Source organism: Mixophyes fleayi, chromosome 11 (genome assembly GCF_038048845.1).
Source record: "Mixophyes fleayi isolate aMixFle1 chromosome 11, aMixFle1.hap1, whole genome shotgun sequence".
In the NCBI taxonomy this organism is placed as follows: domain Eukaryota; kingdom Metazoa; phylum Chordata; class Amphibia; order Anura; family Limnodynastidae; genus Mixophyes; species Mixophyes fleayi.
This window is the reverse complement of record NC_134412.1, coordinates 55,210,155-55,354,333: the sequence shown is the minus strand read 5'-3', so window position 1 is coordinate 55,354,333 and position 144,179 is coordinate 55,210,155. Positions and strand designations below refer to the sequence as shown.

General features: G+C 41.0%; 3 protein-coding genes across 5 annotated transcripts in view; 2 read left to right on the top strand and 1 right to left on the bottom strand.

Annotated features, from left to right (window-relative positions):
• IL10RA (interleukin 10 receptor subunit alpha) overlaps positions 1 to 8,990 on the top strand; it is a 9,558-nt gene extending 568 nt beyond the window's left edge. Inside the window, exons 2-7 of one of the 2 annotated variants that reach the window (XM_075191639.1) lie at positions 2,840 to 2,960; positions 3,256 to 3,428; positions 4,760 to 4,929; positions 5,026 to 5,173; positions 6,353 to 6,477; positions 7,441 to 8,990. In XM_075191639.1, coding sequence (XP_075047740.1) covers positions 2,840 to 2,960; positions 3,256 to 3,428; positions 4,760 to 4,929; positions 5,026 to 5,173; positions 6,353 to 6,477; positions 7,441 to 8,193 — 1,490 coding nt within the window. In that variant the 3' untranslated portion in view covers positions 8,194 to 8,990. Of the gene's footprint in view, positions 1 to 2,839; positions 2,961 to 3,255; positions 3,429 to 4,759; positions 4,930 to 5,025; positions 5,174 to 6,352; positions 6,478 to 7,437 lie in introns of both variants that reach the window. The other variant, XM_075191638.1, reaches the window with a different exon arrangement.
• A 21,527-nt stretch (positions 8,991 to 30,517) lies between these two features.
• On the bottom strand, positions 30,518 to 101,907 carry SMIM35 (small integral membrane protein 35). 2 transcript variants are annotated; one of them, XM_075191640.1, is made up of 5 exons: positions 101,643 to 101,907; positions 99,910 to 99,966; positions 55,366 to 55,476; positions 46,684 to 46,717; positions 30,518 to 31,571 (listed from the first exon to the last, which is right to left on the bottom strand). In XM_075191640.1, the coding sequence occupies exons 3-5, from the start codon at positions 55,472 to 55,474 to the stop codon at positions 31,454 to 31,456; spliced, it is 261 nt and encodes an 86-aa protein (XP_075047741.1). In that variant the 5' UTR covers positions 55,475 to 55,476; positions 99,910 to 99,966; positions 101,643 to 101,907; the 3' UTR covers positions 30,518 to 31,453. The 2 variants fall into 2 exon arrangements, with proteins under 2 accessions (XP_075047741.1, XP_075047742.1); XM_075191641.1 differs by lacking the exon at positions 99,910 to 99,966.
• TMPRSS4 (transmembrane serine protease 4) lies at positions 94,635 to 133,177 on the top strand. The gene is made up of 13 exons (XM_075191637.1): positions 94,635 to 94,819; positions 109,875 to 109,923; positions 114,515 to 114,880; positions 115,877 to 116,029; positions 116,148 to 116,274; positions 120,896 to 120,994; positions 122,881 to 122,921; positions 126,396 to 126,558; positions 126,769 to 126,935; positions 129,239 to 129,337; positions 131,367 to 131,500; positions 131,742 to 131,897; positions 132,143 to 133,177. The coding sequence occupies exons 1-13, from the start codon at positions 94,814 to 94,816 to the stop codon at positions 132,152 to 132,154; spliced, it is 1,572 nt and encodes a 523-aa protein (XP_075047738.1). The 5' UTR covers positions 94,635 to 94,813; the 3' UTR covers positions 132,155 to 133,177.
• Positions 133,178 to 144,179: the final 11,002 nt, after the last annotated feature.

Below are 144,179 nucleotides of genomic sequence, written 5' to 3'. Positions count from 1 at the left end.
CTATAGATAGATATATTGATAAATATATATATATATATATATATATATATATATATATATATATATATATATATGAGTCTGTTTCCTTTTTACATACAGTTTTTATTATTTATTTTAGTGGTAAAAAAAAAGGTTGAAAATGAACAATATTGTTGTATACACATGTATATTTTCAGTGGTGGTCCTGAATATTCTATTGACCGAGGGGCCCACTAAGATGGTGTCAAATACTTTATTTTAAAGTTATGATGGTGACCTGCAATCCAGTCACCGAGAGCAAACAAATAAACACACACATAAACACACATATATATATATATATATATATATATATATATATATATATATATATAAAACAAATTACTCAATAACATACCATATGTGTCCCTTATATGATTAGTGTGATCTATAGTACAAGGGTGGAAAGCCCCGTTTTGATGACGCAAACCAGCTCCTCTCACTTCCCTAGTATAGCCTAAGAGAGAACAGCATAGAGGAACTTACAGATACTTTACAATAATTCCATGTACGCTGCTGACAAAACACATCATATGTTCCCCAGTTCATTTAATAATATGTACATTTCACAGAGCATATTTACTAAATTGTTGTTGGTGTTTGACAGGTCAAATGATCTGGTAGATGTACTGTAATCACACACAAGATGTCTTTCTGACTGCTAAATTTAATATCAGCATCCACTCAATATCAACACTCAATATATATAGGTGTGTGTGTGTGTGTGTGTGTGTGTGTGTGTGTGTGTGTGTGTGTGTGTGTGTGTGTGTGTGTGTGTGTGTGTGTGTGTGTGTGTGTGTGTGTGTGTGTGTGTGTAGCCTATATATATTCAGCAGCAATGTTTTATGTTAATTTGTATAAAAAAGTATGTGTTTATCTGTGTCTATTGATGCAAGAATAAACAAATCTGTATATACTTATTTCACATATGTCATAATTCATGCTCCACGTACATATACACTATCTATCAAATGTAAGGTCAAACCACTTCCTGATTTACATACAAGAAATGCATGCCAGGTGTTTCCATGCTGTAACTGAGTAAACTGTATCTAGATGGGGACAAAGGTGTTACACTATATTACAGTATATATTTGATATCTGTGCATATGTTATTATTAATGTTAACAGTATGTGGACAACCTTTGGTGAGTCTGGAATAGTTATATAGGGCTGTACACTAGAATTCTGATAGCATTTTCAGTGTATTTTAATATTGACTGGTTTGAACAGCCATATGCATATACTGGAGTATGGGTAGCAATAAACTCTAGAGCTGTAGTGGGCTTACGTTATTTTTAGCTCTATAGTTTCTAGTTAATGTAGCTTACATGAGCCCTACATTTAAACAGAGCCCTCGATGTGCTGTCAAAATATTTAAGGTTGACATATTCCTGATATGCGCTTAATATGTTTCTGGCTTTTTCCATGACAAATATATACACGCAGGAAACAATATATTTATGCACTTCTATGGAATCCTATTTTTAAAACAAAGCTACAGCCTGTTATTTGCCAGTATGCTGTTACAATTTCCTTTTAATGTATGGAAAGCTTCTATTGCAACTTCCGTTATGTGTATTTCAGACGTTACTTACTGTATTAGCTAATCATTCTGAATAAAAAAAAAGTACAATAGTGTTGTATAGTTCTGTGAATAGTCAACTGTTAGCCAGTTTTTGATTAAAAAAAATCAAAAAACATAGATTCGAGACGGGATTATTCAGGTTAGATTAAATATTGGTCACAGCTGCAATTTAAAATTTCTCTTAAAGTTGTTGTTATAAATATTATAAGCTGTAGATTTACATGATATTTTGGTACAGGAAAAAGACACAGATATATAAAATGTCCATTAAAAGAACACTACTACAAAACTGTAATTAAAATGCAGTGGACTTATTAAAAGTATCACATTTCTAACTGACACTTAATGAAAATGTTCGTTAAAGTGATTCCGGCATTTTTATATTCACACTCCGGACCCCTCATTTAGAGAAAGTAATCAATCCAGCTGCAAGATGGGGCAGCATGGTGGTTTAATGGTTAGCACTTCTGCCTCACAGCACTGGGGTCATGGGTTTAATTCCTGCCCATGGCCTTATCTGTGTGGAGTTTGTATGTTCTCCCCGTGTTTGCGTGGGTTTCCTCTGGGTGCTCCGGTTTCTTCCCACATTCCAAAAACATACTAGTAGGTTAATTGGCTGCTATTAAATTGACCTTAGTCTTTCTCAGTTTCTGTGTGTTTATGTTAGAGAATTAGGGCCTGATTCATTAAGGATCTTAACTTGAGAAACTTCTTATTTCAGTCTCCATGTTACAATGCAAGTGGTGCAAATTAGTATTCTTAAAATCTGACTGTATTTTCATGTAGCACACAAATACTTGATAGCTTATTTGTACACTGAAATTGAAAGTTGATATTTGTGTGCTACATGAAAAAACAGTCAGTATTTAACTTATGTGCAAAACAGAAAACTAATTTGCACCACTTGCATTGTAACATGGTTTTGTCCAGTAGACTGAAATAAGAAGTTTCTCAAGTTAAGATCCTTAATGAATCAGGCCCTTAGACTGTAAGCTCCAATGATGTGAGTGAGTTCTCTGTACAGCGCTGCAGAATTAGTGGTGCTATATAAATAGATGATGAAGGTGAATTTTTGGGGAGTGATACATTTAAAATGCGTGGACAGATTAAGAGTTGCATTGGAATGGTTTGTCCAGGTGCTAATTTCTACTAAATATGAAGTGAAGCTAAATATAAATGACTTACATAAGAAATTATATGCAATTATATATATAATTTTTTTATTCCTTGCAGGTGCCATCCTCACAAGCCCCGAAAATGTCACTTTCCAGTTGAGTTATTTTAGCCACATTTTGAATTGGACACATAACAAATCCGGTTTTGACAGCATTTTGTATGAAGTCGAGTATAAACGGTGAGAGACCAGTGGCATAATTTAACAGTATAGACATCTTCATGTCAACAATGTGTATTATTGTACTTGTAAATATGCCCAGTATTCAATATTGTGTATTGTGATACTTCCAGTATTGGCTAATAGATCCCATACCTATAGATATTTCAATTATTCCTCCAATAGTGGTTAGATACACATCATTAGCATTCTAAAGCTTTATATAGAGTCAGACACTTCAGCATCATTATGGAACTTATAACAGTAATAGAAAACATTTAGTATAATTTTATTTTACAATTTTTCTTCTTTGCAGTTATGGTGGTAATTGGACCACTGTGCCTCATTGCACCTTTACCAGCCTCCAATATTGTGACCTCACAGTGGAGACCTTGCTCCCGTGCCTTGGATATTTTGGGAGAGTCAGGAGTGTTTTTGGAAACCAGAAATCAAAGTGGTCTCGAACAAGACGCTACACGCTCAAAGAAGGTAACCAACCATATATGTAGTATTCATAAACATGGAGGAGTTATTTTGTTGTCTTCATGCTTCTTGTGCAAATATATATGGATACTACTGGTAAATTCCTATTTTCCCTATATTTTTATCTAATTTATTCCCAAATTACCACATTTGTCCATAATTGGAATCTGAAGAGAACCATTGGTGACATAAATTGGTGATAGGGATAGGAAGGGTTATTTATGAGCTCCAAACGGGCAGATCCGCAATACTTCTGTACACGGAGTGCACTTAGTGGCCTGCCTGGTGTTTTTCAAGGTTAATATCCACTTAAAGGTAATGGGAATTGCCACCAGAAAACCAATCTATGCCTTGTTTTTACGGATTTTTGGATATACATGAAAATGCACATGGTCCCCTCAAAGTCCAGCCTACTAAGACCACCCCCTTTATTAATTGAAATTGTTCAACTTTTCTTCAAAAATACTACTGGGTTTAACTTAGATTATCTCTCAAATTAATCATGGGAATAAGAGGACATTGAGGCTTTATTTATTATATATGTCACTTTTGTGTGTTTAAAACTTTATATTACTCTGGTTAAAATGTGGCTAGAAGGCGCACTCTGCAGAAGTGCATCTGGGAGACAAATAATACATCTGATTAAAAGCATATAGACAAATAAAATTCTCATATCAGGCGCTTATTTCTAAAAACATAATATACGATAGGTAAATATACAATCAAACAATCTTTGGTGGGATAGTGTCAATGTAGTTCTTCTACAATGTGGCTCAGATGGAACTGTGAATGGGAGGATTGAGCTGGAGCCCCGGCCATCCCACCATCATTGCCACCCCCAGGCCCACAAGGATGAACCAGACTCGGGTATTTTGTACACTCCCCCCTCGCAGTACCCCTGCTAGTATCCTCATTTCTAAACTTCCACATTTCTCCTTCCTCATCTTATATGTTACATTCCCAGCTCAAGTTTAAGTTGTTTTCTTGTGTCATGCCTTAGATTTATGAAGACTGGTGTGTTTTTCTAAACAAAGCTGGCAGTTACTAGCCTTTTAGCATACTGTTCCCTGCACATCAGTTTCCATAGCTGTTAACCATCAGAACTTTTCTTGCTTTGTTTAAAGCAGAGTTTGGCTTGGCATGCTGTGTCTTTTAGTTCCACATTAGCTTGCCTAATACTGATTTAATGGAATTGGTACTTGCTTTAATAAACTTTTATGAAAAATTTTTTAAAATGCTTCCTACTACAAGAAAATGGAGATTATGTGCCCTTTCTTGTGTCTGCTTTGGATATATGAATGTGTACATTGAGCACTAAACATATGATTTTCACACAGTTATTCTACCAACACCGTTTGTTACACTGAATGTGGATGGCCCTTCTGTACTAGTTCAACTAAATATGCCCAAAGTCGAGGTGAACAACACCATTCTGCACTACGAAGATTTTTTTCCATATAGCCGCGAGTATACCATATATATTCGACGAACTGAAGATAACCACACGGTAAGGTAGTGCAGCTGTATATGTTTACATGTGCATGCTGGTTGTCACACATTTGTGTTATTTTAATTTCTAATGTTTAACTGTGGATCTTTTTAGTTTGCAGAAGTGAAGCTTGCTGAAAGTTTCCATATTAATGGCTTGGCTGTTGGGAAAGAGTACTGTGTGCGTGTTCAGCCCTCACTCTCTTCACAAGACAATGTTGGTGTAGCTTCTTCAGAGATCTGCATTTACCTCCCAGAACAAGGTGAGAGAATGGCTGGTAGAATTATGTTATAAACCACATAATAAATATGTTATATGTTAATAATCTCCTATAAATGATATACTTTCAAAACAGTGGTGATGTCACATGAGCACTCCTTAGAAATATTTATGTATTTTGAGCACGGCTCCCGTATGTCCCCTGTTTTCAGGACAGTCTTGTTTTTGACAATCTTGTAGAAGTCTATTTTCACAGAATTCCTGATTCACCTATAATAATCTTTACCAGTGTGTGTGGTCATCTGCTGACCATAGTTAAAGGACCCCATATGCTTGGCTTAAGCACGGAGTGGCGGATTTGGCCACTTACGTCTTTGAAATGGATCCTGGCGCTTAGCCCTTTGGCCAATCAGCTGGATAAACTTATGTGTCTGTGGTCAACTTAAAGGAACATGGCAATCTTTTATGGAATGTAAAAATGTTATGTGTCCTGGTATTATGTTTCAGAACTATGAGAGTCTTTATTTTAAGACCAACCACTTGCATGAACTCATATATTATCTAACATATGGGTTCATGCACCATTCCTTCAGCACTGTAAAATGAAAGATTTTTAGAAGTCACCAACTAGTTTTGAAACCATATAACACCACAGATCAACTGCTTTTAGACAGGTGAAGAAATTCTGAGATGACTTTTATCATCATTGTATTTCAGAGTAAGGCGTACATTGCTTGTATAATAAGTGAACACAAGCTTTGTGACAAATAAACACAAACCGTACCGTAGTATAAAATGATATTTTGTTCTAAGTAGTGTTTCTATTTAATTTTGTATTTTATTTGTAGGTTATATTATTTTATTAGAGAAAAGGAAGCAGTGTCTTGTCAAAGGATTCTGGGACAGATTGCAGGTTGGGGGTGGGGTTATGGCAGGTCATGTGCAGGGGTTACACTGGGTTTATTGTCAGAAACATAATGTCTGGCTGAGGAAAATGTAACGGAAGAGGAGAGGAATAAAGTAGAGAAGTTGAAGGAATTATTTAATCAGATTAGACATATCCTAAATAAGACACAGTTGTGAAAGATGTTATCTTTGAAAGCTAGTGATGTTACTTATCTTTCATAGCTGTTTATACAATTACTAACACGACTCCTGTATTACGTACTTAGAATTCAGGATGTACTATTCTATACTTACATTTCCGCCTTTGTCTTCGCAGAAGTGAACACCAGCACTTTCTTGGTGGTGGCATCCTGTATTTTGACTTTTGTGGTTCTATTGATCTTTGTCAATTTCTTCATTTGTCTATATATTCGAGAAGGGGTGAAGACTCCCAAAACACTGGTGAGTGAATCAGATTAATTGTAGAATAATAACATTATTATTATATGCCAATTAACAGCATTCTGTAAACAATTCTATCTATTGACATTTATATCAGACTTTCCCACAGGGAAAACTCCTATTTGGACACATACTGGGCAAAGCTGCATACCAGCTTACAATTGAACTCCATCCCAAACTTAAAATATATTAGGTTGTGTTCACTATGTTAAAATTAAATCCTGTCTTTTACTTAACTGTAATGCACTCTCCTTCTAAACAAATGTGTGGCCGGAAGCCTCCAAAGTTCCTATACTTATTTCCTACATACTACCTGTATTATTATGTTCATGTCCAGTACAGTACCCTGGGGAGTGATATTGAACTCCACCCAATACTAGATTTTAAGTTTTGGGTAGCATTCTTTAATAAATAAACATTTGAGAACATGTCTACATAAGTGGATTTGTGATCCATGGCACTCACTTGTACGTACTATGGGCCTGATTCATTAAGGATCTTAAATTAAGAAATATCTTATTTAAGTCTCCTGGACAAAACCATGTACAATGCAAGGGATGAAAATTAGTTTTCTGTTTTGCACATAAGTTAAATACTGACTGTTTTTTCATGTAGCACACAAATACTTGATAGCTTATTTTACACTGAAATTGAAAGTTGATATTTGTGTGCTACATGAAAAAACAGTCAGTATTTAACTTATGTGCAAAACAGAAAACTAATTTTCACCCCTTGCATTGTAACATGGTTTTGTCCAGGAGACTTAAATAAGATATTTCTTAATTTAAGATCCTTAATTAATCAGGCCCTATAGTTTTAAATATTGCCCTATAAAATATGACAACAAAATATGTAACACACCTTGTAATCAATAAATTATATGCATAACATAAAACAACTGCACCACTTGTATTTCACCTAGTTGATCAATGTAAAATAATGTAACTTATATTTTTCCAGAAGTCTCTCATTAAGAGAAGTTGGTCATGGATGGATAAACCTTCCTCCCCCGTTATTGAGACTGCTGTGTGCTGGGAAAAAGACCTGATTGATCATCTGATGGCGGAGCCCAGAAACTCTCTGTTGCGTAGCAGTGCAGATAGCGGGTTTGGAAGCCATTTCTTTGACAACTGTGTGTCAAAGCCCTCTCCTGTGTCTTTGGACTCCTCTGCAGATGAGAGTATTATAAGTGTGCCAAGGGCACATTCTGACCTTAAAGAGTTTTCCATACAAGAGAATATCTCTGATAAAATAGCACACCTACAAGAAGAGGACAGTGGTATCAGCCTATCAACAGGCTCTCCAAGCTTCAAGCGCACCAGCAGTTGCAGTGATACACCCTACAAAGAAAACACACAAAGTTGTGGCAATTGCAGCGGAGAAATAACGACAAATGTAAGACTGGGATATCTGAGGCAACAGGAACCTGAGAACAAACAAAACTGCTTAGAAGAGCAGCAATCGGAGAACACATGGCAACCACAAATCAAGGACTACCTTTCTCAAGGATCACAGAATCAGCATAAGGACCATATTGAAATTGATCTCCATCAGGAATGTGAAGTTTTCCAAGAGCCTTGGGCTCATATCCCTGAAACATTTCAATCTTCTATGCCACTGACAGTGGCTTTCAGTCCTTTCAGCCGGGTGCTGTGGGATTTTGGAGTTAGCTCTCCATCACTAGTAGATGTAGAACTCATGGACACCAGATCCTAACCTTTTCAAGAGAGAACTATTTATCCCTGGCATGAAAAATGATTACCAAACATCTGAATTTGGAAGCGCTTATAGGCATCAGTATATCCCGGCTTTATCCTAAATGGGGAATGGAGCGTTGATGGACATATTTTCATTTTTTTATTATAGCTACATTTATGATTTGTAAACAGTTTGAAAGTTATTACACATATAACTAATAAGACCAACAACACAAGCTATACACCTTCCTTAGTGGGGTATTACTAAAAGAACTTGTAATCGTGAGATATGTTTAGTATTATATCTTCATTTTTTTCATTCATTTTTCACCTCCAAATGAGGCTTTCTGAAGAATCACTTGACTGACAAGCAGTTAACAGTTTCAGTTTCCAAAATAAGTACAACTAATAACTCATTTGAATAATAACAAAGATGAAATTAGACTTTGATCGTAATTGCACTTTATGTATTTGCTACCAGTGTGCACAATGTTATTGCACAAATCACTACTATTTGCATCCACACTCAGAGGAACTTTTATTGCAAGATTAAATGGAGAATTTGTTCCATAGCTGGCATGCCTCGGAAAACAATGAAATATCTCCACATTCACCATGCATACTACAAGAAAAACTGTTCCATCTGTGACTGTCTCTTTTTGTAAATATAGAATAATAATATGTAGTTTATACACCTGTAGTTCGCTGTGAAGTTTCACTTTGCACAATTAGTTTGCACACTAGCATGTATGTAAATATATATTTATTTGTATATATTGTTATAAGTGCTTTTATAAAGTACAAATTACAATTCTATTACTTGTTCTTGTTTCTTACAGATGTTTTCTGCTTTTATAAATATTATTGAAAACATTCATTAGAGACACTTATACACAGAGATTTATTACATTACTTATTATTATATGATGCGATATAGAAAACATTATTTGCAATAGCAATGTAAATTGTAATGCATGCACTAAACAGTGTTATCATCTACAAGACTCGTCTGGTTATAACTGGAAAAATAATATGCTGAATAAAGATGGGCGGAAAGATCTTAGAATATTTATCTCATTCAGCATTTGGCTATGAAATGTTGCATGTTTCGCCAGTAGAATTTGGCAGCAAGTGTAGCCCTACCTCAACCAGGGGCCAGGTACAAAGTACCAGGACCACAATCTGCTTGGGGTCCCTGGCCTGCCTGTGCAGTGAAAACTAACCTGGCCATGCCCCTTTTAGCGGCTATAAGTTGCTGTACTGTTGTCCGAAATTCCTCTTGGTGGCCTTGACTCCAACTACACATCACAACAGAATGAAATGACTACAATCCTCCCAGCCTAAAATATAAATAACACAAAATGAGAATATACACATATAGTGCAGAACTCTGTGGAATGGTGCAGCAAAAGCACACCTATGATTGTATCACTTGAACTTCATACCTCAGCCTGTCTTGCCACAAAATCTGATTAGAGCAAAATTTTACATCAATATCACCCAGTTCTAATACTAATACAAACCGCGTAGTTCTGCACCTGCAGTGTGTTGTAGACTAAAGGTCTGAGCAGCTATGTAGCACAAAAGATCCATCCCACTCAGTCCCACAACCATCTAGACATTGGAATCATTTACCCTTGTAATAAATTATGACAACCGTACATTTCATTAATTCACCCTCTTACAGAAGTATCTCAACTCCAGAAGTAACCTCACCAATACAGAGGTTTATATAATGCCCATAACAGTTTTGTGTACATTCTCTTTATGCTCCTATGCTTACGGCCTCAGTGGTTGAGAAAGAGACAAAAAAGCAGCTTTATAAAAATGTCTTATACCCCATTCATACTGCACCAAAATCCCGGGTTTTTCCCGGGGCGAGCTCAAACGACCCGGGTCTTGGTGCAGTATGAATGGTACAAGTCAAAAATCCCGGGTCTAAAAACCCGGGTCTTCAACCCGGGATTTATCGAGGGGTAATTCCCGGGTCGGACCCGGGTCGCCTGCACTATGAATGGTGCAACCCGGGTTTTTCAACCCGGGTTGCACAGAAAACATGCTGATTGGCTGTCTGCCTGTCTCTGGAGGATGATGTCATCGTTGGAAGCCCATGGAACATTGTAGCAGCTTTTTAGGAGAGATGGTGGATGGTGTTCTCAACATAAAGCTGAAGCAGAAGCGTTTTTTTAGGGAGAAAATTGCTTTTATTAGTTTACAAAAACAGTGTTTATTTACAGCAATTTTGACACACTGGATGGAGGAAGAGGTGTGTGAGCTGCTGAATGTCAGAGGGGAGGAAGAAATTAGAAGGCAAGTGACTGGGACTGTGAAGGATGCCACAGTGTACTACAACATCGCCAAAAGATTCACACAACGTGGCATAAAGAGGACACAGCAACAAGTCCTGAACAAATTGAAGTCCCTGAAGAAGCAGTACACTAAAGTCCATGACCACAACAGGCGCAAAAGTGGCGCTGAAAGAATGGACTGGCCCTTTTATGACCAGTGCAATATGGTCTTTGGACATTCTCCTCTGGCAAATCCAATTGCACTGTCATCTTCTAGCAATGTGGATGCGGCTATACCAACACCACCAGAGAGCACACAGACAAGCGAGGCCGCAACGATAATAATAGAAGATTCTATAGAAGACACCCCAGAACTGGAGTGCTCTGCCACAACAGATGACACCAACATTTCTTGGGAGGAATTGAACGATTCACAGCCATTCCCTGCTGCGCAAGTCGTTACAGATACTTCGCAAGAAACGCAGCCAGAACCAGTGCCGGTGTCAAAGTCTACGCCACCCAGTTTACGCTTCAACAGTAAGTATCTTTAATAATCTCACATAATAACCAACTATATATACATACATATATATCTACATAATTGAAAAAAAAATTGCCCAAAAGTCTAATATAATACACTGCAAAGTATTAAAACATTAACACGCATATGTTGGAGTGCAAAACTACTGGGCAAGAGGGAGGAGGCCTCAAGCACATATCAGCTTACAACACTGCTTTTTTGTTCTGCCACATTATATATTCTAATGTATGTTTTACTGTGTTTTTTTCTATGAACAGTTTACAACGTTCCTAAAAAATGCAAAATGCCCAACAAAATGGAGCAAGCAACTAAAACAATGACAACTGTCATGATGGATCAACTGCGGGAGATGGACAGCACCATGAGGGAACACGAGAATACACAACTGCAGCGTTTCATGGACAATGAGCGGGAACTGCATAATAACTTATTATTATGACGGACATTATCCTATGTACCAGCGGGGGCAACCCATGTTAGGCAACAATAACCCTTCAAACCCTGTACAGAATACACAACATGCTCAACCTATGGGTAACCCCAACATAGAATACACACCGGCTTTTACCACTCCAAACCACTCCACAACCAGAAATGCCACAATATAGGCAATTGTAATACTCATGTTTTATGGTCAAATGTTTCACAGTTATTTGTTATCATGTATGTTACGTGGGATCTGAAATCACACCGTTAGCTTCACATATAACGTGAAAAGCAAATTTGCACTTACTGTTTGGGCACATTTGTGTCGTCTGTTTACTACTAATGTATATATTTTATTTTTTTCTACATGCAAGTAAGCACTTTTATATTGTGTCATTTTATATTTTTTTGTGAAGAGACATATGAGGAAATATGTACAAAACAAAATACAATATGTGAAATAAGCATATATTTTTTATTTTTACATTTGTGTGGTACATTCAAACAAGTGAGGTCAAATTGGCAGTGAGGGTGGTCCTAATAAGTTCAGCAGAGGTATTGGTGCGCTCTCCTTCAAAAGTACTGGAGTCCACTGACAGCACTGGCATTTCAGATTCCTGCACATTCCACTCAGGTAGAAATTGCTCTTTTTGTATTTCGCAAATGTTATGTAAAATACAGCAAGCAGCAACCACGTGGGGCACAAGCTTGGTGTCAATGTCAATGCGCTTCAATAGACAGCGCCAACGTCCTTTCAAGCGCCCAAAAGCATTTTCCACCACCATCCGAGCAGAGCTGAGGATATGTGTAAACCGGATCTGTTCCTGAGACAGGTGATGTTGCTGAGTGAACCCCTTCATCAGCCAGCGCCTCAAAGGGTAAGAAGCATCCCCAATGATGTGTACCGGTATCTCCACACCATCAACAAACGTAGATTTCTGTAAATAAAAACATGCAGTTTCACGTCACCATGTTAAAAATATTGGTCAAATAACGCAGTACACTTGGTACTATATGGTGAAAATGCATTTTGCAAGTGTTACATCTGTATATAAAAAGGGGCAGTAAATACATACAATATTGATAGCAAACAATAGTATATAAGCTTCAATTACAAAAACATCATACAACATTACACCTATATTTACCTCTCTAGGGAACAGCCAGCCATCTTGTCTTTCCTCAGCAATTTGGTAAAGGTCCGAATTTGCTAGAACTCTGGCGTCATGGGAACGTCCAGGCCAGCCGATGAAAACATCTGTGAAACTAACATAAAAAAAACCATATATAAATATGTTTTACAATACGCATTACACATGGCACAGTCACATAAAAAAAAACCATAAAAAATGCTTACCAATAGTTGTGGGCAACCACATCCTGCAGAATGATGAAATGCCAGCCTTTGCGGTTGTAGTAATCCGCATGGTTGTCTGTGGGGGCAATGATGGGGATGTGTGTCCCGTCTATGGCTCCAGCACACTGTGGAAACCCACGCTTCAGGAATCCTGCAATTGTATCATCCAGGCGCTGACCTTGCGGTAAGGAGATGAAGCGATGATAGAGGGCTTCCAGCAATGCCGTGGTGACTTCATGCACTAGAGTGCACACCGTGGATATCCCCACTCCAAACAAGCAGGAGATTGTCCGGTATTCTCCAGGGGTAGCATACCACCACAACACAATAGAAAGGCGCCTACATGGTGGAATAGGTTTCCCAAAGTTAGTGGTCTTCCTGGAAAGTGCTGGGGTAATAAGGTCCAGCACATAGTTAAATGTCCCACGTGACATTCTGAAGTGTTGCATCCACTGCTGTTCCTCAAACGCTTCCACAGTAGACCAGAAAGCTTCTCCGTGGCTACGCTCTCTGGCACGCATGGTTCGGTTACTGGCAGCACTGAATCTCAAAATTGAGGCAATGCTGGCCCTGAGAAACGCTCTCCTCCTGCGCATATACAGACACCGAGTTTTCTTCTGTTGTGCCATAAACTTCGCCTTCCTCCTCCTGAACTGGGACTGTGCAAGAGTGCACAGTGTCAGCAGCTGCAGCAAACTCTCATTTGCTGCATAAAACAGCAAAAAAATACTAGTAACATGAACTCTGGGCTACACAAAAGTGAGTCGTCGGCCATGATGAAAATTAATGTGGTAAACAATCACCACCCACTTTTGCATCATCTTTATGCGTTAACAAACCAGTCACATTTCAATGACATCACCATTTTTCAGCCAATGAAAACTGCTCTGGTGATGACTCCCACAAATTGCCAGGGCACAGACTTGTGCTGTATGAATGGGGTCAACCCGGGAAATTCCCGGGTCCGAGGTGCAGTATGAATGGTGTTTCTGAGCTGGGACGCTCCGAGCCCCTGCAAAAACCCGGCTTCAAAAACCCGGGATATATAACAATATACTTAAAATACATTTAATTGGTGTAGAGGTCACTCTGCTTAGTTTAGTTTTTAGTAAGCAATATTTTCCATTACATTCACTTACAAGCCCTAAGCTGACTTTTAAAATCAATTCAAGGATACATAAAGCCAACTTTAGTGGGAAGCCTTTATTAGAAATACTGCACAGTAGTGTAAAATGAACACACAGAGCAACAAAAGAAAAGGATATCTATGTACAATTAGAATATGTACCCACAATAAAAGTAACATAAAAACTAATTTGTTTTATTATTATAAGAAAGTATATATCAGAAAATGCATTAATACAGTAAAAACTTTATGGAAAAGGATTGGCAACAGAAAAACAAAGAAGCATATTAATCAAGCGCAATGAGCAGCATGCACAAATAGACACACATTTTATTTATGATCACAGATTCAATTAAAGCGCCAAAATACGTCTCACTCTGGTCAAAAAAATGAAAGGTCTTCCATACGTCCTATTGCAAAGTTAACATGCAACTCCTCGCTACAATTTATTTCTCACATTCCCACCTTCCCATCAGCTTTTCTCACACATGACCCCCTGTATACCAGCTGTTCTCACACATACCCCTATGCCCATCAGCGTTTCTTCCACGTCACCACCGCAACCAACTTTTCTTTCACGTGCGACCCCCTTCACACCAGTATTTCACTTATATGTCACCCCTGTGCACCAGATTTTCTAAGGCATGTATCACTTTTTGCACAAACTTATCTCTCACATGTTACCCCTGTGCACCAGATTTTCTAACATATGTCATCATCAAGTGCACCAGCTTTTTCTCACATCACCCCCTGCTGTTTTGAGCTGCCGCGCTAATCACTTCGGCTCACTCTAACTCTTTTCATGTCTGGCTGTTGCCTAGCAGCCGGGACACCTACTTTTTTTCTGAGCCGCCAAGCAGCTTGCAGCGGCTCACACTGTTACTGCACTGGCTGTTGCCTAGCAGCTGGGATGCTGGTCTTTGTGGGCTTCTTCTTCCATTCCAGCTGGTTGTCACAGCCAGGATGCGCTGTTCTTTGATTGAAGTCACGTGACTGCAATCACCAATCTCTATGTGGGGGGCTCACTCCTGTCTCACATGACACCCCTACACATTAGCTTTTCTCCCACATGACACCCCCTGTGCACCAGCATTTTTCACAAATATCATCCTTGCACATCAGCTTTTTCACACGTCACACCCTGCGTACCAGCTTTTCTCTCACATGACCACTGCCCACCAGCTTTTCTCTCACATGTCACTCTGCCCACCAACTTTTTTCACATGACAAACCTTTCTAACCAGTTTTTCTAACATGTCCCCTTGACTACCTGTTTTTCTTTCCAGCCCACTATTTTTTCTCACACCCTGCCCTCCAGCTCTGAATAATCCCAAAAGAGAGAATACATATTGTGCATAGACTGTATTGACCTTATGCCTGTTTACATCCCCAGTCTGCCATTCATCACATCGAATCACTGTGTTCCCAGTCAGCATGTGTGACTGCTGCATCATACAGCCCTGCTCCTACCAGCACTTAAGCAGAGATGCTCCTGCAACACCCAGGGAAAGTCACAGCGTTGACCTGTTAACTTCTGTTATTTTCCATTCCTCAGCGGTTTCGGGTTATGCACTCCTCTGAGGCTGCAATGCCTAATGGGATTTGTAGTTAGGTAATAGCAGGCTGCACAGTTTGGAATCCACATCATTTCCTTTCTGGGCTAGTTTTCTGAAGATTTTTAGTAACATGTGAAGGATTGCTCTGGAGGCCATATTGCAATAACAGTCAGATGTTTACCACAGTCACATGTGGGCAGACTCTTGTGCAGTGGTGTGGTGCAGTGCAAATGCAATATTGGGCGCTAGGTCATCTCATTTCAAACAGAAACATCTTTATTTATGTCCTCCTCTCCTCTAGCACAAAAGAGCATAACAGTTGCCAGTAAAGGTTGTATGACCACTTCAACTTATCCAGCTCACACTTGCAGCAATACAATACCTCTGGTAATTCACACACCCGATGTTGTAGGGACAGGTATTTCACATCAGAGTCAATCATATATACATGCAGATAGTAGGCATGGTCCAGAAGTTCTTGCACCTCACTATTGCACACCATCCTCTCCTCAGGGACCCTCTTTTCCAATATCCAGCCACGCTGTCGCCACACAGCGACCCCCGGAAATTATGGGGGTACTTTCCAAAGGGGGCTCCTACTGCTGCTGTGCCGGGTGCTTCCCCACTATTCGGGGACCTCCCATCATTTCTCTCATGGTGACTGGAAACAACTCTTAAGGGAACACTTCCAGATTATTTGGTAGTTGTTATACATTCCAGTTGTCATGGAATTCTGCATCACCTCATCGTAGTCACACACTGACTTGTTGACTCACAGTACTCCCATGACTACAGCGTCCAAACGTACTGCTACACATGGCACCCTCCCTCCTGCTTAGGAAACATGAATCAGTCTCATAGGGCATATGGCCATGAACTCTCTCCCTGGGTGCTGACACTCCTCGGGACTATATCCAGGGTCTCACTTTCCTCCTGTCTTGCACACAAATGCATTTCTGTGGCAGCTGCCACCCACTCACCCCCTTCTCTTGCTGCAAAACATCCATGCCTTTCTCTTCCATGCACACTTCTCCAGCAGCTTCTCATCCAAAGGTTCTACCATCCTTAATACCTTTGTAGTAGGGAACTCTCCCCCTCTTGCCCACTGTTATACTAGTGCTGCACCACTTCATGCTCTCTCTCTGCACTGGTGCCTCTTCTGGTGTATCCCTAATGGTGGTGATCCCCCTCTGCAACCCTACTCTCTATGGGGATCATTGCAGCCACCATTAGGCTATAAACTCTAGAACCACTGTTCCCCTTCTAGGGGTGGTTCAAGAGGTGGGCTCTACTTCTATAGGGCTGTTTCCTGCCCCTAGTAAGCTTTCCATGATGCCCCTTGTTGCCTCATGGTGCCTATCCTTTCACTTGCCGGGGATCCGGGACTACCTACTCCCTCCATGGCCCCAGCTAGAAAATGGCACACCTTAGGATGGGAAACCAAAGTCTTCATAGACTCTGGCTCCCATCTGACTCTCTATATCTCCGGGCACGTATGAGCCGTTAGCCATCCCTCCATCGATTGTTGGCCATGCCCCCACCAATGAAGCAGCTGCTCGGGGGGCAGGGCCACCAAGAACAGCCGCCGTTCTTACAGACAAGTGGGCACACAAAGCGCAATACTGGCTGGCAGATGCCAGTTTTAATAAAGTGTGTATGTGTGGAGTGTCTGATAATTTGGAAGACCCAACATGGGCCTTATGAATGGAGCCTCTGCGACGATTTCAACACGCCACTTCCTACCTCCTGTCACATGACCTGTCCTCCGTTATCTCCCAGAGGACAGATTATAAAAGTTGGCAAGTATGCTTCTCCTACAGCCAAAAACAATCTTTGGGAAGCTCTTTCCCAAATACAAACAATCTTCTTGAGGTTTTACACACAATACAGAGACTTGGGACATATATATATGCCCTCAACAATTTCTCTAGTGATTCTTTCACATTTCCACCCTTTGTTTCGACCTGTGGGGTGGAACACTTGTAGTCCCTAAACAAAAAACATGTGACAATACAAATAGAACTACAGAAAAAGCAATCTATGTTTCGGATTCAATTAAAAAAATAGTCAAATCTGACAGAGCCACAACAGGAGTTCAAACTTGATGAACAACCTTATCTTTAAAGCAACTTGGAAAAATTGCATTGAATTCAAAAGCCAGATTATGGTTTCTTAGGGCTGTGAGAATAGAGGAGCTGTGTCGTTTTGGATCCCTTGCCTTAAGGGTCTATTGTGCTGCTAAATCCATGATTTCCTTATCCAAATGCTACTACAAGGCACTTAGTGATAATTAATGCACTGTAAGTGATTCAGGGCAACACACCATAAAAACAGGCAAAAGTATAATTTATTCCAAGTTGCATTATTTCCTCTTGCACATGTATATACATGACAAAATAACATGATGTATCGTAGGAACTCCTCCCCCTTCTTCAGGTTCATAATAATTATCAGCTTGGTGTTCACTATAAGTATATATACTTTAACATGCTAATGAAATTCATTAACTCAGCTGAGTAAATACAATTCATTACATAGAATGGATGACATAAAATCAATAATACTATTGCATATCAATTAGGGGTGCATTACTATACCAAGGAAATATACCTAGTACCTTCTAGGGGTTCACCAATCTCTCAGGCAAAGCAGCTATCAAGTACAACAGTACCTTTATTATTATTACAATACAGAATCAGAATACACTTTAAACAAATGCCAGGCACTCTAGCCCAGAAGACTGCAGTCACCTTTTCCCCTGGTTTCTTGAGTCCCAGGCCCAATTTTCTTCCCCTCTACAAGTGTGGTCCCTCTGTTTCAATGATCCACCAAGCTTTCAGACTCACAGGGTGGTGTGCTGCGGAACCATGATCAAGCACTAGACCAGCAGAAGCTAAAAACTGCAATGCATGGACCTGCCAATACAGCAACTTATGGATTCTGTTCTTTTCTCTCCATTCTAAGCCACCTGCCTCAGGGCTTTAAACATAGTTATATTTACAACACCCATGGGATTAGCCCATGGTTATTTCAAGGATGGCGACAGGCGTAGACATGATAGTCCCCTCCCTCTTCACATCTTCACCCTCAGAAGCACTTGTTCATGCCTTTGATCTGCTACATGGTTCTGATTTTAATAAAAATAAAATAAGTAAAAAAGATTGCCATGACCCTTTTAAAAAGCCAGATGGAGCTTAATTTTGAAAACATGGGAACATAAACATTGGCGGGTGATGGAAGTGAAGGAAGTTGGATTTACAATAAAAGACAAGTTATTTTTACCTAACACATATTAGCCTGTTGTGGAAAGCGAGGGGGAAGCTATGAACATATTAACCTAGGGCAGGGCCGGACTGGGACTAAAAATCAGCCCTGGCATTTAAAGTACACAGGCCCACCTTAGGTCCAGTAGGAAAGAAACTGTGTGCCGCCGCACAGTGGCGGCACCGAAAAGAGCGTGACCACATTGTGTTGTGGGTGTGGCCATCAAGGGACATTAATACATACATTATAATAAAACATTACATTTATCACGCCCTCCCAACCACATCACGCCACCCCCCCAGGCACATTATGACACCCCCAGTCCACTGTACTTATCTATGTTTCTGATGCTGCTGACATCCATAAGGGTGGGAACTTCCTGTAGAGTGAGCAGGGAAGATCTTTGTCTCACGAGATTACCAAATCTTGTGATACTTAGAGCTCCTCGGCTTGCTCTGCAGTCTGTGTCCTGTCCAGTAACTGGGAGCAGCTATCAGTTCCCTTCCCCTAACCAGAGCTGGATTAAGGCTCAGGGGGCCAGGGTATTTAAGACCGCAGGGCCCCTATTATGTAACATGGTTATCATTTTAGACAAATACACAGGCACTACTGTTAGAAGCACACAGCTCTGCCTTCACAAGCAGTGTGTTGTGAAGCGGGACATACCTCCCAACGGTCCTTGCAGTCGGACCAAATCCTGACTAAGTCAGACAGTCACCCAAATTCAGGACTGCCCCACCAGATTCAGGACAGTTGGCAGACTGTCCTGCTCTCTCCTACCTGTCTTGGTCACTTTCACCACTTGTAGCAGCTGGTTTCTTTAGCTCAGTTCCTTCTTGTCTTGATCCTGGAATATTGGATGCCCTATTTTGAAAAAAAATGGGTACAGGAGATGTAGAAAACTCCAACCAGCCCTGGTGTTAAAACAATAGCACTCACATTTTATAATTAGGCCTCCCTCCAGTCTCCATAATAATAATATTCACATTTAATAAGTAGACCTATTTCCATCCAACCAGTCCCAACATTAAACTAACAGTATAGCCATTTACTCAAAACATATTTCTCTCCCTCCAAACAGTCCCAGCAATAAATTAAATAGCATTAAAGTTTAATAAATATACACATTTTCCACAACCATCCCAGGCAATAAATAATTCATATTCACATTTAATAAATAGCCCTCCTCACTAAAATCAGCCCCATATTCAATTGATAGCCCTAAACCCCCCCCCAGCATTAAATTAAAGGTTCCGTCATTTCACCTTAAATAATTATCCCCCACCTACACTTCACCATTAAATAGCCTACCTCCTCACACTATATTAAGATCCTCCCTTCCCTCACATATTATATTAAAATCCTGCAGACACACATGCACACTATAGTAACATGGCGCCACACACGCACACTGTATGAAGATGGCGCCACACACGCACACTATAGGAACATGGCACCACACACACACACAGAGACACACACAGTAGACATTAAAATAGTATTGTACAGACATCGCATCCCTGTTTAAGCTTAAATTAAAGCTAAGTAATATGCCAGAAGGTAAAGGCAGCTTTAACATGTCAAAACAGAGATCATTTGTATCACTGCGAAAGCAAACACTCTCTGGACAAAGAACACAGTTTGTTGTCTTTATGGTTCATCCTCACTGTTAAAACTGCTGCTATTATCACAGCAGGGCTTGACATAATGATCTACTGATCACAAAATATAAGGGTACCTACATGTGTATAATATTTTTCATGAATACAGAGGAGGGGTCATCCATAATTACATATTAAAATAAATGCATTATTTTACATATCTTTGCTTTGTGTTGCCAAATACGAGTGTGGAATTAAGTGATTATTTAGTGATTGTATCATCAAACTATGATGCTGCATTTTAGGTAGCTATTGTAACAAGATATTACTGCCTAAATTTATTATAGCTGGCTTCCACACCAAATATTATTACTGCATGGTGTACCTCCTCACGAGACTACATCAATTACGAAGTGTGCTTCAGCTTTGTTAAAACACAGAGAGACACACAGAGACAGACAAACATACACACACACACACACACACACACACACACACACAGACAGACAGACAGACAGACACACACACAGAGTCACACACACATACACAGAGTCACACACTTACCTTGTTAACCCTCTGCACGCTGCTCGGCATACAGAGTTTCAGTGATATGCGGCCGATGCAAGTAATCACATGGGACACGCACCACGTGACAGGTGCCGTCCCATGTGATTAAAATCACATGGCCGCACATCACTGAAACTCTGTCTGCCGAGCAGCGCAAAGTGGGTTGCTGCGGCTGCTGCTCGGGTGGGCATGCTGCCGGATGAATCGGCCCAACTAGTCATCGGCCCTTCTGGCATTTGCCAGATGGCCAGTCCGGCCCTGACCTAGGGTAGCCTGAACCTTTAATCTGACCCAGTCAGTGTGTGACCTTATATATTTTTATTTTTAAATCACAATTGGTAGGATATATGTAACATGGGTTACCTGCTGGCTATCCCTGATATGCTGACTGCTGGAGCTAATCTTCTACACTCACCACAACATCATAAACTGCTTAGCTAACAGTTGGCCCTCCTGTTCATGTCACCACACACAGGGCTAATAAAAGAATATTTGGGCTCTGCTGCAGCGGTTTCTACGTCCATTTCCCTGGGCTGCACGTGCATTCTCTGCAAAAGCCAGTGATGCATGCACAGCTTCTGGGGCATCTTCTTTCCCCTGCTCATAAACTGGCTTCTATGTAGCAATGAATGGGTCGATAGGGGATAAGGGATAGGTCCCCCTGTGCTCCCGGGATGTTCTCCCATCTGTGCTCATTAGGGTTCACCACTTTTGGGCCTCAATGCTGGGGTAAAAATGTGCGCTGTTGCTGCTGCTGATGATGACACCAGTAGCACTATCCAAACTATTTACATGTTTTATTTATCAGTTCCATTTGGACTACAGCTTGAAAGAAGATTCCCATTAAATTTGTAAAGCAGTTGTGGGTGTGGTTCTATTTTATTAAATTTTATATGGAAATATGACTTTAGAATGTATTAATTAAACACTATCCTCTCTTATGTATATGACACTTCAATACATTATATTGTGTAAAATTAGGATAATCTGCATTTCGCATTTATAGCACTATCAAGGCATATTTCTACATTACAGTTGGGGTAAGTATAGCATTGTATAGCTGACGTAGAACTACTGGTCTGCTTTGAGCTGGACTAATCTTGAGATAATTGTAACTCAAATACACAATTAAGACTGCAATTTTGTGACCATATTTTTAAGTGTTCATACGGGCCACAAAAATATATATAACTCTAAATGAGGCCTATAAAAAATTCTATGTTTGTAAAGTGAGCAGAAGACAGTTCCATGCCCACCACATACAGAACCATGATCACTATAAACAGTCCTGATGCCAACATACCAACCCAATGCCCGCAAATTCAGCCCCATGCCCAGTATATGCAGCCTTAAGATCAGCATGCACACCACAGTGTAATGCCTTCCATATACATCCCATTATATACATACCTACTGTAACTTGCCAGCCTCATGCCCACCACAGCTCAATGCCCTCTATACTATCCTGTTTCCAATTCACCAGCCTTATGTTAACCATCATCTAGTGCCCACCAAATACAGCAATGTACAGTAATATACCAAGCCTATCGATCTCATGCTCACAATAAACTCATAAACTACTTCAAACACCCATGTGCCAGCATATGTCTCATGTCTACCTCATTATTGGTGATCAGTGGATAACGCCTAGAAACTCAACTGTTCTTCAGATTAAATTAAATCCCCATCCAGACATATTCCAAGTTCCCCGATTTCCGTAATGGGTATTTATCTCACCATTTTAGCAGGGCTGAGAATGTCTATGGCAAGGAAGTCTCACAATTTCATCCAATGAAACTCAGTTAAATCACAGGTGGTTTCAACTAATTTGATTCCAAGTAGAATAAAGTTGCAGTAGATTCATAGTGAAACCATGTGGTTTCTTCTTGTGACATGCAACATAGATTTCAAGCAATGACACAGCTTGTTGCTGTCAAGACAGTGAAGCTGAAGAAGTCATAAAGATAGCTGGCCTTCACAGAGGCTGCAAAGCGTTGGGAGCCCTCTGATAATTATAATAGTTGATGCCTTAAGGGCTAGCAGGCAACTCCTGACACTACCACTATAAATGAGCTTCCTATTGTAAAATAAAAAGGGAAGGTCAAGGCTTAAGGTACCTGCTATGCCCACTTCCAAATGCTGTACCTGATGTACCACAACAACCTGCTATTTATACTTCTCTGATGCCCATGTCTTATCAGCCAAGACTGCAAGCAATTGAGGACTCTCCGGAAGTCGGACAAGTTACCGTCAAATAATATTTTAGAAATACAAAACTATCTAAATTTGAAGCTGCAGTCAAAGAAAACTGCAAGTTGTATTTACCATCGAAATATACATCAGCTACAACTTTAAAACCACGTGCCTAATATTGTGTAGGTCCCCCTCTTGACACCAAAACAGCTATGGCCACTCAAAGCATAGACTCCAGGAGACTTCTCAAGGTGTCCTGTGGTATCTGGCACCAAGATGTTAGCAGCAGACCCTTTAAGTCCTGTAAGTTGTGAACTGGGGAATTAGGAGGCCAAGTCAACAGCTTGAACACTTTCTCATGTTCGTCAAACCATTCCTGAACAAGTTTTGCAGTGTGGCAGGGCGCATTATCTTGCTGAAAAAGGCCACTGCCATAAGGGAATACTATTGACATGAAGGGGTGCACTTGGTCTAAAACAATGTTAAGGTAGGTGGTACGTGTCAAAGTAATATCCACATGAATGCCAGGACCCAAGTTTTCCAAGCAGAATATTGCCCAGAGCATCACACTGCTTCCGCCGGCTTGCCTTCTTCCCATAGTGCATCCTGGTTCCATATCTTCCCCAGGTAAACGACGCACTCTCTCCATCCGTCCACATGATGTAAAAGAAAACGTGGTTCATCAGACCAGTCCACCTTCTCCAATTGCTCCATGGTCCAGTTTGTCCCATTGTAGGCATTCTGACACTTTTCTATCACAGCCAGCATTCATTTTTTTCAGTAATTTTCGCTACATTAGCTCTTTTGTGGGATTGGACCAGACGGTCTAGCCTTTTCTCCCCACGTGCATCAATTAGCCTTGGCTGACCACTGCATACTAGGTATACCCACAAAACCTTTAATTTTGGAGATGTTCTGACCCAGTGGTCAAGCTATCACAATTTAGCCCTTGTCAAAGTCGCTCATATCCTTACACTGTTATCCTTTCTGGTTTTTGTTTTAACAAGGCTGCACTAACAGATTGTAAATCTTCACGCAAATATGTGGAGAAACACAGACAGAATCTCTCAGAGAACAAATCGGTGTCAGAAAATATTTAATGAAAATGTTGACCCATTTGACTGTACATCTGATCTAGATAGTCTATTTTGGGATGTAGAAAAACTACTGGTGAGAGAAACACGTATATGGTGGGATGTGAAGGGCCTAGAACATTATATAGCAGTAGACCACATCCCTAGAGGCCTACGCATTAGCAAATCCCCCACCTTTGGCACAGACAATATTAAATTTAAGAAAGAATGGGACCAAGCCCTACATAATTGTTCAATTAATCTAATGAAACTGATTATCCATGAAAAAAAGAAAGCTGTTTCATCAGGTAGAGGAAGAAATTAAAATTAAAGACTCCCTGTTAGAACCATTTAAGGAGAAAGAGGATTATCGTATTAACGAACAGGTACTCAACAAAAAACTAGAAAGAGTGGAGACAGAAGTGATTAGAACTAAAGAGAAAAAGTTTATGAGGGACAAACACGATTACGACAATAAAAATATTAAAAAATGGAAAAGACATACCACACAACACAACAATAAGAACACTCCCTACCCTGACAGTGCCCCCAAAACAGATACTAACTGGAAAACAGTTCAACATGGATGAAAAAGATCACGATCCAGTCCACAGTATAACAAACCTCGCCCCACAGAATACTTGCCCCTTTGGAATAGATTTGTTACATTGGATAGGGTGGATGCAAGTGATAGTGATGATTTTTTTGTCTCCTGTTCGAATGCCACACGAGTGAGGGGGAAACAGGAGACATGTAAGAGAGAGTATAAATGTAGCCTCACCACTAAAACGCAGGCACACGGAAGAAGGGGAAAATGAGGGGGCATCCAGAAAGACAAAGAGAAAGTACAATACATCGATAATGGAACGCTAAAAAGCAATGGTATCTTTAACTTGTCTAAACAACAATTAAGTACATCAGAATTTTCATTACTTAGCAAAGGTCTTTCATTTGCCCCTACCACGAAACCTAACAAGTTTCAAATGTTTATAGACATCAATAAATTCACGAGGAAACTTACGTTGAAAAGACATTTTGCTAGAAAAGAATCTGCTCTAATCTCGAATTATGAGAATGCGTCTAAATCAGGCCTGAAGCCCATCTCAAAATTTTATCCACTTGAGTCCAGAAGCAGCCATATTGATTTGTTTCAAGAACTCGTAGTGAAAGATCTATGTCAGACTAACTATAAGAACCCTAGTAATCCCAACTTATCTAAACAAGAAATCATAGCCATGGAAACTCTCACTTATAACAAAGAATTGATTATTAAACAAGCAGACAAAGGGGGCGGAGTTGTGCTGCTAGATAGATCAGCTTATATTGAGGACGCTGAGAGACTCCTTAATGACGAAATATCGTATATGAGATTACAAAAAGACCCAACGGCCGATTTTGTATCCACTTTGAGGGAAACCCTCTTAAAAAGATTACGTAAACAGATTTTAACTAAAGATGAATATCAGTATCTCCTGGTTCAGAACCCTGTTATTCCTATATTCTATTACCTCCCGAAAATACACAAAAATCTCAATAAACCCCCAAGGAAGACCCATAGTCGCTGGTATAGACTCCTTAACATCCCACTCCTCTGAATACGTAAATATATTTCTCAGTAAATACGTAACCAAATTAGAATCTTACCTGAAAGACACTACCAGCGTACTCAATATTTTCGAAAATTTTGAATGGTGCTCTGGATACACATGGCTCACTATAGATGTACAATCTCTCTACACAGCGATAGAACATAACAAGGGCATAAGCGCATGCAGGGAGTTTTTAGACCCTGACCCGATCTATCGGAGGAACATAAAGATTTTATATGTGAGCTTATTCGTTTTATTTTAACCCATAACTATTTTAAATTTTTAGAGACCTTTTACCTTCAGATGTGCGGAACCACAATGGGGACAATTTTTGCCCCGAGTTTCGCTAATCTTCTAATGGGGAGCTGGGAACAAAGATATATCTACAATCCAAATCCTTTCTCTAAGAATATTAAAATCTATAAAAGATATATAGATGACATAATATTGGTCTGGAAAGGAGATGATGAATCCATTGATTCTTTTCTGACATATATTGAAAACAATGACTACAACCTTAGATTCACTGCAATTCGTAACAAACACAAAATCGAATTTTTAGACCTGGTCCTGACGACAATAAAGTTGAATCCCGAAATTTTATAAAAACTTTCGATATGAATAGTTATCTACATTTTAAAAGTGCCCATGTTAGCAGATGGAAAACAAATATTCCCCTTTCTCAGTTTTCTAGAATTAAGCGTAATTGCAGTCATGATTCTGAATGCAAAACTCAACTTTCCCTCTATGCACAACGTTTCCAAGATAGAGGATACGCAGATAAACTACTATCAGAAGCTTTGATGAAAACAGACGAGATAACCAGGTTTGATCTAATGCAGTATAAACACAAAGAAATAAGAACAGGCTATGTCCCGTTCATCACAAACTATAACATGTGTGAACGTAGAATTAGATCAATATTCAACAAACACTGGGAGATTCTGAAAATGGACCCCATCTTAGCTAACATTCTACCTCTTAGACCTGATATCGTCTTCCGAAAGAGCAGAAACCTCAAAGATTCCCTAGCCCCCAGTATGATACCTGAAAATAACCCCAGTACCAGGAAAACATTCCTTGAAATAAATGGTTTTAATAAATGTAACCACTGTAACGTGTGCAAATATACAAACCCCAATAAGAAAGTGTTCTACAACTATGACAATAGTATGAAATATGATATCAAACAACTCATGAACTGCCAGACACCATCTGTCATTTACCTGTTGGAGTGCTCATGTGGTCTGAAATACGTGGGCAAGACAAAAAGACCATTGAAACTACGAATACAGGAACACATCCGAAACATAAAAAACAGAATAAAGTCACACTCAGTGTCCAAACATTTTATTAGCACCCATAATTCAGACCCGAGTTTCCTCACTTTTAAAGGTATTGAAAATGTCCGTCTAGGGAGTAGAGGGGGAGATATCCAGACCAAGCTATCTAGACGTGAAATGTTCTGGATCTTTCAACTTGGCACTCTGGCTCCCGCTGGTTTTAATGAGGGTTATGAAATTGCACCGTTTTTATAAACTCATTTTTATTGTAGTTTTATCATCATTGTATTTGTCTGTTTTTAGTATCATCTACCTTACTGTATTCTTATTGACTTTATTGGTCCTTTTTATTATGCCTTGCTACTTCCTATGTATATGTATTTATACGCCCTATGAGGGTAGTTATCATATGTGTTTACACTTATCCACTGTATTTATATTCACCTTTTTTTTTATAATATTGTTCATCCTGTTTTAATCATACAGGGTCACTATTACCCTACTGATCACTGTGATATATATATATATATATATATACTAATGTTTATTTGTTTATACAGACCTTTCTGTACAAATATCCTCTCACTGTAACCATCCCTGTTGTTACACACATACATCCTGTACCAAGATGGCCGACAATGAAGCCACACTATTGAATATCCCTTTACCAAGATGGCCACGTGACCCAGTGTAAGTTTGGGGTCCTTGTAATGGCCATCTCTACTCATTTGATTCACTTCTATGCATAGTCACTCTTCACACTTCACTATCTATTGCCTGCCTCTTCTACAAAATTGTGGCAGCTCTGTAGCCGCGCATGCGCAGTAAGTCCGCTAGGACGCGCATGCGCAGTAGGACCTATGTTATGCGCATGCGCAAAATGGCGCTGCGCATCGCTATAAATACCCCTCTAACTAAGATCACTTATACTACCTCCTGAGGAAGTCCTGCTAGGGACGAAACACGTAGAGGATCATTCTATTTACTCCTGGGTCATATCTGGATCACTATACCATCAGTAATTCCTGTGCGGAGACTGTGGGATGTTCCTGTTGTACCCGAGGACATGGTATATCTGTTACCTTAATTACAGATAAGCTTTTGTTATAACTACTCAATGTGAGTGTGCATTTTATATGTTACTTTTTATTAAATGCTAATTTCTTTGAAATACTACACCATATAGTGCATTATTCTTTTTTCCCTATCCACTGTGTGGAGGAGAGTTATGGTGTTAACAGTATGCTGCTGTTGTATGGCTGGTGAGCAGGCATGCAGTTTTGCTGACTATACTACCTCCTTGGAGAGAATGCTGATTATATATCATTGAGAGAACAGCCGTATTAACTGTGTTCCAGTCTCTGGACAAGATATATGCAGATAAGCAACCTTTATTCCTTATGGTGTGAGGAATAAAAACGTACTGGTAGGTTAATTGGCTGCTAACAAATTGACCCTAGTCTGTGTGTGCCTCTCTCTGTCTGTGTGTGTGTATGTTAGGGAATTTAGACTGTAAGCTCCAATGGGGCAGGGACTGATGTGAGTGAGTTCTCTGTACAGCGCTGCGGAATTAGTGGCGTTATATAAATAAATGATGATGATGATGGTGTGTATTCATCTAGGTGATGGGCTATCACTAACACACTGATCTCATACCTGTTTTTTTTCTGTTTTTTCTGTCTTTTAATGCTTACCAACTGGACTTATACCTGTGGTCCTTAAGGATCGTCCAGGAAAATTGAAGTATTGAACTGTCTTGAACTATATTATTATTCCACTGATCTTGGGTTACATACCCCTGGCAACGCATCTTATTGTGCCATATCCTGTACTTTATACACTTTACTATCTTGGACTTACCAACCATTTCTAAGGAAGGCTGCCTCCATACGCGGAAAAGGTGTTTATGTGGACTTATATCTATATACCTATACAATACTGTTGTGAGCGCCACTGTTTATTACTCCTATTGTACATATATATATATATATATATATATATATATATATTGCATTCATGATATTCTAATACTAACGTGGTATATTTGACTTAGCAAATAGGTGGGCCAGTGTACATACTGTATTGTACATTCATAATAAAAATTAGGTAAATAGAAGTCTCAATTGCAATATATTTGTGAAACATTTTTGCTGGTTATTGGTGCTCATCTGAAACTGTCGTTGCTATCAGGCATTTTAATATATTGAAATCAGCAGGGATTCCAAAAAGACAAAACATTTTTATTTTCATATTGACAGAGCAGGTTATAAGAATAACATTTTTAATAGGTCTATCATAGAATTAAAAAGAGGCTTCAGTTAGTCCCAATTAATGGTGTCATGAACCATATCTAAATAATTTCACCTTTCAGAAGTCTACGGGATATATTTACTAAACTGCAGGTTTGAAAAAGTGGAGATGTTGTCTATAGAAACCAATAAGATTGTGGCTATCATTTATTTAGTACATTCTACAAAATGATAGCTAGAATCTGATTGGTTGCTATAGGCAACATCTACACCTTTTTCAAACTCGTAGTTTAGTAAATATACCCCATAGTCTACTGATGGAAAATTGCATGCTTACTGGCAAATGTTTCCAAATGCAATCAAAAATTAATAATTCACTTATGGCTTTTCCATCCACATTTTGTGATCTATTTTATTAGAAGGGGATGAACATTTACCAGACCCCTTGTCAGTCAGACCCTGGAATCAGAGAAAAAAATCCATGAAAATGGGGATACTGAGTTGTAAAAGGGGAATTTATTTTATGCACATCCACATTACAATTGATGGACATAAGGCTACACTCAACCTTAGGCACTTGAGTTTGACCAGTGATCTATACTCAGTTAGAACTGGAAAGCACAGTGTTAAGAATTACCACCAAATGAAGAATTATTAAACCAAACAGGTAATGTATAAAAGAGTATAAGAAATATCAGAAAGAAATGTAATATATTTGTTGTTTCTTTGAACATCAGAACGTTTCTAACTGTACATAGATTCAGTGTAAAAAGAGGAAGACAGCCACTTGCATTATTTGAAAGAAGAAAAGGGAATCTTGAGTTCCGTTTATTCTGAAATGAGAATGAGTCTTATTTTTTTGTCCGTAAGATAGTAAAATAGAAAATAAAAGTGAATGCAATTGGGGACTTTCACTAAGATTTTTCTATTGGTAATGCCACTAAAAATGAAGATAGATCTCTTAATCCTATTCTGCAGTATGATTGTTAGAAGAAATCACATTATGTGGCCGAAGGTGATTTTAATGCTTCTGAGATCTAGATTCTGTATAATATATAGTGACTGCAAAAGACCGATTGCATCATAATGATGGGTTCAAACCAATCCTACCTACAGTGACATACAGTCAGGTCTGTCTAGGCCGTCTCTATAGCCATAGCGGTCCATACACCTGCAAGGTGGCCCAGCAGCACAGAAGAATAAATGTACAAAAAAAGTACAAATTTAAAATGACTTCATAATAAGTTTATTCAGGCAGTTATATGATTGGGAAAATAATGATAATAAAAAAACTGAATGATTGAATGAATGAATGCAATTAACAAGCTGCCCTATTGGATACTGACTGGAGATAAAGTTGACCCCATCACAATATTACCTTGTAGTCCAGACATTTCTCATTAGGCAACGGGCCACAGGGGCCAGTGTGTCAAAGATTGGGACTATCTTGACCCCCAAACTTTTGTTAAAATGGACTGCTCAGCCTCAACAAGCCTCTCATCCCCATCTGACAACGAAATACCCGTTGTTGGGCACTGAGACTCACTACTGTACTGAGATGGCAGTGACACCAAAGGATAAATACAGCAGATATGTACAATATGTGACCATTACACTGATATGTACAGGACAAGGTGATGGTGGGCTGCAGCACACCATCTGGGGAAAGCAGCAGAACAGTCCTGAGTCTCATGGACAGGTAGGTGTAAAACTCAGGTTACTCAGTATATTCTTGTATTTTGGACCATATTATTTGCTGGATGTTATGTGTTAGACATTTGGGGGTAAATGTATCAAGCTGAGAATTTTCTGGTGGGTTTAAAAAGTGGAGGTGTTGCCTATAGCAACCAATCAGGTTCTAGCTTTCATTTTGTAGAATGCACTATATAAATGAAAGCTAGAATCTGATTGGTTTTTCAAACCCGCCGGAAAACTCTCAGCTTGATACATTTACCTCTTGGAGTTATATGCTTTTTCATAGTGTGAGGGCAATAAGGACTTAGTAAGCTTGGATGATAGCATGAGAGAACATAGGATGCTGAACTTCAGTTTATACTATTAGGGTGCATAGACATTTTTGCAATGAAGAAGTTACATAAAAAGAGAATTAAAGTGAATGTCCGCAATCTTGTTTCTATATTCCTTTAGTACAAGTTGTTTTTCTCATTACACCTCACTGTCTTGGAATTGTGAATAGTGGTATCCAGACATTGGACCATGAGCATGCATTGTGCCACTGACGGTAAAGGGAGGTGCCAGCTCCAGGTCCATTGACTTCAGCTGTCTGCAGTGAAAAGGGGAGATGCATTATTAGATGGTTGTCAGTTATTATATACAGGAGGGTTATTAATAAATGCTAAAGTTTCAGTTCACTTTTTAAATTAGAAAAGAAAAATGTGTATATACAGTATGTACACATACACCAGTACTAACTGGATATCTGCTTATATAGTATATTATAAAATGAAGCAGAATAATTAGAATTATGGATGCAGATGGAGGTATGAAAATATTCCACAAGTGTACTAAATTTAGACAAATGAGATTATTCAGTCATATATAATACATTATCAGCCTCAATAAACAAAGTAAACACTCCAAATGCAATGAATGATGTAGTATTTATTATATTCAGAGCGGCCACGAAAGTATTGAACAAATAATCACTTGGTGCATTTGTTTGCTGAGACTGACACTGTCTCTCAACCTGAGGTCACGTCATAAAGCAATAGACCTACTTTTTCTGTCTATATCATCAGATTCAGCAACGTAAGTGGAACCGATCCGGTTCCTGAATATTCTTCTTTACTGCTGTACCTCCAACCTGTGGGCTGCTCATCTGCCTTGGCTTTATCACACAATACTTTCATTGATTTATATTGATTTAAATTATGTTTAACTGATATGCATTATTATTTGTTTTTCCCCTTTTATATTGCATATATTTATTTTACTTCAATTAAAGTGAGCTTTTATGTTTATTATATAGGACTGAATAATGTTATTTGTCTCAGCTTTAGAATTAAGTCATCGCTTGCAGAATATTTTTGTCTTTCACCTTATTAAATATGAAAGTCACACCTTTTAAACTGATAATATGTAATTTGTGGTTTATATGTAACAGTTATTAGCCACATTCAGGATGGTGCGATATGTTAATTGCAAGAAGCATCTCTTAAATAAAGGTGTTTATGAACTATACACAAAGAAAATTAGGCTTAAATGTTGGTCACTAATCACACAAATTATACTGTATGTTAGAACTGACCAAATGTTTGCACAAATTAAGTTTTACAAAACACCATTTTATGTGTGATGTTCCAGCGATACAAAGTTCTGCTTTTGTTTATGCATTCCAGAGAATGCTGTTTCACACTGATTCATTTAGGAACCTAACTGGCTGTTCCTTCTGTATAATCTGCACAATTACTCCGCACATGCCCAGAACAGGGCCGTACACTACAGAAAGCAGCAGCGTCCGATTCACCTCCAAGCCCACAGGACACTTACCACAGCTTGCAACTTCAGAGAGGGAACGGGGTCAGGAAGGGGCGTATGCACGTAGGCAATGTACAGTAAAGGCGTTCCTCTGCAGATACCTTTGATTAAAACTCTGACGCTGGCAGAATTATGCTGTATTTCAGACGTAAGGTTTGCACCTGCTCAGCGTCATATCTAACTCATGGATGATAGTCATGACCAAACACACCATTCACAACCTCGCCATCTAATGGGAGAATTAACTATTCACCTGCACACACTTATCTCGTTATACCACAAGACTGCCAGAGGGAGCTGACTATGGAGCCATTTCATTAAAAGGATTGTTTTTACTACTGTTTGCTGAGGAGTATAGGATCCTTCTATACCAAAGAGCTAAATGCATTATCTTATATTTTAAAAGCACTTGTGCGAATATTGAAATTGTTTGTGCTTTTCTTTTTTTTTTGTTTATATATTTTATACTTTTTTAACAAATGGACATTACCAGTGCTTGCCTGTTTTTAAATGTTATGTGCGTGTTGTATAGTTGTATAGTTCCTACACGCTTGCATACATGTGCATTGTGGTTGTGTGCTTTAAAAGCTTTCAAAAATTATCTATGTGATCTACTATGTATGCCTATGTAGGCCTAGTACAATTATTATTTACAATTATTATTTTTTAATTCAAATATTTTTGGGTAATTGACATGTTTCTTCTATTTCCTGTCATGGTTACTTCTATATTTTTGAACTATTTTACAGAAACTTGGGGATGAGCATTAATAGATCTATGCAACTTGTAATTATGCCCATACTGTATAATGTATAGGGAGACTACAAAACCTGCAAGGCATGTGGTGCACATTGTAGCAGAGACAAAGAGGTGCAAGGCTACATGGTGACGTGTGGCTGTTACGTAGTATTTTCTATCGCAACATTATTTACAAGTAACCTTTTGTTGCCCAAAATACATTGGTATACACTATAAATGGAAGGTCTACCACACTCTTTACATTATGGTGTACTTGTACAATCAATTGTCAAATACTGTACTATTACAATAGCATCAAATCATGTTAAACAATCTCTAACCTAATTGTTTCTATGTTCTACTTATTACTAATATTTTAATTGTTCCTTTCTTGTTACTTTTTACAGGATTCCAAAGATTATTCCAGCTATAAAGAATATGGGATTTCATCCCACTTTGCAAGTAGGTACCTTTTGGCCTTTGCTTCAAATGTATTCAATAACATAAATGGAAAAAAAAGGAAACCTTTTTGTATTTGTTCAAAATTGTGCATTACTGCAAACTACAAAATTTGAAATACCAAACCAAACGTGCAAATAAAAAAACCTAAAAAAAAACAGTTATCATTGTTTCCGGCCCGCTTGACCAACATTAGAAGTTATTTTGGCCTTGTACTGACCTCTGGTTACCCGTGATATGGTTGGCAACAGTGGGGAAGAAGCAGAGGACAGTGGGGCAGTAGAGGGTGGAGGTGCACCATAAGACAGTGGGGCTGCAGAGGGCAGTGAAGCAGCAGAGGGCAGTGGAGCAGTAGAGGATTCTGGGGCAGCAGAGAACAAACAGCATTAGGGCAGCAGTGGATGGTGGGGGTATGGGGTAATCTTAGGGAGGATAATGAGGGTAATCTTGGGGAGGATAAGGAAGGTAAAGTTGGGGAGGATAACAAGGGATAAAATGGGTCAAACGGGCCTAGAGAGAGAAATTTGGCAGAGGGCCAGGATTGAGTAAATGTGCTATAGGAGAAAGATTGTTAGCATGTGTCATAGGGGCAGGATGGGGAAAATGTAGCATTGGGCAGGATGGAACACATGTGGCATTGGGGCAGGAGGGTTGGTGTTGAGGTATTGCGTGACAAGGTCTGTGAGACTGGTAAGGGTAGTGTCAATATATTGGAACATGTGATGGATATGTGTTAGGGTTGTGCTTATGCCACATGTGGTGCTTTCTAGGGCTAAGTTATTGTTGTGCCTTTTATTGTAAAAATCCCATATGTATGAAGGCTGACACTGCCCCTGCTTCCTCTTCCATCTGAGGCTCTTCCACATCACAGGTCACCTCCGTCTGGTCCTCCTCTTCTTCCACTGTACTTGCATCTACAGCTAACATAATGGGTGGAAAAAAAGAGAAACCTAAACAATTATGTTTGACTCAATAGCATCCATGTTTTTGCATCATATTAGTAGATTTCAGAATTTATCTTGACTTCTTTTTTAAATTAAAATCGGTGTGCATAAACTGTATGTGGGGTTCATCTTTTCTAAAATAAATAAAAAAATCTGGTAACATAAATTTAACAAGCAGCATATCTGTGTATTAAGTGGAATGTTACCTAGCCATCCTTTTGAAAGTGATCTTCTCTGAAAATACTCAGTAATCTTGAAGATCATGAGCAGATTCTATAATAGGCTGACTAGGTTGATGTACAAGTGGCAAGGATTTAAGAGTTTTTGTTTGCTTTAAAAATGTCAAGTGCTAAAATGTGAATTGTCTATTTTTGCTTGAAAAACAGCTATTGTTTTGGGTGTGTTTAAATGCCTCTAAACAATACATTTGTCATTGGTATTTTTATGCCTGTATTGTGATTTGCAATTTACTTCTAGGGGATAGTGGTGTGGTTAGGTGTGGGTTAGCCAATCCTGCCCATCCCCTGCATCAACTGATCATGTATGCAGGACAATTGTAACAGATTCTGGATACTTCTATTACTAATCTTGATTAGCGCTGGCTTACCTGAGGTGCGGAGTCTAACAATCTCCCTGGTGTTCACCAAGAACCACCGCAAGGCGGGGTGGGCTTTCCTGCCAGGAGTCGCAGGTCGCGGTCCCCAGGTTCGCCCCAAGATGTAGTACAGTGGAGTGGAGTGGAGCGGAGGTAGCGGAGTCAAACAAGCCGGTTCGGTACACAGGAATGGAGTCAGGCAGAATCAGAAGGCAACTCGGAGTCAACAAGCCAGGGTCGGTACACGGGTCACAAGAATAGGAGAATGGTCAGCAAGCCGGGTCGGTACACAGGGATAGGAGAGCCAGGGAAGTCAAACAGGCAGAGATCAGCACACAGGAATACACTGGAAACTGGAAGACACTGCAATCCACGAAGAACAGGAGCCAGGAACAGGTAAGTGTTGCTCTGACACTCAGCGAGTGTCAGAGTGAGGTTTTTATGCTGAAGGGGATTCAAAATCCCTGCCTCTGGGTTGCGGTCATGTGACCGCCGAACCCGGAAGTGCGGCATCCGGACGGAGCGGCGGGGATCAGGTAAATCCGATTATCACGGGCACTAGGAGTCTTTACCCAGGGATCACCAGGTGATGGACTTACCTGAGCAATATAGGTGGTAATATGGTACTCTGGTAGCGGGGTGATCACGGAACAGGAGACAGCTGATGGTAGAGAATGCTCGAGGAAAGTCTATGACTAGCAGCACTGGTAATATATAGGTAATAGTACACGAGGAACTGAATGGACAAAGGAAACGTGAGGGTAGTCAGTGGTCTGCGGATAGCAAGTTGTACCACTGCTATAGTGAGGAGGAATGTCCAGAAATAACGAGGAGGTGATGAGAGTCAGCGGTCTGCGTTAAGCAAGTTGTACCGCTGTCTAGGTGAAGGAATGGAATCCTAGGTGGAGGTATCCGGAGAGTCAGTGGTCTGCGTTAGCAAGTTGTACCACTGCTATGTGGAAGGATACTGGAAACAGGTGACACAGGGAACAGGAATCAGTGGTCTGCCTCTAGCAAGTTGTACCACTGAAATATATGTGAGGAGGAGCACGGGCGAGATAAATGTAATGCAGAGTATACACGGGCACACATGTACTTGATCCCACGATGATATGCACAAAGTATTAATAACTGAGCAGCACTGCACAAATATACAAAGTCACGGAACTATCCAGACTACAAGGTAACACAGTCAAATGATGGCAATAGTCTCAGTGGATAGGCAACTCCAGAGAAGAATAACTCAGTCCAGCAAGGTATGCAATACACGAGCACAGTCAATGATAAGTATGCATACCGTGGTTCAGAAGAGCAGGCTGTCAGAAAGGAGTGCAGGGATACCTAAGCGGCAGGAGGCCGGCAGGATGCGAAGTCCCAGGGAAATGGATGCGGAATCCAAGTAGGTGCAGCGCACAGGTAGGTAGACCAGCAACGATGGAAACAATACTCAGGAAGCAGTAGTATATAGGACTGGTCGCCTGGAGATCACTGAAGAGTAGAAGTGGTATAGCAGAGAAGACAGCAGCGGAGCGTTGATCCAATGCAGACAGGCGAGTTGACACAGGCAGAAACACTGTAGAAGCACGGAGAGCGGATCAGCTGGCTGCAGACACGAGGAGTACTGGAGAGTAGCGATAAGCAGGACACTGCAGAAACACGGAGGTAGCGGATAGGAATCAGCAGGTGCAGTCACGATGAAACACTAGAGAGTTGAGGTAAGCTGGAACTGTTGAACACGGAGACAGCGGATAGGAATCAGCTGGTGCAGTCTCGATGAAACACGGGAGAGTTGAAGTGAGCTGGTAACTGTAGTGCACGGAGGCAGCGGATAGAAATCAGCTAGAGCAGTCACGATGAAACACGGGAGAGTTGAAGTGAGCTGATAACTGTAGTGCACGGAGGCAGCGGATAAGAATCAGCTGGTGCAGTCTCGATGAAACACAGGAGAGTTGAAGTGAGCTGGTAACTGTAGTGCACGGAGGCAGCGGATAGGAATCAGCTGGAGTAGACACGATGAAACACAGGAGAGTAGAAGTGGTCTGGAAACCACAGGAGAGTTGAAGTGGTCTGGAAACCACAAGGGAGTTGAAGTGGTCTGGAAACCACAGGAATCAGCTGGGCTGAATACACGAGGAAACACAGGAACACCTTCAGAGGCTCATGTGGGAATGAGACTCCAAGATCAGGCAACGAGGTATAGACAGCAGGTGCTTTAAATAGGGAGTGTTGCCTGATCAGCCAATTAACTAAAAGGAACAGATACTGAAGGTTTGAAAGGGCTGCACATGCGCAGACCCTCAGGATGGTGGACGTCCACGGTTCCTAAACATACGGGAAGAAGCACTCACAGTCTGGTGAGTGACACCGTTACAGTACCCCCTGCCATAAAGGTGGACTCCGAACACCTAATAGGGTTTCAAAGGAAATTTTTTATGAAAGGATTTGAGTAGACGGGGAGCATGCAGATCAATGGCTCTTACCCATGAGCGCTCCTCAGGGCCGTAACCCTTCCAATCCACCAAGAACTGTATAGCACCTTGAACTTTACGAGAATCTAGGATAGTTTTAATCTCGTATTCGACTTGATCCCGATCCACAACAGGAGGAGGAGTTCTGGACGAGGTGGAGAATCTGTTGGTTACCATCGGTTTTAACAAGGAGACATGACAGACATTGGGTATGCGTAAAGAGGGAGGCAGACTCAATCTAAAGTCTACGGGATTAATAATCTCAGAAATAGCGAATGGGCCAATAAACTTGGGAGCAAATTTTTTACTGGGAACCTTTAAACGAATGTTCTGGGTGGATAGCCATACCCTGTCACCGACTGAAAAACTTGGAGTCATTCTTCTCCTTTTATCATAGAATTTCTTGGAACGAGTGGTTGCTTTCTTTAAATTTATCTTGGTCTATTCCCAAATAGCGGAGAAGTTATGAAACCGAGAGTCCACCGCCGGAACTTCAGAAGATGAGATTTGCGAGAAGGTGGGTAGCCTAGGATGGCAGCCATAAAGAACAAAAAAGGGGGAGTTAGAGATGGCCTCATGGAAATGGTTGTTATGGGCGAACTTGGCCCAAGGGAGAAGGTCCACCCAGTTGTCTTGGTTACTTGAGATAAATATTCTTAGAAACTTCTCTAATTCTTGGTTGGTTCTCTCAGTAGCCCCATTGGACTGGGGATGATATGCGGAAGAGAAGTCAAGCTTAATCCCGGATTTATTGCAAAAAGACCGCCAAAATTTTGATATGAATTTTGATCCCCTATCGGAGACAATATGTTGAGGACAGCCGTGGAGGCGAAATATTTCTTTAATAAAAATATCGGCTAAGGAGGAGGAAGAAGGAAGGCCTTTAAGAGCAATAAAGTGAGCTGTTTTAGAGAAGCGATCCGTGACCACAAGCACCACAGTACAGGATTTGGAAGGAGGAAGGTCCGTGATAAAATCCATGGAGATCTGTGACCATGGGTAATCAGGAATGGGTAATGGGAGCAAGCATCCATAAGGCTTCTTCCTAGAGGTCTTGTGTTGAGCACATTTGGAACAAGCAGCAACAAATCTCTTCACATCTTCCAGCAAGGACGGCCACCAGTAACTTCGGGACAATAAGTCCCAGGTCTTGCGAATGCCGGCATGCCCAGAGAAGAGTGAGTGATGAGCCCAGTTAAGGAGCCGAGTGCGTAGATGTGGCAAGATGAATGTTTTGCCCGGAGGACAACCCTTTTTCAGGTGTGTAGCTGCCAATACTTGACATGGATTTACAATGAATTTATTATCTTCCGAGGATTCCATGTCGGCTGGATCAAAAGAGCGAGATAAGGCGTCTGCCTTCGTATTCTTGGATCCCGAGTGAAAAGTGATGTTGAAATCAAAGCGTGAGAAGAATAAGGACCACCTTGCTTGTCGAGGGTTTAGACATCGAGCAGTGCGTAAGTAAATGGTCGGTATATATGGTGATAGGAAATTGCGCTCCTTCTAGTAGATGTCTCCATTCGGAGAGAGCCAACTTGATGGCCAGGAGCTCTTTGTCGCCAATCCCATAATTCCTCTCAGCAGGTAAAAAGCGACGGGAAAAGAATCCGCAGGGATGAAGTTTTCCAGAAGGGCTTCGCTGTGATAGTACGGCTCCAGTGCCAACAGAAGAGGCATCTACCTCCAGGACAAAAGGACGTGAACAATCCGGCTGTTGAAGAATGGGTGCAGATGGAAAAAGAGACTTTAGTAATATAAACTCTTGGATAGCCTCAGTGGACCAAATACCAGCATCAGCAGATTTACGGGTCAATGCTGTGCTGGGAGCCACGAGAGAAGAGTACCCTTTGATAAATTGACGATAATAGTTGGAGAATCCTAGGAAGCATTGAGTGGTCTTAAGGCTCGAAGGTTGGGGCCAGTCAAGTATGGCTTTCAATTTCGTGGGATCCATCTGTAGACCGGTGCCAGAAATAATATATCCCAGGAAGGGAATTTGTTTCTGCTCGAAGGTGCATTTCTCCAATTTGCAAAATAGATGATTTTCTCGGACACGAGAGAGGACCTCCAATACATGAGTGCGATGGGATACTAGATCTTGAGAAAAGATGAGAATGTCGTCCAAGTAGATGACTACGGATTGGTACAAGAGGTCTTGAAACAGCTCATTCATAAAGCCCTGAAAGATGGCCGGGGCATTGCATAACCCGAAGGGCATGACCAGGTATTCAAAGTGGCCGTCTCGGGTGTTGAATGCCGTCTTCCATTCATCCCCCTCCTTAATGCATATGAGGTTATACGCTCCCCTGAAGTCAAGTTTAGAAAAGATGGTGGCACCCTTAATCCGGTCAAATAATTCGGAAATCAGTGGCAGTGGATACCAATTTTTAACGGTAATGGCATTTAGGCCTCTGTAATCAATGCAAGGGTGGAGGCCCCCATCTTTCTTTTTTATGAAGAAGAAGCCAGCCCCAGCTGGGGAGGCAGACTTGCGGATGAAGCCCCTTTTTAGATTTTCTTGGACGTACTCCTCCATAGCCTTAGACTCCGGGAGGGAAAGGGGGTAAACACGGCCCCTGGGAATGGGTTTACCAGGTATCAGATCAATGCCACAATCCCAGATTCTGTGAGGGGGAAGTCTAGTGGCTTCTTGTTGACAAAAAACATCAGAGAAGGTTTGGTATGGTTCAGGCAAAAGAGTCACAGGAAATTCTTGGGAACGTCTGGGACTATTCGGAGGAACCACTCTCTGTAGGCAATGAGAGAAGCAGGACTGTCCCCAGGACAATATGTCACCTGATTTCCAGTCCAAGGTGAGGGAGTGGAGACGAAGCCATGGAAGTCCTAGGATGACTGGGTTGGTAGATCTCTGAATTACTAGAAAAGAAATCTTCTCCCGATGAAGCGCTCCTCTCTGAAGCAGGAGGGGAATAGTGCGCACCAGAATGGACCCCTCGGGAATTCTTCCCCCATCAATGGCCATCAGAGAGATGGGTTGTTCCAAAGCTTGTGTGGGAATAGCAAATTGTTTAACTACTGCGGCAGAGATGAAATTTCCTGCGGCTCCGGAATCAAGAAGAGCCGACTGCGGGAAAGTCTTTTGTCCTAACTGAAGGGAAATGGGAATAGACAGGCAATCATTACTACTGGGAACTGACTGACACTGAGAAAAGAGGCCCAACGATACATTTCCTGAACTCGTTAGGCCCTGTCATTTCCCGAGCGTTTAGAACAAGAACTCAGAAGATGGCCGCTCTCTCCACAATATAAACACAACTTGTTCCGAAATCTCCTCTCCCTTTCTTCGGCTGACAGGCGGGTCCTCCCCAGTTGCATGGGCTCTTCAGGAGGAAGAACAGGGGTTTGGAAGTTGGGAGCCAAGCGAATCATACTACGCCGAGACTGTTCCTTCTCGGAATTACGTTCTTTGAAACGCAAATCAACTTTGACACAGAGGGAGATAATATCATCCAAAGACGTAGGGAGTTCCTGAGATACCAGCTTGTCTTTGATTCGGTCTGAAAGGCCCTGCCAGAACGTAGCTACTAGGGCCTCATCGTTCCAGCGAAGTTCAGAGGCCATAGTTCTGAAGTGGACCGCATACTGTCCCACAGACTGGTTTCCCTGGCGGAGACGTAATAAGCCAGAAGCGGCATTGGACACCCTTCCTGGCTCATCAAATATTTTCTTGAAAGGGGACAAAAAGACGCTGAAGTTATGTAGAATGGGGTCATCCCTCTCCCATAAGGGGGAAGCCCATGCTAAGGCTTGACCAGACAATAACGAAATCACATAGGCCACTTTCGTTTTTTCGGAAGGGAAGTTCCCTGGTAGAAGCTCGAATTGTATGGAGCATTGATTTAAAAATCATCTGCAATACTTGGGGTCTCCATCAAACTTGGGTGGGTTAGGTAACCGTAACTGTGAGGAAGAAGCTGCTGCTGCGGCCTGAGGTACAGGAACCTCTGCCGGCCCAGTTGGTCCACCAGCCACTAGGGTGTTCTGGACAACATCCAACCGAGTAGATAGACTATTGAGGAATTTTAAAAGTTGCTCTTGGTTAGCTTCTTGCTTATCCATCCTTCCTACTAAATGCTCCAACAGATCTTTAGCTATGGTCAGAGCAAACTGTAACAGATTCTGGATACTTCTATTACTAATCTTGATTAGCGCTGGCTTACCTGAGGTGCGCAGTCTAACGATCTCCCCGGTGTTCACCAAGAACCGCCGCAAGGCGGGGTGGGCTTCGCTGCCAGGAGTCGCAGGTCGCGGTTCCCAGGTTCGCCCCAAGATGTAGTACAGCGGAGTGGAGCAGAGGTAGCGGAGTCAATCAAGCCGGTTCGGTACACAGGAATGGAGGCAGGCAGAATCAGAAGGCAACTCGGAGTCAACAAGCCAGGTTCGGTACACGGGTCACAAGAATAGGAGAATGGTCAGCAAGCCGGGTCGGTACACATGGATAGGAGAGCCAGGGAAGTCAAACAGGCAGAGATCAGCACACAGGAAGACACTGGAAACTGGAAGACACTGCAATTCACGAAGAACAGGAGCCAGGAACAGGTAAGTGTTGCTCTGACACTCAGTGTCCGAGTGAGGTTTTTATGCTGAAGGGGATTCAAAATCTCCGCCTCTGGGTTGCGGTCATGTGACCGCCGAACCCGGAAGTGCGGCATCCGGACGGAGCGGCGGGGATCAGGTAAGTCCGTTACAACAATGCCGTGATCTCCAGGGAACTGAGGTCCAAGGCAGCTGAAGGAACCTCCACCTGTCACCCTAGCATGCTGAGTCTTTCAGGCGACGCTTAAAGTCTTGCCACCTGTGTGAAATGTAGAACTATAAGAATGTTGCAATGTATACAATCCAAAATATTTTCCAAAGACTTGTGCATATTGATAGAATGTATTGGTCCTAGAGGTCAACGACTAATGAAAGAAAGCGAACCCGTCCTAATACTTAATTTGAAGACTTAAAAAACAGATGGCAAAGTAGGAATGATAATGTACAAGTTTTTAAAGTTAGTAAATATGTTGGCCTGTCATTTTTGGATCAATGATTTTAAGGTTGTTCAAAAGACCTGTACTAGGTATGCATAACACAATATAATAATTTGGGTCCCAAAAATAAAACATTAGTGTTTTTTTACCTGTCTCCATTCTGCGAATTGGAGCCATGACTCTGACCTGCATATCGATCTCCTCCCAGACTCTCAATTTCACTGGGGTGGAGAGTTGCTGGTTGGTAGAGTGCATCCACTCTGCCACCAACTGTACCGGTACTATAACCTCTGGTTGTTAAAAATTGTCTGTCTCTGGTTCAAGGTCAAAGCCCTGATTTGCACTGGTTGCTGTGGTTCTGCCATTATTCTAAACAGGGGGAAAGAGGTAGTGATTTTTAAAGGCCCTATAAACTGTCTCACATATGCCCTTGTAATCATACGTGGAAAGCAAAGTTCTGTCTGAAAATCTATATCTTATGGCAACCAATGCGGCATAAACTTGTAGAACTATAGATGAAGAGGTCTTCACCTTTAGCAGCCGCCTTTCCCGTGGAGACTAGTTATGCTCACAGGTGCTCGGATGTCCCCAGGACTTACACTCCGTGTAGTACAAGTTTATGTTCACACGACAGCGCACAGGTACAGGAGATAATTTGCGGAGTAGAGACAGGCCAGAGATCTGTGGACTGGATGGAGCACTGGTGGAGGCGTCAGGCACAAGAAGAGTCAGGGTCACAGGCAATGGTTCGGTGTCCAGGTACAGGCAGAAGGTCAAGGTCACAGACAAAGGTTTAAAATACAGGAATGGGCAGAGGTCATACATGGAAGAACAATCTAAGTTTAAACACCAACACAGCACAGAAGCAGGCAGCAATACTGAGAACAGGACGCTATAACAGGCAGTGAGGCTCAGTCCTCACTGCCTTAAATAATGCAAGGGGCCAATCAGGGCAAAGCCTAGCAAGTGCTGCATAATTAATTACTGGCATGCAGCCAGTTAAAAGAAGAAAGAGACCAGCAGAGTCCTGCCCTAATCAGCCACCATTGACTGAGTCTGAGTAGTCCTGAGCGCACGCGCCCGGCTGTTTAACAGCTGGCCGTGCGCGGCGGCAGGTAGGTGAAGGCGTTCCGGTTGTTGCCTAGGCAACTGGGACGCGGAGACCAGAAGTGACGTCCCAGTCATTATAGCGACGGCCGGGATGCCAGAGACCAGGGACGGGGCTCCTGACACTATACCAATAAATTAGAACATCGACTCTGAGATCCTAGTCACAAAATGGCAAGGCTGGATAATTGCATCTCCAGTTGTTAAATAGGGTATGCAGTTGCGTTCTCCTGCGTTTGTCTGTGTATGAACGGCTAGGCATTGTCACTCCCCTAATTGCTTGAATATGGATGATTATTGAGATTAATTGACAGAATGAAAGTCATCCATTTTATATATGGTATAGAAGGGATCTACTACTGATGTGCCTACACCCATACGTGCCCTGAGAACCAATCAGTGATGAGACTGTTGAATAGTCTCATTTACTTGCAAACGTGCAGGCTACTACATGCTCCTGTGCCGAACTATGGGTACTGACTGCAACAATGGACCATTGCACTGGTCACGCAGATCGGTATATCACAAATGAAGAAGAAACAATGCCTACAGGGCAGTGAGGGTGTGTCTGCGGCCACAGAGGCACCATTGTCCAATTGCAGAGGCACTGGAGTGACTTCAGGAGAAAGCAGCCAGAGCTCCTCTCTGATTTGAGGGGTGAAATTGTGAACGTAAGTTCACAATTATTATTAACACTTTTTTCATATCTTACAAGCTAAAATTATTGCTGTTATATCCAGCCCATTACAAAGCAATATGCCTTGTAATAACCATCACTGGACAAAGTACAAGGCTTGCTATGTAATAGTAATGATTCTGATTCAGTATGTGATTAACATAAACCTCTCAGGTCAAGTCCATATGAAGTGGTGTAGAGGTGTGCTTATTTTGCCAATGAAGGTCCATGTGTGGTATTGGATATTTTACATAGCAAATCAACAATATTTAGAAGAATCTATGTCTGTGTGAGACATGAGGTTTAAAAATAGTGTCATATGTCTTCCAACAGAACACCTACGCCAATGGCATAGAACCCGCATATGGCTTCTGCAGGAGGCCCAGGATGAAGTCCATGAGGAGCCCATGGAGGAGGTCCTGGAGGAGGAATAGGAGGAGGCCCATGAGTTGGAACTCAAAGAGGCCCATGAGGAGAGTGAAGATATAAATAATTCTCCACTTTCAAGTTCCCCAAACTCTGCGGTTTCTTTTTCCCCAAAGTCCCAACAAATCGATGAGGAGTCAGGGGGCGAAGCCCAGGCTTGTGCCGCAGAATGTAAGTATCTTGATGTTATAATGTAGTGTAATATTAATTATTTTGTTTTGCAACATAAACGTGAAAGCCTTTCTTACCCTAGGCCTAGGCAAAGCTTGCATTCTACAGATGTCTGACATCATGGGACTAATAAATGTTTGTTGACCAATAATTGTTTCCTTTCCTCACAGAGAATATGGCTGCACAGCCATATAATCACACAGTATATTCCAGCACAGTCATTATAATCTCACAGTTTATGGCAGCAGAGCCATCCTCACGCTGCTATATATGTTTTTTTTAAATCAGGCAACATCATACAGACATTATACATACAGCATCATACAAAGGGTTAATGAGCAGGGTTAGTATGAAGTTATAATAACTATACAGTAAACCATGAGTGTAAGGAAGGAATTGCCCCCCTGTGAGTTTTACTGTCAATCACCAATACAAATGTATATCATACTCACATGTATGTCTGCCAGTGAATTAGCTAGAGGGGCAAAGAAAAACGCATTGCTGTGTGCATCAGTTTTTACGTAGTATAAATGACTTTAGTATTGGGCAGCACAGTGGCCTAGTGGTTAGCACTTACGCTTCACAGCACTGGGGTCATGAGTTTGATTCCCGACCATGGCCTTATCTATGTGGAGTTTGTATGTTCTCCCTGTGTTTGCGTGGGTTTCCTCCGGGTGCTCCGGTTTCCTCCCACACTCCAAAAACATACTGGTAGGTTAATTGACTGCTATCAAAAATTGACCCTAGTCTCTACCTCTCTGTCTGTATGTATATGTATATGTCTATGTGTGTGTGTCTATATTAGGGAATTTACACTGTAAGCTCCAATGGGGCAGGGACTGATGTGAATGAGTTCTCTGTACAGCGCTGCGGAATTAGTGGTGCTATATAAATAAATAAATGATGATCATGATGATAGTATTGTATTCATCAAGAAACATTTCTTGAGATCCGATCCTTGTTGATTTCAGGCATGCGTATACCCAATTTATGTGCATTTTTATTTTACATTCGCTTTACGTTCCTTAATGAATCAGGCTCCGTATGTGGAAATGTGCTAAAATTATAGTATATTCTAAAAATCTAGTCTAATAAGGCTGGTCTGACAAATGTCAATTTATTCTGCTGTGTAGTGTAGATGTGGTAGGACGCGGTACATCTAAGGCCAAATTCCGCTGGTGAAACATAAGAAATTTGTGCCCAAATGGAGAAATGGAGAATCAAAATAAAAAAAGAGTGTACAATATAATTAAAGATACAGACACATTTTGGTACAAAGACATACAACAGAAAGCTTTCTACAAACCCCTCACTTACCGGATATTGCATAGACTGAAGACAATACTTGTTTCTAGAAATGAAATCAGAAATAGAATCAGTGTGAATTAGGGTTAACTTTTAAACTATCTAAACGAGGGGGGGGGGGGCTGACAACATTTGGTCTAAGGGAGTATATCTGTTAAAATATAGCCTACCCAGTAGCCTTACCACTCAACTGAAAATCAATGCAAGATAGGTGCACAATCTATCCAAATCCATCACTATTACCATACCATAATTAATGGGTTGAGTACTAATTTACGACACTTATTATCCCGACAGCAAGTATACCGGGCAAAAACCAAAAACGTCTGATATCAATAATAGCGATAAAACCAAAATCCAGACTTACCATAATAAAGACTGTCTATAACACCAACATGCTTGCTCTATATGCTGAATGCTGGCAATGCTGTACATTGCCCAATCTTCAGGAAGGGCAATATACAGACATCACATTGCACAGCCTGCCACTCTTTGCTCCCCCAATCCTCCAGGAAGAACAATATATAGGCTTCAGTGTAATTACACATCACACGTTCAACAATTCTTCTTGCTTCCCACTCAGCTGGGTTAAGTGGCACTACAAGTCCCAGCAACAGGCACACTGCTGCTCTATATACTGTCCCAGAAAGAATTATTCCGCAACAACTTGCATCTCCTCCCCCTGATTACCCTCTTACATCTCTTAGTGTATGAATTCTCCCCCGTTCTCTCCAGGGGTCTCTGCTCTGGGGACTCTCCCCCTATTCAGACACACATTACTTTCTGCTTTTGCAGTCACCGTGCTCACACTCCCAGGCAATGCCGGGGGAGCCTGGGAGCATCCTCCCCACTCTCCCAGGTCCCCAGCTATATATCACAACACCACTGTTCTCTCTGTCTATCTGTCTCTTTCTCGCACTCTCTGTCACTAGCAGACTGGGCTGGGTTGCCACCACAGCAACCAGGTTTAGTCACATTCCAAAACACCTAACCCGCCCACCAGGTAACCCCCTCCTGTATTTACTGGGGTGCATGATTTACTAAAACTCCACTAGGGGGCGTTACACAAGTTTTTTTTTTTTTTTTTAAATAGTTATCCATTCACTAATTTGCCCAATTTCAAGTAATAAAAGTTCACACGATGCATCAATCCACACAGACACATAAGAACATCACTTGTACTTGAAATTTGCCGGGGTGAGTGACTCGCAACTTCGCTAGGGAATAGGTTGTTTGGACTGTTTTTTGTTCCATGTTTACTTGAGGAATTGCAGAATTGACATGTTAGGCAAGTTAATTTCATCATTTTTTTATTATTACTATGCTTATGCTTGTATAGATTCAAAAAGTTTTGTTTCTATTAATATATTTTAAAATATCACTTTATTTACGTGAAACAACTGAACGCTTTTAAAAATAAATGCATAAATTAGGTAATAGGACAATAAACTAGGTCGGCACTGGGGATGGGTATAAGGCCTCTTAATTTAGTGGTATGGTATGGATGTGCTGGTCTAGACCCGGAGGTAATGATAGACCACATGGTGCGCAGGCCGAGATACGGTATGGGCATGCTGGTCTAGCCCCGGAGGTATAATGGGTAACTTGGTGTGATTGCCATGATATGGAACAGGTGTGCCATTCTAGTGACAGGGGTAAGATGGGCCACTTGCCTCGGTGGTATGATGAGCCACTTGGTGCGCAGGCTCGTGGTATGGTACGGGTGTGCTGGTCTCACCCCGGAGGTATGTGGAGTCGCTTGGTGCACGGGATCGATGCCAGGACTGGAATCCCGAGACTGGTGTGGCATTTGCTGTGGCAGGAGAACACTGTACAGGCGATAAGCAAGATTAGTAAAGTGCACATGGATGATAGTGAGGAGTTTGGATCCCATTCACTTCAATCAGTCGGCTTAGGTTCAGTGCAAGTACAACCTCCTTGGGTTGTCTTGCGGGGCATTATGATTAGCACAGATGAATTCAGGTACCAAAATGCCTACAGATTATTGTCCTAGTTTAAGGATACACTACAACGGTGCGCTTAGGTAAAATGACGGATAAATATCGATTTCCCGAGGATGGGACTCGTGATGGGACAGTATAGTATTGATCAGTAGCCAAGGCTGAGTACAGTGTTCTCCCCCCACCATTTCAGTGTAGGGTTAATTCAATAAGTAAAGTTAATCAGCCAAAAAGTAGGTGTGCTGTCTCTTATTGCATGGCACAAGTGTTAAGGTTAAGGTAAAGGTTTATGGTTATGTTATGAAGCGCTAAGCATTTAAATGTAAATAAAACACAATAAAGACTCCCCTACATAATCCTCATTCACCCGCTTTATTATCTCACATAGCTCCAGGCTGGCACCAGATCAACATCATGATAAAATTAAAAAAGCATAGTTAAAGCCACCGTGCTAGCTCCGCTAAGAGCAATGGGGGAATAAGCCTAGTTTATGCCATTATATTTATAGCCAGGGGATTTCCCATTCTCTTTTTTAGGAGGCCCAATCTCCCGAGGGAATCCAGTTCTGTGCTGACTGACCTGAAGAGGATTGGCACTATGGCAAGAGGACTCCACACTGCGAGTTTTCTTGCTATAGTGCCACTAGCCCTGGCTGAAATAGCCTAGTTCTGGTACTGATAAATTTGGGGGACCCCATGTTTTTTGTCCCCCCCACCTTTGCCAGCACCAGCCTAAGTTAGCAGCACTAGGGCTGGTTATGCTTTCTGGGAGGTGGGAGGTTTTTTTTTCGTTTTAAATCAAACTGTTTATTAACTTTTCAGGGGTTTTTTACATTATAAGTATCGTAATAATACATTCATAGAAAAAGATAAACACACATAAATAAAACTAACATTTGAAACCAGAATCAGTATAGTAATGGGACAGGGAAGGACGGGAACACATAAGTAAATACCAATACTGTATAGGAAGGAAGTCAATGACTATAGATATTGGTTATTGAGGATGAAGGCCAAAAATCAAAGAATGACTTGGAGTACTGTGTAGGTGTTTAGAACAATAGGAAACGGCTGTAAAGAGAGGGGGTAGGAGGAGACATAAGTTGCTGTGGTCTCTGAGATAGCTTAAAAATTCAAATACATTAGATGGTATTTAGGGGTGGTTCAGCCTCATAGATCTCGGTTCATGGGGACCAAGTGGACTGGAAAATGTGAGGAGTATTCTATAAGGTTGCAGTAATACGTTCCATAATACTATTGATTCCTTGTGGTTAAAGATGGCAGAGTAGCGTTATTCCACTGGGAGGCAATGTGACATTTAGCTTTTGAGAATGGCAAGGGATATCTGGAATGGGTCTGGCTAGAAGTGAATATAATGGTGTGTTCGGTATTTGTACATCTAATATTGATTTAATTAGGTTGAGGACCTCTTCCCAATAGTCTCTTATTTTAGGGCAGGATCACCATGCAGCATGGTACTCCTGTGGCCGCATGACCTCCAATATAGATCTAATGAATTGGGAAAAATAACCCCAGACGGGTCGGCACCCAATGCCATCTGTAAAAGATTTACTGCAATTGAGGCCTTGGAAAGATTAATTCTTATTTTATTACACACTTTGGGGTCAAAGATCTCCCCTGTATCCCTCTCCTGGGCTAATTCATGCGGTTCTTTCAATGGTTGCCTGTGAGCTAATAGCAACTGATATATGTTGAAATAAGACCTTTAGATGTAGGACAATTTCGGCAGAGGGCCTCAAAGGGAAAACATAGGATTTCTGGTGGTGGTATAGAAGCAACTGGAAGAAATGTTGTAATTGAATGTATTGGTAAAATGCAGTGTGAGGGAGCCTAAGTATATTCTGGAGATCAATGAGCTGCGGGAAAAAGCATAAAGGGGCAAGATCGAGAGCAAAAATGACATGATGGCTAGTCCAATTGCAAAAGCATAGATGATCTTGTCCTGCAGATAGATCAGGTTTATTCCACAGAAGGACCAACAGAGAATAATGAGAGTGTAAGCTATATAAGTTGTATACATCCAAATATTTAAGTTTATGAGTCTGCCATGTAAAGTTATAATTAAATTTTAAAGCGTGTAGATCCTCCGTGGACAACTTCAAATCTACAATTTTTCGATTTGTCTGCAATAAGCTTGGCGTTAAATAGTTGACTATATTCATGAATCTTTCAAGATTAGGAAGTGTGATGTGGAGTTTATTCAATGTTATCAATATGCTGTCTGTGTATAGTGCATGAGATATCTACATTGTTTTGCGAATGTGTGCAGTTAGCGGTTCCATAACTAACGCGAAAATGAGAAGGGTAGGGGACAACCCTGACATGTACCATTATGGATGTCAAACGGAGTTACTGAGAGTCCATTTGCCAGGACCCTTGCTAGCGGATTGTGGTATAAGGCAGAGATACCCCTACAGAAAGCACCCTGGAGACCCATGCCCACCAACATCTGCTGCAGGAAAGGCCAAGCCACTCTATCAAATGCATCTTCTGTATCTATTGCAATCACCAGAGTTGGGAGGGACCTACTGTTAGTCACATGTATCAAATCAATAATTAGTCTAGTGTTGTTGGAGGCCTGCCTATTAGATATAAAGCCCACCTGGTCCAGGTGAACCAGTGAAGTTATGACCAACCCCAATCTATTTGCCAGTATCTTGGCAAAAAGCTTAAGGTAAACATTAAGAAGCAATATGTCAATAACTACCAGCTTCAGTTGTTTCCCTGCACGGCTTAGTTATCACAACATTCCCAGCTTCAGTGCTGGCCCCATTAAATTTAGCACCTCCCAGTAACTTAAACAAGCTGGTGAGCATTGCTATCCTTCTGGCCCTAGTGCTGATTGACGCTTGAGATATTTAATAGCATCTGTGATCGTCTCAGGTTCTATTTCCTGAGAAAAGTGGCCTGTGCTCTTGACAATTTAGAAAAATGGAATGATTGTAGATAATGACGGATAGATAATTTAAGCTGATGGGCGTCTGGTTGTATAGGGTCAAGTTTGTAGAGGGCTGCATAGTAATCCCTGAGACATTGGGAAATCTTTTCGGGTTCATACAGTTAATGAACAATCCACAAACTTACAGGCAAATATTCTATTGAGCGTTTCAATATTTGCACAAGGAGAATTTAGCTTCCAAAATCTTTTTTTGTAGCTTTTCATAATAGCACTGTTAGACCCATAATAGAGCTTTGGCCGCTTTATTATTAAGGTGACCCTTTAGAGATAAGTTTTACATAAGTGCGTTTTTTGAGAAAGCTCTCATTCTGTAATGTGAGAGTTGATATCTAAGGTTCCTGGGGTAAATATATTACCCAGCGCATTTTGCAACCCGCCGATATTAGGTAAGTTTGACAGCTAATTTTTAAATTAACTGTCAAACTCACTGAATATCGGCGAGTTGCAAAATGCACTGGTTAATATATTTACCCCCAGATCTTTAATGAGATCTCTCTCTGCTTGTTTCTGAGCGATTGATAAATTAATAAAAACTCAGAGAGTAGCTTTATGAGCTTCCCATAAAATGGACTGTGAAATACCTAGGGTAATGTTGTTAATTTTAAAGTCATCCATGGAATTGCAATTTTAACTACATGTTCGTGTTTAACCAACAGAGTCTCGTTTAGATACCTGCGAGGGGGGTTACTAGAGATGCGGGGGATATCAAGTTCCAGTTGAAGTGCCATGTGATCTGTCTAGGAAACAGGGGAGACCTGAACTACTCTGAGCTTCTGAATGGTTAAAATGATCAACAACAAAAAAATCGATATAAGAGTGGAGGTCATGCGGGGCAGGGTAATGTGTAAATGCCTTAGTTGTCAGGTAACAGACACGCCACGCATCGTAGAGATTGTGTAATTTTAATTGAGTGAGCAAGTTATGGGCCTCTTTGGTATGACCAGGTGATATACCTGTGGGAGGAGCAATCTAGAGAGGGATCCCGGATAGAGTTAAAATCACTGCCTATGATGATCATACCTTTAGAGACTAGGTGACGAAAGAAATCATCATAGAACGTACCCTGCTGCACATTGGGGGCATAGACCGAGGCAAGAGTAATGGGAACTTGGTTTAGTGAACCCACAAGAATAACAAACCTGCCATGCTCATCTAGGATTGTGTTTTCAACTGTTACAGTGACTGAATATGGTGGAGAAGAATGGCAGTACCTCTACATTTAGCACCTGCTGTAGTGTAGAAGGCAAAGGGATATTGTCTATTAGCTAAGGTAGGCAGATGAGTTTTAAAATGGGTCTCTTGTAGCATACTTATGTCTGGGCTTTGGCACTTAAAGTATTGAACAACCAGAGTGCATCTGGTTGGGTAATTGAAGCCGTTAACATCAAGTGATGTTATTTTCAATGTCATGGGGGTTATAAAATTTGGATGAATAGAGCCAAATAGTTGAATAGAGCAACTTCCTGAAGGGGGTGGGGGAACGGAGTGTAGAAAGATAAAGGTCAAAAGGCGGGGAGGGAGAGGTAGACCTACGCATGGTACAAGCAATAAGTCCTGTATACAAGGCGAGGGTATGGACAGCGCTCTCCTTGGTGGGAGTGAGGGGGGGGGGGCAATAGTCTGGCAGAGATAAGAATATGGATCCTAAAGAGGTAAGTTGATGTGTAAATTACTGTGGGAGTAGTGTGAGGACAGAGTGTAACAGTAAGGGAGACACAACAGATAAAGTCTAAATAAACATTTTAGAATAGAAGTAACTAGTGCAGTTTAGTAACATATCTCACACAAGACACCGCAAAAACCTTAATTCATGCACTCATCATCTCCTGCATCGACTATTGCAATTCCCTCCTTACTGGTCTTTCCAAAGTCAGACTTGAACCCCTACAATCTATTATGCAGGCAGCGGCTAGATTGATTTTCCTTGCAAACCGTTCTTCCTCTGCTGATCCACTCTGTCAGTCTCTACATTGGTTGCCTGTATTTCAGCGAATCCAAAATAAAATTCTTCTACTAGCATTCAAGGCCGTCAGCAAAATTGCACCGACATACATTTCCTCACTTGTCTCAGAATATCTCCCTACTCGACACCTCCGTCCTGCACAAGATCTGCGTCTCTCTTCCACTCTCATCACATCCTCCCATTCTCGGTTACAGGACTTTTTTCGGGCTGCACCCACTTTGGGGAATTCCCTTCCTCACACAGTAAGACTTTCCTCTAGTCTCCAAACCTTCAAGCGTTCTCTGAAAACCCACCTCTTCAGACAAGCTTATGATATTTCTCAACCAGCATCTTAATCTCCCCTGTTACCACCCTCTACACAGCTAACACAAGACAACAACCCTCTGACCAACATTGGTACACACACAGCCCACTCAATACTTTTACCTTTGCATTCTAGCTGGTCCAGTGTGCAATATGATGTAGCACATGCCCTTGTGTTTCAAACTCTCATTGTCCCATAGATTGTAAGCTTGCGAGAAGGGTTCTCTTACCTCTTTGTCTATATGTGTTACCCAGTATTGTTTTATTATTGTTTGTTCCCAATTGTAAAGTGCTGCGGAATTTGCTGGCACTATGTAAATAAATGATGATGATGATGAATAAAAAAAATGTGCTAAAAGAAAGTACTGTAATGTAGATATTATCAATGTGTATCAATGTGTAATGCAATCTAATGTATGTAAATGTATGCAAAACCTTTTTTTTGTGTTATACATGACAGCGTTAAAACTCCCCTTCACTCCCATAAAATTTTGCAAACACATGTTTTAACACGCGGGGGCAGCGGTCCCTCTTTTTCAATAGAATTGCACGAGTTTTCCCGCTGCGCTAACTCCAAACAGTCGCTATTGGCGGCAAAAACCCACGCGAGATGTTATTTTTTAACACGGTGGGGGAAAAAAATCTCGCTAACAATTGAATACCCCCCTATTTATTTGATATTGCCATACAATGACAAACTTTGCCTTTTGTTAATTTCTTTATTTTTCTTGTTGGACAGTTACTCAGTTTATGACTTGTCCTTGTTATATTTTGCATACCCTTGTATAAAAACATTTATTTTAGAAAAAATGAACTTGAGAGTGTCTCTCAGTAATGTCTTTATCCAGAGATAAACATAAAAACAGACCATATTTTCACATTTACTATTTCTGAGGTTTAAATATTACATCAGAATGAAGACTGACGACACAATTACATCAACTTCTTGCAAATGACCTCACACTTCAACACAAACAAGTGCAGTCTGACACCACTAAGAAGGATGTCTTATGTTGAAATAAAGTGAACTTGAAATGGTGGAAAAAGCACATTTTAAAAAGTGAGTTAGTGGCTGTCTGAACACTAAGCAAACTGATATTTGCACATTCTCTGAAGTCAGTGTAATCAGCACTGGTAGTTAATTTTAGTCTAAGTGCATTTAATTCTAGAAAGTCCCTTTATATGCATGTGTAGGACTTTGAAGTGACATGACATGATGGTATGCACTGCCCTACAATGTAACCTAAGTCTGCACATACAAAATCAGAATGGGGGTTTGCAACTGTGTTTGTACATCATCAACAATTAGTTTCATTTACAGAAAAGAGAAAATTTGGTGTTTTACATTTTCCCCAGAATGTAATTGACCTGTTCTAGTCCATATTGCCTTTATTTTTCACCCACGAACATTTGACTCATAGCTTTCAAGAATATTACAACCACTACTTCCCTCATTGTATCTGATCGTCTCATAAAATTCATACATACCATTACAACAACGTCCACTTTGATACCAGCGAATCAGGATGTACAGGGCTGTGGCTCCAAGCATCACTGTCAAACTACTGCCCAAAACTACGCCAAGAGCATCCACCATGACTAGAATAGAGGGAAGAGGCAAGAGAACATATTTAGACCTATGGCATACAGATACATTAGATCTATATAGATAATATAACATATAGATACATAACAAGAGTAGAAAATACATAAGAGTAAATATTAAATGAGAGTTTATATAGCATTAAAGTGTGTTGACCATCTTTAGCTCACTGTAGCTGGCATGTGAAAGTTATCACAATAATTTGACACTCCTCCGGTTTGTATGCAGCTTGGATAATGCAGTTAAATGAGCAGATAGAGCGAAGCAACAACCAATCATACTTGAATCTGTAGCTAGCTGAGCTGGCCCCTGTATACCAGTTGTAGTGAGATACAACCTCCGGAAATATAAAGATATGACGCTGGATGACAGGGGAGGTGAAGAGAGGTGAGTACTACCTTTTTACTATGTTCAACCGAGAATCCAATTTATTGGCTTGTCCACACCCTCCTGCAACATTAACTAACTAAAATGATTTTTCTTTCTATCTCCTTGCTGTGCATTAAGTCATGTATTTATATCACCAGAGACAGACAATGCGCTTATGGCCCTTCTTCAGCAGTGTCTACCTTCTGCATAGTGTCTCCAGTTTGCACAAAGGCCATTTACGTATGCAGATCCGCACAAGTGCTCAGTGATTACGTGACTTCTGACGCTGGGTGAGGAGTTTGTATGTTCTCCCAGTGTTTGCGTGGGTTTCCTCCGGGTGCGCCGGTTTCCTCCCACACTCCAAAAACAATCTAGTAGATTTATTAATTGGCTGCTATCAAAAATTGACCCTAGTCTCTCTCTCTTTCTCTGTCCGTGTGTTAGGGAATTTAGACAGTCCCTGCCCTGGGGCAGGGACTTTGTGAATGTGTTCTCTGTACAGCGCTGCGGAATTAATGGCGCTACATAAATAACTGATGATGATAATGATGGTCTCAGAGGTGTTATCAGTCTTTTGTTTTATTGTCTTTTATTGTCTTTTGTTTTTTTGTTTTATTGTCTCCTCTGTTTTCTCTGTTCAGGTGGGACCCAGAAGAAAAATGAGTAAATGAGAAAAAAAGTGAAAACAAAATTACCGGTATAAGGAAAAAGAAAGAGGAAGAACACCACAAGGCAAAAATGCCATGAAAGCTGTTTTACATTTTCTTTAAGTTTGCATTTTTCTAAAACATATATTGACGCTCCATACCATCTGTTAACCAAGTGATTTGCTTATTAAACACTTCCTTAATTGGACAGATTAGCTGATTGCTGACGGAGCTCAAAAAAGACAAGAAAATAATACAGCCATAACTAAAGATTTGTTTCAACTGTGTTATATTATTTATTGCGCTTTGGGTTTGGATTATTAAAGAAAATTGCAAACATAAGGTAAAAATAAAATCACACTACAAGAAAGATGTAAATGTATTTTATAGTATACATTCACAAGTGGTAGAATAAAAAAACTGATGGAAACTGATTTACAGATGGTATTGTTCAGAAATACATTTAGTAAGCAACTGGTTTCCATGTTTCCCTTTGATTCATCTTCAGACAAAAGTCAATTTACGTGCAGTATCTTGTGTGAAATAGCTCTAGACATGCGCCAGAATGGCACTTACATCAATGAACGCAATGGAATACAATTCATGTCTGAACACAAATGGCACTTACAACTGCCTATGACTTGAAGGGCAGGACGGGGTGGGAATTGGCGGACTAACGTAGTCAGGTACAGTATGGATGAACACATGCAGATGCTACAGATTCAAGTCCTGCAGTACTCCGAAGTACTCTTCTATTCAGGCGTAAGACTTGCACCCGCTCCGGGGCAGGTGTAGCTGACGGATGATAGTTGTAGATGTGGGTGTAGAAAGCCTGAAGTGACAACTCTCAGGAGTGAAAAATAATGGGCCTGATTCATTAAGGAAAGTAAGGCAAAAAAGGTTTCTCCTGGACAAACCATGTTACAATGCAAGGGGTGAAAATTAGATTATTTTTTTGCACATAAGTTAAATTCTAGCTGTTTTTTCATGTAGCACACAAATACTTGACTGCTTTATTTTACACTGAAATTGTAAAAGTTGATCTAGAACATGCCGTACTCCAAGTATAGATCTGCCATCACATTTTAAATTTGCCTCCCCCTCCAATGCAACATGATTTTTCCACGGTGAAAAGTTTTTTTTTTGCTTTACTTTCCTTAATGAATCAGGCCCAACGCATAACATACATGAATAACAAGAATGCAGAACAGAGAACAGGAACTTCCCAGCATGCCTAGCCAACGACCTCACTTCCTGCCAGGCTCTGGCAGGTCATACATTTACAATAGTGATGACCAAACTTGACATTCACTCTCACAATCTAATGGGGTGATTGACAATTCACATGCACACCTGACACCACTTAATTAAACAACACTATATAAGATCCTGGCAGAAGGACACCATTGTGCCATTTTCATAAAACGAAATGGCACAATGGGCACCACAGTGGATCAGTGGTTATTCCTTCTGCCTCACAGCACTGGGGGCATGTGTTCGATTCCCCACCAAGGCCTTATCTCTGTGGAGTATGTATGTTCTCCCTTTGTTTGCTCTGATTTCCTCCTACACTCCAAAAACATACTAATAGGTTAATTAGATGCTAACAAAATGAACCCCAATCGATATCTGTCTATGTTTGTTAGGGAGTTTAGACTGTATGCTCCAGTGGGCAGGGACCTGTCAAATATTCTCTGTACAGTACTGTGGAATTGGTGGCCTTGAATAAATATACAATGATGTTGATGATGATAAAAAAAAAGTCACTTAACTTATATAAAAAAAGACCCTGAGACTTTGTAAGGTGGCTAAATAGGTCACATTTTATTAATAATTGAAACTTGGTGGTGGAGAAAGTGCACTGCGGGACAGCTAACCAACTGATTACTCGAACTAAGGGTGGATGGCGAAATGGCCCTGAATCCAATTAACACAATGATATAATCCTGGCATCAGAGTGGCTGCACCCCCTCTAGACTCACAATGACATGCCCTCACAAAGCAGGTCAAGGGATCCTGCACAGGAAAGGTCCAAGGGTCACTGTTACCTCAACCAGCGATATCGCCGTATGTATCAGCCGCTGATCGCAGTGCCTTCCTACCAACTGTGCCTGCTCTGTCGGATGTAACATGGGTTAAGAACATACAACGCGAAGTAACCTATTAGTCCGTCACCTTACTAGTGCTTTTAGCAAAGGGCTTGGTAAACCTTGGGGGAGAGTCCGCATTTATTTTGTGTCTGCAGAACATCAATTTCCCGCCATTTGTTGTGTGTGAACGCCCAGGCACTGGAATGCCCATAATTGCATTGGTACAGCCCACTATTGTAATTGAACGGGATATGACAAGTACTCTTTTATGGACAAGTGAAAGGAAAGTGTATAGGCCATTTTAGATATGGTTTTAAAGGGATCCACGTCTTAATTACCTACACTCACACATGTCTTGAAAGCCAATCAGTGAGAAGAATATTGAAAAGTCTCATTCACTTGCAAACATGCAAGCTTCTCCCGAATGGGCCCTTACCAAGGACAGCAATGCTGATAAAAAGCTACAAAAACATATCTACTGTACAGTGTAGAATGAGCAGTAGGCGGTTGGTTGCTTAACTGCAACGCTGCTGAAGTGACCTCCGCAGGAGGCAACTCCAGCTATTTGCGGACGTTAGGACTGAGTTTGCCAGATGTAAGTTCACATTTACAAATAAATACATACCATTATAGTTTGATCTGACCCATGTAGTTATATCTCTGTGTAAAGAGAAAGTATTGAAGATAGTAATGTAGCTTATTGTACAAGTACAAGGCATGTATTGTAATAGTGATGTTGGAGTATCAGTATGTGACTACATTCACTTTAGGATAATGACATTTTAAGAAACCTCCTAGGTTAAATCCACATGCAAGTGGTATAGAGGGCTTTGTATTTGGCTCCATGTGTGATATTTAATAACTAATATTGAAACCTAAGATTATATCTATGTATTTATCTATCTAGAAGAGAGAGATAATATTTAATAAAATGCTAATGTGTCATATTTCTTCCAACAGAATGCCGCCTACTGGAGCTGAGGCAGGAGGCCAGAGAGTAGCCAGAGGACGAGGCCAGGGAATCCCAGGAGGAACCCCTATAGGAATTATGAGAGGACCTTCTGGAGGAATCCTCGGAGAGGCCCTTGCTATTCGTAGAGAAGCCCATAGAGGAAACCTAGGAGTCCCAGCAGGATGAGGCAGGGAGCCCATCCCAGGCCCCTAAAGATAAATGCAAATGTATTGATTTTATAATCTAGTAGTATAATCTTTGGGTTTTTCAGCATAAAAGTCTAGGCCTCAGAAATCATCTATTCTAGTCTTATTAGTGTACGAGTTGACTACAAGTTCAAGCCCATAGTGATATTCTTGACCTTAACAAGCAGTCAAGATACACTGTGTCCTGGTCTTACAGTCGGCATAGAGTGAGAGATATGCAGGGCAGAGTTCAGAGTAGAAGACTAGTGAGAGCCATGCAGAATTGCAGAGTAGTAGAAGTAGGACCAGTGCTGCCATTAGGTGAACCTAGCCAGTTGCCTAGGGTGCCTATGGTTAGGGGGCACTACAACACTGGATGAGTGATATACAATCACTCATCAAGTGATTTTAATAATTAAGGCCCAGATTTAATCTACTTGAGAGTTACACAATATAGATCCAATCCTGAGTTTAAATTAATCCCTGGGTTAATTAATATTAACTCCCCAGCCATTGGACAACCAGAGGGCCAGGGTGCTGCTGGGCATACCTGCAAGTGACGGGAGTAGGCCCAATATTTGGCCTAAATTAATGTTACCATGTCGACAGCCGAACAACCACAGAGGTAATCAAGAAGTTTAGAGTTTTGTGCAGCTTCTGGCTCTAATCATTATGATTTATTGTTCTCTCAATCCTTTCAATTAAATGTCTGTGAACCCCTTGTACCCCACTCCAATCCATGTATTACAATACATGAAGACCCTTTGTCTTATTTCATCCTATCAATTATCTACCCATGTACATACTTTTTTCCTTAGTCCTCAGTTTATGTACCAGACTGTTATGTTGAACAGTATTGGACATTTACCAAAACCCAATTGAATCGATTGCACTGCCAACATCCAGTTTGAATCTTTGCCAATATTGTAGCACTGACCTAGTTATGAGGGAGAACATAAACGTAGGAAATAGTGGTCTATCACTTACTGAACACAGTTCCTTTAATCTGGGCTCTATTTATCAGATGGCAAAAAGTCCCATTTACTCACAAATGTGAGTTTTCACTAGTGATAGGGATTTTTTTCACTTCACTCTATACATCTAAGGGGTTAAAGCCGACCGTAGCATCTCTATAGCTGGCGATGAAACCGCCTTTTTATGGGATAACCTATTTATCAAGCCATCTCAGGATGGCATTAATACATTTTTTTTTTTCTTTTACATATAAACTAACTTTTTTATTATATCTACTATATTTTTATATATAAAAGTTTAAAAAGAGGAATTGGAAGCACAAAACAAGCTTCCAGTTCCAAACATTCTTTAGGCCCCCATGAATGCTCAGTAGAACTGAGAAGGGAATTCCAGAGAGGTAAGTAGCATTTATTAGTCTGCATAATTTTTGCCATGGTAGCCAAGTATCACCACATCAATAAAATAATAACAAGTTGTGGTAACAAGTAATATTTCATTGCTGCAATATGCATAGATAATAATTACACCTTCCACTGCAATAAAGATAATTATTAGGAATGATCGAAAATTTTGAACTAGTTTGAAATTTGATCGAATTTCACTGGTTCGAGGGTCATAAATATGTTTGTGGTACAATCTTCGATATACTCTAATTCAACCAACCTGCTGGCAATCTGAGTTACATGATCAGGACAAGTTGGAGGGGTAGTTTTTTGGTCCCCCTCCAATTTGAGTCTCAAAGCCTGCCAAATCCATCTATGCTTATGTCAGCCAGCAATCAGGCCTGCTCAGATTCAGACCCTGTGAAACATATCGGGTGATCTCCTTCAAATGGTCCATCTGCTACTGGAGCCAACCTGTCTCACCCGATCACCTGCAGGTTTCTGAAGTTTCTCCTGATCCAGGAATAACCTCCTGCACTTGTCTGCCTTCTTCTTATCTTGGGGCTCCCTCAACACTGGAACACACACCCATCCTAATCTGGGCATCTTTGATCCACCGGAATCATGGGATACAAAAATTTGTGAGCTGCAGCCCCACCAACAGATGAGGAGACATCCTGTCATATCTTCTCACCAGTGACATATAATCGGAATTGTTAGGACTCTGTCCTTCATATGGGTTAAACACTCATCATCTGAGCTTGATCATGATCACCTGTGTCTAGCCATTAAGAGACTGCCTTTCCCTGCAATCTGTGCCAGTTCCTTTGCCGCTGCTGGTTCCTCGGTGTACTCCTGTGTTCTGATCCTGACTGACTTTCTGGTAATTGCCTACTGCTTAGTCTAGGTTCTGCACCTCCTCTTGTGACTCATATCCTGCCTTTGTTTTGACTTTGCTCTTGCCTGTTCCCTAGTTCTTTTGTGGATTTTCCGGCTTAGGACCCCTGGCGTGTCTGACCCCCCTTTTGCTTGATTCTCGAGCGGACACTAGTCTTACCTGCTCCATTGGGTAAACCAGTTCATCCGTTGTGCCTAGGACCCTGCATCTCCAGCCTCAGATCCAAATCTGGTAATCCTGCTATCCTGTGCTGCAGTTCATTCCTTGTGTCTAGGAATCTGTGTTTACCATTATACCTGCTATTTTTGCTATCGGGAACCTGATGCCTCTATGACCTAATTTTGCCAATAACCATTCCTTGCATCTGTTGATTTCTGTGTCATCCGTGTATACCTGCTATTTTTGATGTTGGAACCCACTGCTGCTATGAACTGAGTTACTGTTTAAAAAAATTGTTTCACTAACACAACACCATGGTTCTTTTTCTGGGAACCATAACAGAAATCCACTATTTGTCAGCCTCGACCATCCAGCACTATCTGGAGCAGAAGGCAGAGAGTGTTGAGGAGCTCCCGTATATAAGAACCCCTTCAGGAGTACTATCACACTGGTAGCCAGCACCGGATTACATTGGCCACCAGTGGGGTGAGGGCAGGTCAATAGACTAATACAGCACTTCTTACAAGCCTGTCACCTTCGATTACGCTGCCTCCGGTCACTTAGATAAAGGGTAAACAAGTTTGAACATCCACATCCCATCAACTCTGCATATGTGAGACAAGTTAATTCTGCTGCCACCTGGTGGCCATTGGTGATCTTACAGTAAGTACTTTGCCAAGTTCTTGTACTGCAATTACACTGCCACCAAGTGCACTTGTATTATTGCAACTCACTCACCTGTGCTTTCAATAAAGAAAGCTATCTCCCCTTGTCAGCTTTATATGTCCTAATAGTGGCCAGAGAAATACCATCTTATTTCCTAAGGGCCAATGTAGCCCCCACATACCAAATATGATTGTCTAAGTGGAAAGCGTCCCATAGTCCTCAATGGGGAAAGACCAGAAGGGAGACATTAAGAAAGACACAGGGAAACCCAAGGATTCATCCACCCAAGCAGCGTTTAAACAACTTTTTCGCATCTGTTCCTCCTTCCGCTTCTGCTATTCTGACAGATAATCAGCCCCTCGACAGGCACAAATGCAATCTCAAGACTCATAGGATACATTGCAGCTAACAACTAAGCAGGACACTCAGTCTCTACCAACAAAGGAAAGCCTGCACTCTTTAGGACAATCGCAGGTCACACTGATGTAAACTAATCTTGCACAAATTACGGATCTGGTGGCGTCCCAGGAAGAGTCACAATACGCAACAGAATGTTGTATCAAGAAATTAAAAGAAATGTTTGACTAACAGGCTAAAGAATTAGTAGATATTTGAAAGCACCTAGATGGCCTAGATAACAGAGGTCACAGCAACAGTCTGAGGAAGGTATGCCAGAAGATGTCCCCCTTGAGCGTATTTTGAATGCTCTTACAGAGATATTTAATAAGCTCCTAGACAATAATCCAGATACTCAGATTCACTTCGATAGGGAGTGTAGTGCTCTTAGACCATGAGGACTTCAACCAGAGAGACCCTGAGATATTACCTGCAGACTCCATTACTTCACAGTGAAAGCCTCCCTCTTCCTCGTCGACACCTCTTGACCCAAACGCCCCTCTCACTGTGGGTACTATACAACAAATTTTCGCTGCTCTTATTTCAGAGCTTACCACAACTATGAAGTCATCTATCTGTGAAATGAAACACGAAATATAGGAAATTGTGGAATGCACTAATCACCTGGTTAAAAAAATTGGAGAGAATCTCATAACTCCTTGATTGACACTCATGAAGCTTTACACCAGGAACTGGACTCTTTTAAAGATAAAATGGCAGATATGGAAGATCGCTCCAGGAGCAACAATGTTAAAATTAGTGTCATTCCGGAATCTGTACTTAACGTGGATCTACACTCTTATGTCCTGACTTTATTCTGTAAATTCTGTAAATTGCTTCCCTCTACTTAGGATGGAGACCTTCCTATCGTTCTTCACTTACCAAAGCCAAGAGCTTTCACAGGCTCGGCACCGAGGGACACACATCTCCAGATGCACTTTTTTCACATTAAAGAGCAGCTCTTACAATAAGCTCGAGCCGTGGTGAATATGGCAATTCTGGCTGGCATTCAACTCTTTCCAGATTTCTCTGCAACAACTGTCCTTAAGAGACGATCATTCCACACAGTCGCCGCAGTCTTCAGAGATAATGATATCCCATATAGATGGGGTTTCCCCGTGAAGCTCATTGTTCAGAGAAATAACTGCATACATGTCATCTCCACCCCTGAAGAAGGCGCCCAACTGCTGAAGGGCTCAGACATTACCTGTGTTCTCAACTCCACTCAACATCAGGCCCCAATCCCACCCGATTGTTCTACAGTGGGGTCTACTTGATCCAACACTGGGCTAGTTCTGATGTTTTCTTCACTTATAGGTACAGCCCAGACCAGATTTTCTTGTGAGATCTTTTCTTGTGGATGCTGGATAATGGCCATGATGTTGAATAGTTTATGCCTTGAAAGGGATCCTTGGAACCCACCCTTACTTCTTAACACTCCTGGATGGACGTATCGGTTTGTTGGGCTGGTATCAGTATTACTTGCAATACTGTAAATAGTTTTTTTTCCTTTATATTTCTGCTAGCAATTCCTATGTGCCGTGATTCACCCTCTGGGTTCCAGGCCCTTTCTATAATATTTCTATAATATACAATTTTATGTCTTTCAATTAACCATGTTGTTCTGTTAACATGGTTTCAGGGGAGGCGGGCTGGGGACATGTTCTGTTGACATGGTTTCGGGGGAGGCGGGCCAGGCAGCTGGGGATATGGCCGGAGTTAGTGGCATACTTTTTTATTATACCGTTACGCCACTTCCCTCTCTGCCTTGCCTGGCCCCGATATCCATGCTTGCCAGTGGTTTGGGTGCCTGTCACACGTTGCTCATTCGGTTTCCATAGACAAAGACTGAGACATTCACCTGTGTCTCACTAACAGACTTCAAACCTCTAAGTTCTGTTCTGCGCATGTGCAGACTGATTACCTAGCTACTTCTAATTAAGATTCCTATTGGTTCCTGTTTTGGCTCCAGACTTGAAAAGGCACTTCCTCCCTTTCCTCTGGGCCTGTTGATCAAGTTACCTGTCTGATTAGGTTCCTACCTATTCTGTGTGTTCTCACCTGGATTGTCAGTGCCTCTGCTGTGTTGCTGTTTCACGGGCTATACTGCTCAAGCTGCACCTGTCTCTGCTGTGTTGCTGTTAAGGACTATACAGCTCAATCTGCACCTGCCTCTGCTGTGTTGCTATACCACGGGCTATACAGCTCAAGCTGCACCTGTCTCTGCTGTGTGATACTCCACAGGCTATACTGCTCAAGCTGCACCTGTCTCTGCTGTGTTGCTACACCACGGGCTATACAGCTCAAGCTGCACCTGTCTCTGCTGTGTGATACTCCACGGGCTATACTGCTCAAGCTGCACCTGTCTCTGCTGTGCTGCTACTCCACAGGCTGTACCGCTCAAGCTGCACCTGCCTCTGCTGTGTTGCTACTCCACGGGCTGTACCGCTCAAGCTGCACCTGCCTCTGCTGTGTTGCTACTCCACGGGCTGTACCGCTCAAGCTGCCTCTGCTGTGTTGCTACTCCGTGGGCTGTTCCGCTCAAGCTGCACCTCCCTCTGCTGTGTTGCTACTCCACGGGCTATACTGCTCAAGCTGCACCTGTCTCTGCTGTGTGCTACTCCACGGGCTATACCGCTCAAGCTGCAACCATCTCTGCTGTGTGTTACTCCACAGGTTATACCGCTCAAACTGCACCTGTCTCCACTGTGTGCTACTCCACGGGCTATACTGCTCAAGCTACACCTGCCTCCACTGTATCGCTGATCCTAGGACTGGACTGCTTAAACCACACCTGACTTCGTCAGGCTATTATTCTACTGTTTCAAGTCATCTCTCTGAGTCGTCCTGTTCAAGCTTCATCTACTCCGCATTGGCCTCTGTGGCTCAGTGGCACTACAGGTCATATCACCAAGCTGCTTGTTGTTCTCTTCTCTGGCTGAACTGTTCATGTATTAATGAAAGTATTAAGGCATTGTATGGTACCGGATCCCTGCCGTGTATTGTGATTATATTGCTAACTGGACTGTTACTCTTTCCTCTGATGTGTGCTGCTCTATTGTGATACCATATACCTGCTGCCTTATTCTTTCCACCTTATTGCTGGACTGTTCATTCTATGCCATATCTATATTACATGCTGATTGTTCTCATTGCATATGATATTGCCGGTGGCTCCGCCCACCTTGTTCTACGCTCCTAGTGTCTATATATATATATATATTATATATATATATATATATATATATATATATCAAGACTTTCCTGTTAATTCATCCAGTCATCATTAAACCGCTGATTGTACTTTTATCCTGCATCTGTCATCTGTTGACCCTCGGGCTACTACTACCACTTGCCAGTGTGTTACCATACTCTCACTCCCCGAGGATCCGTTCCTATAACATCTATTGAACGGATCCAGAGTCCAGAATACCAAACCATGACAGTGCCACTACTCTACTTCACGGTCAAAGAGGACATTCTGAGAAAGAACAGGAGTGTGGATGAAATTGAATTTAATAGGAATGGCAAACTTCCCGTAAAACTAGAAGGAGACACCGTTCAACACCAATCTCAGATGTACAAAGGGAAACCTGACATTGTGGACAAGATTACACTTTCTAACGTAATATTCCTAGTTTTGAAGGGCTTTTAACCTTTCTCTCCTTAAGCCGTAACTGATGCTACTGATTTGTGCCATATCTGATGGCTCTTAGAAGACTTTACTTTTGCTGGGTTTCAATATAGTGACCTCTTCCCCTCTGTTTGGTGTAATAATCTTAATAGAGAAATGACATAGCTCCCTTCTCCCCTTCCCTATTACCTATCGGCACCCAGGACAATCCCATAAAATAAACTCCCATAAATACAAGTGTATCTTTATTAGTTCCGTCCCCTTACATAGCTTAGTAATATGCTCCTCACTTTAGGTACCTTTAGTGTTAGGCTCCCCTGTTTACTGATGTACAAATTGAGGTAATGTGTACTTTATATGTCAGTTAGGCTGTCACCTGCCCTATTACCCCTATAGCTAAATTTGCTGCAGATTAGTTGCTCATGGGTCAATTTCTCTTCACCCATGACCTCAAGAGCGTAATGTTTTATTCACTATGTGTTATTACGGTTCTTTACAATGTTTGTAATAACTCTTTTTACATTGTGTTTTTCTACCCTCTTCCCCATGGGGACTAAGTTTATTTGAAACCAGCTCTTGGAGGCAATATGAAAGGCTTGGTACATTGGATGTGGAAGATCCTAACTTGGTGCCATTGAGAAATGGATAAGTTAAAACTTTTGTCTAATAACTTCAGGGGGCAGTACATCCCAGAGAAGTGCGCAAGTCTGCTCCATACCTTTCACACTGAGAGGGTTGAAGTTGTCATCATCCAGGAGATGCATTTTAAATGGGGTGTTTCCAATATATTACAAGTAAGGCCCAGTTGGAAGTGGCCCTGCATCAGTACATTTCCTTCAATGATAACGAGGAAATATCTAAAGTGACCCATCGGGAGGCCCACAACTGTGACATCTGGGTTACAGTTAGGTACCTTCTTCAAGAAAGAGATGAAGGAGTGTAAGGCTGGGTACACACTACAGAAAATTCTGCTGATGTGATACAATTAACAATTTTACCAACAACTGAAAGTCTCAATCAGAACATTGATTCATGTGTACACACTATACACGTTTTGCAAGATTTACCTTCAAATCTGTGCTCTTCATCTGTCATAACCATCGGCTGAAAAGATCATGACTCTGTAAACTGTATGGATATATGGTCATGAGTGCTTACACACTGCAGATTTGGAACTACATTGTTCCATGGTTGAATGAGACTTTTAGTCTGTTTATAAAAAAGATATGATGTACTTTGGGACGATAATAGTTCATCATTGAAGCGCACACACTAATGCGATATCAGGCCACACAGTCATTTATCGTGTGATTGGCCCGATAATTGGGTGAAAAACCTGTTATGTGCACCCAACCTAAGATGCCCTCCTATATAAAATTCAAAATTTGGATACTAAACATAAACTATCTCACTCATTGGAAACACTAGACAAGTTGAAATCTGTGACTCTAAATAAACTTTTGTCTGACTCAGTGAAACTTGCCTCAGGCACTGTAGGAACAAGTTTTTCCATTGGGGATGATAAACCTGGAAGGCTCTTGGCAAGAGACCTCAGAGAACGATAGTATCTTACTTAAATACGCCCTGTGAAAGCTGAGAAAGATAGGTTAATACATACAGATCAAAATATTCGAATTTGTATAATTTGAATCTATCAATCTCCTCAGGAAAATCATTTCCAGGGAGAGAGAGAAGACTCAATACCTTAAAGATGTTCACTGTCCAACACTCACTGATAAACTAGAACATTATTGGAGGCCCCTTAACACCAACTGACTTAGAAGAATCTGTTGGACAAAATATTGTTTTAAGACCACATAAATATAAGCCCGAAAGAGGAAAATAACCCATTCATGTGCCCCAGCTACCGCCCCATTTCATTGCTCAATTTGGATATAAAATGTATTTGCCAAACTTATAGCGAAACAGCTGATGCCTCTCCTCCCAGGTCTGATTTATTTTGTGCCACCTATAAACAGGCTCTTTGAAACTTGTCCGTCCCTCCCGGAACCTCTTAAGCAGCTCTTCCCTCTCAATCCTCATCCTGGATGTCATAACCTATAACAAACTCCACAACCAGAGCAACTTCCTTGATCTAGGTTTTTTAAGCACCACAATACACCTTTCCTTCTTAAGAATATTATACATATATCTTGTTTATTTGTGCCACATCCACCACCATCCCCTTCTTCTGTAATCCTCTCTTCCATCAGTTTTACAAGTGTAATTATTTTTTCTGTTTACTTAATTCCTATTAACTCTGTAAGCGGTTATGTGTCAGTCCTTAGTTCTGTTTCTTAAATAAAGACTATATAAATAAAATCAAAATAATGTTAAATTAGCTATAAAATGGCTACATCTTATAGTATTTTACCATTTTATTTATTTTGCGCAAAGAACATTACTGTTCTCGAAGTTTGAGGTTTGCTGTTCTCATTAGTAAACTGTTCAACTTAGCTCAAAATATATTTAAAAGCTCAGCTTTCTCTTTATCTTCTACAATAGTTGTCTATCTGTATCATTTAGTGGACCTATTTTTTTATGGTTTTATTTTTCTCAAAGATGTTTTGGGATCAGACTTACTGTCTTTTAGTAATCAGTCTTTCAGATTTAAAACTTTCTAACCTGATTTACTTTTTCACACATTCTCTGTATTTCCAAAATGAGTTTTCAGTCCCTTCTAGTTTTAACAATATAAATACTCTCTGTTACCCTTATTATCACCAATTCTTTCTTATTTAACCATGCTGGTGCCCTTTTATTATTAGACATGTTCTTGCCATACTGTATGTGATTGCAATAGTATTTGCATAATGCATTTTTTAAAAAAAGTCCCATTTGGTTTCTGTAGTTCACTAGGTAGATAGGGATATTGACAACACCAGTTAGCATAAAAACCTTCCTTAGTAAGAGAGAGGCAGCACGGTGGCTCAGTGGTTAGCACATCTGCCTCACAGCACTGGGGGCATGAGTTTGATTCCTGACCATGGCCTTATCTGTGTAGAGTTTGTATGTTCTCCCCATGTTTGCGTGGGTTTCCTCCGGGTGCTCCGGTTTCCTCCCACACTCCAAAAACATACTAGTAGGTTAATTGGCTGCTATTAAATTGCCCTTAGTCTCTCTCGGCCTGTGTGTATGTTAGGGGATTTAGATTGCAAGCTCCAATGGGGCAGGAACTGATGTAAATGAGTTCTCTGTACAGGGCTGCGGAATTAGTGGCGCTATATAAATAGATGATGATGGTGATAATGTTTTGCGTGTGCCCCGCACAGGGTCGGTGCTACCACTAAGGCTGGGTACACCCTACAGAAAATTTCGAAGGTAGGTTTTTAACTGATTATGAATGTGAACTAGGATTTATATATCATAACAAATAAATTGAATCCAACACATCTGACCATCATATAAATAATGTGAAGCTGAAAATGATCGCTTAATGAATCTCTACCACTGACTTCTATAAGAGAAGAATTACATTTGAGAATCAAATTCATATCTTTGCCACCAGAGGGCCCTTAATAATAACATTAAAAGTGTCTTACCACCACATGCAGAGCTATCAAAAAGTATTTTTGTGATACATGTTTATAGTATCAGATGTGTATGTGACAATGTAAACTGTAGGGTCATTTGGCAAAACATAAAACAAAACAACTAAACGTCACACTATTATTATGATGCCTTTATATACTGTGATCATTTTTGTAAATTCTCTTATGTGCACCCTACACCTGATTTTCCAGTTCGTCCCAATATTAACATAGGCTGTCTTTTATTGATTTGACTGTGCAGGAGCAGTGATGGGTTGTGGCTTTCTGATAACACCATGGCTAGCGATTATAGCATATGCAGTCTGATCAAATTGATCTTATACATTTTACTGTAGCACAATGTCCTTTATGTGTTGAGTGATTGTTAAAGACTTACTCGCATGGAGAAAACATCAGCTCCTCAGAATGTGATATAATACATATTTTAAAGCTTGCACTGAACTCAAAGGATTCCTGATAATCACAATGAACATGTGTGGGCAGACTCTCATAAGTGCTGAAAATTTGATGGTTCTTTTTTTTTTCTTAGATTAAACAAATGATCTATCATTTCCTGTGGTGAGGGGGTTCTGTGGGTGCTCAGGAGTGCACTACGACTCTCACATATTGTGACTACCACCACTACAATAAGGGTTTAATACCCACTGTACAACAAAGGGTAGGGTGGCAGTTACACATGTAGGACCAGCGCATGTCTGCTAGTCGACCTAGGCACCACGCTTTCATGCTTCCCCCCAGAGGCGCCACTAGGCAATCCCTTAGGGTTGCTTAGGCTGGGTACACACTACAGGTTTTACACCCAATTATCGGGCATGTTACCCAAATCTCTCGTAAAACGACCATTCTGCCTGATATCACATTAGTGTGTACTCTTGAACGTTCATGTTTTACCGTACCAAAGCACATCCTATTGTTTGATTTGATTTTATAAATGTACTAAAAATCTCGGTCAGTGATGGAACGATGTTGTTCCAATTCTGCAGTGTGTATGCAGTCACGACCTCCAGTATAGGCAGGTCTCCATAGAGTTTACAGAGTCACGATCTTAAGAGCCGATGGTTATGACAGGTGAAGAGCACAGATCTGAAGGTAAATCTTGTAAAATGTCTATACTGTGTACACATGAATCGGCAAGTTTATCAGAACTTTCAGTTGTTGGTAAAATTGTTAATGATATCGCAATGGGAGACATTTTCTGTAGGGTATACCCAGCCTTAGTGGTAGCGCCGACCCTGTGTGGGGCACACGCAAAGCAAAGTATCACACAGGACAATGTCACTGTGGTGGGGGTACATACAAGAGCAGACACGAACAAAACACAGGACAAGGATGCAATGTAGTGGTGCACAAGGGTAGGTAGACACAGAACAAGGGAACGGACTTAAACAAGTAAATACATAAAGACAGTCGTGAATAGTGAACAAATGTGTTCAGAAAACAATGACAAACTAGGAAATTAATTAAGGTACAATGACTCAACAGGAGGCGTGAATTACAGTGGGCTTGAGATAACATATGGCAGATGAGCTATTAGAAAAATAAAACGAAGGACAAGAGGAATAGACGAGGAAGCTGATATGTGTTATTAGAAGTGCAAGATACAGCCAGGGGAGGCTGTGTTTTTACACTGGTCCCCAGGGAAATTTGGTATCTGCTACTAAGAAAAAATATTAGCATGTTTGCACTTAAATTTTCAGTATAATTTTTACCACAGTACATATGCCAAGTATTCTTTTATGTCCAAATTGGTATATTATTGTTTCACCATATTATATTATTATATATCTATATTTAAAGCATATATTTTAACACCATGCATGAGCAGGAATTATACCTGTTTTTCGGAAGTGTACCATGCTATGCATATTATGCAAATGAATCTTTCTGTCCTACAGCAATGTAAGCCTTCAGTTATGTAGAGTGCTGCGCTTACTCACACTGAGAAACAAACGTTTAAGTTGGCAGGTCTGGAGTACTGTGATTAGATATTAGCATATACGTACTTAGCATTTTTCTGTGTCTACACCTGCCCTACTGATATTGCTTTGTCACCTTCCTAAATGTCATCCACCTCTGACCTATTTCCACACTGTGAATAATGAGTACACGTGAGGGGCCCCAAAATTGTCAAAGATACTTGAGTGATGCATCACTTACTGGACCTGTCCTGCAAGACCTACACTGTAGTCACTCCTAAAATATGTAGCCTTTATCATGCACATCCTAACCTATAACCCACATATCACATACACTTTTCCAAATAATCTACAGCTATCTCCTGACATTTAAGTTGTTACCATAAAACAGGACAATATTTAGAGGTTATAAAGTGATAAATTAAGTCAATGTCAATATTCTACGGAAAAGGAATTTAATACCCCCAGCATTTAATGCGACTAATGCATGGGTATCACTATAGGCATCCTGTATACACTCTATCAGTGTGGTATTTATCACATTTTAAATTGAAAATTAGACTTTTTCCTTTAGTAATAATTGTCATGACATTATTCTCTCTTGTGTATATGACACTTTATTGTGTATGACACATTATTATATTAGTATATAATATAATATATATTATATATAATATATATTATATATTATATTATATAGGATAATATAATTATCCTATATAATAGGATAATTTAGCATTTACTACTAATACTGTCAAGCCAAATGTTAACACTATCACTGGGAATTGTCTATACACTTGTATATCTAACGAGCATGTAGCACAAATGATACTGTTTTAAGGCAAAGATTTTGAGAAGCATATTCCTGAAAATATCCATGTAAGTATGCTTTTTCTTGCATGCATCTTTTTACTTTGCATGGTAGGGGCACAAATGCATCCCCCTTTAAATGGGTGTAGTACCAATTAACGGTACTGACTACCCCGACAGAGGACAGAACGCCATGAGGAGTGGGATGACCTAGTACACCGACCTTGAAAGAAAACTACTGCTCAGAATCCAGATTACTTCATATCCCGATTGGCTGTCTTGTACACTGCTGAAAATGACGTTATTAGAAACACCGACTTCCCTTAAAGCGCTGCTGGATGGACCCGCCTGTTATATATTTCCTGTAAGTATTATCTTATATAACAGGCGGGTTCGTCCAGCGGCGCTTTAAGGGAAGTCGGTGTTTTCTAATAACGTCATTTTCAGCAGTGTACAAGACAGCCAATCGGGATATGACGTAATCTGGATTCTGAGCAGTAGTTTTCTTTCAAGGTCGGTGTACTAGATCATCCCACTCCTCATGGCGTTCTGTCCTCTGTCGGGGTAGTCAGTATTGTGAAACTGACTACCACCACTTTAAATGAGCTCCAACATGAAAATGATGTTGAGAATCACTATAGACATTTTGTATGCACTATATCAGCATAGTGTTGAATATCACTATTGATATTCTGTATACATTATATCAGCATGGCGCTGAGTATCACTATAGACATTCTGTATGCACTATATCAGTATAGTGTTGTGTATCACTATAGACTTTCTATTTACTTTATATCAGCATGGTGCTGAGTATCACTATGTACATCCTGTATACGCTATAACAGAATGATGCTGAGTATCACTATATACATCCTGTATACACTATATTAACATGGTGCTGAGTATCATTATGCACATTCTCTATAGACTATATCAGCATGGTGCTCAGTATCACTATGTACATCCTGTATACACTATATCAGCATGGTGCTGATCATCCCTATTTGCATCCTATATACACTATATTAACATGGTGTTGAGTATCACTATGTACATCCTTTATAGACTATATTAGCATGGTGCTGAGTATCACTATGTGCACCCTGTATATACTATATTAGCATGGTGCTGATTATCCCTATGTACATCCTGTATAGACTATATAAACATGGTGCTGAGTATCACTATGTACATCCTTTATAGACTATATTAGCATGGCACTGAGTATCACTATAGACATTCTGTATGCGCTATATCAGCATAGTGTTGAATATCACTATTGATATTCTGTATACATTATATCAGCATGGCGCTGAGTATCACTATAGACATTCTGTATGCACTATATCAGTATAGTGTTGTGTATCACTATAGACTTTCTATTTACTTTATATCAGCATGGTGCTGAGTATCACTATGTACATCCTGTATACGCTATAACAGAATGATGCTGAGTATCACTATATACATCCTGTATACACTACATTAACATGGTGCTGATCATCCCTATTTGCATCCTTTATAGACTATATTAGCATGGTGCTGAGTATCACTATGTGCACCCTGTATATACTATATTAGCATGGTGCTGATTATCCCTATGTACATCCTGTATAGACTATATAAACATGGTGCTGAGTATCACTATGTACATCCTTTATAGACTATATTAGCATGGTGCTGAGTATCACTATGTACATCCTTTATAGACTAGATTAGCATGGTGCTGAGTATCACTATGTACATCCTGTATAGACTATATAAGCATGGTGCTGATTATCCCTATGTACATCCTTTATAGACTATATTAGCATGGTGCTGAGTATCCCTATGTACATCCTTTATAGACTATATTAGCATGGTGCTGAGTATCACTATGTACATCCTGTATAGACTATATAAGCATGGTGCTGATTATCCCTATGTACATCCTTTATAGACTATATTAGCATGGTGCTGAGTATCACTATGTACATCCTTTATAGACTATATTAGCATGGTGCTGAGTATCACTATGTACATCCTTTATAGACTATTTTAGCATGGTGCTGAGTATCACTATGTACATCCTTTATAGACTATATCAGCATGGTGCTGATTATCCCTATGTACATCTTGTATATACTATGGGTCTGATTTATTAAGAAAAGGTAAGCAAAAGTAAGCAAATAGGGCAAACCATGTTGCTTGGGAGGGGGAGGTAGATTTAAAATGTGATGGCAGATTTATATTTGGGGTAGGGCATGTCCTAGATCAACTTTAAATTGCAGTGTACAAATAAGTTATCAAGTATTTGTGTGCTACATGAAAAAAGAGCCAGTATTTTCCTTATGTGCAAAATAATAAACTCATATGCACCCCTTGCATTGCAACATGGTTTTGTCCAGAAAACATGAGTAAGAAAACTTACTCAATTTTTTGCTTAACTTTCCTTAATGTACCAGCATGGTGCTGACTATCACTATGTACATCCTGTATACACTATATCAACATGGTGCTGAGTATCACTACACACCAGTGGATTCCAAACCTTTTCAGCTCAAGGCACCCTTAGGGTCTCCATAATTTTTTCAAGGCACCCCTAAGCCAAAATAATTACCAAGTATTCCCCCACCTTGCTTACCACTGGCCCTGACCGAGGAACACCTGTGAGATCGCCTCGGCACCCCAGGGAGCCTAGGCACACAGTTTGGGAACCACTGCTATACACTATGGGCCTATAAGTCAGACACATTTTGCTCCTCAAATGTATGCACAAAAATTCTGTCACAAAGAAATCTTTAGTAGTATGTCTAGCACTTATTGCACTGTTGCACTTATCTCAGGATGTTGCCAACTCAATACACAGCAGTATTTCTGCCTCTGGTATATGATATTGTAGAGATGTGGCTTAGCAGTGTTGTAAGTTCAAAAGTCCTATCACTCTATTTATACACAATAAAATCTAGTTTCATATATGCACAAGAGAATAATGTCTTGACAAGGGTGTAACTACCATTAGTGCAGGGGGTGCTGCTGCTATGGGACACACAACTGAGGGCGGCCCATCTTCAATAGCACTGCCGGTAATAATTGGCGAAGCCAATAAATCTCTGAATAGCTTTCAGTCCCATATGTCTAGGCCACTTGAGGATCGCAGATAACTTCACAGGATCCATCTGCAGACCGGCCCCCGACACAATGTAGCCCAGGAAGGGAATCTTCGGCATCTCAAAAACACATTTCTCGAGCTTGCAGTAAAGCTTATTGGCTCGTAAGCGAGATAGGATCTCTCTTACATGACCACGATGGCTGGCCAAGTCAGATGAGAAGATTAAGATGTGGTCTAGGTAAGCTACTACTGAGACGTAGAGGAGGTCTTGAAAAATCTCGTTAATAAAAGACTGGAACACAGCGTTGCACAATCCGAAGGGCATCACTAGATACTCAAAATGACCCTCTTTAGTACAAAAAGCGGTCTTCCACTCGTCTCCTGAGCGTATACGAATGAGATTATATGCCCCCCGCAGGTCTAGTTTAGTAAAGATCTTTGATCCAGCGATCCTATCAAAAAGTTCAGAGATGAGTGGCAACAGGTATCTGTTTTTGACGGTGATGGCATTCAGTCGCCGGTAGTCAATACAAGGCCGTAAAGAGCCATCCTTTTTTTTAACAAAGAAAAATCCCGCACCCGCTGGAGAAGTAGACTTCCTGAAAAATAGATCAGGAGATTCTGTAGATTCTCAGATATATAAGTAGTCATAACAGAGTTCTTGGGAAAAGATAATGGGTAGATTCTGCCTTTAGGGAGCGTTTTATCTGGTAGTAATTCAATGGAGCAATCCCAGGGCCGGTGAGGTAGGGTCTCGGCAGGGGCCTTGCAGAACACATCTTGGTAGGAGAGATATGAGGATGATAGTTCAATCTGAGGACATGTCAGGTGACAAGGGAGAGAGGACTGGCCAGGTTTCAGGCCAGACAGACAGGACTTGAAACATTGTGGGCCCCAAGAGGTAACCATCGCACGATTCCAATCAAATTGGGGTGAGTGAAGCTTGAGCCAAGGTAATCCTAGAATGACTGTATTAACAGAACGAGGAAGAACCAGGAACTCGATGACTTCAGAATGTAGCACCCCTACCATCAGTCGAATAGGAGAGCAGATATGGGAAACCAAGCCGTTAGAGATTTGACTCCCATCCACTGCTGTGAGAAATAACGGCTGAAGCAATTTTAGTGTAGATAATTGGAGTTGCGATGCCAGAGTGGCGGAGATGAAATTCCCGGCAGAGCCGGAATCCACAAAGGCTAAGGTCTCGAAGGGGCCGACAGGAGTATCCAAGGAAATGGGCATGAGGCAATCGATAAAGGTGGAGGCGTTAGACAGTATTGGGTCATACCGTTCCCACAGGGGAGAGGCCCAAGCTAGAGCTTGTCCGGGCAATAAAGATATAATGAAAGTCACTTTTATGCGTTCTGAGGGAAAGGATGCTGGATTACACTCGAAGTGGATAAGACACTGATTAAGAAATCCTTTGCATCTTTTAGGCTCTCCATCAAACTTATCCGGCGGAGAAAGTTTCAATGAAATGAGGGCGCCACAGCAGGAGAAGATGAGGTTGCTGCAATAGCCGAGGTCGTCACAGGAATGTTCTGAGCTGATGTCACAGATGCCTGAAGGGACTCGAGACGCGCAGCGACTCCTTGAATACATTGAAGCAACTGCGCCTGCTCGGACTCCTGTTTTCCAACTCTGTGAGCCAGGTGAAGTAGAAGGTCTCAAGCAGAAGGTTCGTTAGGTGTTTCGGTTGACATGGCCAGAGCAAGCTGTCACGGAGGAGGTATCAGCACCTGCAAGTATTGGCACAACTACACAAGGAGGCGCGGAGTCTAACACGCCACCGGTATTCACCAGGGACCCCCGCAAGGAGGTTTGGACTTTGCGGCGAACGACGTGCAGGCCGCGGCCCTCCCAGGTAGCTACTTGCGAGATGGCGGAGATATTCGTAGTCATACAGGCAGAGTCAGGAACCAAGCGGGCAGATAAGGTACCAAATAAGGAGGCGAAGAGGAGTCAGCAGGCCGAGGTCAAACCGGAGAATACAATGCAGGACAAAAGGGAGATCCAAGAGCGAGGTCAGAGGAAGCCGGGTCGGTAACAGGAGAAGTCAGGCAATATGAATAGATATATATATATATATATATCAGGAATGCTGGAGGCTAGATAACTAGTTGCTCTGGCACCCTAGTGGTGTCAGAGCAGGGTATTTAAAGGAAGTGGCCCGCCCTCATTGGTGGGCAGTGGTTCGGCGGTCAGACGCGCTGACCGCCGACAGGAAGTCCAGTAGCGTGTCCCGTTGCTATGGCGATGGGCGCGCATGCGCACCACGCCGCCGGAAGAAGCGTCCCTGTTGCTTGGCAACGGGGCGCTCAGCCGGAAGCAGCATAACGAGGAGGCGCAGGGACGGCGTCTGATAATAGGGTAGGCCCAAGTGATCCCTACATTGACAAAAATCTGTGATGGAAGGTCAGTCTTGTATGTTTATTTATTGTACATGCAGGTGCATGTGTCATATAAAGTCTATGGAGTTAAAGAACGCCATATGCAGTGACCAGATTGTAGAAATGTTTGGTGGATGTATGGTGGTGTGGTCTAATATGATGCAAAGCTGTGTGTGAAGACAGGCCACAAATTAAAGGTAGTGAACTGGAGCCTAAAAAATGTCCCTTTTTGTGGTTGTTAAGTGAGGGGGCTTATGTTGTTGCCCCCGGTTGAGATAGGCCAGGGCGGTGACATTTATACAGTATATATTTATGTGTGTTTGGGGCAACCCCGGGATTTGCTTGGTGGCAGCCCTGGAGAGGTTCTCTTACCCACAGCTTGGGTTATTATAACCCTGTTTGGCTCGTCCCCAGCATGGGAAGTCTCAGATAGCCAGTTGATGGGCACTGCTAACTTGACAATGGAATTGTGAATTAGCCAGATTGAGGATGGCTTGGTGGGCAATGAGTTGCCCTGATATGCCTCCTCTTAAATTGTTGAAAATCAGTATTTTTAAATAACAGAAAGTGCCCATTTTCTCTCCACTGCTTAGTGCTGTGTTTATTACTTTTAAGTGATATTTAGGATATGCTTTGGGAAAGAGGCATATATTATCCCTAAGGTCACTGGTTCTTGATGAACATAATGAGGGTTCCTATAACTATTGTTCAGTCTACAAATTGGCTGCCTCCATTGTGTGTACTACAACAGGTGCACTTTGTTTAAATCAATTATGCTGTTGCATGTTTTACCATAGTACCAAAGGCAAAACTGACATTTAACCGCTTGCAGAATTACAGATCATTTTCTTTTGAAAACTACCTTAACCAGAAAATCAGCATAAACATGACAAATTAGAGTCCTTTAATATGACATTATTGGAGGACCACATTTAGGGAAGTTAATTGTGTAGTTATTATAAAACCACTCATTCAGTTAGCAGAAGACTAGTATATTAAGGCACATGTATGAACATGCAAAAATGCAGTGCCAATTTTTTGTGATATATTTGAAACCTTTTTTGGCAGCCTTGAGTACGCTGGCACTTGTATTTCTGCAAGTGTCAGCATAATCAAGCAGTTCATAGCTGTCAGGGCTTGTTGAGACCAGTAGTGCCACATATTAAAAATAATCACTTTAACACTTTATTAGCCCTTATTAGCACTTTATTGTTGGGAGGAGCTATCGACCAGGAGTATTGGCAGGAGCTCCAATGCTTTAAGGAAGGGGCACATTTTTTGGGGGGGGTCTGATTCCCCTAGCCAATTGAGGTATGTGCTAAACAGGCAGGGGCTGTGTCCCACTTTAATGGGATTACCCCCCCCACCACACACACACACACACACACATATATACACGTACACACAATAGCAGCAACCAGCCCAAACTATGATTGCTGTTACTTAGATCACTTTTTGGGAAAGGGCACTTTTCTAAAAATGTATTTAATTATGAGAGAGGCCATTAGCCGAAGGAGTTTAAAATCATGTGTTGTGAGCTGATAATGTTACTCACCACTGGGGGGTTTTAAGGCTGTAGTGTAATCAGCCAATTAGGAAGGAAGTGGGAGTGTCGTGGAAAGAATATATCAAGCAGTGTGAGAAGGAGAGAGCTTCCTGTTTCCTGGATCCGGAGAAGCTGCAGCATCAGGCGTAGTATCTGGCGTTTGTTTTGTTCTCTGTGCTCTTGTACTACTTTTTGTCTTTTTCTCTCCTCTTTCCTTTCTCGTCCCTGGTCTTCCCTGTTCCGTTTATTCAACCCCTCACCCCTGTTTTCTTTCATTTCCCCCCCTACACCCGTTTCCCGGTCATGGCATCTTCACGGCCTAGAAGGTCTCGGTCCATCCCTGCCAGGTTTGCTGGTTCCCCCCCTCCTTCGGCGGCGCTTTCCGCGCCTTTTATGCAGTCTGGCCCTTCCGTTTCAGCCCCCCTCTCTGACCAAGGGCAGCTACAAACTCCGGGTTCTCCCGGCGGGGACGCACGCTCCAGCGGCGGTGCGTCCACCCGCAGGTCACGTGGCCCGGCCGCCGCGAGCGCTGCTCGCGGGGCGGGATCGGGTCTGGTGAGGAGGTCCAGGGCTCCGGAGCGAGCGGCGGGGCCGCTCGTGTCCGGAGGCACGCGGAGGATCCGGCTGTCTGCCAGAGCCAGGGGCAGGGGATCCCCTTCCCCCGCTCACGTGGCGCTCTCTGGGTCACGGGGGCCATCTTTATTATCCCCCTCCGTCGGAGCTCCAGTCACTGCCTCCGCAGGTTCCCCCGTGTCTAATGTGGTATCTGGGGGGGACAGAGTGCAGAGTTCTGCGGAGCGGGCACAGGTGTCCCCATATAGAGGCCTGGGGCCTATTATTTTTGACCCTGTAGTTTCCCCGGGGTCTCAAGTACAGGGGTCGGTAGTTGCAGGTTCTTTGCCCCCCTCCTTTTCCACCCAACATTTCTCAGCACCACCACCCTATTCCGCACATGTGGGGGCCCAGCTGGTGCCATCCCTCCCCCCCCCTCCTTTCCAAGGGGTGATGCCCCTCGACTCCCTTCCCCCCCTTGCCCTTTCCCAGGCCAGAGACCCACCCCCCCCCTCCCCCTCCCCCCTTCTTTTTTCAGGGGACGCTGTGTCTCAGGCAGGGGTGGTTATATCATCTAATAGGGCCCCTGGGTTGCTGGGTCCTGCCCCGGTTATGTTTCCCCCCGGGAGCGGGGGTGCAGCCTATCAACCATTCCCTTCTGTCTGTCCTTCTTCTACCCTACCCCTGGTCTCGGACCCAGCTGTTATATGGCCGCTTCAGCAGAATGTTAGTTATCTACCCAGGGCGGGGGGACCTGCCTCCTCTTGGTCATTACCATACCCCACTAGGGGCTATGGGTCTGTAGTTGAAGCAGGGAACTTGTGGTCGGCCCCTTATCCATCTTTATCTGGTCAGTACTTACATTCTTACCCCCAACCCGCCGGGGTTAATATATCGGGCGTTTCTGGTACGGATTCGCTTTCCCTTGTCAGACAATGGGGGGATAGGGACCAAGGGGTTCCCCCTCAGGCGGGTTTTCTAGGTCATCTCATGGTTCCCCCTCCAGGTTCGGCCCCGGATGGGGTATCGACTCAACAGGCGGGCAATCTGTCTTCTCCACGTGTTAACATTTCTTCTTATCCAGCTTCACAGGCGCAACCATCTTCGGGGACAGGGCGTGCAAGCATGGATGGAACGTTGTCGCAGATGCACCAGGAAGAGGCGGCAGGGAGCTCTACAGGGCAACGAGGGTCGCAGCAAGTCGTTTCGGAAGGCGTGGGCGGAGCGAGATTGGATCTGCAGGAGGGGCAGGAAGCGTCCGGTGAGTACGATGGTTCTACGATAAGCAACACTTATATGTCCAGTTCTAGCATAGCCACCACCAGCGATGAGTCAGCCCCATCTTCCCCCAGGCAGGGTCAGCGCAAGCTCATTAAAATTCTTAACACCCACTTCGGGGGAACTAAAAGGAAGAGCGTAGATCGGCGGGAGGCAGCGTCTGCCACTTCGGCTGGAGGTCCCCTGGTTAGATGTGAGAACACGGCATTGTTGATAGGAGTTAGGCGCAGCATGAGGCACAAGATTAAGAAAGGCCATTATGTTGATATATTTGAGCTGACGAAGGTCGCACAAAAAGAGTTGGCAGCTGCGTGCGCGCGAGGGGGAGTCGGGGAGGATGCTTACAGAAACTTTTCGAACTGGCTGACAGGGTACTCCGTTTTCTCAGCTTGTTATTTGGAAACTAGACCTGATGCACTTATAGACGTATGGAAATACCTTCACCTTATTAATGAGATGCATAGTTGTGAACGCCCAGGTACCTGGAGATTGTACGATAAGCTGTTTCGCGAGAAGGTACACGGTCAGCTTTATATGCCCCTGGCTTTTAAGGATGTTGAGATCTGGTTAAGATTAAATAGAGCCCAGGTGTGGGAGGTGAGCATGGGGTACGGTCCCCCTCAGTTAGCCAGGTTTCCGTATGGGGGGAGACGAGGTGCTCCCCAGTCTTCCAAAAACCGTTGTTTCGCCTTTAACAATTCCTCATGCGGGAGGGGGGATTCGTGCCGGTATAGACACGTCTGCACCAATTGTAGAGGTAGTCATCCCCTTAAAGAATGCCCTAGGGGCTCCGTCGGAGTCGGTAGGGGACGGGGAGGGGCGGGGGGTTCTGTCTAAAGCGGACTCCCCCATTATATTCCCTATCCTCTGCAAATGGCTGTCCCTTTACCCAGATGCGGCACAGGCCTCTTTTCTCAGGGAGGGTTTTCGCCTTGGTTTTCGTCTTCCCATAAATAGTGGGGTGGCGGGTACTGCCGCCAGAAACCTTCGCTCAGCGTACGCACACCCCGACATCCTAGCGGAAAAAGTGGGTAAAGAGATAGGCCTTGGGCGCATGGTGGGTCCTTTTTCATCCCCTCCCATTCAAGACTTAGTCATTTCCCCGGTGGGAATAGTACCTAAGAAGGCCCCGGGAAAATTTAGGTTAATCCAGCATTTATCTTACCCGGCGGGTAAGTCAGTTAATGATGCTATTGACCCCCAAATTAGCTCAGTGGTGTACCAGTCCTTTGATGATGCGTTAGCACTAGTGAGAGAATTTGGCAATGGTGCGCTTATGGCCAAGTTGGACATAGAATCGGCTTTTCGCCTCCTTCCGTTGCATCCAGAGTCCTTTAAATTTATGGGTTTTAGAATTCAGAACCGTTACTATGTGGATCGGTGCCTGCCAATGGGCTGTTCAGTATCGTGCGCATATTTTGAGGCGTTTAGTTCATTCCTCCATTGGTGTATCGGGGCGGGGACGGGTCATCGCGGCATTGCGCATTATCTGGATGACTTCCTGTTTATAGGTCCGGCTGATTCCCCTAGTTGTAAGGAAACACTGTTTGCTGCGCAGGCGTTGTTTCGGGTGATGGGGGTGCCAGTAGCTGCAGACAAAACGGAGGGCCCGGCCACATGCCTGAGGTTTTTAGGTATCGAAATTGACACAGTGGAAGGTTGTTGTCGTTTACCATCTGATAAAGTGGCTAAGTTACAATCCCTGATACAAGAGGTCTTGGCTGTTCCATTTTGTACGTTGCGTAAAGTTCAATCATTGCTAGGTTCTTTCAACTTTGCCTGCCGAGTAATACCCATGGGCCGAGTATTTTGTAGGAAGCTTCAGCTAGCAACGTCAGGCTTGCGTAGCCCTCATTCCCAGGTGCGTTTGTCAACAGAGATTAGGGAGGATCTAGGCATATGGAGTCGTTTTCTAGTGGCTTTCAACGGTGTAAGAGTATGGCCAGCACACGCAGTAGCTAGTACATCATTGGATTTGCATACAGACGCATCAGGCTCGAAAGGTTTTGGTGCCTTTTTTCAAGGGGAATGGTGCGCGGCACCCTGGCCGGAATCATGGAGATCCGAAGGCCTGGTGCGCAATCTGTTAACGTTAGAGTTATTTCCCATCGTTGTGGCTTTAGAGCTGTGGGCTGTCCGGTTGCGCGGCAGGAGCGTGGTTTTTTGGTGCGACAACTTAGGTGTGGTGCAGGCTATTAACAAGCAAAGCGCCTCCTCACGCACGGCGATTAATTTGCTCCGTGTCCTGGTGTTGAGGTGTTTAGAGTCTGATATTACCTTTCGGGCACGTCATGTTCCTGGCGTGGACAACCAAATAGCTGATGCTCTTTCCCGCTTTGAATGGCAGCGTTTTAGATCTCTGGCTCCACATGCAAGTTTAACTGGCTTACAGTGTCCTCCTTATGTTTGGCAGATGGTTCGTTAGGGATAAGGTGGCTAGCAGAAGCGTCCCTGGCTCCGGCAACTAGGAAATGTTATCAAGGGGCATGGGAACGTTGGTTGAGTTACTGCGCATCTTGCAACAGCGACACTTCAGGTCAGATTCCCTCCATTACGGGTTTTATGTGGAAGTGTTACAACGAAGGGGTTTCTAGAGCAAAGATGGGGTCCCTTTTGGCTGGTATTTCATTCACGGCTAAGTTGAACAGCGCGCAGGATCCCACAAAGTCATTTATCATAACTAAAGCGCTGAAGGGTTGGTCCAGGATTCAGCCTATAACTAGCGACACACGCCGGCCGATTGACGGGCAAATTTTAGCCAGATTGATTGCGGCATTGCGTTATTTAGCTACAGATGACTATGAGGCTTTGCTATTCGGGCTGGCTTTTTCAATGGCGTATCACGGAGCCTTTAGGGTTAGTGAGTTGGTAGCCAGATCTAAGAACGAAATAGGGGGAGCTTTGTTGTTTAGAAATGTTATTTTACAAACTAATGTGATACGTTGTAAGATAGTCAAATCCAAAACGGATCAGCTAGGCAGAGGTCATTGGTTAGCAATTACGGAGCAGCAGGAAACATCCATATGCCCGGTCAAGCTGGCCAATCAATTCGCTAAAATTCGCCCCCCAGGGGAAGGTCTGTGGTTAAGTCATTCGGACAATACGCCAGTAACTAAATTTCAATTTAGTGCTTTGTTAAAACGGGGCCTTGGGGAGGTTGGCCTTAACCCTGTTGAATATGGCACGCATTCCTTCAGAATAGGGGCGGCCACCGCCGCTGCAGCCAGAGGGGCATCTGTCAATGAGATTCAGGCGCTAGGGAGATGGAAGTCACAGGCCTATAAGAAATATATCCGGCCGGATAAATGAGCCTTGTAAGGGCTCTTATATATATGGTCATGTTCTCTCCTTATGCCTCTCATGTTTCTTTATCGCTCTCATCTCTTCTTTTCTCATCTATCACTTGGTGACCCAGGGTTATGCTGCTCGCTGTGTTAAACGGGGGCATGGAGGGATTTTTCCTCTTGTTTTCCTTGGCAAGGCCTGATTAGTGTGTGTGCCTCCCGGGGTTTACAAGGGGTTTTTACCTACATATGGGTTACCAATTTTCCATTTCCTTTTGTTAAGAATTAAAGAATAAAGATAATTACAGTTTAGCGAGACAAAATAGATAAAAATAAATAAATAAATCAGTCAATAAACGAGACAAATTAGATAAAATTAATTGCCTTTAAAACTAAAGATAGGATCTTTTTTCCCTTTCCAATATTCGAATTTAGTTGGGGTGGCCCCTCTGGTAGGGAGGGGATACCTCAGCGAAGTGTTATAATTTAAATAAAAATAAAGATAAAATAATAATATAGTTCTGTTTGTAACACGGTTGTTTGGTGGATCAATTCTCAGACACGGTTATGATTGATGAGACTATTCAATTTGTTTTAGGTTTTTCGGTGAAGAAGACGAGGATATGGGTCGTGGGTCATTCATTTATCTTTTGGGCTGCGAAGCACAGGATAGCGGAGAGTTGGTCCGGTTTCACACACCCAGTTGACATCCGCTGGTTGGGTAAAAGGGGCATGGTATGGGCGGCTTTGATTCCCACTTTAAGGGGAGAAATAGAAGTACACGGTACCCCGGATATAGTGGTTATTCATTTGGGAGGTAATGATGTAGGTAAGGGCAAATCCCTCGATTTAATCATTAATATTCGTGAAGATCTCGCACAGATACATGCCCGATGGCCTTCAATGAAGGTTTGTTGGTCCAACATAATTCCTCGATTGTCCTGGAGATCATCTATTCCCCCGGCCACATTGATAAAGGTGGTTAAAAAGATAAATGGATACGCAAGACAGAACATTAGGGGCACGCAGGGGGTTGTCATTAGTCATCCTGGGTTAACGGTAGATAAGAGGCATCTTTTTAGAGCAGATGGGGTTCATTTGTCGCCAGTAGGAACGGTTTTGTTCATAGAGAGGATTTTTTCAGAGCTCAAGGGTTTAGTTTTTTCTTTAGGTGGCGGGCCGCGTGGTCCGTAGGGCACTCGGCTGTGGCAGGAGAGCATGGCAGTCATAAGGTTGTTAAACATACGGTACTTAATGTGTTGGCAATATAGCCTTGGTTCCCTCAATGTTATTAGACTCGTTGGTACTCTTGTAAGGAGTATCAGGTTTTTGCCTAGAAAGGGCTTGACCAGTTTGAGTCAGAGGGTATTGAGTTAATTTATAGTGTATAGTACCGGCCAATAGTTAAGGCGTTAACCTGGGTTGGTGGAAAGGAGGCGATCTTCCACCGTATTGGTTCATGTTGGTTTTAGCTGGCTGCCCTTGCTCTTCGCCACCTCTATAAGAAAAAGGTCCAAATTGCTTATAGCTTTGATAGTATTGATAGATAAAATAAAATAAAGATAATTAAAATAAAATAAAATAAACATATAATTTAAATAATAATAATGTAATAAAAGGACCTTTTTTATTCCAATCTTAAGTCGGTGTCCGTGTCTTTATTTTATGGTTGTATATGTGGGGTTGTTTTAAACAAAGAGGGGAATGCATTTGAAGGGTAATCAACACTATGCATTTTATTATGAGAGAGGCCATTAGCCGAAGGAGTTTAAAATCATGTGTTGTGAGCTGATAATGTTACTCACCACTGGGGGGTTTTAAGGCTGTAGTGTAATCAGCCAATTAGGAAGGAAGTGGGAGTGTCGTGGAAAGAATATATCAAGCAGTGTGAGAAGGAGAGAGCTTCCTGTTTCCTGGATCCGGAGACCCACCCACCCGCCCTGGTTCCAGGTTATTGGTTATATTCCCTCGTCACGAGGAGCGAGGTTTTTGAATGGCAGGAGAGCATGGCAGTCATAAGGTTGTTAAACATACGGTACTTAATGTGTTGGCAATATAGCCTTGGTTCCCTCAATGTTATTAGACTCGTTGGTACTCTTGTAAGGAGTATCAGGTTTTTGCCTAGAAAGGGCTTGACCAGTTTGAGTCAGAGGGTATTGAGTTAATTTATAGTGTATAGTACCGGCCAATAGTTAAGGCGTTAACCTGGGTTGGTGGAAAGGAGGCGATCTTCCACCGTATTGGTTCATGTTGGTTTTAGCTGGCTGCCCTTGCTCTTCGCCACCTCTATAAGAAAAAGGTCCAAATTGCTTATAGCTTTGATAGTATTGATAGATAAAATAAAATAAAGATAATTAAAATAAAATAAAATAAACATATAATTTAAATAATAATAATGTAATAAAAGGACCTTTTTTATTCCAATCTTAAGTCGGTGTCCGTGTCTTTATTTTATGGTTGTATATGTGGGGTTGTTTTAAACAAAGAGGGGAATGCATTTGAAGGGTAATCAACACTATGCATTTTATTTGTTTTTTTTACACTTCTTCTGTGCTGCCGATACCGCAAGGGATTATTTCTGTTCAGAGTTGAAGGGGACTTGTATTAACTTCCTATCTGAGCAAGAAATGAAGTGCAGAGCGGGGGCTGCTGCGTAGGAAGGGGAGCAGCAGCCCCTGCCAGCAGACCAGCTTGTTAAGGTAAGCAATGTAAAAACTTGTGGCCCCTTAAAAATTTTGTATGTGGCACCAAAGTTCTAGTTACACTGGCATTTGTTTTGTGTTAAAAAAAAAAAAATGCAAGTACAACACCTATTAAACCATATCTGTTTGAAATGCAGTTGTTAACTGCGATTTTACTTGCATTCAGGAGGTCACTGAAGGTTGCTTAGACTTTCACAATGCATGGACTTGTGGTAGTGCAAGTGAATATAGCAGGAAGTGTTCAAGAAGCTGCAATGTTGCTGCAACACTTGCGAATGCAAGGAATATTATGCTTGGGTATGGGGGTCTATGTTCATGTATTGTTCTGTAAATTGGTGCCAGTGGACCTAAAAATGGTCTAACTATATTTTTTCTCCATTGTACTTGTCTAACTTAAATAATAATGGATGACTTTATATAAAATATAAAGGACTTTACCTAGTTTCTATAATGATTCTAGTAAATCTGCTTGCAGAGCTCATTGTTTATTACATTCCATTATTTGCTTTATCTTTCCCATAATCCCTTTATCTCCTTGCGAAACTTCCTTGCTATTCTTAATAAATTGTGATAATCCGTTCACAATACAATAGATTTGGGGTGAGACCTAATGTTGAAAAACATCTATGACATGATTTATGATGTCATTGGGAGTGTTGCCAGAGTATGGAAAATATGACAAAGAGCAGATCCAGGGTAACATAGCTTCCTAAATTTGCTCAAAGCCTACACAGACAGACAACTACTTAAAACTACTGTATGTATAGCCTATACAGTACACTCAGCCGTGCTAGGTAGAATTAAGCACAAAAGGGTCTCATTTAGAGTTAGGAGTAAATCCAACTATTGTTGCAAAACCATGCTGCGTTGCAGGGGGGGAAGGAGGCATATTTAATATATGCAGTGTGACCGGGTAGGTGAACAGGTGTCACCTCCTTGGTTAGATGGTAGTGTGTTGCAGCCGAGAGATCACACAAGTGCAAGGTTTTGTATACAATTGGCCTCTGCCAGTTTTATTAAGCAAGAAAGTAAAATGAACATCAATAACTAAATACAAGTCACTACTGAATATCAAACTAAAACAAAACATAAGAAGTTCGAGCACAGTTTTCTCACAACAAAGATCAGGCTTCCTCTCACAGAGACTCTGCAGTCCCTTTCCTCAGGTAGTGAGAAAGTGAATCCACTGCCTAGCAGCATTTTAAACACAACTTACAGGTGCCAGCATTAATCAGTCTGACAGTAGAGCAGAAGACCTGGACTGAGCCTTGTAAATGGAGCCCACCCTTCACTCTCCTCTCCATTTGCACACCAGGGATCCTTACCAGCTTTTTCTTATAATCCCTGTAAACATTATTCCAGTGTCTTTGTCACACATACCCCTCCCTTCACAGCCGATAGATATGTCACCGTGACAGCCAGGCACCAGGATCCGATCGCAGGGGTGGAGGATTCATTCCCCCTGCCATCATGTGCTCTGCCTGTGACAGATCACATGATCGCAGGGGGAATGATTCCTCCACCCCTGCGATCGGATCCTGGTGCCTGGCTGTCACGGTTCCGGAATCCCGGGAGAGCTGGCATTTCTCCTGCATCAGAGCCAGCATGGAGTTGTGTATGGGCGGAGGGGGCGTGGCTTCGCAAATCGCGTCATTTTGGCCCCTGTCCCCAGTGACGTAATGCCTGCTTTGGGTCTTTTTATCAGAGTAAAAAGACCCATTGCGTCACTGGGGTGGGGCCAAAATGACACAATTCACAAAGTCCCGCCCCCCTACGCCCTCCCCCTACAGCCCGGAGGGAGCCAGCCAAAAGTAGGCAAGTTTTGTTAATTCCTATTTGGATCATTGGACACTGTTTGTGGTGGCTGCAACTGCTTTAACTACAGATGAAGTGAATGTTTTTTTATTGTAGAATGATGCAGTCTGATTAGGGCAGAACAGTGCAGTCCTAGGAGAAACTTGTTGTTTTAGTGAAAATGAAAAGTGGATTGGGACAAAAGTGTCACTGTGTACGAGTGGATTTGGGTACAGGGGGGCATGTGATATAATGAGGTCGAAGTGAAGGAGGTTGTGGGCATATGTGGGAAGTGTAAGACGGATAAACAAGAGTTGGAGCAATAGCAGGAGAAGATAAAGATAAGGAAGTGTCCATCATAGTGCGTGGGATATGTGGTTCACTGGGAGAGACCAGAGGAGGAAATAAGTGATGGAAGTTTAGTGGCAGAAGAGACAGTAGGGTTATAAATGGAAATGTTGAAATCACCTAGTATGATTGTTGGCAGGTCAAATGATAGCAAATAGTGAGCCAGGCAGCAAATTTGACACAGAATAGGAAAATTGGAACTTTGGGGCAAAAAATTACAGCAGGACGAAGTGGAAAGAAGAAAAAAGATGGATAGTGTGTGTAGCAAGGTTGTCTTGTTCTACTATGCAGCCAGAACAACATGTTGCCATGAAAACACAGGGTGAAGCAGAGGTCAGTCACTGCAGTGAGTCTGAGTTGGGAGGAGAGACAAGAAGGAAGAAGAAAACAGACTGTTAGAGTTGCTGGCAGCCACAGGTGTGTGTGGCAGCAGCAAGGGAAAAAGAGAGGTCTGAGAGCAGACAATGCTGGAAAGACAGAGTGTGCCTGCCGACACAGAGACCGCAGAACTATAAAAGAATAAAAGAAGATGCTGGGTGTAGTGTGGCACTGGAGAGTATTGTAGCCAGATTCCTACAAAGAATCAGATATCGAGCATGTTAGCAGAGAGGAATAACAGACAAGATCAGTCTTGCTAGTAGTCCATGACCCAAAAGTGGCTGAGACCATCATCTTCATCCAGAGGGAGAGAGATAAGTAATAACACACCAAACACTGTGACATCATTATTGCTGCATTAAGAAAAGAACATTATACCTCTAATCTACACAAGTTAGACAATCTAACATTAATATGTAAATATCAGAGATTGTGTTACCTTCTAGAGGTATAGAGACATTCAAAGAATCAGAGATCTAATGCAAGTTACATCTAAAGATACCCAAGTTAAGTAGCCTGGGTTACCAACATTTCTACAAGTGCACCAACGTTAACTAGTTAATCTTACAAACTATTTATTGTGATTGTTGAGGTAAATCATTGATGATTTATATTTTTCACAATATGTGTGAGTGACTTGTTGAAGAGTTTGTGCACCAGTGAATGCACGTGTGGCGGCCATTTTGTATGTTTGTCAATACTGCTCACCGTACTGTTGCTTTTGGTTATTATCTTACTCATTGTCACACTTATATCGACCACAATCTCCCCCTATATAAATCTGCCTTACCCACATTCTTTCCCAACACCCAGTTGATTGTTTGTAACCACAGTGTGTGGTCCATTATTATTCAAAGGGTTAGTGTGGTCAGGTACAAGGGGCTGAATCAGAAGGTGCAGCTTGGAGCAGCTTGGAGAAAGTAGAATGCCTACTCCACCACCTTATCTGTTTCTGAGTCTGGGAGTGTAACTGAGGGAGAGTCCCCTGTATTAGAGAGCTGCAGGGGATGCACGGTGGCTTAGTGGTTAGCACTTCTGCCTCACAGCGCTGGGGTCATGAGTTCAATTCCCGAACCATGGCCTTATCTGTGTGGAGTTTCTGTGTTCTCCCTGTGTTTGCGTGGGTTTCCTCCAGGTGCTCCGGTTTCCTCCCACGCTCCAAAAAACATACTAGTAGGGTAATTGGCTACTATCAAAATTGACTCTAGTCTCTCTCTCTGTCTGTGTGTGTATGTTAGGGAATTTAGATTGTAAGCTCCAACGGGGCAGGGACTGATGTGAATGAGTTCTCTGTACAGCGCTGCGGAATCAGTGGCGCTATAGAAATGATGATGATGATGATGATGTAGTTTCAGAGGAGGTGAGCCAGGTTTCCTTAATGGCAAGGCAGTTGAGGGATTTAGAAATTAATAAATAATGATTGGATACAAGTTTGTTACAAACAGATCAAGTGTTCCAAAGTGCACAGGAGAAGGGAAGGGAGGGTAGTGGAAATATGTGGATAAGGTTGGCAGAATTGGAAGTACGGGATGGATGGAAAGTTGTGGGGTGGAGCCAGGGGCGGATCCAGGGGGAAAGCGATCGGGGCAATCGCTCCCCTAGCAGGGGCTTGCTGCCGACAGGCTGCGGGGTAGCACACTGCCACTGCCGAGCGGACCTGCACATACTGCCTGCACAGCCTTAGAAATCAGAAAGGGGGCTGGGCCTAAATCCCCCCCCTAAAATCGCCCCGGGTAGAGCACGTGTCTAGATCCGCCCCTGGGTGGAGTGAGGTGTGTGTCCAGATAATGGGGATTGTATGGAACTCAGGAGTAGACAAGATGTCAGCCTTTAGAAAGAGCAGGGTTAGAATGAGGACATGTAAAGATAATGTGTGTGGGAGAGTTTTATTTCTGTTTATGTAGGACGGTGAGTGTCATGGGTGCAGAATAGCGAGGTGGAAACTAGTGAAGAGGAAATAATAATAGGAAACGGAGAAATAGGATGTTGGAGAGAGAAGAAGAGTTTGGAGAGAAGTGTGGGGAAAGTAAATAGAAGAAAGAGTGTAAATGGAATAGGTGCATGATAGACAGATTTGGATGAATGGGGATTAGCTAGGATAGGTAATAAGAGAGTGCGAGGGAACAATTGATTCAAATTGTGCAGGGAAACAGAGGAGGTGAAGGATAATTTACCGCACCCTGGCTGGGGTTAATAGAGAGGCAGTTTCTGCAACTCTAACAGAACAAAGTCCAGTATGCTGATAGTTGGGTGCAGAGGGTCCAGCAGCCAGAGATGGCAACAGCAAACACATTTTAGATCAATTGGCAGCCAAACAAGCTGAACAGATAATAAAATAGCAAATCATAACCCCATTGGGTTAAACATTGACTGAAGGTTTGTGCGTGTCAGTTTCCAGATATCTGTATGAATAGGAGTGGCTTCAATCCCTACAAGAACATTTACATTGGCACAAGAAATAAGACAGATGTACCAGCTTGAATTTCTTTAACCACAATGAAAAACATAAAAATACCACAGACCATATTAAATACTTGGCATGTTTAGTATACCTATTTGATAGTTGTGGCTTCCTTAAGCATTGGATTGCATCATTGTACTTTACAAATCAAGTATACTGCAAGGGTCAGAATACTAACCTCGCTGGGTCACATAGCAAAATTTGATAGGGCCCAGTAATCGAGAGCAGTGAAGCAGTCAATCCTCTCACTGCTCCACTCTGCTCTTCTGAGCATGGTCTGTGCTCAGAAGAGATAGGTTTGATAGGTCCATGCAGTGCAGTAACAACCACTGCTGCAGGAGGTGAGGTGACTACGGCCCTGAGGCCCAACTGCAGGTCTCAGCTCCTTCCTGCTTTATGCTCTGTCAGTCCCTTTTTCTGCTTTATACACTGACGGTCCCAGCTCTAATTCTGTGTTTCTTAACCCTGTTGAACTTCAACCATGACCCCAACTCCTATTAAATAAGAGAATAAGACTGAACCATTATTTGCTTGGAGAATGCGAGTTAAAAATCACATGACCTCTTCCACATAGTGCAGGGAGGTCACGCAGAGCAGGTAGTTCATCTGAGACCAGAGGGCTGCACAAATCCTGCTCCATTAAAGCAAGGAAATGTTTTATTTAGGCGGTATTTTATTAGTCATTAGATTGCTTGTGGGTCACTGGTACTCTTAGTAATGGATAAGTGGGGGGAGTTTGAGGAGCATTTTGTTTGGAATCTCAGGGATATTATAAATTTCTGGGGTGCTCGGGGCGTTGAGAAATGACAAGTAGAATTTTTTCTGAGGTAAATTGCACATTTTTAAAGGGCATATGTGGTGTTATGGATGAGTGGCCAATGTGGGGGGTCTAAGGGGCGTTTTCAGGTGAGTGTGGGGGTTTGAGTGGCCTGTGGGAAAATCAAAGTGTGTTAGAGTTTCTAAGGAAAAGTGGATTTTCTTTCTTAGATTAAATAAACTGTTTCAACTTATTAGTGAAGGCTGTCCACCACTGCTCTGTGCTTTATGTGATTGCTAGCAGAACACTGCATTGTCACAATACAATAGATACTGCACCTATAAATATTCCTGCACACTATAAAAAATAAAGCATTTTTCTAAATTCAAAAATATATAAGCCTAGGATAGCACCAGTCTCTGATGACATCACTTAAAAGATAAATAAAAAGATTGCAGATCTATATTTGAAGAATGCTTGGCATTATAATTAGAATCTATATACAAGAATGCAAACAAATGTGGGTCACCTTTATTTTGTGATAAACATAGGTTTTCAGGGTCAGCAAAATATCACTCATAAGATTACCTCGATTACAGCAGGGCATGGTTACTTGGTCAGAAATAATCTTAAAATTATTGTGTGTTAAACTGCCCACTGATTTAGATCATTTTTGGCATATGTATAGCTAATAGGTGTAATAAGATAATAAGTCATGTTACGGTAGTTGTCACTACAAGCAGTATTTTGTAATAACACAGCATGAAAGCATGTCTTTATGTGTGATATAGTAACTTCCTTGTAACTGGCAATGTAGGTAAATAGGAGGAAGAAGCCCTACAGCCGATACTTAGCGCTTCCAGTAAGGAGTTCTATCAGCTGTCACTTTAGCCTCTCACATATCCAGGTGAGTCAGGGCGGAAGAGGCTGCGTAGCCAAGGTGTCTAGGGCAGGGCTAAACCCGGGATTCCAGTTTGACAACTTTCAATGTGCTTTTTATAAAACTTGAAATGTGGGCAAGGGAGAGAGAACGAAACTGACATATTGGTAGAGATAAACACAAGCAGTGATCTGAGATCTGGAGGGGTGACGTTCTAGGACCACTACGGGGTTTTTACATGATGGTAAGTGTGTATCTGGTTTTGAGAGATTTTGCTAACCTGCCCGTCACTAATAAACCTTTATCAGATGTTTTTAATATGTTCAGTCTTTTAGAGACAAGTTAAGCCGAAGTACTTATTAAAAGAAATATTGCCATGCTGGATGGTGTCTGCATTTCTAAGAAGTTGTTTAATTTTGCTTATTTACAATATATATGTTATTATTATTTATATTGTTGTTAATGACTTGGTGGCACTTTTGCAATTATTTTGTGTTTTGACTGGTTCAAGTGAAGATTATTTTTTGCTTACATTAATAACTGTTAAATATGTGTACATTCTGATGTGGGGAAGTAAATGTCATTTATTGGGTATTTGCTACTTTTATATCATTATAACCTCAGGGGTATGTACCAAGGCAGTTACTTTCATGGATAATTTACACTTGTGCAGACAATTGACCTTTAGGTCAGGGTGACTTTATACTAGAGACAAAAATTACTTCTGTGGTCTGTGTGTGAACTAACTTAATTTATTAAAAAAAAGTAAACTATTTTTATCACTAATAAGCCTGCAACGTGACATAATCCATTAGTCCCTAGCACAAAATAATATGTATTTTATGCAATATAAAGTATAGTTGTGAGGAGATCCATATCCACAGGGTTGTTTTTCATGGGCGTTCCAAGCTGAAACAATGACCAAAAACTATAACAAAACAAACCACAGGCAAACAAAAGCTATTGTTGCTCTCCTCTATTTTTAAAACCACACTGGCTGGTTAGGGTGGTGATGTGATAGCTTTTGAACACATTTTTTACAGCCAAGAAAAGCAAAGTTCTAAAGCAGTGAGATCCCAAGTAGTGTAGTATTACAATTTAGCTCTTGTTCACCTATCTCTTGTTAATGTGCGTTTCAGACACCTAGGGGTCTATTATAGGTGACTATTTAAGATTGATTGCATTTTTAACACAATCCCTTAGAGTCCTTATCGCAAAGATAAGGATTGAAACATTGTGTGTATTTATTAAAAAACTTAAGCAGTCTTGAAAGGCTGCTGTCCTGCGAAGACCCCTCTCCTATCTTTTCTATGGTCACTATGGCAAGGTGACCGACCACCTTTGTGATAGTGACCGAAGGGAAGAGCAGTAAGATGCAGTGAGGGATCCAAAGATCCCTCTACCACAATGCTGTCCCCATAGAGCAGACCTGAAATATTACACCTATGGTAATGTATGTCAGCCTGAGCTGGTGTACAATACCGTATGTGTAAATGCCTTTTCATTACTTGTTACATAGCAGTCCCCATAGACATTTAAGGGAGCTGCTATGTATTTTGATAATTTGCAGCAAATATCTGCTGCGATGCCCTTTTAATAAATGTTAAGTATTCTTAAAAATTCGGCTATCCCCCTAAAACGGCCATTTTTGGGGGATTTTTATGAGAAAACCGATTGTTAAATAAGGGAAAATTATTTTTTTTTGCTTTAGAAAAAGGGGTTCACTGCTGGCAACAGCAGTACTATTGTTGGTGGTAAGATTCACTGAGTCTCACCCAGTGAATCTTACCACCAACAATAGTACTGCTGTTGCCATGTAAACAATGTAGAAGCCTACTTAACAAGGATTAGAGTGGTACAAATACCATCGCAATCTTTCTTCTGTGATGGCGATGACAGAACGTAAGGAATGAAACTATGCTTTATTCTTTGAATAGTGTTATTTAATTTAATAGTTTTTAAAGATTTAAAAAAAAAATATTTTTTTATATATAATATATATATATATATTACAAAATGAAACTGGAAGCCCAGGTCTGGAATGGTCTATTTCTCATGTGGTATCTCACACTATCACTAAACTGAATACACCAAAACTGCTTGGAAAACTTGCGTTCCTTTTTATGTATCTTTGCCCATTTCCCAATGCTTATGTAGGCATTGTGTGACAGGGAAACAGTGTTTCTCAATGTAATGTTGTACTACTGGGATTTCTAATAGCTTCAGAATGTTGTGAGAAATCTAGAGTTCTGAAGCTGGATAGATTTATTAATGTCTTTTTGACCTTCAAAGCTCTAAGTAATCAGGACAGCAGTTACTTTTGGAACCACATACCTTCCATCCTCACAGAGATTTAAACTAAAATCCACTTAAAATATTTTAAATCTTGTGCTGGTTGCCAATCAGCTCCTGTGCCTTTCATTTGACCAGGACAGAATGAGGAAGTGAATTTGGCACCTGATTGATTGGGTGCGTCTCCTACTTATTCAGGTGTTGTTTTCACTCATTGTATCCGGGCTGATTGAATCTGGACATAGTCCATATGTTATGTATCATCCTAACCACTGACCACATGTATTCATTAGGAGCACTGAAAGCACAAAGAGGGACAGTCTCCGTAATTACACATTTGACTGGTTTGTATGTCTCTGTGATTCTATCCCTCTTCTGTATCTATAAACCACTTTAATTGCAAATAAACCCCCAAAATTAAAATTCTTAAATAGGTATTTTAACCTGACTTATATCAGGTGTTTCATTTTGGTTTTTGAAGACTAGGAACCACCATGATGAGCTGGGCAGTACTTCCTTTGAAAGAAAACTCCATGATAATAGAAATGCTCTGACTGTCTATTTTACAGTCTGACATAAACAAGTACATAGGGTAAGGCAGATCCTGCTATAGCATGCATTGCTTCAGAGGATTAGTTCCTATATTAATCCCGGTTCCCTCTTGGGAAGTAGGATGGACATTCACAGTGATATGCTAATACAATACAGTCTATAGTCCTCAGTAACAAGGCAAAGGGGCGTTTCATTAGCCACAAGTAGCGATATTTTTCACATTACACATGTGAACTCATTGCAGTATTCAAATAAATGCTTCACTCCATACATATTGCAGGTAAAATCTGTTATTTGGCGGAACATTGGCGGCCAGTGAATGCCAGCAAAAAATATATTTTTTTAAGACATATATTTAGTAAACAAATTACAATATTCTTGGGTTAGGTTGACCCCGATTTTCACTCCACATATCAGATTTTTGTTTAGACAGTTAATTTTTTCATGAAAATGAGACTATTTTGGGGCTTAGTATAAAAGCTATTTAGCTGAACTCAATCTGTATAATATAACGCAGAGGTGTAGTAAGATGATTATTCCAAATCAGGGGCCGTGCTTTGTCATGTCTCCCATGAAGAACAGATATACTTCTAGGAATACTCTAATCTTTGTAACTTTTACTTATGATCAACTATACCAGGCAAAGTTTCCTCCACTCTTTTCCAGACTACAAACTGACCTGACTTTGTGGTGCCCCCTTATAATTTTGTGGCTGGGCAGGACCATAGTGATAAAAATAAACATTATCCCAAAAAAGCTATACCTATTCCAAACACTCCCAGTAAAAATTCCATAAACTATTCAAAAACGGTTAATAAGATTTGTGTAAGACTAAGCACCCACGGATTTCAATATCAAGCATTAGAAAAACTGTAATAAGAAGGGAAAGAGGCTTCCCTGATGCCAAATTCTATTACTTAGCTTCACATGTAACCCAAATATTGGCTAGCTTTGCTCCAGCCAACAAAATTTCTTACCTAGATATTGAAACCAAGTACTTCAGCTTGCTATCCCTCTCATCTATCGGTCCATTTAAAAGAAAAAACAAACCTCAGGCCTCCTCTGTCCATACGCTACCTATAGTACAGTTTTCATTGCAAATTTGGGACTCTTACACTTTAAAATATGACCTCTAAACTCTGAACACCGCTATTACTCCTCTTAAAGAATAATCAATATTTCCCACAAGACATTCCTACTACCTGATTTATCCAATGGATCTTAGCAGGATATCTGTAGTGGATTTGACAGAACAAAAACAATGCATATCTCTGGAAACCTACTAAACGGACACTTTGTCCTTTGAATACATCCAAACTAAGCAATTTATAACCTCTCTCTCACCACAACAATCTGCGAGAGATCTACTACCATTTGAACAAATCTGCATTTGATCTCCTATTCGCAAAGCTGTGATCTCTACACTATATGGCCTTCTGCTTTATTCCCTCTTTATTCCCTTTAACCAATCGCAAAGTCGCCACAAGGAGGAGTGGGGAAAGGACCTGGGTCCCCCTCCACATGAGAATGGATGGAAAGAGATAACAGAGGGTGTATCTAAAAGTTCCATTTTGACCTTAATCATCATCATCATCATCATCATTTATTTAGCTCCACTTGCATCAGTCCCTGCCCCATTGGAACTTACAGTTTAAATTCCCTAACATACACACACACAGACAGACCAAGAGAGACTAAGACTAATTTCTGATAGCAGCCAATTAACCTACTAGTATCTTTTTGGATTGTGGGAGGAAACCTGAGTGGCCGAAGGAAACCAACGCACACAGTGAGAGCATACAAACTCCACACAGATAAGGTGGTCCCATGGTTGGGAATCAAACTCATTACCCCAGTGCTGTGAGGCAGAAGTGCTAACCACTAAGCTACCATGCTGCCCTGCAAAAAAAAAATAATCTTTTAAAATATAGTTAGTACTACACTACAGATAGAGAACATCTTATTTAATCTAACTCTGACCAAAACGCTGGAAGAGTTGCAGCCATAGGGGAACCTTTCTGCACAAATGATGGACTTTCCACCAGATCGCCCTCTTATGGTACAAAATCCAATCCCTTGATTTAGATTCCTATTGGAAAAGATCCCTGGACTTTCCTTTTATGCTGTTCTGTGTAAGAACTAAATAAAATCACTGTAAAAAAAATGAATGTCCCATATCCTTGCAGCCGCTAAATGTCTTATAGCTAAGAACTGTAAAATCAATAATGGCTCTTGAAAGCCTTATTTGGTAGATAGCTTTCATTGAAATAAACAATATAATGTTCTCTATGACAGTAGATATGGGCGCTATGGACATTGGCTAAATTACAAAATCAAAGGCAACTCAATCCTGACTAATATTCTCCAACTGGTTGTTCTACTAAAACTCCTCTCTTTCAAAACTATATCCTTCAGTTTCCTCCTCCCTGGCAGCATACACTATGGGGTTAATCCCCCCATGCACGTGAGAGAACAGGAAATAAGTCACACCTGGAGGATATTTAGGGCCACGCCTTCTTCCTCTCCGTGTCTTCTGGTTCCCCCAAGCTGAAAAAATATGTTAATACCATATTAGAAACACCAGCAAAAACTTAGGACGGGCAGCATGCTGCCATGGAGGAGTATAGGAAACCTGTTTAACAGGTAATAAATAACCTGCCGTATCTTCATTATCAAAAAAACAATCAAAAAGTGTTTTAAACACAAGTCATAAGAAGGAGTTTTCCAAAACACTTCCTCCTATACAATATTTGTTTGTTCTCCCCCAACCCTCCCCATGTTTATCATTAGTACATATTTATACTGTATAGATAACACTTGTATGTATCACCTTATTACTTATAATGTATATACATAATGACCGACGTTTCCAGGTAGCTCTCTCGGACTCCTGGTAGAGCAGGCCATTCTCCAACGTCCTGCCCACTTATAAAATGGGCAGGATGGGAGCTTCCATACCATTATTCGCAGTAACTCATGTCACTGTGGAACCACCCCACTATTACCACCACAACGATGCTTTTGCATCATTGAGACATGACGTCGGGGCCAAAATGGGGCGCATTTCGCTGCTCCATGCACCCTCCATCCTCATGCCCCACCTCCACTCCGGGATCTCAGAGTGGAACATTGAAATGTTGGTATGTAAATATAGTTGTATGTCAACTAGTTTGTATGACCTTGTGCCATGATTACTAATGTTAACCAGTTAAATAAATAAAAAATTGAAGAAACAAAAAACATATTAAGGCAGACATAAAGGTTATATCATATCTCACCCATTGTCTGTTGCCATTTGATAAAGAGAATCCTTTCTTTTAAACACAGAAACTTATTCACAATATTTTGGGGTCTAGTATAACAACACATTATGTTCACACCCTGTGGCTTCCACCAGGACACCTAAAAACTTTTTATATGGCAATTTTTTTTTGTTATCAAGTTTGCTGTCTATAAAAATCTTTTATGTATTGAGCTAAATTGCTGTTTTACTAACCCTAAAAATATTATGGCTTAGCTATGGTATATGCAGTATATGGGTGTATTTTTCTGCCCATGTCATGTCATTCAGTCAATGTCACAGGATTCAAAATATAATTGTGGCAACAGGTTAGGATTGGGGCTATGAATGATATGCTCATACTACTGTGTAGGGGAAGGTCTTCTGGCAGCTAGTTAAAGCTATAACTAGGCCCATATGTTGTTGCAGGTACCTACAAGTAGCTGGGTCTTATAAATAGTACAATATGGTCCTGGTGTTGGCAGACAACTATAAAAAAGAGAACCGATTAACTTAAGTAAACAATTTATTTAAAACAATGCAACAAACAATGTAAAAAATAATTCTTGAGAATACATTTAAAAATGTATACAAAAGACCGGCAATATGAGAGTAAAGTGCATTGAATTCACCATGGTCATGATGTAGCTGAATTCACAATTGTCATGATCATCCCAGCTCTATTCATTGAATATAACTCACAATATGCAAATTCAAAAATATATGACATTCCGTAGAGTGGTGAAGCAAACGTGAAACTCGAAGATTTTATCGCCATAACGTCATACCTCTCCACAATAGTCTTTGCAGCCACAAAGCTCGATTTGCATGAAATGTTGCTTGTCACTATTTGCCGCGCCCCCTTTGTCTAAAACTGATCGCTTTTCAATTGCACTTAACTACTTAAATTAATATAGGATTCACGTGTTTGTGAAGCACATACCTGATTATATAATGCACGATTCTTCTGCTTTATACGGAAACCCTCAATGATTTTGGAGGTGTGCTGTTAGCACCCTCATTGCAGCCAGCTGGATGTTTTCTTTTCCTCACGGAATCTTCTGTTCTACATCACCTTAGAATAAAGGATACAAATCTGCTGAGGGATATGACTCTGCTAACCTGAGGATTCTGGGATTTGTCTCCATTGTCTCTTAGCAACGTGGGCCTTATCTCCCTGGTCCCCAGTCATGATGCTCCTGCCTCAAGAGACTTGTGATCTTTACATTCAGTGCTGTCTGCAGTGTAAAAATTAACTCTTGAGCTGTAGTCAATTTTTTTTTAAAAAAAAGGTTTACTGCAAGTAAAAGCATTCTAGATGTCTACTGATTTATCTAAAGGCCTATATATTGAGAATATTCTATATTATAGTGTTAGAAACTATCTGCCTGTACTGGAGATCTATTATTTTTGTTGGATATATTATGCATTTTGTAATTGTTGAAAAATAAAATACTCAGATTTTTTTAAAGATGGAAAATGAGTATAGTGGCCTGATTCATTACCAAACACAAAACAAACGTAATGTGCGTTTTAAAAAATTAATAAATAAATCGGGTATATGCACATCCGTATTCAACAACTAGTGGATGTGAAGATACGTCTGGTGATGAATACACATCTATGGACGCTGCAGGATACGTCCAGTACATATGTGGACTATTAAGTCACAAAAGAACTTGCAGAAAAGAAATATTCAATTAATGTCACCTGTTAATAATATAGTCATTAATGACAAATCATTAAAAAAATAAAAATAAGTTTTGTTTTTTTAACCATGAAATACATTCAATAGGATATAATAATTAGGATGTCTACTGTGCATAAAATACATTTTTACAGTTGCTCCTGATTTCCGACACATGTTCTAGCTGCATACTCGGCCATCGTCACTAGTAATTATTGCTAGACTAGACCTATAGCTGGTGAGTGATACAACTGAAAAACATGTAGCTTAGAGAGATGCTTCAATCGGACGATGCTGCATGCGCTCAAGCACAGCCTTATTGTATATTGTTACGTGCATCTGGCCATTCCCCTCCCTGTTCCGCTCCTGAAATCGTAGTCTGTAGTAAGGGTCCTTTGCACTCAAATATGAATTGAACATTGCTGCATTCTATGATGTATGGTCCAGGTCTGGGCATGCGCAGAGTAATTGTGCGCATTATACGCAGCTTATCAGCAGTTACGCTCCTTAATAAATCAAGTCCTGTGTGTGTGTTTTTTTAAAAAAAAAAATTATTTAACATATTTCAAACTAGTTCTGCATGTTTTCTTCTTACCTCTGGCATTTATACACTGGTGCAATATGAATGGGAAACGTGAAGGGCGAGTCCCCAACGTAAGATACCAGTTTCAGTACGCAAAATGGAATTGGCACGGATTCAGTATTGTATTGTGAACTAGAGATGTTCACTGACCCCCGTGTTTTGGTTTTGGATCTGGATTGACTTCGCGTTTTGGTTTTGGCAAAACCGCCCTTGCGTGTTTTTGGTTTTTGTTCCCGATTTTTGTGTTTTTGTTTTTTTTTATTTATTTAATTTTTTTATTTTTTTTTTTCCCTAAAATCACCGAATTTTGCTTTTTTTCCCCCTACATTATTATTAACCTCAATAACACTAATTTCAAGTCATTTCCAGTCAGTTTTGACCACCTCACAGATCAAAATATTATTTACATACTATTTCAAACAAAGACTGCAGCAGTTCTTGCCAGTGATAAGATACAACAATTGACTGTTAAACAATGCTTTGCAAGAGGAAGCAAGTATGAAAGCTGTCACCCAGTCGCAAAGCTGATCACAGACGCCATGGCGACTATGCTTGTATTAGATCTGCGTCAACTATCCACTATTAATGCAGCTGGTTTTAGACAATTACTTGAGGTCTTCTGTCCCCGTTACCAAATTCCATCACAACACCATTTTACTAGAAAGCTATTGCTCACCTCTACCAGAAGGTTCGTAAAAATGTAATTATTGGGCTACAAAATACCATTCTACCCACTGTACACTTAACCACAGATATGTGGACAAGCGGAACCAGAGCAGCAGCATGTACACAAGAACGTTGCATTTTTCAGAGGCAGGTTACTATGTATATCATGTGCTTCACTAAGAGGCATATTATTATTATTATTGTTGTAGATTTGTAAGGCATCACAGTGCCGTACAGTAGGGAAGACAAGGACATACATAAAACAAGGTATACATAGAACAAGAACAGACAAAGCAGACAAAATGAATGGAGACATGAAAACAAAAGGTATGAAGGACCCTGCTCATTAGAGAGCTTACATTCTAAAGGGAATAGGGCGCAGCTGAAACAAGAGAAGCAAGTGTGGCTCAGAGTGGAGATTGGGATAGTTGTCACCTCTTAAAAAAAAAAAAAAAGAGATGGTTTTCAAAGAGCATCTAAAGATTTGAAGGCTGTGGGAAAGTGTGAATGAGCATGGTAGGGAATTCCATAAGTTGGGAGCAGCATGGGAGAAGTCTTGAAGAGTGAGAGGTGGTTATCAGAGACAAGACAAGGCACAGGTCAGAGGTAATACCGCTCACAATTTGTTTAAAAAAATAAGGGATGCCATTACAACATGGCTTATCCTGCTTGGACTCTCCTGAGGATATGTGATTTCTGATAACGCCAACAATATTGTTGGACCATTACAGTGGGGGGGGGGGGGGGGAATTCCATCACATTCCCCCTTTTGCAAACACAATGAAACTTGGTGGTACAGAACTTTTTTAAAAATGACAATGACATGCAGGAGATGCTGTCTGTGTCCCAAAATATTTTCGAGATTCTGCAACAACATGTAGGAGAGTGCAAAAGCTGAATAGAAGAATAGAATTTAAGGGGAATGTGCTTTAGTCCAGCGCAGTGAAGTACTCACCGGTGAAGAGAGTGCAAACACTGGTAGCTTGAGTCAAGTGATTCCCCTAATTAGACTTTTTGAAAAGCAGCCAGAGAAATTGAAGGAGGAAATTAAACATAACAATTTTGCTAATTATGTTGGACTTGTAGATTAAGTACTTTATTCGCTTCGCCAGGATCCAAGAGTTATCAACATCTTGAATATTGGATCATTACATTTTGGCAACTGTGCTTGATCCTAGGTTTAAGAGCTATGTCTTCTCTTTGTTTCCAACTGACCCAGATCTTAAGAGATGCAATGAGCTCCTGGTCAGCAAGCTGACAGTTCAAGTGGTACATGAAACAGTGACGTCTCCTCCTTCAGTTTCTCTGGAAATTGCTGCTACGAAAAAACTTAGCTTTCCCAAGACACCCAGTGGTGATGCAGATGAGTCTGCGCAACATGGTATTGTCTAAAAGACTTGCTCAAAAATCGTGACAGATCTTCCGTAAAATGAACTACAAATTCCACGAGGAAGGCAATCAGCAATTACATCAAAGTACACAGACTTCTGTGATGGTGGATTCCAGTGGGGATGAATTAGTATTGTTTGAGGATGATGTACACACTGATGAGGGTGAATATGATGACAGTGTAGATTGCGGGTGCTGAGATCTAGCTGAGGGAAGGGAGCTAGCTGATGCTGGTATGCTTGGTAATATTTTGGGTAGAATGGCATGTTGGCAATTTTATGTTGTTCTACAGTAAACTTTCACCTTTATTAGAGAAGTGTTTTTTTTTCTTTACAAAGTTACAAGCTTTTTATTTACATTTTTGTTTCCCTGACTTAAAACCACCATGCACTTGAACATAAACTTTAGCACATGATGTACAGAGATTAGTATCATCATGACTGAGACTGGAGAGTGACAAGAACAATGCCACCCCTCCTGTTTCTGTATGAGCTGTGGCACAGTAGAATGTCACTGGAGACTTTAAAGAACACTGACAGCCCTATTATTGCAATTTCTGTTTCCGCACTGAACCCTGCCACCTCTCCTGTTTCTGAGTGAGCTATGGTACAGTAAAATGTAAGTGCAGATTTAGACCAAGACTGCCAGCCCTATTATTTCTATTTCAGCAATGACAATTAGCAATGGAGCTCTACTGAATGTCACTGGAGACTTTGAAGAACACTGCTGCCCCTCCTCTTCTTTTCTACCTATGACGTTGCCCAACTGCACTAGAGACTGCCAATAACTCTACCCCTTCTGTGTCCATCTGTGAAATGGTGCTGGATCGCCGTAGAGGGCGGTACTTATAGAATCCAAAGCTCGTGAGATCCGATGACGTAACAATGATGTTTTGCCTCGTTTTCAATTCCGAGGGAGCGCAAAAGTACCGAACCGGCTCAGCTCGGTACTCGGATCTGCTAAGTTCGGGTGTGTTCGGTTCTCGGGGGAACCAAGCATGAGCATCTCTACTGTGAACTTTCCAGACTCTCGAACTGTTGAAATTGAATCAAATTTTAAATTTGTTTGAATGTTTTGAGCATCTCAATTTCCTATTTTTTTTGGTTCTTGACTGTTATTAATTCACCAACAAAGCAACCATTGTGGCCTGGAATAGCAATGGTCTTTATCAGCACGAGTTGGTAACTTTAGTTAGAAGGGAACCACATGATTTTGAAGGGTTTCCATGATGCAAGATTCTTCTCCCAAGCTGACCAATAAAGGAGCATGTCATATTAATTGTAAGAATGCCACACACTTCAAATTATAGATACAAAATGCATTCCTGTGTTCTGAACACAGTGATTTCAGGGAAACAAAAGCATGGTTTCTTCCCAAAAAAGCTGCAACCAGCACCAGGCTATGACAAACAGGGCTAGTGACACTAGAACGGCAAAACCGCAGCGTGGGGTCCCCCTTTTATAATGTCACTCAGCCCTAGCCTGTTCAGCATGGAGCTGAATTCACTAGGGGTATAGGACCCACAAAAAAAATGCCATTCCCCTTCGAAAAAAACAGCCCATCCTTATAGAGCTACAAGCGCCAGCATGCCCTGGCTTTCAGGATCTGCTGGGGCCTGTATTGTACCATCAAAAAATATTGTAAAATAAACACATTGACAGTGGGAAAAAAACTTTAAACAAAAAAAGAACCCCCCCCCCCCCTCCAACACCATAGTTTACCAATTTATTGTTCACTTAAATGAGCTGTGATACTACTGACACTAACACTAGCTATCTTGAAACATTTTTTTACCGCAGCACCCACTGGCAGGGGGTGTTAAGAGGAGTCCTAGTTCTTTCTGTACAGGCTGCTTTGTATAGGAAAAAGGGGGTCCACATTTTTTGTGACTTCACATTGGTGTTTCCATTTTTTTGTCCACTACCTGTATATCAAAGTTGTGTATTATTGAGCTGTATAGTAGACATTAAATGACTGAAAAGTTTATACTTCACTGATTTGTGCTCTCTCTCACTCCTCTGCTGCATTAGCAGGGAGATGCTTGTCTAACAGAGGAGAAACAGAGTGGCTGACGGCTTGGCAGACTTGCTTTGCAGAGATCTGTGGATTGGTTGGTTAATATACAGGGGGCAGTAATGTCACAGTAGCTGAGATGATTACATTCTCATTGTTTTGATCACATTGGGACCCTGTCCTAAACACAGTCAGTTTGCCAGGACCTTAGCAAACCGCTTTGTTCTATGTTAAGCAGGAATATAGCTCATCCTAGTGAAGTGGGCAAGATGGGAGCCAACATGATGAGATTTGTGGGTAATTGCGTCCTATTGGCCCTGCTTCCGGTAGCAAAATGAAGCTTTTGCATAATTGCGACACAGGGGTGGGGACAAAATGGTGGGATTCGTTGTGCCCCGCCGCCTTCCGTCCTCACACCTCACCTCCACTCCGGGATCTCCTGCTGTGGAAGAGTAAAAATCTGGCAAGTATGGGATTAATATTTTATTATTGTATTAAAAAGAAAGGGTACCCCTAAATATCTTCTAATACATCAAGCAAAATTAATCTGTGTCAGGGCTTTTACCTGTTGGCCAACTCTTGTATTAAAGAGAAATCTATTCTGTTTTTAAATAGGATTTATTTGAAATGTATTTTTCTCTCGTTCTGCAGCGAAACACATTGCCTTTCGCAATCCACCTTTAAAATGGTTCAAGTGTTTACATGCTGGGTTACAGAACGTAAGGACAAAGCTAAGCCCTTCTACTGTACTCGGGAGCAGGTGCCATTGGGCTGTGGTTAGGGCAGTAGTAACACCCAGTGCTGGAATCTTCTGAGCGGGTTTTGTAGATGTGGGTGTAGAAAGACTGAAGTAACAACTCTCAGCTGGCTCAGACTGGCTCCGACTGTCTCCATTTTGGGACATATGGAATATGTGAGAGTATGACTTATTATCTCTCATATCAGATGTGTCACAGTTCACCGGTGTTTAAACAACAATTAGCAGCTTCTCTGCTGCATATCTCTTGTACTACTTACCTCAGCCATACATTTATCTTGTCAACACTATGTTCAGTCCTGGACCTGTCCACTAGGCTTTCCTTTCCTATCTCATTTAATAAAATGTAAAACAAAAATTAATTATACCAAAACATATTTTACTTTGTTAATACAGTGGAAAGGCATAATGCACACAATACTGTTAAATATAAGGATAGTAGAAATCACATGGCTTGTGGCTTCATGCTTTTGTAAATTCATAGTAAAATGTCCTGATTTTACAGAATGGGTGCATTATCTTCTTTTTGGCATTCTCTAGCTGGTGCGGGGGGCAGGGGGGCATCGGTCCCCCGGGCCGATCCGTCTGACCCCCGTGAATGCACGTTTTTTTTTAATACTTACCTGCGGCCGCATTGCAAAACACGCGATGCGGCCGCGTCAGCGCACAGGTGGCCGCATCACATGATAGGCGATCCGGCCACCTGTGCGCCCCCCGGGCTGAGACTCGCCAGCCCGCCTCTGCTCTCTAGCAGTACTAGTCATCAATGATAATATCTTTCACTATGGTGGCAATTTTGAGCCACACCTTATATACTGTGCCTGCGGTCTCGTACTTTAATTTTGTCTCCGTATTCTGAGGTGAATTCTAATATATTTTACAGTGAAGGGCGCATTATCTCATATTTTTATAGTGTGTGTGCTAAATAAAATATATTATTTTGTACATTTACAATGGTCTCTACATGGCCCAAATTTGGTACTGTCTACAATTTAGTTACATAGTCGATTTGAACACAGTATATATGAAGCGGACAATCCAATTGTACAAATGAGATGAAAGGGATACAATCTAAATATGTCCCACATCTTACACATACTTGCCAACTTATGGCAAGTATGATCCGGGAGCCTGTCGGGGAAGGTGGGCATGCAGGGGGCGGGGCTCCAAAAAGTGCAAACGCCGCGATTCCCGGTGAATTGCTGCGTTTTGGACCTAATTCTGCCCGCTTCACTAGGAAATGGGCAGATCAGGGAGATTGTCACACTCCGGGAGACTTGCGAAATGCGGGAGTCCCCCGGACATTCCGGGAGAGTTGGCAAGTATGATCTTACATGTCACAAGGACAATTAATATATACCTTTCTCTTTCACATTTGCTCCCTGCAATTCTGATGCCTATGCTTCCATCTGCCTCCCATTGGTCATGTGGAAAATCTAAGTAACACATTTTTTCTGTGTCTGACATTGTAACTATGATTATGTAAGGCGCAAGAACAGAAATACAGTTCTTATCTTTTGTGTGATATTAAGAGACTAAAGTTATCTACACACATACTGACTTGTGGTGAGCTAGTTGCAGGGCCGGTGCTAGGGTCTATGGCGTCCTAGGCATTTTTACAAAATCGGCGCCTCTTCCCCTCTCCCCGTGCATCTGAATGCTGTGCGGCGGCCGTGACAGGTATGGTCAGCGGTCGCCGCACAGTTTTAAAGTAATTTACCATTCTGTGGCGCCCTCCAGAGCCCGGCGCCCTAGGCAAGTGCCTAACCTTGCCTAATGGGAGCGCCGGGCCTGGTTAGTTGTTTGTCACAATTGCTGAAGAGTCTTATCTGTACTGAATTCATCCACACACAAGGAACAGTAGAACCCTTGTTATCAGTTGGCAGCTGATTTTCCACCCTCACAAATTACTTCCAATCAGATTTTGGTAACTTAGAACAGTACTTTTGGTGCCCATACATTTCAATTGTCCACCAGTTTGGAAAAAAGCAATCAAATGGCAGACAATATATGTAGGTATGTAAGTAGCTTTAGGAACTCTCTCTTCTCCTCTATTTATTCATTTGTTTGTTTTCTACAGAATCCGTCATATGAGGAAGTAGATATTGCATCTCCTCTGAACAGAACAGGTAAGAGCATCCAGTTGTTTAGATCAATAGCAGAAGCCACAAAGCTCAGTATCTATGATGTGTAACAGTTTGATTCCTGTAAATGTATTATGGTAAACACAGTAGAGGTACTTACAGAGTGTACCCGATGTGCAATGCAAAAAGCCTTAGATTTGCACAGGTACATCTGGATGATCTGCCAAGTGTACTTCAAGCTGCATCTGCCACTCTCAGGAGATGACTCCACAACCTAGACGTGTGCCTTAGCGGTGGTAGAGGCGGAAGTATATGCATTACGTTGCTTGACATGCGCCTGGAAATGCACTACTCCAAAACTGATTTGTCACTGCACGGCAGACAATTGGCTTCATAATGGATGCCAATGGGTCTATTCAGGTTCAAATTATACACAACTGTCGTTGGACTATATATAGCTATAACATTACATATGAAAAATCTCTCTGTAAGGTGGGTTTATCATAGAGTGCATTTTTGTTACAGATACGTCTTAATAATTTCTTTATATGTATCATACAACAAGCTTGTGGGTCTTTTATTTACTGCTTATCTCCGTAATTTAATAAAAATATCACTGAGGCCACTGATGCTGCCACGTAAGTAATGGCCAGGAATTAAATTACCACAGATATGCCATTAACAGAACAAGTATTTTTGTTAAATAGGCTTCTCCAAGCAAACTTTTCTGCCGGCAGCGTTATCACCGGTGGTAACCCCTCTATTTTAGTGGATGAAAATAACACAGGCAATAGGGCTCTTCGCCCTTTCATAAATCTGCCCCTTAGTTTTGATTGAGGTACATAGAGACTTTGCAAGTCACTATTCCCTTTTCTGACCACAGAGCAAATGCATCTTCAAGTATTTCTTAATTATATGGACACCACTAGACTCCACCCACCTAGACTCCACCCACCTATCTTTACAGAGAGAATTTGAGCACGGTGAGCTTGCATTGCTAAACTGGATTCCCACCACCAATGTCTGTCACACTAGTACTGTGTGTCATAGTTGCCTACTCTCCCTGAATGTGAGGCCCTTAATGATGTTCCCAGCAATTCCTGCCCCCCCTCCCTTGACTATATTATGAACAGCAGGGGGTGGGGTTCATGATATGAGGAGCTTAGAATCGTCCCCCACGGACTCGGCAGCAGGATCTACCCTCCAGGATTTCCAGGAGGGGAGATAAAAAAAATGCAAATATTCTAGGGATCTGAATTGTTTCCTGGTAGTCTTAATAATTGCAATAATAATGATACAAATGCCTTTTGATCTTATTAATAATTAATCTCGTTAATTATTGGATTATGTTGCAATTTGCAACATTTTCACTCTTTTAGACACGAATAGCACGGCACCCGTGACATCTCAGATTTACTTAAGAGGCATTATTATTTAACACAACCTTTCTTTTAACTTCCGCCTTGTACCAAGTAAACTATAGACAGCTAATATGTCCCAACTAGAAATCTGTGAGAGCTACTCACGTGACTCCTTGTGCTGGGTCCTACACTGCCCAAGTATTACACATCTGTTAACCTCCAGGTCAAGTAGCCCACCATTATGTGCTAAATTCTAAATAAGTACACATCTCATTTTACCACAATGTTTTGCAAATCTAAACTAAGCATTCATTCATCCTGTCTCTGTTGTCTAACCCTACAAACAAACGCAATGTACAAAATCTTTTAATTTATAAAGATAACTTTGAAATTGTATACATGGTATATAAAATCCTTCCATACAATGCATATGATGCACTATAGTTTAACAGGCATGATGCATAATGTTCCAATACATTACTAAGCCACACTCAGAAGTGAGTTTCCAGTTCAAATCTAGTAATGCATTACCCTATTCTATTACCCTATTATGTATTTAACTTCCAGGCAGAGTAGTGCAATTCATATATTATATTGCAGGGTAGTGCAGAGTTACGATTGGCATAAAATGCAAGTAGATTACAGTATATTGCAGGGTATAATATATATATATATTACAGGCAGAGTGTAATATATTCAGTAGATATTGTAGAGCTAGCACAGGGAAGATATACACAGCAGTGGAAGATTAGAGTGCCCAGGGAAATGTGCTGGATATGTCCTGAAAAATTTAGTTAAGCTTAGGTGCAGGGGTCAAAGTGACTGAATGTTGATGGGACGAAGGGGGAAAATGTATCAAGCTGAGAGTTTCTGGCACAGAGAAGTGGAGATGTTACCTATAGCAAGCAATCAGTTTCTAGCTATCATTTTGTAGAATGTACAAAATAAATAATAGCTAGAATCGGATTGGTTGCTATATTATTATTATTATTATTATTATTATTATTATTATTATCCTTAATTTATTAGGCGCCACAAAAGTTCCGCAGCGCCGTACACAGTACAAACAGTAGACTAAACAAGGTGACTTATTACAAACGGTTGACAAAAAATACCAAAACTTCAGAGTCTCCAGGCAGGCTAATGCAGTAAAGACGGAGCAGAAGAGCAGGTATGGAGAACAAAGGGAAGAGGACCCTGCTCAAATGAGCTTACATCCTAAGGGAGGGTAGACAGAACTCAGGCACACAGGGAGCAAGTTGAAGTAAGTGGGGAGAGAGCAGGGGGGCTGGGAGGAGAGAGGGGAAGAACAGGTGGAGGAGAGGTTAGGTGGAAGGTTGGTAAGCCTCTAGGAACAGGTAAGTTTTGAGTGCCCTCTTGAAGGAGGACAGATTGGGAGAAAGACGGATGGAGCGAGGGAGGTTGTTCCAGTGAAGGGGGGCAGCACGGGAGAAGTCTTGGATTCTGGAGTGGGAAGAGGTGATCACAGTGGAGGAGAGGCGACGGTCATTGGCCGAGCACAGGGAGCGGGCAGGGGTGTGAATGGAGAGGAGGTTAGAGATATAGGGAGCAGTAGACTGGGAGAGAGCCTTGTAAGTGAGGGTCAGGAGTTTGAAAAGGATTCTGTAAGGAATGGGGAGCCAGTGTAGGGCAAGGCAGAGAGGGGAGGCAGACGAGGAGCGGCGAGAAAGGAAGATGAGTCTTGCAGTCGCATTGAGTATAGAGCGGAGGGGGGCGAGATGGGAATGGGGGAGGCCGGTAAGAAGGAGGTTGCAATAATCATGGCGGGAGATAAGTGCGTGGATGATAGTTTTGGTGGCATTCTGGGAGAGGAAGGGCCGGATGCGGGCAATGTTGCGTAGCTGGTATCGACAGCATTGGGCGAGGGATTGGATGTGGGGGGCGAAGGAGAGAAAGGAGTCGAGGGTAACGCCCAGGCAGCGGAGTTGGGTGACAGAGGAGATGGTGGTATTGTTAACAGTGATAGAGAGGATGTGGTGGGCGGGGAGTCTAGGGGGAGGAAAGACAATCAGTTCAGTTTTGGAGATGTTAATTTTGAAAAAAAGCGCGATGACATCCAGGAGGAAATGGCAGAGAGGCAGTCAGATACACGAGAGAGGAGGGTGGAGGAGAGATCAGGCGAGGAGATGTAGAGTTGGATGTCGTCAGCGTAAAGGTGATACTGAAGACCGAATGAGGAGATGAGAGCCCCCAGGGAGGAGGTGTAGAGCGAAAAGAGTAGAGGGCCAAGAACAGAGCCCTGAGGGACACCAACAGGGAGAGGGAAGGGGGTGGAGGAGGAGCCAGATGTGGATACTGAGAAGGAGCGGTTAGCAAGGTATGAGGTGAACCAGGCAAGGACAGATCCAAAGAGGCCAAGAGAGAGAAGTGTTTGTAGCAGGAGGGGGTGGTCCACGGTGTCGAAGGCCGCAGAGAGGTCAAGGAGGATGAGCAGGGAGCTCATAGGCAACATCCCCACTTCTCAAAAACCCACTGGAAACTTGCAGCTTGATACATTTACCCCTTGGATAGTTGTGGCCTCATTCCAGGATTGATGAATTATTACTTGTGCCAATGTGTCTTTCTTTGATATGAGTGGACTTCTGCCTTGTACACAACATGGATGGTGGATGGATGGTATATGAAAGTATTATTTACAAAACTTCAAAGAGATAGTGACCAACGTTCCAGGGCAAGTACCCTTTTACCATAACACACTCCCGTCTCAGGTACTAATAACTGTGTAATGCTGGACATATTTTATCATTTTTGTTTATACTTGCACCTGTAAATATAGCCATTGACAAGATGGTTGCATCAAAATTAATGGACTATTTAAGATGAGCGAATTTACAGTGAATTTTGATTTAAGTAGAGTTTTGCAGAGGTGCAAAGTTCCAGAAATATAATCTTTCAGTTCTACTTTTGCTTCCCGATTCCGCACTGTATTTCCAGAATTTATAGTCTGTGAATAGATCTGGGATGATGGATGTCAATTCATTCTGCCGTGTGGTGTGATTAGGGTATGACTAGGAAGACATAATACCAAGTCCCACTAGTGTGTTTTTTGTTGCCATGCATCCATTTAGCAGAACAATATTAATGTATTGTTTGCATCCTGTTTTAAACAATTTTTTTCCTTTGCTATGTGATTGGCATACAGAGTCATTTATTTGCTCATTATCTTGCCTACCTGCATACAAATCCGCTACTTGTTCCATTTCAGAGCAACTAAAATTCTGCCTTAACACATTTATTATTTGCTGCTATTTTAGGGGCTAATGATGGAGGTGGACGTTCAGCACAACCAACGGGATCATCACAGCCTGCTGCCACTGCAACTACTACTGCCGCTCCTCGACCCTCAGGGCCCACTCGTGTTCCAGCTCCTGCCAATAGACCTCCAGGTCCCACACGACCTCCTGTTTCTAAGCCTGCAGGACCCACTAGAACTCCAGGCCCTGTGCGAGGTAGTCCAAGACCTAATCCAAAACCCAATCCAAGACCTAATCCAAGACCAGGCGCTGCCGCTAGTCCTATAGGTTACAAGACCAGACAAGTTTCGGCTCTCAGAAGATACTGTGTCCCCGTTACAACAGCGGTACTTGTGTTGGCTTCACTTGTAGTCATAGCTATACTGAGTAAGTGCGAAAGGAAATATTTGTTTCTGTATGAATATTAAACAATACAGTTTGATTTGTGTGATTATAGATCCAGTTGAGGTATTCACTTTGAACACATTGAGGCAGGAAATTAAACTTTATCTTCCATTAGAAATGTATTTCCTTTGTATAACAATGAGTCCAATAAAATGGAGACATGGCTTAGTGGATTGCAGGCATGGATAAGTGGTTCAGGGGTATGGCCCAATTTTTTTTTCTCTTCTGAAATGTTAGTGATGTTCTCTTCCTCTGCACTCTACAGCTCCATGAGAAGAGCCTCCAGATAGCAGAGCAGAGAGCTATGAGCTCTGGAAACAGTGAGGGGTAGGAGGTGTGTAGCAATGACATTTTATAGAACAAAGTTCTCAGACAAGTCAGGTGCTGCTTTTAATTCACTTCTCCCATCCTTTCTGGTTAAGTCCCAGTGACTATACCTCCTATGCTGAAAGCTCTCTGCTCACCCTACAGGGTAATAGATGGTATCCCAGTGAAAAGACCACATTGATATGCACACTGGGAAGATGTACAATAAAAGGCATAATGGAAATAGAAGACTCCTTTTATGTTATAGACTGTAATTAACTGAAAGCTCAGACCCAGAAAACATTGCAGAGAGCTTGCAGGAAAACCTCATGCATATACTTGTCCCAATATCGAGATTCTGTAGGTGTAATGTTTCATAGCTGAAATAAATGCTGTTTCTTTACGAATGTGCGTATTGTGCACATTCAACAATTTTATTACCAGTGGAATGACGAATCATTCAGATAACAATATAAATTGCCATAATAATGTACCGTACTTATTTTACATGATTAATAAATAGATGTTTACTTTTTGTTTTTACAACAAAGCATCGCTCATTCATGCAGAAACCTTGGTATACTCAGAAAAGAAATCTGTGCAACATGTACTACTTTTTGCTAATAAATGCTTTTTTTGTTGGTAATTGAAAGATTTTCTGTTTCCGTACAGTTAAAGTGGTCCTTGATAACTACTACTTCTTCTGCCTCAAATCGTTTAAATTTATTTCATTGGACAAATGGTGTAATGGGCAGTCCGACTGTGCAGGAGATGAAGATGAATTGCGTTGTGTGCAGCGTGTAGACTTCAGCAACAATTCCAATGGTGAGCATTACCCTTTATGTGTGCTTGTCAAGTTAAAAGCGCCCTGCAGGCTTATTACTGTTCATAATGAAATGGAAAGAATCAATCAAATGACTAGTTAACTCTTCTTGTGTCACAGTCAGGATTTCGGATGCGGCCTCCATTCTGCAGATTCTTACTTCTGCTGGAAGGTGGAGCTACATTTGCTTCAGTGGCTTTGACAATGCCAGAGCAAAAGCTGTATGTGCGCAGCTGGGATATTCCAGGTATGTTATTTTTTTTTACTGCAGAGCGTTCATCAGACATTTTGGGAAAATAGGGTCCTGTTGGCCTACCGTCATAGTCTGTGGGTGATGTCGCTGGCTGTGTGTGTGCTGCCTGCAGTTGACATTGGCTTTCCTGGGACACAGAGTGTAACGGGTGATACCTGCATGGAGATAATGGGTTTTAGGTTGTGTCCCTGAGGCTATCTCCACAATGCAGCAGCTGAAAGTGCAGGAACCAGACCATGACAGAGTGGCAGGTTACAGGTCAGAATACAGGCCAGTTATAATACCGCTACAAGCTGCATGGTACAGCTCCCAGTAGTTCATTAACTAGCTATATATATTGTGATGAACAACCGGCCAAGTATGTCACTAGCTTGGTGGAGTAGTGTAAACAGCTTTGAGATGTTTAAACTAGAGGGTTTTGGTTTCTTACATAAAAATACATTAATAATATAATTTACAGCTACATGTTGCCTACAAGTGATGCAGGCAAGCTGTAGCAGTATATTATAAAGATATTATATTGCTATAAACCCAGAATAAGTGTCTATTTCCATTTAACATTTTAAGCCACCTACAATGGGAGTCTGAATTCCCCTCAAAAATCGACTGTTGGGTGCTTTTGCGGTCAACAGGGCCCATTTTTGCTTGCCCAAATTCACCAAAGGGCTTAGTGCCTGCAGAGACATCCCCATGCCTCTGGGGAAGCCTGTTTAGCAATTATTGCCATAATATCTGTGCTGTGATCACATATGAGTGATAACAGAGCAAAATGTAAAAAATATGCTTGATTTGAATTAAACATTTCTTAATGTTTTTGAGGTTTTCAAATATTTTTTGTATTTAAAGGTATATCTGTTTTTAAATTCTGTTTTTTGTTTTGTTTTGTTTTTTAACAAACTGTAATTTAAAAATCCATATATGAGTCAATAATGGATGTATCACGGAGATGAATACATTTTACTTATTGCCGCTAACTGCTTTTTAACAATAAATAGGCCCCTTGTTCACTAAACTAAAGAAATAATGCAGTTGGTGACTGCCATCTAGTGATAAGAAAGGATACCAACTATATAAATTCTAACGATGTTGCAAACCTTTTTAACTGAACACAGAAACCAGTGCCAGTGAAAACTATTACCAGTCAGTGAAGATAAAATAGTAAAGTAGATATAAACTCCAAAACAGAAAGCACTTATTTTAAAACGAACATGATTTGTGAGTTCATACATATGAAAGTGATTAATGAGTTGTTTATTACTTCAGTTTTGTAATCCCAGCCTCATCTGAATGACAGCTGTAATAATGAACTCTCAAAGTAGGTGGTGCTGTTTCTTTCAAATTGAGAGCAAATAACATTGTGTAATGATGGAAATGCACTGTTTGATTATGTCTTGGCAAAAATATAAAGGAGTTTAAAAAAAAAAAAAATTAAGTCTGTTCCAAAATTCATCATACAGCTGCCTGTTTAGCGATTGAAATCATTGACTAAGAATGTGTGACAAACTTTCACAGAAATATACCAGCATGCATTAATCAACCTGTTTTAATTTTGACAATCCAGATATGTTCTGACTATCAGTGAAAGGCAAACCAGTTTAATTATTCCACCTTTATGACACTTCTTAGGGGTATATTTACTAAACTGGAAAAGTGCAGATGTTGCCTATAGCAACCAATCAGATTCTAGCTGTCATTTTATAGAATGCACTAAATAAATGAAAGCTAGAATCTGATTGGTTGCTATAGGCAACATCTCCACTTTTTCAAACCCACAGTTTAGTAAATATACCCCTTTAATGTTCTCCTTCATTGCATAAAGTTCAATGCAGCGAGCCTGACTAGTTTTAAAAACCTGTGGCAGGAAACTTTCATTACAGCTTATTGATTTCTACACATAACAAAAATTAAAAAAAAGACCAGCTCAAGCTAAATTTGAAAAAAATGTTTACAGCAAATCCACCTTCGAAGTTAAAACATGTATTTAATATTATGCACAAATGTAAAACAATAATGTAACATACTTAAATGCTACCGTGTACACTGTCAAAATCTGCAAATGAAACACTGTTGCTTTGCATATATGTTCAAATACACACACTGTAGCGCAACTAGCATAAACAATACACTATGATGAACCAACTAATATAATAAAGTGTCTATTGTGAAGACTCACGAAAGTCAGCTATGTTTAGAAAATATACTGCTGGAGCCTGTAATAGTCATAAACTTGTAGAGAAAATTGTATACTTATCAAAGTTGAAAATCAATACGGTCACGCTGGTTTTATAACATATTAATAACAACTTGATACATTATCCACTTTCTATGTGCATGAAATAGAAATCTCTATTATGTAGCTGTCTGCGTCTCCCGTTCTCCACATGCCACGATAGCGGGGACGTTCCCCACTCACCCAAAATGCTAGGTACATTTGAGATTCTTCATCACAAGATAATTGATATTGAATAAATGGAAGTTCTCAGCCTGATGTATAAACCACTCCAATAAGACACGAGTGGAAAACGTCTGTCCAAGATTTAACTACATCTCTTTGTCTCAAAACACAATATCAGTGAGGAGATGTCCAGACTCACCCGCAGTGTTACACGCACTCTGAGATGTTTGGTCATGTACCAGGAGATACAATGTGACGTATTGACTCAGCGAGCAGCGACTCCTGGGCTGCCAAGTTAATATGAGATTAAGCCGCTGTCACTTGTCCACTAGGATTCCTTCAATTCCATGGTCATCTTTCGAAAACTGCAAATAAAACTGAATTGATTAGTGAGGAGAACAGCTGATTGTAGCTGACATGCTTTAGCCTCAGTCAAACAGTATGCAATCTCCCAGGGAGCGTGTTGTTCCAATTCAAAAGTTAGGTCATTTTTATTTAATTTATTAATTTATTTAGGTAAGGACTATTGGGTTGGAAGTTGATTTCTATATGGTAGCAGGTTATTCCTCTGATCCACCTCCTTTTTTTGTATAGCTGTATGAATATGTATTCAGCAAATTTTTCATTAGGTTTCGAGCATATAACATCTAATTCTTAAAATTAAGCAATATTGTTAAAAATGTATGTTGCTATATATCATCATCATCATTTATATAACGCCAGCAAATTCCATAGCGCTTTACAATTAGGAACAAACATTAATAAAACAATACTGGGTAATACATACAGACAGAGAGGTAAAAGAACCCTGCTCGCAAGCTTAAAATCTATGGGACAATGGGAGTTTAAAACACAAGGACATGTGCTACATCATATTGCACACTGGACCAGCTAGAATGCAAAGGTAAAAGTACTGAGTGGGCTGTGTGTGTACCAATGTTGGTCTGAGGGTTGTTGTCTTGTGTTAGCTGTGTAGAGGGTGGTAATAGGGGAGATTAAGGTGGTGATTGAGGAATATCATAAGCTTGTCTGAAGAGGTGGGTTTTCATAGAACGCTTGAAGGTTTGACAGAGTGGCTCAGCAGAGGAAGAACAGTTAGCAAGGAAAATCAATCTAGCCGCTGCCTGCATAATAGATTGTAGGGGTTCAAGTCTGACTTTGGGAAGACCAGTAAGGAGGGAATTGCAATAGTCGATGAAGGAGAAGATGAGTGCATGAATTAATGTTTTTGCGGTGTCTTGTGTGAGATATGTGCGTATTCTGGAAATGTTCTTCAGATGTATGTAACATGATTTAGATACGGAGTTGATAAAATTGTTGCTTGCTGTGTGCTGCAGGATGAATCCATGAGTTATATAGGGTTTATATTGGGGTAACATGTAGTTTGTTCTTCTTCTTGGTTCTAGCCTTTTATTGGTTCCAAGTCCACCTACTAATTGCTGCTACTTGATTGGTGTGTTGATTGGCCCTATAAAAAGTAGACTGAATGCAATGGTAGCTTTATGAACTTTACTCTGACACCATCAGCTACATAGTAATAATTTCAATTTTATGCTGTAGTGAGCAGATAATGTATCAAACTGTGGATATCCATTAATATGTTAGAGAACCAGCGTGACCAGCATTTGCAGGATTGATGTGTTGTTTTTCATCTTTGATACATATATGATTTTCTCTATGGGTTTGACTATTGCATGCTCCAACCGTGTATTTTCTATACATAGCTAACGTACCAGTATCTTCACAGTAGACACTTTATTATATTAGTTGGTTCATCATTGCGTATTGTTTATGCTAGTTGTGCTACAGTGTGTGTATTTGAACATATATGCAAAGCAACAGTGTTTTATATGCATATTTTAACAGTGTATGATATAAAGTTTAATTATGTTGTATTATTAATGTTTTACATTTGTACATATTGAATACATGCTTTAAATTAGAAGGTGAGTTTGTTGTATACATATTATTTTTTTTTCCAATTTATCTTGATTGGTGTGTGATATTTTATACCTTGGAATTGCCGCTGGTCTTCTTTATTTTTGTTTAGTTTAATAGAGGAGCAAACGTTTGTTCCAGCTGCTGCTCTGTATATAATACTTAGAACACCCATTTTATCGGTTTCTGATTTCTACACATATGCAGACAAATATTTGTCTATAAAGAGAAGAATGCAAAAAAATAATAATTACATATCCTACCACTTTTTTTGACTTTCAGTACCCCATCATTCTCTAGCACAACTACAACAGAAGCTAATGCGCTGTTCAGTAATATTCTGCTCAATGACCGTGGGATTGAACTGACTCCCAACCCTGGGTAAGTAAGTTATCCACTACATCCTGAATTTATGTCTGTCTCACACCTGGAGGGTTGTTTTCTAGGGCATTAGTTATCTAGCCATGTCCCCATAATGTCCCTTTCTAACAATTCACTGCTACCCATTAAGAGGTTAATCCAAGAACTTTCATTTTGCTTTCCAATGGCCATCCAGTTTAAGTAAATATACTGTATGTAACTCCACTTACAGCACATATTGTTTTTTGATAGCCCGGGAACAGTGCTTTCCTGCCCTAGTGCTCGAAAAAAAAGTGTAAAAACTTGAAAACGTGCACAAGGGTGCGGTACATGGCCCTCCTCTAAGGAGGAAGAAGCCTAATCCCCAACCCCCGGATCCAGAAGGACCCTTGGGGGTCAAGGGCCTTCAGACCTCCTTCGCCGCAAGGCTAGGGGGGCCCCTTTGCCCCTGGGATCTGCCAAAGCTTCACCCAGGGCACAAAACTGGTCCTCCCCCAGAAGGAAGGAAGGACAACGAGGGTGTTCAGGGGGGCAGGAACCTGAGGGCCACACAGACCCCCCTAGATCTTCAGGGACACAGAGCCCATAAGGGCCTACCTGCACCCCAAAAAATCTGTGAAATTAAAAAAATATTAAAGTGAAGGTGACAAACAAGAAGTGAAATAAATAGAAAAATAAAAAAGTGCCGGGTGGTTATGACCCCAGCCTCCTGGCTGGGCTATTATAAAATGTTTCCCGGTCAGCCAAAAGGAAGGCGTGTGCATAAAATGAAAGTGGTATAATGTGCTAAGTGCCAACAAAATCACGTGTTTAAGGTATACACCAGTGATTTATGGCAACTCCGGGTTGCCACTCTGGGGGCACATTAGTCCCGGGCTTTCAACACGGCATAGCAGGCCTCTGGCATCAGACCAAGCTTTCCCATATCTTGCAAGGGAGGCTCTGGACCACTTACTTGAACAGGTACTCACTTGATCTTAGCCAAAAGGCAGAGAAACGACTACAGTACAAATGTGACATTTACTGATTACTGTTCAGTATGTTACAGTAGGCAATAATTTCTATTACACAAATTATATACTGACAAATTGTCCCAAAAAACGGTAATTGGTAGCACTAAGGAGAACATCGAGAGAACCAGCATTCACATCAAGTGTAATGTGTACCATATCCAGTACATATTACGGTATTGCATATTACCATAAGTAATATGTACCATATCACTCTGTTTACTGAAACCATAGACTTAGTCAACAAAGACCATCATCATATTCACTGCTCCTACCTTTGTATTCTACATGAAATGTATCCGTTTGTATTATGCATTTACATAGGAACGTTGATTACGCAGCATTTCATGTAGCTGGCAAGCGTAAAACAGAAGGGATCCATTACAATGCAGTAAATGAAAACAAGTTCTTTGAAAGTTATGAGAGAAAAGAAATGAAAGGGAGATGACTGCCCTAAGGAGCTCACAATGTGATTTGTATATGGGCTACCTTGAAAATTAAGCGTATGGAAAGTTTTCTATGAAAAGTATTATGCAATGGCTAATCTAGCTGTACAGTATATTTTAGAAGCCCTCTTTTATGATATTATTAGGACATTCCTAGACGGAAAATATAAATGGATCAAAAAGCTTTCCAGACCTAAAGTGTAATCAATTGCTGGACCTTCATGCAACCAATTGTGGTTGTAATGTTCCCAGAACAACTATATGAAGAGTCTGCTTGGCATAACTGTGGTAATTAAATCTAATCATCTGTAGTTTATTTGCTGAGATAGGTCTTTTGCTTATTTGTACCTTTAAACATTGACTGTGGATGGAGATTTGAGTACTTACTGAGCAGTTAGATGTTTGAGTACATTATTTATTCTGCTCTTGAATGTATATATCTGCATTGCAGGAGCTGTGCATCTGGCAACGTTGTATCTCTGAAGTGCATAGGTAAGTGCTTATCTCATGCTTTTATCTGTCTATTGTGACAATACCTTGATTTACATTTTATACCTGAAACATTAAGAACCACTAAAGGGAAAACCTCAAGTAAGAGGGACAGGTGAAACTGATAAATGGTATTTTATACTGGCTTACAGTCTAAGGCTAGATCTACACTAGCAATATTTAGTCACTAGACTGTATGTAGTTTATTTCATGAGATAAATTGCTTGACCTGTAACTAACGGATCCCTATGGGACTAAGCTATACATTCTAAAATTCACATGTGTAGCTAGTCACATATAAATCCACTGGTTAGATTCTCAAAGGTCCACATGTGCTACTCTTTATTTCACCTGTGATTTTATTGCAGAATATACTGTTGAGTGGACCAAAGTCCAGATTTTAGAGCTACTGAAATAGTTTAAAGGCTAATTCAGCTTTTTTGCAAACGCTGCACAAGATGCATTCCAAACGAACATGATGCAAGCAAAGGTCTCTGAAAATAGTGTCGGCACTGGGATAATTTGCTCTTTGCATACCTCTGTTTATACAAGTGGCAGTATAGACTGAGGATCAGTCTGAAACCAGGAAAAGGTATAAATCACTTACTATGAAATCCTTTTCTTGGATGCCTGTAATGCCTATGCAGGTGACTGGGGTGTCTACTCTGTCACCACTGAGAGGCAGAACAATCCATAGATAGAAGCTTAAATCTCACTCCTCTTAGCTTCATACACTGCTACTTAATGTTGATGAACAGGAGGTGGTAAAAGAAACAAAAGAACACAAAAAATTATTTGAAGGTGAAGCTCTTTCTGTATTGACATTAAGGGCCTCTAGGAAAAGGATTTAATTAAAAGTTACAAAATCTAGATGTCTTTCAGCAGTCCCTGTATCAGTGCAGGCTGCTGGGGATGTCCAAGATTGCAAACAACTGGTGGAAACTGCCCATAGGGAAAAAAACACAGCCTAGAAAACTTCATTTGAGTAAAAGTAGGACGTTCTAAACGAAACCACAGAATGAAGGGCAGCCGCGTGGACATTGTTAAACTTGGGGCGCGTGTGGAGGGACTTTCTCTGAGAATTCCATATTAAATAACGCCCAAGTAGCAGAAAACTATTGTAGATTCCATAAATGATGGATATGGTCGATTGCTTGAAGGAAACAGTCAGGATTGGGGAGATGGGGGCAAAACCCTGACAACCACCCCCTGGATTTTCAGTACTGTATCCAAACTTATGTACTGGATTGGAGGGCTAGTTGTTTTCGTTTGTAAGGATTTTGATTAATGATAGAGGCTGCTGTAGAAACTCAAGGATGTGTGGGGAATGCTACAAGCCTGTCCATAAAGCTCAGGTAGGTTCTGCAGATGGATTTTCTCTGGATGTATTTTGGAGTAGATTGTTTACAAATAAATTGGAGAAGCCTTTGGATTTCCATAGCTGGATGCTAGTGACCGGTCTCATGCTGGCCACACCGGAGCAACAGTAATTTCTGTCTTGAGTTTCCGAATCACTCCTTGGAGAAGTACTATTGGTGGAATGACATACACAAATGTATATGACACAGATTGACTAATGCATCAATAAATGTGGCCAGTGGACGCCAACCAAGTCTGTGCACAGTACACTGAAGGATTGTCCTCCGACATCATGAGGATTATTTCTGATAGAGCACAGTAACTCAACAAATCCTGGAAGACTTGTGTAGGGACCATCCTCCTTGATCCAGGGTTTTGGAGCTGAGAAAGTCCACGTCTTGATATAGCAGTCCTGGAGTGACGACTGCTGATATTTCTCTAATCTGAACCTCTAGCTGCCTACTGCATTATCCGCCATAGTAGTTAGGGCTTGGTTTGAGATAGCTTTCAGTAATTTTTGGTTCAGGGATGTAGAAAATGTGGTTGAAAGTGTCTCATGTGGAATCATGAGTAAGGAATGTGGAAAATGTAGTTTGAATACCTTTGCCAGTGGTAGATATACTTTTCCGGTCTGTGAGTTGAATATGTCTACTTGAAATTAGATTACTTGAGATGACTGGAGAGGACTAGAGAATTCACTAACCAGCCAAACTTCTTAAGCACCTGCCCACATTGTTGCATATCTCGTAGAGCTTGATGGTAACGTAGGTGCTCTCAGGTGTGGATAAAAGATTATCCTCATTTTCTGAAGCTGAGTGGACAGTTTTGAAATACTCTTGGTGCCATTAGTAGTACACAAGGGAGAGTCTGCCTGAATTGGAAGTTTTGTTTTACTGCAATGTGAAGGTACTTCAGATGGGAGAAGTGAATTGAGATGTGCAGGTAGACTTCCTACAGATCAGTAGAAGCCATGCAGATACCCTCTTCCGTAAAATGATCAGATCTCAATGACTCCTTGCATTTTGGGCACTACATTTTAAATTTGAGGGAGCTCAGTGTGAGGCTGAGCGAGGTTTCTTTCTTATTTTCGAACAAAATGGGTTTAGATTGTAATCTCTGATGTGCTGTTCTAGAGCCATGGGAATGATGACTTACTTCAGCAGTATCTCTTTAAGGATTTCTGTACGGAACAGAGGACACAAATCTTTGAAGATAATTTTGCAACCTTGCTGATTAGTCTTGAGAACCCAGAACCTGTGCTATGACTGATCCATTATCATTGAAAGTAAATGATGTCTTCTACAGCTTCCAGACCATTTTTGGGTGGTTGAGCATTTATTGGGTGGAGCTTTTGATATTTTAAATTGTTTTATGTAACGTGCCTTGAGGTTGCCAAGATGATATCTTGTGAGCCTGACTTTGATGATGCATCTGATAAAAAAAGACATGGAGGGTCTTCTGGAACCTTTCTGACTGCAAATGAAGAGCTCCAGTGTTTTAATAGTGTGTGACAGACCAGCTGGTCTGAGGATCGCAGCAAACTTCCCATTTAAGGGGAAGGCTCTGAATATTTTCTTAAACATAATAAAAAAAACTAATTTAACAAACGCTTCACTAAACATAGGAAAGAACCCCATCTCCCTGGCACAACAAACGAAACTAAGTGCTACTTCCGATAGTAGGGGTGGCTAGTATTAGGAAGTGGAGTTGAATTTAAGCTTCTGTCTATGGATCGTTCTGCCTCCCAAGAAAGCCGTGCATGTCCTATGGTATAGCACTTTGCTCTGACCCACAGTTTACACTGCCTCCCTTGTGAACAGTAGACAAGTGCATATCTTGAGATCAATGACCCAGAGGCCTGCACTATATTCAGATCTTGTGTAGTATGCAGCTGGGAATGTTCTGTGAGTAACTTGTCTGTGTGAGTCCTATAGCTCTGAGGTGACTTGTGCTACCACAGCCATAGGTAATATGTATAATATTGTACTTCATTTTGAATGTGATTGTGTTACTGCTCTCTAGATCGAACATACGGCCTCATTATGTTTCGCTTATAACAATCTGAACCTTTTCTTCTTTTCACACTCTCCTCATATCTCATTCCATCTGTCTCTTTAGTTTGTGGCGTCAATCATAAAAAAGAACGAATTATTGGAGGCCACGATGCCTCTATAGAGAACTCGCCATGGCAGGTCAGTTTGCAGTACATGGGGCAACATTCGTGTGGAGGAAGCATTCTTGCCCCCCGCATAATTCTCAGTGCTGCACATTGTTTTCAAAAGTAAGTCAAGGAGCAGATATGAACTTTACTATTTATATCCCCAATGTTGTTTTTCCACACTGGACGTGGTGCACTGTTTAATGTACACACATTTCTGGTTTTCCTAATAAATGTCCCAGCCACAAAGGCTAAATGTAATCTTAAGAGCTGTGAAAATCACTATATAGTATGTTACCTATAGATAATTCTGAGTCTTGATCTCTAATTTAGGGCTGAGCAGCAGGTGGATAGATGGCGTGTTCAGGCTGGGGATTCCCGTCTTACATATTTGTTTGCCTCACAACTGGATAAAATCTTAATTCACACCAGCTACGGTTTAGATCAAAAGGCATATGACATTGCCCTGCTTATACTCAAGAAGGATTTAAGCCTCTCAGGTAATAAAACTCAGTTGCTACCTGAAAAACTATTTATTTTTCAAACAACCCTTGCAAATGTAGAATGTGTACTGTGAGCTGCCCTTACAGAAAGAACCAGCAATTGATTGTCGTAGTATAGAATACAATTCGCTATGTCCCTCTGGTATCTGTTCTGTTTATGTGTCTGCTGCCTTGTTGGGACTGAGAGTGTGGGAGAAGAATCCTAACCCCTGCAGAAATAACATATATCTACAGTGGTAGTCCTTGGGCCCAATATGCTTTGATGTGCCAGGAATTGATTATACTTGATGATCACTGCAAGGATCCGCTTTGCAAAACTTTTCAACGATCATGGTATGGCCTTCCATCTTGTACGCGAGTGCTGTCCAATTGGCAGCCTATATTAGGATGGACTGTGTTGTCCTGACATGCCTACTCTGAAACCAAATTGTCTCACAGCAACAAGCGATTTCATCCATTGATACCGCAGTAGCTGTTAGAAATAGAGGGCACAGTTTCATTATGAAATCACTCTGCCTTCACTGGGGAAGGTGCTTATTTTATTTTTGTTCTGCCATGTTTGATAAGAATATACCTGATATTAAGGGAGGTTGGTGTTATAAATAGGGAGTAGTGTATACACAATTTAGCAAATGGGTCAGGATTTCAATATTTATTCATGATGCCCAATGCTTTATTATGATTTGCCCACATTTATAGTAGACTGTGCCCCATCACAGTATCCTAGCTTGTGATTCTATGCATTATATCAGCCTGTGCCCATAATATGACCAGTCTGCCCTCTCTTTATACCAACCTGTGATCACTCGTTGTATTAGCTTTTGTGCTCTCATTGCACTAACTTGTGCCTCCTCATTGTACCAAACTGTACCCTTTACTTTTATACAAACCTTTTGCTTTGTACCAGCCCCTACCCACCATTGTCGTCATGCCTTGCACCATTACTTGGACCATTACTAGGAAAATAGACTCTGCTCCAGAATGCTGCGAGCACAGGCCTTGTATTAGGACATTTTCAAATGCTTGAACTCACAGGAACACATATTGTTGTTTCCACAAAGCGGAAGATTTGAAATTGCCCTACCCTGTACACCGGCTCTGGTCTCTACTTCTACTGTATAGAGACAGCTGGGACTGAAGCCCCATGGCATGAAATTGTAATGTGTTTTCTTTGTTAATCTAACAATCACTAAGAGAAGGGCAACAATTTATGAATCTAGGGGAAATGTAGGGAGGTGGGAATGTTGGCTAGCACATGGCTGTATTGTGTTAGTATGTGACCGACTCTGTAAATGCTGGGCATGGGCCAGGAGGATGTTTATCTGGGCATAGGGCTGTTTGAACATAGGCATGAGGCTCACTGCAGGAAAACTCAGTCACATCTGCTGCCGATGGTGAGCAAGAGGCTGTTAATCTGGGTACAGAGTTGGAGTGAATGATATGGAGCTGTGATGGGAAGGAGTTGACATTTTGTTACAGCCATGTAATGGTGAGCATGATACTGTGTTTTGCTTGAGGCTGTTATGCTAGACATGGTTGTAGTAGTGGGTATGGGACTGTGTTGAGCATAAGATTTTTAATTTGGGCACAATTCAGCATGTGGCGAGTATGAGACAACCTTGGGAAGAGGGTTGTAATGATTGAGAGCTGGTGAACATGTGGTTGTTATGCTTATTACAGGGCTGCATGTTATGTGTAATGGACTGTGTGAAGCTGTTGTGCAGGGTATGGAGTTGTTTCTGGTGGGCATGGGTGCATGGGTTAGTATTTGTCTGGCTATACTTATTCTTTTAAGTATCTTTTCACCAGACTTTGGGGTAGATTAATTTTAGTGCGAAATGCTGCTGAATATCGCCTCGATGTTTGGATGTGCATATTTCCGCCAATTATGGTTAGAAATCTCTGCTCATATTTCTGCTCAACTCTATGGGACACAAGGGGAAATGAGTGGAGATTTCATTAAGAACATCGAGGAGATGTGTCTCCACAGACTCTTCCGGAGGCACATTGCGCTGGATTGAATCTCCCCCTATGTGTCATGTTATGCTCCATGAAGAAAAGTTGGACACACATGGTGTCAAGTTATATATGAAAACTCAGCCATAAGCAACAGGGGAGCAGTATCTCCCATGACTAAATTTGAATGGGTCCATTAGAAAACATCTCTCATACATAATATATTGTTTTGGTACAGAATCTTTACTGTATGTAACACTGTAATTGTATGTGCCTTAGATGTAGTTATTAAGGATGTGTACTTTTCCCTCTGCCATCCTCATTTTACCTTTGTTGCCTCTCAGCCTCAGTGCAGCCAATTTGCCTTCCTGGGTTTGACAACATCTTACCAAGTGGCGCACCGCTGACAGTGACAGGCTGGGGTCACACTGTAGAAGGAGGAGGTAAGAGATATGACATGTGTCTTGTGCTTTCAAATTCTTCTATACATCGCTGTTTTTCCAAGACCCTCACTTTCATCATGGCTGTGTTTATCATGTTGAATCAGAAAGTTCTGCGCTATGGTACCTCCACTGTTACTGACCTACTCATTTTACAAAGTGCAGCAGAAAATCTATTTGCTGTATATTATACAGATAAAAAAGTTGAGTACTTTGTTGTGGTGAAATAGGCAATTTTTTAAAAAAAACCATATATATTTATATACTATGTTTTTTAATTATTTCATTTGCTTAATGGTAGCTTTTTAGAATGCTCAGCAGTATAATCCACAAAACTATTGTTCTCCTTTCCTGCTTTGCTATAATTAATTATTCATTACAGTGCAAACCGAATTTTAAACATTTTCGGATATTTTGTTATTTATTATTAGACTATTGATTCAATTTAGGGCATAATGCACACACAAACAGAGACAGAAACACTGACACGCGTTTCGCCAGATGCTTTTTTATGGCAAAAACAAGTGACATTATTTCAAGATTGGCTCTAATAAATGAATATAATTGTAAAAATAAGGTTACTAGTTAGAAATTAATAATCTAAGAATATAACTCTGTATCAGTAGTCAGTAGAGTATAATAATAACCACCTTCAGATAGGATTATCACAGAGCAAGTGGAGACAGGTCCAAAATCAGTTCTAGCGAATTAATATGAATTGGTTACTGATTACAAAGATAAATGGGTAAAAAGAGCAACCTGTGAAAATATACTGCAGACATCAACTTCAAACTGAGCTTGGGCAGGGACTGATCATCATCACCATTTATTTATATAGCGCTACTAATTCCACAGCGCTGTACAGAGAACTCACTCGCATCAGTCCCTGCCCCATTGGAGCTTACAGTCTAAATTCCCTAACATACACACAAACATGCACAGACAGACAGACAGACTGATGTGAGTTCTCTGTACAGCGCTGAGGAATAAGTAGCATTGTATAAATAAATAGTTGATGATGATGAAGATGAACTACACATACAGAGCACTCCAGCAAATGTGATGAGGGGAGTCACTAACTAAATGTAATATAGGTTAATCTGGTATTTTGAAACAGCCATTGAGAAAGTATATAGGAATACAACCAGAAAGTTTAATGAAAACTTATCAGATGGTTTTTGAAGTTTGTTAAGCTAACTTATAACAGGCAACCAAGATACACCATACACTCAGAGAAGACTGGGCTAAAATAAATATATCAACAATGAATTTGTTAGGATACTGTTACTTATTGCATGGATGCAGTTATCCATGAACACAATTGTTGCAATACTGTTGGAGTTGCAGGCTACAGATAATTTAATTCTGTAACCACATATAGGCAACTTGGCTATATAAATGATTCTGATTTAGCAAACATATTATATAAGGGAACATAAAAAATTGTAATCCTAAGCAATAACCTATAGACAGTCAGACTGCAATTGTAGTATAGTCTTATAGATTAAATTTCATAGGTATAGGGTAGAGAATGTAAATACATATTGAAAAGTTGGAAAATGAAACCGCAAAATGTTACTATTACACTATTTTAGACATGGCTGTAGTAGTAGTACTGTATTTTATTTGTATTTTTACTCACACCTTTCTAATGTGTTCATTTTTCTTGCTATAATTTATTACTATTTTTAATTAGAATGTTCTCATAAATATAATTTTAAAGCATACCACTAAACATTGAAATTTTTTTAAAAAAAACATACCCTAGAGCACCACAACAAAGTAACCACAAATTGTTCTCTGTATAATACTGATATACTCATCCCAAGCAACCTTTTCTGTTTATTGACCTTCTTGACAATAAGGAGTTGAGGGAAGATCATACTGTACGGTGTTTTCATAACCACCTTTTCATGCATTTGTTTTCAAAGTTGCTTACACTCACAATCTACACAACACTTCACAACTTTCGCACATCCAGCTCAGTTCTTTAAACTTTTCAACCACTCACAGCTTTACTTCTTTTCTAAAGCCTTGGCCTCCACACTTCAGGAAGTTTCAGTTTCCTTGATCCCCAGCGATGTATGTAACCAAGAATACTTTGGACAAATCCTGAACAGCATGTTGTGCGCTGGTCGGCTTTCAGGTGGACTTGATACATGCCAGGTATTTTTTTTTTCTTCTATGCAAAAACTCACAACTTTTTGGTATATTGACTGTCGTTTTCCATAGGAAGCCATGCAGTGCTAATAAAATTTGCTGCACAAATACAGTAATGGCTTGTACTGGTTTATTGCAACTACAATATTTTGTCAAGTAATGGAAACATCAGTATTATTTTGATATTATATTAACTCATATTTTATGTATACTTTTCCTTGGCCTAACAACGTCTCTTTGTTTATAGGGCGATAGTGGTGGCCCTTTGGTGTCTCTGGGTGAGAACTCACTCTGGGTACAAGCTGGTATTGTGAGCTGGGGAGATGGCTGTGGACGGCCTGGCAAAGTTGGAGTGTACACTAAAGTCACATCATATCTGACCTGGATTTATGGAGCAATGAAGGTAATAATATCCTGCACTTATTTGCTTGTATGTATCTTGTGTATCTGTGTTAGCAAAGAAAAACGATAAACTTAAGTTACCTGCATTTTGTGTGAGAGACTAAATTGGCTATTATTATACATTATGTTGGTGTGGTCGCTGTCAGTGAGTGAATGAAGGTAGCAATTTTATTGTCAATTGTGTACAAGATTTCCAACGTGTTCTATGCTTTTTCTCTAATTCTCCTGTGTTCTATTTCTTTCCAGACTGAATTGTAGCGCCTGCAATGGATCCATCTAATTCCCCTATTTATTACTTCTACCTCCTGACCTAACAAAGGTCCTGGGTGTCATACACATGAAGAAATACTATTGTGCAGTGCTCTTTGTGGCTGCACCGTGGTTTTACGCTCTGCAGGTCCAGAGCATGGCGTTTCCTCAATGTGTAGTAGTTTTATTAAATAAAACAGGATATTATGTTGGTGAAGTTCTAAGCTCTAGCAAGTTTGATGCTCAGAGCATGTGCACTATTAGATTCATCTTGGTTGCTCTGCACTCGCACTTATTTCTTACACTGTAATAAAATCAAGATTGTTACTACAGCTACACTTTATACAGTATATATGCTGTAAGGATATATCAGTCTGATGAGTGATGTCACTGCAGATATCTGCTGCAGTGGTCTCTTATGGTGGAGCTACCAGATATGTGGCCTCCGTGCTAATCCAGGTACATTATTGCAGAGTTACATGGTTACTGGAGCAATACCATCCATGTAGATTATCAAGTGTCCCGGTCGCCTACAAGCAGTAGGAAGCCGTCTTGCATCAGAATGAAACAGATGACCTTAACAAATGAAGTCTTCATCAGCAGAGCTATCCCACAGTGAGGTTACTGGATGTAAACTATCTAAAGCAGCCTTGTTGTACCCTTCAAAACACACCCAAGAGTTGTGGAAAACATGCTGTACACAGCAAACGGCTCTCCCAGTAGACCATGTGATTCTCAAGCCCCCTAAACGTCCAGGTTGTAAGGAGCTGCATGCATGAGTACAGGTGCCTTATTATTGCCTTATTCATTTTAATTCAACCACAGCAGCAGCAATGGGTCAAATCTGTATATTTTTCTCACAGTCCAATTGTTGTTTTAACTCCCTACTTTCAAACCCTTAACAGACTGTGTATGCTCCTGTCTGTTTACCTCTACTACTGTTCAGACATCTTAACATGTGTACATAATGAATTTTGAATTTAGTTGACGTGTATATACAATATTTTTAATGCTGATTAAATATTATATCTATTTTGTTTGTGTTTCTTTTACACCAAAAAACCATAAATCAGAACTGCATATTTTGTATTTAAATGGAGCTTAAACCATGAAAAAAATACTGATTTTGATATATAGATATATAGTTTGAAATAGCAGTACCCTAGTTTGAAGAAATGTCCTCATTCATACATAATGCGCAATATTGCATAAGTGAAACATAGACATGGATTGCTAGAGAAATCCCATATCTCAATGTTGCATTACTTGTACTAAATTATTAAGAAAAAATAATTACAAAATACAGTTGCCTATCTGACACCAACTGACTCCCCAGTACCTTAAGAATATGCCGCCCACATTGAGCGTCATGAATTCATACAAAGATTTGTGCATAAAATACAGAGCACACTGTGTATATGATTAGCTTGATGTGGCTTCCAAGTAAAGCTGCATATGCCTTATACTCACTTCCATACACCTTCTATCTCATGGCTCCTCTATGACATACTTGCCACCGAGTGATGTGACAAGTGTTGGAGGTGTGGTGACGCCGTTGCGTCACCATAGCCCTGCCCCCTACTGTAAAAAAGCAGAAATTAATGGCATTTAAAAGCGTTTGTGTCATTGAAAAGAGCTGCGTAATTAATGGCGCTATATAAATAGCTGCTTATGATGATGATTAAGCCCCGCCTCCACAAGTTTCCAGGAGGTTGTCTACTCTTACAGGAGTTCAGGAGGAGTAGGCAAGTATGAGCTATGACGTGAAGAGGAAGCGGCCTGGGACTGAGCAAAATCAGTATGAAGCCACCTCAGAAGCAGAGGCCAGCTAGTTGGATATAGCATGCGGTATTCTGTATGTTCTTATCCAGGTGTAAAGGGCACATATAGACAACCTTTCTGTTTTATGCATGTCTAGCTTACAAGTCTATTTTTAAAGCAGGCGAAAAAGTGTAGCCAGAAAGGAAATAAACCTTAAGGGCCTGAGTCATTATGGAGAACAAGTCAAAAAAAGAGTAAAACTAATCCTGGACAATGTTACAATGCAAGGGGTGCAAATTTGTTATTTTGCACATAAGATAAATACTGTCTGCTTTTTCATGTAGGACACAAATACTTGATAACATTATTTTTACACTGAAATTTAAAGTTGATCTAGGACATACCCTACCCCAACTATAAATCTGTCCTCACATTTCAAATTCACCTCCCCCTCAATGCAACATGGTTTTGCCAAGGTGTAAAGTTACTCCTTTGTTATGCTTTGCTCTCCTTAATGAATCAGGCCCCAAATCATGCCTGTCCAACCTGCGGCCCTAGAGATGTTGTGAAACTACAAGTCCCAGAATGCCCTTCCAGCTATCAACTGGTTGTCTACCAGCAAAGCATGCTGGGGCTTGTAGTTTCACAACACCTGGAGGGCCGCAGGTTGGACAGGCCTGCCCTAAAGGAACAAATGGTAAAACTATATATATATATAAAATGTACAGCCTATTGCACACTGTGCTTCTGTGCTTAATCATCATCATGCATGGAAAGATTATGGGAAAGATTCCGGTAGATATAAAAATAACAAGATGGAGAATTAACTAGAAGATGGTGTACTATCGCAATAGACTACAGAGTGACAACTCGATATAGCGCCACCTATTGTCCCTCCAATATAATCACTCAAGTAATACCTAGTCTGCTATACTCAAACACCCTTTCTGAACAGAGGAGGCTTAGTCCACTAAATCCAGTTTCCTTAACAGCTTGTGTTGTCTTCCTCAGGTATAGACTTCGTACTGTTCAATTTCATCATCTGTGTTGCACTTAACTTTGAATGTCCATTTGCAGTCTACGGCTTTTCTCACTGCTGGCAGTTCACTGAGCATCCAGGGTTGGTTGTCATGCATGGACTTTATTTCCTCTTCAGCCGCTTTTATCAATCTGTTGGTTGTCCTCTGCTTCTGAAAGATGAGATATGTCTTCTCAGCATGTGGGTTCATGTTTACTAATTGCACTTGCTGTGTATGAGAGTCAAACAGATGGTTTACTCTTGTTGAACACCGTATTCATCCACTGTTCTTCACTGTGTGCTTTCATCCATGGTGACCGATTTTTGTATTGAACTTGATTACTTGTTCAGAAGATGTATCATGGTCTGTTTAGGGTCATCTGTAATCTAGTGAGGCATCCACTCTTCATCCACCTAGGATGATACACTTGACACCTTGGAATCTGATGGCGAGTGCTTTAGTGCCCATGCTCCTTACAAATATCCACCTTCCAAACTAGGAACATATAGCACATCCCTTTATGGCACTGCCAAATTGTTTCCATTTGTATTGGAGGACATTAGTAGACAGAGCCCAATTCCTTCAGTGGTGATACTACTTACATCTGCAAGATAGATTATCTTTGCTCTGTCAAGTCAAGCAAGTGTGGTTTTAGCTTTCTGCTTGGACTCTTTTGAAAATGTTATCTGTACCTCTGCTTTCCATTTTGAGCAATCTTTCTTCAAATGTCTCCGCATCTAAAACATGCTCTCATTTCCTTATTGTATGACTTTATATATGTGGCTTTAAGGGCTATTCCGTTGTCTCTTTCAACGTTGCGTCATTCACAGGTTACTTTCCATGCTGGAATTCATCTATTTGCTTTGTTTTTTAACAAAGTCTAGTGTCATTCTGTTTCAGGCTTTGTTTCCATGGCAGTAATCGGAGCACTGTATGTTCTTTGTAGATTGCACCCAAGTATGGCTACCATGTGGCTATGTTTATTTATGTCATCACCCATTGACTGGAGTTGTGCTACTGTCTCTAGCATTCTATTTATATACTCCTGCATTTACCTTCCTCAAGTCTCATTTAGTAGAGCTCCTCAGAATAAATCATCATCATTATTTATTTATATAGCGCCACTAACTTCACAGCGCTGTACAGAGAACTCACTCACATCAGTCCCTGCCCTATTGGAGCTTACAGTCTAAATTCAATAATATAGACACACTCACACAGCAAGGGAGACAGACTAGGGTCAATTTTTGATAGCAGCCAATTAACCTACCAGTATGTTTTTTTTGGAGTGTGGGAGGAAACCAGAGCACCCGGAGGAAACCCACGCAAACACGGGGAGAACATACAAACTCCACACAGATAAGGCCATGGTCGGGAATTGAACTCATGACCCCAGTACTGTGAGGCAGAAGTGCTAACCACTGAGCCACCGTGCTCTTTAGAAAAGATCTAGATCTTTCATGCAGCTTCTGTAATGCATCCACATGCCCTTTGTGGTAGTCTTTTATGTGAATTAGTTGGTCATCTTCAACTAATAAACTTACGATTGCTCATGCCATCTCTAGTCTGTCTGTAGTAATAACCTACTACAAGTCATCTCTGGAAAGCAGAATTTTTCATTTTAGCCTCAAGCTAGCAAATTTCACTGGAAGATTGCTTGTAGTCTTCTGTTGTGCAGTATCTGTAACTTGTTGCAGATTATGCTCTATGTTCAAGCACAGGGCATTGAGGGAAACATTTTACTGTGACCAATACAGGTATAAACTCATAACATTGAGACTTAATTAGAGGAGGTAGGATAGAGTACTCTATCACAATAAAGAGACTACATACTGACACTTATACTTACTGTCCCTCCAGTATAGCCACTCAAGTAAGCGTTGTTAGCAGTGGATATAGGGCAGGGATGCTGGTGATAACACACTGACCTTTGGTGAGTGGTGCAGTGTAAAATACACAGGAGCTCAGCATACATGTGGCTTAACCCAGGGCCATCTTAACAACATTATGGGCCCCCGGGCAAAGCAGTGCACTGGGGCCCCTACATATATAGATATATATATATATATATATATATATATATATATATATATATATATAGATATATATAGATATATATAGATATATATAGATATATATAGATATATATATATATAGATATATAGATATATAGAGATATATAGATCTATAGATATACAGAGATAGATAGATGTACTTGCTCAGTGACCCTTGAAGGTTTTTTTTGCAGGTTTTTTCTTTTGCAGTATTATTTATTCTAATTAAGAGCCCTGCATATGGGGCCCCCTTGTCCCTGGGGCCCCTGGGCACCTGCCCATCGTGCCCAATGGAAAAGATGGCCCTGGCTTAACCATGAGGTTGGTTTATTACACAAAGGAAGAAGGGAACTTCACACATGCTTAGAAGATATCAGTAGTCAGACAGTAAAAAAACATCATAGGAACCAGACCTACACACTGAGATAACAGAGCACACTGATTCCTAACAGATAAAACTTTACAATCTTCTAAACAGTAATCTATATAAATGTGTAACATGCAGTAAATGCAGTACACAAATAGTATAGTTCAATATGGATGATCTAATACCACAATTCGCTTTCAGGTCAGTACTGATCTACCTTGTATATCCGTTTTATATGTCTCTTTTTATGATCTCTGTGTATGGATGCTTTTGCTATTCTTTGTATTAGTGTTCTCTATATATAATGTCTTTATGGGTATACAGTCTTTATTGCATTGTAAACTTGTTCTCCCATATTGATTTGTGTCTCCAGGCTTGCGTGTATTCTTGTGTGTCCTTGCCTGTTTCTTTGTGTGTGTTTCTTGGATGTATCCGTGTGTGTGTGTGTGTGTGTGTGTCCCTCTTTTCCTTCAGAATTCACTGATGTCTTTTAATAATGTCAGGCCAGGGCTTTACCATTGCACTGTCCCTTTGATTGTCCCCTTACCTTTTATTCTGGTACCAATTATCCAGAGGTCTTGTTTAGTCCCTTTCAGTACTATCACTACTTCTCTTGCTGGAGCTAGATTCTTCAAGCCTACATCCACAGAAAATTTGTGGTTAGTTCTCCCAGATGTTTGGAACAACCTCCCTGCCGAGTTCCTTTTAGGCACCTGCCTAAAACATTTGCACAGTACTGTATGTTTTGGTACTGATGTCAGGCAATACCTAGTTTGGTATTCTCGTACTCTGCTCGGGTAAATAAATACACCTATTCCTGTTTACCCTGTTTTGTATCCTTAAGTTGTGTTGATTTCTGCTGTTGTCAGCAGATACTGGATTTAAAAACACACTAAATTCACATTTATGCTACTGTGAGTGAGTAACAGATTGTCAGGATCTGGCTTTGTTTCTACTGAAGCATTGCATCAGCATGCTGCTTTATATCACCATCTCCTGCCTCTGGGACTATATTGGACTTTATACTATTGTACGTGCCTTGCAATACCCCTGTTTCACCAGAGGTGCTGCTACTAATACTTGTCTCTTTCACTAGCATGGGGTTAACCTGCTGCTCTAGCTAATCATCTGCACCTGTACTCTCATTATTTATACCTGCCTCTCCCAGTTGCCTTTGTTGGTCATTTATGTTGCTGTTCCTGATATTGTTGTGCTCATTTGTTTCTCCTGTTACTCCTCCTGTTTCCTGAGACTACTACACGCTACTTGCCAATATCTCTGTTCCTGGTTTCCTTACACTCGACTAGTTCACCTGCACCAGCCATATTCCTTATTGTTACCTTTTTTCAGCCTCACCCAGAGATCCATTGTTCTGTGCCTGCAATACTCTGTACCATTTTCTGCACTTTCTGGATCACATCTGCTCAATAAATATTTATGCTTTCACCGTATCTGGGCTCCATAGCTGTCCTTTCCAGTTCTTAGCAAAGAAATGTGACACAGATATCTCTTGCTATTTCTGTACTATGTTATTGAAGTTTATCTATCTCTCCGTTACTAACCTAGCTTGTTCCTGCACTCCCTAATCTGCTTGATACCTGAAATTTTGACCGTCTTTCATTTCTGAGCCTAAAAAAATAAAAAATCAGTGTGTTCATTGTATTAATTGCCAAAACAATATAATAATAAACTAATAAGTATTACAGAACCTTAATTTTTATAACAACTATTTAATGCACGGTAAAAACAATTCAAACATTTTGTATAGAAGCTCTATTAATATCAACAATTATTTAAATCCACTATAGAAAAGGTGTATAAACACGGTCATGAGAACAAGCTGGTTCAGATAAAGGATCAAAAAGTCTTAGAGACCGATTCAATTCCCTGCACTGTTGCCATTACTACAGTAAAAGCTGTACATTATTACCGTTACTATGCTAATGTCAATGCTGATTGTTTGCTCCCAGTTCTGAGAGCCTTAAGCAAAAATCCACATTAAAATTACCGTAGTAACGGTAATGCACGACCCTCGCTGTTCTAAAGAAGCACTCGGGGAATTGAATCTGCCCCCTAGTGTCAAAAAAAAAAAAAATAGAACAAGTTTCAGAAGGCTCAGTGAAGACAACATAGTCTCATGTGGAATCCAGGATCATAAAAAGAGAAATAGTTTATGTAGGTGAATGAATGATGTAAAAAGACAATTACCAGTATTCTGGCTTGTTGTAAAGAGGGAAAGAGTTCTCATCAAACGTATGAAAACCTTGAAGTGTTTCTGTGTATATAACACTTATATCAGAAAGTTCGATGCATATATTCAATCTCAATATATAAATGAAAAGTGTCCAATTACGAAGGTTCATCAATTAAGCCAACTGTGTGTACAAATTGACTGCTCAACCACAAGTGTAAACGATGATTAAAGGTTCTGCTTTATCAAATGAATATATTTATACTATTGAATTAAATATTATTACTAATGAATAATAAATTTATCTAGGGACCTGATTTGTAAACATGTGATCTTATCAAATTTCAATGATTAACAGCTAACTGATGACCAATAAGAGAGCCAAAATCTGGCTAAACAGAATACAGTATCGAAGCCGTTTAAATAGATCTAATAAATAGTTTTCGCTAAAATAAAGCGAGATAATGTCTCACAAACATGTTGATGAAATATAATACAACTTAAATAACAATTGTAAACTATAGTAAAGCATTCAATACTCAATATGTACCAATATAATGAAATGCATTCAAATATAAATCCCTATTTTCATTTGAAAAAAAAATGAATAAAGGAAGCATTCAAACTTCCATCTAACTAGATAAAGCAGTTAATAGAGTAAATCTATCAATCTATTGGTGGATGATACAAAAAACTTTCAAGAGTAATTGTTTAAGTTTCAAGTTTAATAGTAATAGAAATTATACGAATTCTGATACGATAATACTATGAAGTGTACAGATTTTGTAGCAATTTTTCTATCACACAAGCAGTAGTAATTAGTAATCAGTTTTAGTTCATTTAAAGGACCCTTACATATAATCACCAGACCAAAGGTAAACAATATTGATTCCATTAAGAGGGATGATTATTCAACTATAGATGTATTTATTATATGCATAAATTTATCATATATAAACAGAAAATAAAAAATTGCAACCTGTAAATCAACATAGTGATATAGAATCAATAGTAATAATTAATAACTGAAGGTATTCTCAGGATTGGGTGAGACCGTAAATCAAGTAAACCATGGGGTAAATGTATCAAAGTGCGAGTTTGCCAGAGTGTTTAAATGGAAATGTATCAAGCTGCGATTTTGACACTCATGTTCAAAATCGCTGGTCATCTCTGGCGATTTTGGGCGATGTAAACACTCCCGAGTTTAGCTAACTCTCCTGTGTTTGGCAAACTCTCCTGTGTTGTAACAGTGAGTTGTCAACACATCACTGTTACACTGCCCTGTCGGAGCTCTGGCAGCTGTCAAAATGTAAAAGAATACATAAAAGTTTTTTTTAAAAAAAAGCGTGAGGTCCCCCCACTATTTATGCTTAACCCTAGTGCTGCCTGACTAGTGCTGGTCCCGTGAAAATCGGGGAAAAATTTTGCGTGGGGTTCCCCCGATTTTCACTTTACCAGCACTAGGCAAACCAGCCGAGGTTGGCGGCACTATAGCAGGGGGACGCGCGGCAGGGGTCCCCCTGCCATAATGACTAACCAACCCTAGACTGTTCAGCGCTGGGCTGGATTCCCTAGGGAGTGGGGTCCGCTGAAAAAAACGAGCGGGCATCCCCCTAGAAAGAACTAGCCCAGTGCTGATAGCACTAGGGCTCTTCCTACTACCCCTGGGCTGTGGGTAGTAGGGTAATACGGCGAGAAAGTATAAAAAAAATAAACTGACACCAATTGTTTTTGTGGAACTACAAGTCCCAGCCAGCCAGGTTGCCCTAAAAAATGTGGCCATGCTGTTTCTTGTATAACTACAAGCACCAGCATACCCAGGGCAGCCAGGGCATGTTGGCACTTGGAGAACCACAAGTGCCAACATGCCCTGACATCCCTGGCTTGCTGGGACCTGTAGTTCCACAAAGAAAAAAGTTAAAAAAACAACAACACCCTCTTAAAAACCACATCTATTTATTAAAAATAAAAACCCCACAATAAATACACTAACCACCCTCATTTTAACCACATCTATTTAATAAAAATAAAAAAAAAAACCAAATACTCACCAAAGATGTCTTCTTTCTTCTTCCAAAGGTCCAGGCTTGCCCCAGTCCCAGCAAATTTGTACTTCCAAACGGGATGGCTTGTAGAATATCTTCTTGGCTTCGGCCAGAAGGGCCCCATATTTGTAACATCCCGACTCTGTGTTCTTGATTGTAGTAAAAAAAGCCATGTGCTATCGGGGTGGGTGGTCTTAGGAGGGATAGTGCTACTTGCTAATTGGTTTCTGAGGTCATTTTGCCTCAGTTTTTCAGGGAGGATTTCTCTCATTTTGTCATCCCCAAATAACACTTTCCACTGTTTTTTGAAGATGTTCCCGATCTCTTTTGAATCTTGGCTATATCAAGTGATAAAGGAGATCTATGCAAAATCTTCTCTCATCTTTTTTAGAAAGGAGATTTTCTCTATCTGCATATTTTATGGTATCCACTAGAATAAGACGCAACTGTTCGTAAATTGACCAATATGAATTTCAGGCAAACACCATCAAAGAACGCTTTTTAGAGACCTTGAAATTGTGGAACAAGCTTACAATACCAGTTATTGATTATCACTATTGATTCTGTATCACTTTATGCTGATTTACAGGTTGCAACCTTTTATCTTCTGTTTATATATGAGTAACTTACGCATATAATAAATTAATTTTATATATTACCAAACACCTCTCATTGCACATTTCTTAGCCAATGGACAGTATTTATTTATCTATCCTATCTCAAGGGCTGGGACCCACCTTCAACACACCACTTATCCCATACAGCAGCAACAAACTACCACACACATTAGGGAGCACAGATCCCCAACATCCAAACTTTTCTATAATTACAGAAACCAGTATTTACTCAGTCTAATTCTAAAGATACATTAAGACCTTCTGGTTGGAGTATTCTTACTTGAAGGATCCAAAATGACTCTCTCAAGCATAAGTGTTTAAATCTGTCACCACCTCTTATTGTGAATGCTAAACCAATCAATTTGACCACCAAGGGTTTATTCTCATGTCTCTCCATAAAGTGCATAGTCAGGTTAACTTTGTGCCAGTGATCTGTGGGTATGTCACAAAAAAGCCTATTACCTCTTTTTGGTATCATTGTCAAAAACCTCATTTGAGTCTGCACCCCGGGTGAACCAGGGCTAACTGTTCATGGAAAAGTGGGTCCATTAATCGTACCCATGGCAAACAGATATCTATATTAAATTGTATAACTTAATATAATTGACCTGATATTGCATTGCGTAGCCTAAAAACAACTACCATGCATGATGATAATAATAATAATCAATTTATTTCCTGTAATTTTTATAGCCCTTGCTTTTGTTCAACTGAGTACACCTGCAGTGTCTAATTACATGTGGATAAGGGGACATTGTAGTTCATTGTAAATATCTATATTGTTGATATTGCAGTGAAGCTGTTATTCATTTTTCTTAAAGTGTATGCAGGTGGGTTATGGATATCAGGTTCCAGGATACAGATGAAGGGACTGGAGCTACATTCATTCTCCCCCTCCTTTCTCTACAGGAAGCAAGGAAAAGCTGGGGACACTGTGACATCACAAAGTAGTGTAAGGGGCTAATTTTAGGAGGGGCTCACTGCTACCATATCTTTGGAAGTAGGGAGGCTAATTAGTATCCATTGTCCTTCATAGGACTAGTCCAGATATTTTTTCTGCACTCCAGCAGGGGGCTTCTGTGGCAGCACAGCTCATCGCCACCCACCCCCCCCCCCCTTCCCCTCCAACCCCCTGATCCAGCACCCACCAATGTTTAAAGAGGGAGAGATCCAGGGCTTTGGCCAGGGAGGGGAAAACACTGTGGAAATTTGACCCTAGATATATGGAGCCATTTCAGGGGGGGGGGAGGATGTTCAGTCTGGGAATTTATGGCTGGAAGCTGCAGGGTGGATGGTGGCTCTACCAGTGAAATACATCGGCAGATCCATGGGTTGTCAAGAAAGGACAACCAGGTGACTGTAACTCTTTAAGATAGTGGTGTAAGGGACATGTAATGTGGTGAACCTGCCTGGCATTTATTTACTGTGTGTATATAATATTCTAGTGATGTTTTTATAGCAATAATTGTACTGTTGTACTTTTCTAACTGCATTTGCCTGAGTGACTATACAAAGCCTAGAAGGTACTGCAGTAGGCTTCCCTGGCATTGTAAGGTACCCCTGGGTGGGCAGCTATTATGAAGTGGGTAGAATTGGGCCAGAAAACCCAGTATCTTCACACCAGGTATTACATTTACAACATAATTCTATTTTGCTATCTAGATGAACAAGTAATGAGTAAACAAACAAAACAATAAAAGAAAGAAAATGCAATCAGAGCAATTTACTTTGACGGTGGAATTAGATGTATCTGTTAAAGTGTAATGGTAAAAACATAGATAAAATAGAATCAATATACAAGGTTCAGCCAGCTAAAAAGTTAATATGATTTTTCCGTTCTGAAATTAAAAAATTGGCAGTACTTATCACATAAATCTCACACAGCAAAGTAAGTGATTTAATAAAATCAATGGTCCCTGTTAACGTCACTGATTATACTATAAAAAAATTATAATCATTAAACCAAACAAGCAGTCAGAC

Excerpts from the sequence above, each read along its gene's own strand:
- SMIM35 (XM_075191640.1), bottom strand. The coding sequence starts at position 55,474 with ATGGTGGATGCTCTTGGCGTAGTTTTGGGCAGTAGTTTGACAGTGATG. Across the intron at positions 46,718-55,365 it reads AAGTGGACGTTGTTGTAATG|AAACAAGTATTGTCTTCAGT; the intron begins GTATGTATGAAT and ends TTTCATTTCTAG. Across the intron at positions 31,572-46,683 it reads TTCAGTCTATGCAATATCCG|ACAGCTGAAGTCAATGGACC; the intron begins GTAAGTGAGGGG and ends TTTTCACTGCAG.
- TMPRSS4 (XM_075191637.1), top strand. Across the intron at positions 114,881-115,876 it reads TGTAGTCATAGCTATACTGA|TTAAAGTGGTCCTTGATAAC; the intron begins GTAAGTGCGAAA and ends GTTTCCGTACAG. Across the intron at positions 126,936-129,238 it reads GAAGGATTTAAGCCTCTCAG|CCTCAGTGCAGCCAATTTGC; the intron begins GTAATAAAACTC and ends GTTGCCTCTCAG.